This window comes from Neoarius graeffei, chromosome 6, assembly GCF_027579695.1.
Source record: "Neoarius graeffei isolate fNeoGra1 chromosome 6, fNeoGra1.pri, whole genome shotgun sequence".
NCBI classification, from domain to species: Eukaryota; Metazoa; Chordata; class Actinopteri; order Siluriformes; family Ariidae; genus Neoarius; species Neoarius graeffei.
Genome location: NC_083574.1, coordinates 50,480,830 through 50,625,008, shown reverse-complemented (window position 1 = coordinate 50,625,008; position 144,179 = coordinate 50,480,830). Strand labels below are relative to the sequence as shown.

General features: G+C 40.7%; 3 protein-coding genes across 6 annotated transcripts; 2 read left to right on the top strand and 1 right to left on the bottom strand.

The window, feature by feature from the left end:
- The first annotated feature begins 47,154 nt into the window (after positions 1-47,154).
- admb (adrenomedullin b) lies at positions 47,155-49,706 on the top strand. Its single transcript, XM_060922944.1, has 4 exons — positions 47,155-47,303; positions 47,673-47,788; positions 47,895-47,996; positions 48,725-49,706. Exons 2-4 carry the CDS (start codon positions 47,685-47,687, stop codon positions 48,948-48,950), a joined length of 432 nt encoding a protein of 143 aa, XP_060778927.1. The 5' UTR covers positions 47,155-47,303; positions 47,673-47,684; the 3' UTR covers positions 48,951-49,706.
- A 19,696-nt stretch (positions 49,707-69,402) lies between these two features.
- Positions 69,403-114,807, top strand: ampd3b (adenosine monophosphate deaminase 3b). 3 transcript variants are annotated; one of them, XM_060923771.1, is made up of 16 exons: positions 69,403-69,586; positions 70,606-70,687; positions 94,274-94,493; positions 94,592-94,769; positions 97,823-97,988; positions 98,068-98,287; positions 98,514-98,643; positions 99,903-100,097; positions 100,183-100,314; positions 100,436-100,599; positions 100,696-100,822; positions 101,530-101,693; positions 103,801-103,921; positions 107,203-107,376; positions 107,474-107,584; positions 113,860-114,807. In XM_060923771.1, exons 2-16 carry the CDS (start codon positions 70,606-70,608, stop codon positions 114,034-114,036), a joined length of 2,361 nt encoding a protein of 786 aa, XP_060779754.1. In that variant the 5' UTR covers positions 69,403-69,586; the 3' UTR covers positions 114,037-114,807. The 3 variants fall into 3 exon arrangements, with proteins under 3 accessions (XP_060779754.1, XP_060779756.1, XP_060779755.1); XM_060923773.1 differs by lacking the exons at positions 69,403-69,586; positions 70,606-70,687 and adding an exon at positions 79,306-79,443; XM_060923772.1 differs by lacking the exons at positions 69,403-69,586; positions 70,606-70,687 and adding an exon at positions 90,360-90,396.
- Positions 114,776-136,692, bottom strand: rnf141 (ring finger protein 141). 2 transcript variants are annotated; one of them, XM_060923774.1, is made up of 6 exons: positions 136,596-136,692; positions 130,452-130,649; positions 126,418-126,526; positions 121,539-121,720; positions 117,178-117,285; positions 114,776-117,098 (listed from the first exon to the last, which is right to left on the bottom strand). In XM_060923774.1, the coding sequence occupies exons 2-6, from the start codon at positions 130,586-130,588 to the stop codon at positions 116,948-116,950; spliced, it is 687 nt and encodes a 228-aa protein (XP_060779757.1). In that variant the 5' UTR covers positions 130,589-130,649; positions 136,596-136,692; the 3' UTR covers positions 114,776-116,947. The 2 variants fall into 2 exon arrangements, with proteins under 2 accessions (XP_060779757.1, XP_060779758.1); XM_060923775.1 differs by having other exon boundaries at positions 136,608-136,684.
- Between the last annotated feature and the right edge of the window lie 7,487 nt (positions 136,693-144,179).

Here is a 144,179-nt window from a genome sequence, read left to right as displayed (position 1 = left end):
CCAATATGTGAGACGGTGTCGCAAGACCTGGAGCAAGGTCAGGAAGACCCTCATACAGACCTCCAGAACCAACCAGACTCAGGCCAACCGCCATAGAAGATCTGCACACGCTTTCCGTCCTGGGCAGCGGGTTTGGCTGTCCACTAAGGACCTTCCGCTGCAGGTGGAGAACCGCAAGCTTGCTCCTCGCTACATTGGCCCCTTCAAGGTGGTGCGCAGAGTGAACCCTGTCTCCTACCGGCTCCAGTTGCCCCGGACTCTGAGGATCAACCCCACTTTCCATGTTTCCCTGTTGTGGCCCGTACTGACGTCTACGTATGCCCCTGCCCCTAGGAACCCCCCACCCCACCGCATCTTCCAGGGTCAGACTGTGTTCACTGTGCATCGCCTGCTTGACTCCCGCCGGGTCAGCGGCGGGTTGCAATATCTGGTGGACTGGGAGGGCTATGGTCCTGAGGAGCGCTGCTGGGTTCCTGCTTGGGATGTCCTAGATAAAGAACTGTGTCGGGACTTCCATTCGGCCCATCCGGATCGCCCTGGAAACGTCAGGAGACGCTCCTAGAGGGGGCGGGTCCTGTTAGGACTAGGACTGTTTTGGCCTCTAGAGGCCGCTGTTATTTCCTTTTCGTGTCATGTTTATTTTGGCCTCTAGAGGCCGCCACTGTTCCTGTGTTTTGTGTTTGTGTTAATTGCCTGTTTAGTCCTGATTATCTTCACCTGTGTTCAATTTAGTTTGTGTATTTATACCCCCTGAGTTCAGTCCTCTTGTCACGGAGTCTTTTTGCTGTTATGTTTATCTCCAGTTTCCTCTGTACCGTGTTCTTTATTTTGCATTTTGCTTTTCTTTTGGACCTAGTAGTTACTGTGTTTTTTGGATCTTCTCAGCTTTGGTATTTTTGCCTTTTCTTTTCTGTTTTTTGGCTTTTGTTTTGTACTTTTGGATTTTTTATTTTTTCCCTTATATCTTCTGAGCGTTTTTGTATTTTTACTTTTTGGATATTTTTGTACATATTGTAAATAAACCTTTTTGATACTTTTTCTACTTCTGCCTCACGCCTCTGCATTTGAGTCATCCCCCTGGTGGCCTAGTGGGGGTTTGCTGGATTATCACACCAACGAACCAGGTTCGAATCCCAGCAAAACCCTAACACATTTGGCATCACCAAAAAGATTTTGGAAGTACTTGAACCACTGCAGCTGGATCCTGAATTGTGTGTGGGTTTCAGTGTTGACGGAGCAGTAGTTATGTCCGGTGAGAAATCAGGGGTGCAGGTGCAGCTCAAAAAAACTTTTCCTCATGCAGTGTATGTACATTGCCACTCCCACCACCTGAACTTGGTGGTTTCGACAGCCTCAAAAGTGTCCCCTACTGTGGCCATTTTTTTTGATGTTGTGAATTCACTCCATCATTTCATGACCGGAGCCAACAGACATGCACGATTTTTACAAATCCAACAAAAACTTCACCCAGCCGCACCGAGTCTGGAGCTTGCGCATGCCACAGACATAAGGTGGAGTTCAAAATCAGAGTCTGTGGGCCGTGTTTTGAAGTTGTATGATGTGATATTGGAGACACTGAGTGAGTTTGCGGAGGGGTCAGGGCAGACTAAAATAGACGCCGAGTCTCTCCTGCAACAACTACAGACAAAAAGATTCATATTTCTTCTCGTTGCGTTTTCTAAGTTGTTCAGTGCAAGTGATTTTGCAACCAAAAGCCTACAGTCCCCATCTATATCAGTGACTGACTGCATCCACATGATTGAGGGTCTCAAGGAAACTTTGGCTACTTTCAAGAGTAACTCAGGCAGGGAATTTGAGAGAATACTAAAGCAAACGGATGATATCATGACCGAAAATGATATTCAGAACTGGGATGTAGCAGGGCCAGGTGCACGGAACAGAAAGCTGCCTGCCAGGTTTGCCGACTCACATGTGACCTCCACAATGGGCAGATGCGCGCCCATCAGGAATGATTCGGACCTGCATGATCGGATGATACACAGACCCACATGCACACCTGCAATAATAGTAATGATTTCATTAATTTTTTTAAATGACAAAATTGAGAATATCCGACAAAATATTCAAACTACTAATTTAAGGTCAGACAATGAAAGTGACCTTGTAGTTAACTATATAACTCTATCAGATCATCAGTTAGAATGTTTTACTCCCCTTAAAGAAACTGAATTACTTTCATTAATCTCGGCATCAAAAGTCTCAACTTGCGTACTAGATCCCTTACCTACACGTCTATTCAAACAGATAATACCTGAAGTAATTGAACCGCTTCTAAAAATAATAAATTCTTCTCTTATGATTGGCTATGTACCCAAATCCTTTAAACTAGCAGTTATCAAACCCCTGATTAAAAAACCTGACCTTGATCCCTGTCAGCTGTCCAATTATCGGCCAATATCAAACCTCCCCTTTATCTCCATGATCCTTGAAAAAGCTGTGGCACAGCAGTTATGCTTATATTTACATAGGAATAACATCCATGAAATGTATCAGTCAGGATTTAGACCTAATCACAGCACAGAAACAGCTTTGGTTAAAGTAGTAAACGACCTACTGTTGGCGTCTGATCAGGGCTGTGTCTCGCTACTTGTGTTGCTTGACCTTAGTGCAGCATTTGATACCATTGATCATTCCATTCTTCTGGATAGACTAGAAAATGTTGTGGGAGTTAAGGGAATGGCCCTCTCCTGGCTCAGCTCTTATTTAACTGATCGTTATCAGTATGTTGATATAAATGGTGATATTTCTAGACGTACTGAGGTAGAGTTTGGTGTTCCACAAGGTTCTGTCTTGGGTCCACTGCTTTTTTCTTTATATATGTTACCTCTGGGTGATATTATTCGTAAACATTGTATTAGTTTCCACTGTTATGCTGATGACACACAGTTGTATGTTTCTGCAAAACCTGATGAGAGACACCAGCTTAATAGAATTGAGGAATGTGTAAAGGACATTAGACACTGGATGCATATTAACTTCCTTCTGCTTAACTCTGACAAGACTGAAGTACTTGTACTAGGACCACATACAGCTAGAAGTAAGTTTTCTGATTACACAGTGACTCTGGATGGCCTTTCTGTTTCTTCACGTGCAGCAGTAAAAGACCTCGGAGTATTTATTGACCCCAATCTTTCATTCAAAACTCACATTGATAACATTACCCGGATAGCTTTCTTTCATCTCAGAAATATCGCTAAGATAAGAAATTTAATGTCATTACATGATGCAGAAAAACTAGTTCATGCTTTCGTTACCTCCAGGTTGGATTATTGTAATGCCTTACTGTCTGGATGTTCCAATAAGTGCATAAACAAGCTCCAGTTAGTTCAAAATGCAGCAGCAAGAGTCCTTACTAGAACTAGAAAATATGATCACATCACGCCTGTCTTATCCACACTGCATTGGCTCCCAATCAAATTTCGTATTAATTATAAAATACTACTATTGACCTTTAAAGCACTAAATGGTCTTGCACCACAGTACTTGAGTGAACTTCTGGTCCTCTATGACCCACCACGCCTACTTAGATCAAAAGGTGCAGGCTATCTGCTGGTACCTCATATAGTGAAGGCTACATGAGGGGGCAGAGCCTTTTCTTACAAAGCTCCACAGTTATGGAACAGCCTTCCAAGTAATGTTCAGGAATCAGACACAGTCTCAGTGTTTAAGTCTCGGCTGAAAACATATCTGTTTAGTCAAGCCTTTTGTTAATGGTGTTTATGAGGTAAAGAGTAGATCTGGAGGGTCCTCAGACATAGAGTGTTTTGGTAAACTGGGATGTATGGATGCTGTCAGTCCCCACTCGCTTGCTCACTCGAGTTTGTTGACGGTGTAGTGGCTGGCTGCTTTATGTCCCGGGGCTCCCTCATGCCTGTGTTACCTTCTGGCTCTCCCCTTTTAGTTATGCTGTCATAGTTAGTTGCTGGAGTCCCTGCTTGTACTCAGTGCAATATGTATACTGTTCCTACTTATTCAGGTGACATTGGGCATACTTAACAACCCGTGTTTTCTTTCCCTCTCTCTCTCCCACTCCCCCAAATCTGTCCCTCTGCGTTACATGGAGTCAACAGGAAATCTTTTGGTGGAGAGGGTGGAGACCTCGACTGGCTATCGTAGCCTGCAGGGAATCGGCCGTCAGACATTCTGTCGCATGTCCCAGACCCGGTGAAATGTAACTGAACTGTCTTGGCCAGCCCTAAGGGTCCCATCTGCATAGCCATCATTGCTGAGGAGTGTGCTCCATCACCCAGTCAAGCATCCAGCCAGAGCAGGTCATGATATTTTTTAACCATATTAACATGCCATTGTTGTGTATTATACCTGATGTCAAGACTCTCGTCTCTGCGAGCCTACCACACAGACTTAATACTTGTGTCATTTTTAGGGCATACCTAACAACCTGTGTTTTCTCTCCCTCCCCCTCCCCCCAATCTGTCCCTCTGAGTTACATGTTGGTCCTGAGATTGAGATGCTGACCTCTTCTGCCCCTCGGACCTGCTTGATCCATCCTGGTGCCCTGTGTCTGCTTGGAGTTTTATCGCATTGCTCCTGTGGAGGACGGCCCCATGGGGACAGTTGAAAGTTACACCTGGGGGATGCTCAGGACTCTTACAGTAATGCTTTTATGGCTGAGGACTACAGTTGACTTGCTAACTTTGGGACTGCGGTTGTCATGAACAGTTTTGCACTCAAGTTTCCATCAATGAAGAGTTATAACATCAACGAAACTGTCTTCATGTTAAAACTGGTGTTATAGTCATGCTGTCTGTTATTGCCCAAATGAGGATGGATTCCCTTTTGAGTCTGGTTCCTCTCGAGGTTTCTTCCTCATGTCGTCTGAGGGAGTTTTCCTTGCCACCGTCGCCACAGGCTTGCTCATTGGGGATAGATTAGGGACAAAATTAGCTCATGTTTTAAGTCGTTCAAATTCTGTAAAGCTGCTTTGCGACAATGTTTATTGTAAAAAGCACTATACAAATAAACTTGCCTTGACTTGGAAAAGTTAAAGGTACAAAAAAGGAACAGCTGGAGGACCAAATTGCAACTCATTAGGTCAATTGGCAATAGGTCATTAACATGACTGGGTATAAAAAGAGCATCTTGGAGTGGCAGCGGCTCTCAGAAGTAAAGATGGGAAGAGGATCACCAATCCCCCTAATTCTGCGCCGACAAATAGTGGAGCAATATCAGAAAGGAGTTCGACAGTGTAAAATTGCAAAGAGTTTGAACATATCATCTACAGTGCATAATATCATCAAAAGATTCAGAGAATCTGGAAGAATCTCTGTGCGTAAGGGTCAAGGCCGGAAAACCATACTGGGTGCCCGTGATCTTCGGGCCCTTAGATGGCACTGCATCACATACAGGCATGCTTCTGTATTGGAAATCACAAAATGGGCTCAGGAATATTTCCAGAGAACATTATCTGTGAACACAATTCACCGTGCCATCCGCCGTTGCCAGCTAAAACTCTATAGTTCAAAGAAGAAGTCGTATCTAAACATGTCTGCACTTCTGGATCGTCTTCTCTGGGCCAAGGCTCATTTAAAATGGACTGTGGCAAAGTGGAAAACTGTTCTGTGGTCAGACGAATCAAAATTTGAAGTTCTTTATGGAAATCAGGGACGCCGTGTCATTTGGACTAAAGAGGAGAAGGACGACCCAAGTTGTTATCAGCGCTCAGTTCAGAAGCCTGCATCTCTGATGGTATGGGGTTGCATTAGTGCGTGTGGCATGGGCAGCTTACACATCTGGAAAGACACCATCAATGCTGAAAGGTATATCCAGGTTCTAGAGCAAGATATGCTCCCATCCAGATGACGCCTCTTTCAGGGAAGACCTTGCATTTTCCAACAGGACAATGCCAAACCACATACTGCATCAATTACAGCATCATGGCTGCGTAGAAGAAGGGTCCGGGTACTGAACTGGCCAGCCTGCAGTCCAGATCTTTCACCCTTAGAAAACATTTGGCGTATCATAAAATGGAAGATATGACAAAAAAGACCTAAGACAGTTGAGCAACTAGAATCCTACATTAGACAAGAATGGGTTAACATTCCTATCCCTAAACTTGAGCAACTTGTCTCCTCAGTCCCCAGACGTTTACAGACTGTTGTAAAGAGAAAAGGGGCTGTCTCACAGTGGCAAATATGGCCTTGTCCCAACTTTTTTGAGATGTGTTGTTGTCATGAAATTTAAAATCACCTAATTTTTCTCTTTAAATGATATATTTTCTCAATTTAAACATTTGATATGTCATCTATGTTCTATTCTGAATAAAATATGGAATTTTGAAACTTCCACATCATTGCATTCCATTTTTATTTACAATACACACACACACACACACTATTTTACATATATATATATATATATATATATATATACAGTGCTCAGCGTAAACGAGTACACCCCCTTTGAAAAGTAACATTTTAAACAATATCTCAATGAACACAAACAATTTCCAAAATGTTGACAAGACAAAGTTTAATATAACATCTGTTTAACTTATAACGTGAAAGTAAGGTTAATAATATAACTTGGATTACACATTTTTTCAGTTTTACTCAAATTAGGGTGGTGCAAAAATGAGTACACCCCACAACAAAAACTACTACATCTAGTACTTTGTATGGCCTCCATGATTTTTAATGACAGCACCAAGTCTTCTAGGCATGGAATGAACAAGTTGGCAACATTTTGCAACATCAATCTTTTTCCATTCTTCAACAATGACCTCTTTTAGTGACTTGATGCTGGATGAAGAGTGATGCTCAACTTGTCTCTTCAGAATTCCCCATAGGTGTTCGACTGGGTTCAGATCAGAAGACATACTTGGCCACTGAATCACTTTCACCCTGTTCTTCTTCAGAAATCCAACACTGGCCTTAGATGTGTGTTTAGCCATGTTGGAAAAGTGCACAACGACCAAGGGCACGGAGTGATGGTAGCATCTTCTCTTTCAGTATTGAGCAATATATCTGTGAATTCATGATGCCATCAATGAAATGCAGCTCCCCAACACCAGCAGCACTCATGCAGCCCCACATAAGGATACTGCCACCACCATGTTTCACTGTAGGCACCATGCATTTTTCTTTGTATTCCTCATCTTTGTGACGCCATACAGTTTTGAAGCCATCAGTTCCAAAAACATTTATCTTGGTCTCATCACTCCAGAGTATAGAGTCCCAGTAGTCTTCATCTTTGTCAGCATGGGCCCTGGCAAACTCTAGGCGGGCTTTTTTGTGCCTGGGCTTTAAGAGAGGCTTCTTTCGTGGATGGCATCCATGCATGCCATTCCTCTGCAGTGTACACTGTATTGTGTCACGGGAAATAGTCACCCCAGTTTGGCTTTCTACTTCTTTAGATAACTACAGTGAACTTGCATGCCGATTTTCTTCAACCCTTCTCATCAGAAGACGCTCCTGTCGAGGTGTTAACCTCCGTGGACGACCTGGACGTGTCTGTGAGATGGTTGCAGTTCCATCTTTCTTAAATTTTTGTACCACTTTTACTACAGTATTCTGATTAATAAGTAAAGCTTTGCTGATCTTCTTGTAGCCTTCACCTTTGTGGTGTAGAGAAATTATTTTCTTTGGGGAATTCTGAAGAGACAAGTTGAGCATCACTCTCCATCCAGCATCCAGTCACTAAAAGAGGTCATTGTTGAAGAATGGAAAAAGATTGATGTTGCAAAATGTCGCCAACTTGTTCATTCCATGCCTAGAAGACTTGGTGCTGTCATTAAAAATCATGGAGGCCATACAAAGTACTAGACGATGTAGTTTTTGTGTGGGTGTACTCATTTTTGCACCACCCTAATTTGAATAAAACTGAAAAAATGTGTAATTTAAGTTATATTATTAAACTTACTTTCACATTATAAGTTAAACAGATGTTATATTAAACTTTGTCTTGTCAACATTTTGGAAATTGTTTGTGTTCATTGAGATATTGTTTAAAATGTTACTTTTCAAAGGGGGTGTACTCATTTACGCTGAGCACTGTATATGCTATATTTACTGTCTGGGCATAGTAGCTAAAACAATTTTATTTATAAGCAGTAGCCACATATACCCATAGGGTACTTTTTTTTTTTTTACATTGTTTCAGGTACATTGAATTACAGCCTTGTCACCATGTAGTTACAACCCCAATTCCAAAAAAGTTGGGACAAAGTACAAATTGTAAATAAAAACGGAATGCAATGATGTGGAAGTTTCAAAATTCCATATTTTATTCAGAATAGAACATAGATGACATATCAAATGTTTAAACTGAGAAAATGTATCATTTAAAGAGAAAAATTAGGTGATTTTAAATTTCATGACAACAACACATCTCAAAAAAGTTGGGACAAGGCCATGTTTACCACTGTGAGACATCCCCTTTTCTCTTTACAACAGTCTGTAAACGTCTGGGGACTGAGGAGACAAGTTGCTCAAGTTTAGGGATAGGAATGTTAACCCATTCTTGTCTAATGTAGGATTCTAGTTGCTCAACTGTCTTAGGTCTTTTTTGTCGTATCTTCCGTTTTATGATGCGCCAAATGTTTTCTATGGGTGAAAGATCTGGACTGCAGGCTGGCCAGTTCAGTACCCGGACCCTTCTTCTACGCAGCCATGATGCTGTAATTGATGCAGTATGTGGTTTGGCATTGTCATGTTGGAAAATGCAAGGTCTTCCCTGAAAGAGACGTCGTCTGGGTGGGAGCATATGTTGCTCTAGAACCTGGATATACCTTTCAGCATTGATGGTGTCTTTCCAGATGTGTAAGCTGCCCATGCCACACGCATTAATGCAACCCCATACCATCAGAGATGCAGGCTTCTGAACTGAGCGCTGATAACAACTTGGGTCGTTCTTCTCCTCTTTAGTCCAAATGACACGGCGTCCCTGATTTCCATAAAGAACTTCAAATTTTGATTTGTCTGACCACAGAACAGTTTTCCACTTTGTCACAGTCCATTTTAAATGAGCTTTGGCCCAGAGAAGACGTCTGTGCTTCTGGATCATGTTTAGATACGGCTTCTTCTTTGAACTATAGAGTTTTAGCTGGCAACGGCGGATGGCACGGTGAATTGTGTTCACAGATAATGTTCTCTGGAAATATTCTGGAGCCCAATTTGTGATTTCCAATACAGAAGCATGCCTGTATGTGATGCAGTGCCGTCTAAGGGCCCGAAGATCACGGGCACCCAGTATGGTTTTCCGGCCTTGACCCTTACGCACAGAGATCTTCCAGATTCTCTGAATCTTTTGATGATATTATGCACTGTAGATGATGATATGTTCAAACTCTTTGCAATTTTACACTGTCAAACTCCTTTCTGATATTGTTCCACTATTTGTCGGCACAGAATTAGGGGGATTGGTGATCCTCTTCCCATCTTTACTTCTGAGAGCCGCTGCCACTCCAAGATGCTCTTTTTATACCCAGTCATGTTAATGACCTATTGCCAATTGACCTAATGAGTTGCAATTTGGTCCTCCAGCTGTTCCTTTTTTGTACCTTTAACTTTTCCAGCCTCTTATTGCCCCTGTCCCAACTTTTTTGAGATGTGTTGCTGTCATGAAATTTCAAATGAGCCAATATTTGGCATGAAATTTTAAAATGTCTCACTTTCGACATTTGATATGTTGTCTATGTTCTATTGTGAATACAATATCAGTTTTTGAGATTTGTAAATTATTGCATTCCGTTTTTATTTACAATTTGTACTTTGTCCCAACTTTTTTGGAATCGGGGTTGTACTTGCAGAGTCCCTCCTGACTACCTCTAACTGTCTAATAGAAAATTAAATGCCAGATGCTTTCTATCTCTATTAGATAGTATAAGCAAATACTTATACACTGGAAATCCTCCAATCCCCCATCAGAACATGCCTGGCTTGCATACTTAATGTCATTTTTGAAACATACTCAGAGGCTCCAAACAAAGTTCTATAAATCATGACAACCTCTGATCTCATACTTTGACAAGATTCCAGTTATGTTCTTATCATTAATCAATGCACAGATTATACTTCCTTGGCACATGTATCTAAACCCTTAGCCAATACTTTCAAATGTTTGTAGTAAACTAAGACTAGTCAGGACGATTTTTTTTTGTCACAAAAAAAAAAAGTGGGATATCTATGCACATGCTTAATATTTGCATATTCTTATCTAATAACTCCAAAAGAATATAAATTAAAAAAAAAACCTGCACTGTTATGAATGATTCTTTTTAATGTTGTTTGTTGTGGTATTCAGTGTTATGGATTTCAGTTGCTGTGCAACATAATGATATAATAAGGAAGTTGATTACATGGTTACATAAAGTGCATAAATCAGTTTCTGAACATTTTAAGTACTAAATCCAATGAAATCACCAACACTGCTTTTTCTTAAACTCTTCATTGTGAAGTTCCTGACTTCTACACAGCAATGTGTGTGCTATGAATTGCTGCCAATCTTAATAAAGGGAAGCAGGAAAATCCTTTCGTTGGTCAAACTATTCTTCTAAATCAGGTGAAGGGGAGAAGGTCTTTGTCCTCTGTGTCACCTTGGAGCTGTGTGTGCTGTGCCTCCGTCCTCCCTCGCTGTCTTCAGAGAGCGGCTGTGACTGCCACAGGTGTTTCCTCTTGTTCTGTCTGAGCAGACACCACTAGGTGAAAATGGGGATTTAATTGCATTTAATCTAAACTTTAAAGGAACTTTAAAAAATAGTAGTGTATTTAAGTTACTTTTAAGACCAGCCCTTAAATTTAGTAGTAAATTTAAGTACCTTTACTGAACCTTTTAAATTCATTAAATATACTAGTAACTTTAAGACCCTTCATTGTGACTTTAAAGTGCCATTCCACCATTGGATGTATTCTTTGGCATAAAATACAATATATTTTGACAACATATATAAATGGTATCACTAGACAGAGAAATCTTTTAGCTTCAAAATGATATATCAAACATAATTTTTTGACAACGACAAGTATATTAATTTTGCGACCAAAGTCACCTACCCTTTTAATTTCCACGCGTGATGTCATCGGCAGGTTCCCCTTCTTGTGTACCACGTGACGTGTGACGTGGCACATATTATCAGCAATGGCGGATAGAATGCGATAAAAATAATACCAATAAATCTAGCTAATACCAATAAATCTAGCTAACTGAAAGATTAACTCAAAATTTTTCGCAATTTTTTGGCCCCCATATACGAGAAGAAATGACTCTCTCACTTTGGGGGTTTCCTGGTCTAAAAATAGACCGACACATGGTACACAAGAAGGGGAACCTGCTGATGACATCACGTTTCACTACCGCGCGGAAATTAAAAGGGTAGGTGACTTTGGTCGCAAAATTAATATACTTGTCGTTGTCAAAAAATTACGTTTGATATATCATTTTGAAGCTAAAAGATTTTTCTGTCTAGTCATGTTGTCATAAAATATATTGTATTTTATGCCAAAGAATACATCCAATGGTGGAATGGCACTTTAAGTACATTTAAATGTTAGATTTGGTAACTATAAGTGACATCTTAAACATTCTTTTTAACAACATTTCATTATCTTTAAGAAGTCATGGAAAGTCACTTAAAGTTATCCTATAAGAATTCTTAGAGTTATTAGTAAATACACTGAAATGTAGCATTTCGTAAACTTTTTGGATACTTAAAACTATCTTAAAGCTGTTAATTCTTCTAATGCCACACAGCACAGCACAGATTAGGGCCACACTGTCTTATACTATCTTTTATTTTCACTTCAGTGCTGCATACTGTCCTGGTGCTTTCCATTAAACATGATGGGAGAGCAGGCCTACAGTAGTTCTCTATAAACACTGATGAGAAACAGTGCGAGAGCAACAAACACTTGGGATAGAAAACACAAGAAGTCAAGTGTCAGCCTACATTAAGGAGCACAGAATGTCAGATATAATGCCAAAAACACATCAAACTTCTCATCCTGTGATACTCATAGGGAAGTAAGAGAAGACATGAGAATGAAAAAAACATGCTCTCTCTCTTTGGATGGAGGGTTTGGGTTTGGTTTTGTCATCTTCTAACAATAAATCTCTTCTTGTGTACTTAAGGTACAAGTGATATTCAAGCTCTAAACAACCAGTGACCTTGGAATTTGCAGCAGACAGCTTACAACTAATCTTTAAAAAACAAACAAAACAAAAAAAAATAGTGCATGTATGTATTTTAGATTATGTCACTGAGTAATTTAATAGAGTTACTCAGTGCTCATTACTAAAACTATTTGATATAAGGCTTGGGAAATAATGTCACGTGACATACTGCATGATTGAGCTGCTATTTTTATTGTAAACAAATGTCTGTGAGCAGGAAGTTGATGTGTTTTTCAGCTTGTTTGTGACAAATAACACTGCTTAGCAGGAACTCAAATGAGAAAGGACTTTATAGGGATGAACTTTAAGGGTTTGAATTTTCAGTGAAGTGAAATGAAATGAAATTTATTTAATATAGTGCTTTTAACAATGGACATTGTTACAAGCAGCTTTACAAAAATCCTAATATAGAGTTAATTTGTACTTAATGAACAAATTAGAAGCAACAGTGGCAAGGAAAAATTGATGACATGAGGAAGAAACCAGCAGCACGGTGGTGTAGTGGTTAGCGCTGTCACCTTACAGCAAGAAGGTCTGGGTTCGGGCCCCATGGCCGGCGAGGGCCTTTCTGTGCAGAGTTTGTATGTTCTCCCCGTGTCCGCGTGGGTTTCCTCCGGGTGCTCCGGTTTCCCCCACAGTCCAAAGACATGCAGGTTAGGTTAACTGGTAGGTGTGAGTGTGAATGGTTGTCTGTGTCTATGTGTCAGCTCTGTGATGACCTGGCGACTTGTCCAGGGTGTACATCGCCTTTCGCCCATAGTCAGCTGGGATAGGCTCCAGCTTGCCTGCGACCCTGTAGAACAGGATAAAGCGGCTAGAGATAATGAGATGAGATGAGAGGAAGAAACCAAGAGAGGAACCAGACTCAAAAGCTTACTCACAAGACTTACTGGCATCAGGGTCATTTTTGACTTCATTGATCCATCCATCCATCCATTATCTGTAGCCGCTTATCCTGTTCTACAGGGTCACAGGCAAGCTGGAGCCGATCCCAGCTGACCATGGGCGAGAGACGAGGTACACCCTGGACAAGTTGCCAGATCATCGCAGGGCTGACTTCATTGATATCAAAGTGATATCATAGCTCAAAGTCTATGATATTAAAGTGAATTTATCCACTGTTCAGTGATTGGCACTTGAATGTAAACTAGTTTTCCTAAGTGCAGTCTTAAAGCTATCCAAGTAAGGCCATCCACAGCCATCTTTAGAGTAACCATGTGGTAACAATCAACACTGCAACACTGCACTCACTGCAAACTTTAGGTTGGCCATGAGGGGCCATCCTCAGCAGCAATGAGTGATTCTCAGGTGAAGGAGGCTACAAAGAGAAGTAGGACATTAGGATGGATCAGGCAGGCCAGATGGCCAGGTGTTACATCAGGCAGCAGGGGTAACATATAGCTTAAGAGAGAGAGAGAGAGAGAAAGAGGAGAGACCCTGTGTCCGAAATCACTCCCTACTCACTATATATAGTGGACTATAGAGTGAGGTTGCCATTTTGTAGTGCTGTCCGAATGTATAGTGAGAATTATTACACCCCATATAGTGGACTCAGAGTATCCCACAGTGCATCACAAAAAGTAGCGTACAACCGATGGTCACTAACCAAGCAATATATCCCATCATGCATTGTGGTCATACTGAAAGAAATCAAATCAAAAGCCTCAAATTTGATTTAATAAAAGGCAGCGGCAAAGAAGAAAGTATTCAGCCTTGATTTAAAAGAACTGAAAGATGCAGCAGACACAAACTTTATTAATGTGGGAAATATGCTCAGTATAATATGTATTCATCACAAAAATACATACATTTATTTATTATTTTGAAAACCCACCAGTCGACTGATCTGGCACGTTTTAATTGTGCGACAGTAATGATGTAAATAACAGCGCGACAGACTAGTGTCCAAAAGCATTTTTTCATTTTATCAATGAGCTCACTATATAGTCCTCTATATAGTAATTCCCTATATAGGGAGTAGTGAACAAGTGAGTGATTTCAGACACAGGGAGAGAGAACAGTTTGTTAGGTATACATTTATTCTGTAATGTTTTAAGAAGATATACATTGAGTGCAGAGTGCAAGCAGAAACTCTGGCAAGATGAGCTATGACAGTGACATTAAAATGAAGAGCCAGAAGGTAACAGGGGCATTAGTGCACCCTGGGACATAAAGTGACCAGCCACTTCATTATCAACAAACCTGAGTGAATGCATGAGAGCCATAAAAGATCAAAAGTTTAGTTAAGTACTCCAGTTTGAGACCATTCAGTGCTTTATAGGTCATTAGTAGTATTTTATAATCACTCTTAAATGTCAATGTGAAATTTTAGTACAGTTTAGATAAGATAGGGTTGATATGATTGATACTTTCTGGTTCTAATAATGACTCTGGGTGCTACATTCTATGACCTGTTTCCTTGTTATTCCGTGTCAAATTAAGGAGGTAAAAGGCCTGGAGATAATTCCAAGTGTTGAATTTTCATTTGGTGAACTCTCAATTGATGGATTCATGGGAACTCTCAATATGGGGTCCAAAGAGGGGTCAATGCAAGTGAAGTAGGCCATTGTTAGTCTGACAAAACAAAACAGACCTATCAGAGAAAATTTCAGGAGTGGCTAAATCAACAATTTGGTACAATCTTAAAAAGAAGTAATGCACTGATGCGCTCACTAACACCAAAAGGCCTGGAAGACCATGGAAGACAACTAAAGTGGATAAACAGGGCATTACAGATTACATACTGATAAACTGAGATAGAACAGTTAAACAAAGTTAAGTTAGCTGTGTAATGACAAATGAAATAAAATCAGTGACTCTGTTATGATCCTTTCATGAAGCCAGCATGGTTTATGTCCCCTTAAACTGAAGGATGACTACAAAGAAGTTATTCTGACTGATCAGGTTTATCCTTAAAACAACAACAACAAACAAAACAAAAAAACAAAAAAAACCTGCAGTTTGTCTCTTCCACATCCACAGCATGTGAGGGTTCACTGAATAGTTTGATGTATGAAATATGAAAATGTCAATTATATGCTATGGTCTTCGCAGTCAGCAGATCTCAACCAAATGTGCACGAATGTGTTAAACAGTAACACACTTCACCACCATCATCAAAACAGCATTTGATGGAATATCTTTGGGAAAATTATGTTTGTAGCTCTAGTACAGTTCCAAAAACTTGTAAGATCTGTTAAACTATCACTCATCGATATTTGTTTTATAGTGTTCCCATGACACATTCTGCTGGACGCAGGAGAATTGAAAGTTGAATCAACTTTAAGGCAGAATTTCAAAGGCCATCAATATCTTGACACTTCTAAATCATATCCAAACTCGCATAACATTGATTTGGAAAAATATGTGAATCATCTCTCCACCCATCCAGACGCGCAGCTTGTGAACAGCCAAGGCAGGCAACTGCTTGGGGCCCCCTGGCTCAGGGGCCCCCCGAGAGTCAGGGCCCGAGGGCTTATTTATTTTGTTTTTTATTGTTTTTATTGTTCTTTACCATTGTATTTTCACATTTGGAATTTAAAAAACTTTGGTTTCATACATTTTTAGTTGGTGTCAGATTATTTATAACATATTGTTGATGAACACTGGTCAGAAGAGCCCCCTGGAAATTTTTGCTTGGGGCCACAACAGACTCTAGAATTGCCTCTGCATCCATCACCGCTTATCCTGTGCAGGGTCATGGGAAAGCTGGAGCCTATCCCAGCTGACTATGAGCAAGAGGCGGGGTACACCCTGGACAAGTCACCAGGTCATTGCAGGGCTGATACATAGAGACAAACAACCATTCACACCTATGGTCAATTTAGAGCCACCAATTAGCCTAACCTGCATGTCTTTGGACTGTGGGGGAAACCGGAGCACCTGGAAGAAACTCACGAAGACACGGGGAAAACATGTAAACTCCACACAGAAAGGCCCTCGTCAGCCACTGGGCTTGAACCCAGAACCTTCTTGCTATGAGGGGGCAGATTCTACCATAACAGAGGCCAGTTAAGTCCCATCTCCTTAAATTGCTGAATTGATTATTTTGATCATTCTATTAAGTTTTTCTAGTAGCATTTGGGGTCTTGGACATTCACAGTAAATTTTAGGACAGTAGTCCTGGTAACTAATTAATAAAAGCCTGACATGACGGACATGCTAAATGACAATAGAAACACATCGGTTTCTATCATCAAAATCTGACAGACAAACTAACGTCTACCATCATATTCTGACAGACACTGTAGATCACAATAGCAACAAAACTGTTTCTTACATTATTAATCTGACAAATTTAGTAATAATATTAAATACCTCATCACTAGAACCAAATAATAAAATAAAATATTGAAATAAAAAAGATAAAATTTATTTTCAAAATTGAAATATCAACAATAATTGTCAGAACAGTGACGATAGACACGACTGTGTCACTTTCACGGGGAAATAACACATTGAAATGGCCTGTCGGCTGAAAGGGTCGGAAGTGGCTCTGATTTATCTCAACTTACGATAGTTTTCCTCCAGAAAAATTTAAATAAGAATGCACAAATATATACTCAATGTTTCTATTGTCAAAAATTTCTATCGTCAGGATAGCTGACAGAAAATCTTACCTTGATTTATTTGATGAAATCTAGCTGTCAGAACTCCAAGTCTTGCCCGGAAGTAAATGTCTGCTGTCACAAAAATCATGCGCAGTAGAATTTCCTCTTTGCGTCAGTCAACATGTGCGTGGTGAGGGCTTGAATTTTGCTATCGTCAGGTGCATTTGACTGACAGACTGACGATAGCATTTTTTAAAAATAACTGTGGGCTTCTCTCGTGAACGAAATAGTTTTTTCGCTGTTAATCTATTTCAACTCTATCTGTTGACACCCAAAAATTATAAAGCCTGCTTCCACACGATAACTACCAAAGATCCATAATGGCTGAGTCTATCGTCAGGTCATCTGACAGAAATTCACTGACGATAGCAACAGGGATAATGAAAGTGATTTTTAAAATGGGAGTTATGTCTGTCAGATATGTCAAAGAAATAGAACTTTATTCTTTAAAAATCTTTTATTGATATACTCAGTGTATTTTTAAATGATGTGCTGTTTTAGAAGACCAAATACCATATTTTCAATCTTGAAAATATTACCTCACTGAAAAAAGGACAAGAAAAATTTCTTATTTTGTGGGCAAGTGATTAATCAATCCAGTTACGGTAGAATCTGCCAGGGGACAGTGCTAACCACTACACCACCATATGTGAACCATCCATCCATCCATTATCCGTAACCGCTTATCCTGTACAGGGTCGCAGGCAAGCTGGAGCCTATCCCAGCTGACTATGGGTGAGAGGCAGGGTACACCCTGTACAAATCGCCAGGTCATCGCAGAGCATATGTGAATCAGGAAACGTCTAAAACAATTTATGTGGATGCTATAGTGTGACCTGATAAATTAGTTGGTGTGCAGATGAAATTGAGATGAAAACAAATAGAACTCCAAAGGGGTTCTCCAAAACAAACTCCATACAAATAGATGCCAAAGGGGGTGACAAGGATGCCTCCACCACCAACGAGTCTGGTCCTTCTTGTTATTAATATGTGTGCTTTGAAAACCCTTCAGATATACATTGAGCATGTTTGGATCAATGTCAAAATGTAATCAGGTCATCTGATAACAGCAAGGATAAGTCCATACAAAATGCTTCTTATAATTTAATTATTTATTTTTGAAATATTGCATGAACAAGAATTTACTACTAATGGACTGATAGATGAACATGAACATACGACTAATGTGTAAGCAAATGTATAACAAACAGGAAGGAAGCTACTGAAGAAAAACTATTGTATTTAACATTTAACCCTGTTTGGATCAATTCCAAAAAAAGAATCAGTTAATCTTAAGATAAGATAAGATAAGATAAGATAAGATAATACTTTAATGTCTGTTTGCACAGAAATTTGTCTTGCATTACACTTCTCCACAATCCACGCACAGTAAAAGACACACAAAAAAAAACAAACAAAAAAACCCCCACACAATATGGCCTACAGAGTCCGGTCATGCATCTAGGTCCATAAGCTGTTAGGGCAGCACAGTCCAATAAATTAAAAACCTTAAATGTTCCTGGGGTGTGTAATATATATATATATATATATATATATATATATATATATATATATATATATATATATATATATATATATATATATATATATATATTTTTTTTTTATCTTTTGGTTACAAAAATAATTCTGTCTAAATCCTACAAACATTCAACCGCTCATTCTGGAAATATCATACACAGATGAACAGACAGACAAATGGATGGATAGACAGACACACAGCTGGAAGTATGGACAACCCAAAGATATAATGCCTCCACCACCAACCTTACACAGAGTTAAATTATTCCAGAGATTGCTGAGAGGAATCTCAAAGGAATGCAGTTTGTCCTACTGGCCTACTGATGATGGTATGTCCCCGATATGAAAAACCAATTTTAGAAAATGAGAAAAAAAAGTGTCTCTTTGTAAACCAAAACAACTTCCTTTGTGTTGCTATATTATGCATTCCATAGTGAACATCAACTTTTCCATTGCTGGCTCTTGTCTTGTGTTTACAGCGTGTAATCTTGTCCCATAAACAATTTTAGCAGAGAAGCTGCACTAGTTTAAAATATTTAACATTTTTGCCTGGTTCTCTGGTGTGTGTGGGGGGTCACTAACTCAGCATTAATCAAATGGTGGAAAAAGAGGCCTGTGGTCTGACAGGGAAGAAAACAAAGTGCATCACAACTACATACCCTTCTCGAAGTTAGCATAAAACACATGCTTGTGCTGGATATTGCTGTAAGGATGCAAAATACTTTGGTTAAAAAATGAATAACAGGAAATTGTTATGGGTTCAGAATTAGGAAACATTCATTCAAAGCAAAACTGTGATGTCAATATGAATAACAAAAAATTACAGGTGAATGAGTGATTTCTTTCAAATTTGCAAGTGTGATCTTGCATGAGATTGCAAAACATGATCTAATCAGGATCAAGAAAGCTGTTTTGCTGGATTTGCCCTCAGTGTTACAGTGCTTACCATAAGTATTTAACACCCCATGAACTTTTACACATTTTGTAGTATGTTACAACCTGGAATGAAAATTTACTTAATTGGGATTATATGTCATGAATCTACACAAAATAGCCATCATGTTGAAATTGGAGGAAGGTCAATATAGTTTGCAAAATGATTCATTCTTTTATTTTCAGTAGCTCTTTATCCTGACCAGGGACACAGTGGATCTGAAGTCTAACCCAGTTACACTGGACTCAAGGTGGGAGAATTCACCCCTGTGGAACGTCAGTCTATTGCAGGCACCACACCCACCCATTCACACACATTTACACCTAGGAGCAATGTAGAATTACTGGGTTTCACGTGATGTCACATCCACCTCATTTGTTATTCAAAACTTTAGCTGGTGGTCTACCAAAGCTCAATTGACAAAGCGGTTGTACGGAGAAGGTGTATTGCTCGCATGAAAAATGCCTTATGCTTGCGTTGTTTTAGGTTGTTCGAATCAATCAAACCGTGAAACTCATAAAAGTTTCTTCAGGGTTCTCCGTGAACTAATAAAAAAGGGTGAATGAACACAGGATTTCACAAAAAGACATTGAGAAAGGTGGCTTTTGAACCTCTCACTGAAATTGAAGGGAGCGGAGTCGAAGCATGCTCGAGTTTGCAGTGACTGCTTCGTGAAAGGTTTGTATCTCCCTCTCAGCTATGTCCTTAGTGTTTTTCAAGTATTTTTCTTGCTATGTGTCGTTATTTTATAGTACTTTTTTAGTCACGAAGTGCTAAAGTCTCCAGCTGTTTCTTTGTTTACTCTTCACAAAGTCCATGTGCATGAAGGTCATGACAAAATTCTTACCCAGCCATACAGTTACAATGTGCCGTGATCACTTCTTTGTCTTGTTTAACTAAGATCCAGGTCTTTAAAGGGGTTTCTGATGATCTTTGTGAATGATTTACCTGAGAGATAAGAGCCAACACAAGTCAGAATCAAGCGAACTGTTGTTTGTTTACACTTCAACTTGCAGTGCTTCGTTGTAAAGACATGAACGAAAAGCTTAAAAAAAAACATACACGGGCAAAAACAATACAGGATTCATTTGGCAGTGACTTGATAGCGAGGTCCTTTACCCAGCCACATACAAAAAAGTTGTAAGCCTCCATACTCTTCCACACTTTCATCTGTTTTGCGGTGTAGAAGGATGTCTGCAACACCAGATAATTTGAGATGTCGGGGAACTCGACTGAAGGGTAGTTTTCGATATCGTATGACAAATCCTTCTTTCCCAGACTGTAGGGGTCGATTCCATTGCACATAGCAATCTTCTGAATATATCTAAAGCAAGCAGTGGCTTCTAAATTACGAGTATACTCTGATAAATTATCACTAGTTGTTTGCACTACAGCAGCCGTTTTGGTTTGCTTGACCACCAGCAGTTTTACTGGAAGTGAAATCGCTAAGAAAAGTCATGTGACTGAAACCCAAGAATACCCAATCTGCATGTCTTTGACAGTGGGAGGAAATTGGAGAACCTGGAGCAAACCTATGCAAACACTGGGAGAATACACAAAACAGCACAGACGGTAACCAAAGCTCAGTATCGAACCCAAGACCATGGAGCTGTGAGTAATGCTACCCACTGTGCCACCATGTCTCCCTTAGGTTGCAGTGTTATTTATAAATAGAAATGTCAGAGTTATGATTGCAACTCTAGCATGTACAGTATTTACCCCAGTTACTGTGATATCCCTAAATTAGTTTTGGTGCAACCAGTTGTGATCAGAGGTCACATAATTAGTTTTATGGAGTCCAGCTGTGTGAGATTGTTAGAGAACATACCTAAACAAACAGCATCATGAAGACTAAAGCCAGGCACACACGGGTGACTTCTCACCGCAAGCGTATTGTGATTTTTGGATGCAAGTTTCCCCTCTTGGGTAGCTGTGTGTGCGTGTTATCTGCAACCAGCGGGCGATTTGGGGAGGGGGATGCAAGTCATGTGGAAATCATATAACTACTTTGCGGGCAGGGATTGGCTTAGCCTTTGGAGGTGATCGCTTCGTTATTGCAAAGACACGCACATGCAGCGATATCTCTGCAACAAGTTAGTGACTGGCGATTTTTTTGTCACAGAATATCAAGCATATTTGATACCTGCGATCTGTCACAAGCAACAAAAAAATCACCGTCACAAATATCCGCACACAAAGCAATTTTTCGCTTGCATCAGAAAGTTGCACAACCAAGCGACAGAAAATTGCCCATGTGCACCGGGCTTAAGGAGTTATCAAAATAAGTCTGGGAGAAAAATATCAATCAGGGTTTGGTTATTTCAAAAATATCAAAAATTTGACCATCCAGCGGCGCATCATTAAATCCATTATTTAAAAAATATATATATTAAAAGAATATGGCACTAATCTGTACACTAAAAATCAGTAAGTGGGTTTCCATTACAGTTGTGTGTAAAATAGCAAGTAAAAAAAAAAAGTTGACAAAACACAATTGTGAATGATCTGTGATTCCACTGAGTGATGTTATGCAATTAAAGCTGGGTTTTCTCCTCTCACGATAGTAATTTCAATTAAAAATGGCAATGGATCAAGACTGTGTAAGTGTTCGGACTATGATTTCATGTTATATAATAATAATAATAATAATAATAATAATAATAATAATAATAATAATAATAATAATTTCAATTTATATAGCACTTTTCTCACACCCAAGGTCGCTTTACAACTCGGGGGGGGGCTTATAAAAAAAAGAAAAAGTATGTAACTTAAATGCAAAAAATGCGTTTCCATTTCAATTTTGTGAAATATTGCTTTGTCAAATCATCTGAAAATTGCTTGTTTTTTAGTTTGCAATTTCAAATTATACATTAAACAGGTGAATGGAAACCCACCAAGCTTAAATCTCAATATGATGCTGCCACTATCATACGTCACTGTAGGGATGATGTTCTCAGGGTGATGAGCCATGTAGAGTTTCAAATTTCAATTTTCAAAAGACTTTTTAATAGCTCTGTGGTCTTCAGGATGCTGCTTGTTTAATATCTTCTCTAACAAATATGGAGCCTTCCAGTAACCCATTTATGAGATCATGTAACACTTTCTTTGCACACAGGTGGATTCAAATAATTATGGGACTTCTGATGGCAACTGATTGCACCAGAAGTAGTTGCAACCTAGTAATTTAGGGGTTTCACAGCAATGGGGTGAAAATGTATACAATTAAAGCCATTTTCTTTTATGTTATGTATTTGTAAATAAATGTGGAAAAATTCAAAGGGGTGGAAAACACATGCAAAATACTGTACATCCCTGATAATGATAGGATTCAGACGTTGCTGTTATATATTTGTTTTCCTTTGTAACATAAGATTGTGGGATGCAAACCTTAGGTTGCATGTTAGGGTGTTACTTATGGATACCTGATAGAGTCTGAGTCAGACTGCTTGAATAATTTATGTTGCTTAGATCATCAAAATAGTTAAGGAGAGGTAGAAGAAGAAGAAGAAGAAGAAGAGAATGAGAGAGAGAAGAGGAGTTGAACAGAAGTAAAAATACACCTGATGGTATGGTACATTTTTTAGAAATAAGTATTGAAACTAAATTGTAAACCATTATATTTTATATAGGAAATAAAGACAATCGTATTAATACTATGAACACTAAATGTTATTTTGACTGTAGAGCTCCTAAAGACTAATAGGATTAGCGTGCATCCAAAGTGAGACCTAAAATGACCCACGTTGAGTATCAGCAATAAAATGAAATATTGCATTAGCAGAACAAAAAAAGAGAAACATAATAGCACGCAGCCACAGGCTTGTTCTCAGATTCCAATTGTGTTTTTAATATTGCCTCAAAATGGATGTAAATCAACTACAATTACCTTTTTGATTGCAGCGGGTGAAGAAACGATGTCCTAAGATTTCAGGGGGCTGTTGTGAATTAATTCAGCATGTGTGGAGAATATGTGATAAACATGAAAAGAAAGGCAGCCACTCTATCTGAATATAAAGAATATAAGAAATGTTTATTCTATGAGGGTAATTCAGAAACTGCAACATTTTCTCAGGGTGCAAAAATGAATGAATGAATGAATGAATGAATGAATGAATGAATGAATGAATGAAAAGATTATGGTATTTTTAAAAATACTAAAAATGTGCCAAAAAGAACTTATTAAAAAGAAAACTACAAAATGTATTCTTTGAACTGCTGAAGACCATTAAAATAGTATCTTAAATGTCTGCATGTGGTTACTTAAAATCTGCGTTTATTTTTTGTATTTATTTCTCTGATTTAAAATTTGCTTTTGAACAAAACATCTCCTTCGAGATTTGCTCACTTAACCAAACACTTAATCCTTATAACCCCAGCATTTCCACAGGCATTTACATCTAGCAGTGTTAACGGTAAGGTTAAGACTCGCCTTTACTTCTCATCCGGTGTCCAGCTCTGTAACCATAAAGTCTAGAATGAAGGAAGACAGTGCTTTTAATCACTCATGCCCTCACACAACTCCAGCAAACGTTTTAAAGACAGATAACATTCCCTGGACTATTTCTGGTATCGTGTAATTTGTGTTTATGATACCCCATGGGCTCTGAGGAATGGAAGTCTAATTCAAACCAGAAGAGATGTTGTTGAGTGTCAGATGTACTAACGTGTCTTCCTGATTTTTGTGGACTTACCTACCCTTGAATAGTCATTATTATCAGAAATTGTTTATTGCTTGCTACATTCATTGATTTAGTGCCGTTTCAGTGATTAGATCAACATATTTGTCTGGTACAACAATATCACTGTTGTGGAAAATTTTTAAGAAACCTGCCTGCCTCATGTTGAGTTCAAGATTGTGCAAGTCTAACACTTTGTTCATGTTCTCATCTCTGTTTGTCTGTGCATATTTGATGGCGTGACCATGGAGAGTGCATAAGCCTGAATGAATCATAGCTTGACTAAGAACATCCAGGCTGGATAAGGTGTACATGAAAGTCTATAAGGATTTTCATACAAAATATATACAATAGTTCTGAGCATGATATTTAATCAAAATCAGAAGTAATATTTACGGCATTGCATTTGTTTTACAGTAGACCAGGTACTTTTGATATTGCACATGCCTCTCTAAAAATAAAAACTTTCCCTCTGTTTCTTACACTGTAATACACAGGCGTTTCACACAAGCAAGACCCAACAGGTCCATTGGTGCTGCAGCAATTTGTTTTGTGATCTAAGTAACCTTTAACAAACCAAATTAAATAGTAAGGGATGCCAGTATTATCCTACAGAAAGACATGGATTACAGAACTTGGCAACTTGGATGTGCAAATCTGAATGATTCATTTTCTATTTTTACAGCCCTCTAATGCCCCCTCCAATGTGTACAGATGCCTCAGACATGACGCAGGGCTATTGGAGTCACAGATTGCTTGGCTGCAGATGCAGAGAGCTGAGGCAGTGAAGCTGTCTCTCCTCAACCACATCTCGGGCTAAAAATGAGCACTTGGCATAAGCCTGAACTGCTTCAAGATGTAGTCACCTGTCAATTTTCTCCCAGAATACTAAACTACAACTATTCATGCATTCAAGACAACAGTAGATTCAAAGCTCTTAGTTCGCAGTGTTGCCTAAATGTAAAAACCAAAACAGTGGATTCCAAAAAAGCAACAGCAGTGTAGAGACTAAATGATGATCAACAACACCAAAAGAGTATTAACAGAACCTCAGATGCACAGAATCTCAAATTAATACAGGATATGTTCAGGCTAAGGTGTGCAAAGTATCAGCCACAGCGCTTTTGGTTTCTGCTCAAGATTTGTGCTGACAATAAACTCATGGAACACAGTGATGCAGGAAGCAGCACTATTCCCTGCAAATTGATTATGCATACTACATCATGTAACATCTGTCATTATACACACACAGAAAAATCACATAGATGGCGATTCCACAATTGTGGTGCCATTTGTGTTCTGCTGATATTACATTCATATATATATATATATATATATATATATATATATATATATATATATATATATATATATATATATATATGTGTGTGTGTGTGTGTGTGTGTGTGTGTAAAGATAAAATATATTTTAAAGATGGGTAAAGTGTCCTTCACAACAACCTGTGTATATATTTCATTTAAAGAATGTAGAACATTAATACAACTTCCAGTTTATAACACTTACAGTACAGTACTTTTGCCTGTCACAGCCCACTATAACTATACATTGAAATATATTCATGAAAATAGTAACAAAATTTTACTTATGCATTAATGTGTGAATCCATTAACATCTCATGCATTAAGTTAAGAAAAACATTCTGTACTTTTTACATTTATGGCATTATGTAGACACCATTATCCAAAGCAGCATACAGAAGTGAAAGGACATTACATTTATACAGCTGAGGGTTAAGGGCCCAGCAGGGGCAGCTTAGTAGTGATCAGACTTGAATTCATGACCTTCCGATCAGTACTCCAATGACTTAACCACTGAACTACCACTGACCTTATTAGTGATGTCCCATTCACATTAAAGTAGACACATGTCCTCATGCCAATACAGTTTCTGTATGTCTGTGAAGGTTCTCAGTCATCCAGGTCATCGTACAGTAACTGTAGGTGCTAAAGAAGTTAAATACAGTTTGTGTATTTGCTAACTGTTTTGTATTTTTGGTAATTCTATAGCACAATCCTGTTACTTTCAGCCTTGTTACTCACTGAAGAGCCAAATGCAGTGACTGTTGGCCAGTAAACCTTGCAAAAATTAGACAGTAAAAATTGTGACGTGACACTTTGGTGAAATGTATTTTTTCTTAGATTTAATATTTAAATCTAAGAAATAATTCAAAATTAATTATTTTTTTTTTTAAAGAAAATTAAAATAAATTTAATTTTAAATTACAAGGGCTAAATGACGGGCGGCACGGTGGTGTAGTGGTTAGCGCTGTCGCCTCACAGCAAGAAGGTCCTGGGTTCGAGCCCCGGGGCCGGCGAGGGCCTTTCTGTGTGGAGTTTGCATGTTCTCCCCGTGTCCGCGTGGGTTTCCTCCGGGTGCTCCGGTTTCCCCCACAGTCCAAAGACATGCAGGTTAGGTTAACTGGTGACTCTAAATTGACCGTAGGTATGAATGTGAGTGTGAATGGTTGTCTGTGTCTATGTGTCAGCCCTGTGATGACCTGGCGACTTGTCCAGGGTGTACCCCGCCTTTCGCCCGTAGTCAGCTGGGATAGGCTCCAGCTTGCCTGCGACCCTGTAGAAGGATAAAGCGGCTAGAGATAATGAGATGAGATGAGATGAGGGCTAAATGACACCAGAATTATCCAAGCACCCTAAAGTGAGCTGATTCTTTGGTATATTGGTGGTGTTTGTTCACTCAGCAACATTGTGCTATTTTGTTTTATAGCCTACACAAATGTTTCATTAAGTTTCATTAAGTTAACATTTTTAAGCTGAAGTTTCATTTTTCAAAAGGTGTATAAGGACAAATATGGCACAAATTAGTGCAATAATAATAATAATAATAATAATAATAATAATAATAATAATAATTTGCTGATGTGATTTGACTCCAGTTTTCTAGTGCAGTCATACCATCCTGACAATATAAATTTAATTTTCCCATATTTTTATTAACCATTAGTTAATGTAATTATAATAACAAATTATATAATTTGTTTTAATTATGTCTTTGGGCAGATTTACAGACAGAGGTTTAGGTGAACCTGCTCATGTCTCTCAATTTTGACAGTGAACAAGATAGCACATTATCATGCGTTATTTCTAGAAAAGCACATCTTTTCCATGTGAAGCTGTAAGCGCTTCTTGTTGTGCACATTGCTTACTGTCCTGCTTGCTATTTCACTTTTGACACTAGAATCACCATAAAACTAATGCCGTACATTCTGCACACATGATGTCATTCTCGATTGGATGCACATGTTCAGACTGTATTGCTGTCTCATTTCAGCTAAATGATATTTCGGAGATAGCAAAATGCATCTACATAACAGCTACATTATGCATTCCGAGCCAATCACTGTAAATGAGTGTAATGACAAAAAATAAGCACAAAACACATGTTTTGAATCGAACACGTCACATGTGGAAAGCAGCTCATTAATTACAACAGGACCCCCATGGCTCCATAAACACTTCAAAGCTGGTTTCATTCTCGGATGGATGAAGGCTAAACAGAAGTTTTTTAACCTTCATCTTCATTTAGCTCAAATCAGGAACAGCACAGGTCCAAAATACATGTAATATATCATGTGTACATATTTACTAAAGATCCATCTTACATGACATATCACTGCAAGATTTTCTTTTTATTGTTAATAAGCAGTTTTGTCAATTTTGTCTTTTGAACTGTATTTGTTCGTTAATTCATTCATTCATCCATCATAACTGCTTTATCCTGGCCAGGAATGTGTTGGACCAGAGCCAATGCCAGAAACATTTGACACAGGAATACAATCTAGATGGGTTGCCAGTCAACTGCAGTGAGGAAATGCAAATTAAATACATATAAATCATTAAAACTGTATAGGATATAACATGTTTTAATGTACAGACTAACAAACAGGTGATACTGCATGGTCAAATATAAGAACAAAGCCTGTCCCAATATACAAATTCAGAGATGTAGGTGGGGCGGCACGGTGGTGTAGTGGTTAGCGCTGTCGCCTCACAGCAAGAAGGTCCTGGGTTCGAGCCCCGGGGCCGGCGAGGGCCTTTCTGTGTGGAGTTTGTATGTTCTCCCCGTGTCCGCGTGGGTTTCCTCCGGGTGCTCCGGTTTCCCCCACAGTCCAAAGACATGCAGGTTAGGTTAACTGGTGACTCTAAATTGACCGTAGGTGTGAATGTGAGTGTGAATGGTTGTCTGTGTCTATGTGTCGGCCCTGTGATGACCTGGCGACTTGTCCAGGGTGTACCCTGCCTTTCGCCCGTAGTCAGCTGGGATAGGCTCCAGCTTGCCTGCGACCCTGTAGAAGGATAAAGCGGCTAGAGATAATGAGATGAGATGAGAGATGTAGGTAGGAATTCTGACCACCACTTCTGGGCAAAAACTGCCTTTAATGTCATACACTTTATGTACAATAAATACACTTAGTATAAATATGGAGGTGATTATAGGAAATCGCGTATGCTGATTGGTCGAGAGATTCAGGTTATTTCTCGATAATCACCTCGAGCAACTCGGCAAAATGGTGGCCAAGCAATTTGTCACCATAAGTGAGGAAGGATTACAAATTATGAAAGAAAATACTGTGCCTAAAAGCACTAAAGACGCTCTGAAGTTTGGTCTAAAACTATTCAAAGGTAAGGTGGAATTGTGATTTATTTTATCTGTTCCAAAACAAAGTATTTTATGTGACTCAGCGTAGATAAGTGACAAGTCTGCACCGTGCCTTTATTACATTTGCATGCAGCTTTTGAAGATTGAAATAAATAATTTTTTAATACAATTTTTAAAACATAATCGCCTGCGGGGTGGCATGGTGGTGTAGTGGTTAGCGCTGTCGTCTCACAGCAAGAGGGTCTGGGTTCGAGCCCCGTGGTCGGCGAGGGCCTTTCTGTGCAGAGTTGGCATGTTCTCCCTGTGTCAGCGTGGGTTTCCTCCGGGTGCTCCGGTTTCCCCCACAGTCCAAAGACATGCAGGTTAGGTTAACTGGTGACTCTAAATTGACCGTAGGTGTGAATGTGAGTGTGAATGGTTGTCTGTGTCTATGTGTCAGCCCTGTGATGACCTGGCGACTTGTCCAGGGTGTACCCCGCCTTTCGCCCGTAGTCAGCTGGGATAGGCTCCAGCTTGCCTGTGACCCTGTAGAACAGGATAAAGCAGCTAGAGATAATGAGATGAGATAATTGTCTGTGTATTTATACTAAAACAATTATCAGTCTCAGGCTCGGTGAATATCAGTGAACAATAACCTCAACTTTGTCTTGATTATTATTCACTGATATTCACCTCACCTTCGGCAAATAATTGTTAATTAGAAACCCTGTTGAATTTTTGTGGCCTCCTTTCCAAATGTGTGTATGTAATTCCTTGTGATGGCCTGACATCCCATCCAGAGTGAATTCTCCCACCTTGCACACTGTGTTACTCAGATTGGCTTCACTGCTACCCTGACCAGAATAAAGAGGTGACTGAAGATTAAATTTTATATTTATATATACCCATAACATTCAAAATTGCTTGATGCATCAGTTCATGAAGAAGATGGGGAAGAAAGTATGTAATGCATATGTTTTAATCCAATATTCCTTTTTTTAATTCATTCATTACATACTTTCTTCCCCATCTTCTTCATGAACTGATGCATCAAGCAATTTTGAATGTTATGGGTATATATAAATATAAAATTTGAAGCTTGATGTACAGCAAATGTGTACAGTATGTTTGAGTATGTAATAATAAGCTCACCTGTCTGCAAAATAGCTTTGTGCTATTTTTAGTTTGAGGCATTTTTTAATGCCTCCAGTGTTGAGAATCCTCTGGCTTGTGCTGCACACACATTTGTGAGCAGGAGTTTTGGGATAATCCAATTTCATCCCTGTTTTGAATAGCACCTATAGAAGTGACAACTGAAAACCTGACATGCTGAGTCAAAACTCTTCTGGAACACTGAATTCAGTCACAGACCATAAATAATGGACTGATTTGAATTAGGCCAAGATGTTCACAAGGAATGTGGTAAAAGATGAAGTGTGAGAAAGAGTGTAAGAACTGTTAACACAAAGCAGACTTGAAAACAACGGCATGTTTTGCTACAAGTCACTAATCCATATTAAACTATGCCATCTTTACTAGAGCTATGAAGGGAAAGATGCATTTCACAGTGGCCAGTGTGACATTATTGACATTATTGACATACAGCATGAATACAATGGCAATAGTGAATAACCTGATTATTTACCCCCACCCCCAAAAGTCTAAATACCCAGGAAGCACACATAAATGGTGTCATTAAATTCTGATTACTTACTATACTGTGCCAAGTCCTTCAGTGGAGGGACAACCGCTCAACAGAGGAAGAGTACACTACCACAGAATACCCAAAGACAGAATTTCTGTCCAATTTCAAGACACCTGATATGAGTAAAAAAAAAACTTTATATACATGCTTTTAATGGACCTATACATGGTCCTAGTCAATTTGTGTTATGCAGTAAATCATTTGATCATGCGTAGTGGGGTAAGTCTGAATATAATACATCAGGTGTTTATCCAAGAGACAAATTCAAATCACATGTTGGAAATAGGGAAAGTCCGAAATTTATTTCCTCTCACACTATAAAGATAAACAGCAAAATTCTTGACATTCTAAGAGGATAGACCTCAAGACATTAAAACCATCCGTGCCATTACCCCCAAGATGATAACGTTCCATGCTTAGCATGATTCACCACCTGACCTCTCCGATCATGTACAGAATGTTAAAAAAAAAAACTGTCTTCACACATCAAAATGAACTTAAAATAACCTGTTGATTTCCTGCTATAATCCTCCCTACATTCCGAACAGTGCTCAAATTCCATCAAGATATATAAACACAATGTCATTTTCTCAATTGCATGATTGAAAGGATTTGCTAAAATCCAGGAGACTTAAAAGGCTTGAAGATCTGAAAAGTTTATCTACAAAAGTGCATATTTTATCAAAAAGAAGAAAAAATAAAAAGAAAAAACACTGTAAGATTGAATTTAGATATCAGCATGTTTTTTAAACAGGTCATTGAAAACGTATTTGGATATTTCAGTTCCAACACACAATGAACACTTGCACACAATGGCATAACAGTGGTGAAAGACTACCAGAATGCTAAGCTTGTGCAAATGTGTTAAGACAAGGAAAACAATCAACTGTGATGCTGTTGGGTAATAAAACATTTTAGATTTAGAAAGATGTTCCTTTTCTGAATATATATATATATATCCTGTTTTCACAAATTTTCACTGTCAGTGAATGTCCACAAAATATTTTTAATGTAAAAATTAAGTTGTGACTTTTTTGTGTGTTTATAAGGTTTTATATACTATATACTAGTCAATTAACTGCCTTCTTGATATCAAACAGCCGTTTTGATCATTTTCAGTCAGGTTTTCGTGCCAATCATAGCACTGAAACAGCGCTGATTAAAGTTATAAATGACATACGTCTTAATACTGATGCAGGCAAAACATCGGTCCTGGTATTACTGGACCTCAGTGCAGCTTTTGATACTGTTGATCACAACATACTGCTATATCGACTTGAACACTGGGTTGGATTGACTGGTAAAGTTATCAGTTGGTTAAATTCATACTTAAAAGATAGAAGCTTCTTTGTTACCATGGGAAATTGTTCCTCAACGTCAATGTCCTTGACCTGTGGTGTCCCCCAGGGGTCGATTCTTGGACCATTACTTTTCAACCTTTATATGCTCCCACTTGGGCAAATTATCAAGAACAATTCAATTTTGTATCACTGCTATGCAGATGACACCCAAATTTATTTTGCTTTATCACCTAATGATTATGCCCCCCTTGAATGTCTCTACCAGTGTATCGATCAAATCAACAACTGGATGTCACAAAATTTTCTTCAGCTGAACTCAGATAAAACAGAAGTAATTCTATTTGGGAAAAAAGATGAAAGACTCAGGATTACCAGTATTCTTGACACAAAAGGGATTAAAACTAAAGAAATGGTTAAAAATCTTGGTGTTTTCATTGACAGCGAGCTAAACTTTGACAGTCACATGAAAGCAATCACTAAAACGGCATTCTATCACCTAAAAAACATTTCCAAACTAAGAGGACTTATGTCAAAAAATGATCTGGATAAACTGATACATGCCTTCATCTCTAGTAGGGTTGATTACTGCAATGGCCTTTTCACAGGCCTGCCAAAAAAGACCATCAAACAACTTCAGCTGGTGCAAAATGCAGCAGCTAGGGTTCTCACACGAACAAAAAGAACAGAGCACATTACTCCAATTCTAAGGTCCCTTCACTGGCTTCCAGTAAGCTACAGAATTGACTTTAAAGCATTGCTGCTGGTGTACAAATCTCTAAATGGTACAGGGCCCAATTACCTCTCTGATATGTTGCAGTGGCCTAACCCAATCAGATCTACCAGATCGCAACAGAAAAATTTACTGTTAAAACCTGTTGTTAAAACAAAGTGTGGTGAAGCAGCTTTTAGCTACTATGCAGTGCAGCTATGGAACCAACTGCCAGAGGACATTAAACATGCTCCTGCTGTTGGCAGCTTCAAATCTAGGTTAAAGACCAAGCTGTTTTCAGATGCTTTCTGTTAAATAATTAATATTGTCTTCTTTACATGTTTTATAATCTGTACTTTTACAGTTTCTGCATGTTTCAAATTTTACTTAACTTTATTCTATTTTATTCTGCTGTTTTTTTCTCCCCCATTTGAACTTCTACTTCATTTTATTATTTTATTTCTACTATTGTTTAGTTCTTATTATATTTTTCCCATTTATTTTATGTAATTTTATTCTCTATTGTTTACTGTTTTGTTTTTACTTCTGTAAAGCACATTGAACTGCCACTGTGTATGAAATGTGCTATATAAATAAACTTGCCTTGCCTAGTGCATCTCAAACAATTAGAATATCATGAAAAAGCTCAATATTTTCCATCAGTTATTTAAGAAAATTTAATATCCTCTAGGCTCATTACACGTAAACTAAAATGTTTCAAGGATTTTTCTATTTTAATTTTGATAATTATGATCTACAGCACAAAAAAAAACAACCTCAAAATATTTGAGTATTTCATTTTGTGTTTGAGTAAAACAGTATAAATACAGTGTCTCTCACTGTATAGTTCTTTACATGCAACCACAATCATGGGGAAGACTGCTGACTTGACAGTTGTCCAGAAGATGAACATCGACACCTTCCACAAAGAGGTTAAAGGGCATATCACGGGTAAATTCAGGAGCAAGATCAATGTAATTCTCCTATTTTATATTAAACTTTGGTCAAATATCTGTAACATTCTGTATTCTCTGCAATTTTTTCACCTTGCACAATACCAGAAAAATTCAGTTGAAATCAAGCCATTTGAGGTGAATTGGTCCGCCTCTGAAAAAACTTGGCATTTGGATTTCCCGGGAAACATTGATTTTCATGATGTCATCTGCGGGACGCCTCCCTCTGAATCCTACGTCAGCGTTGGTTTGTTTATGAGAAAACGACCTGGTGGTTTTCTGCAAATTTCTTCAAGGTTATCAGGTAATTATTAAAATGGTTAACAGATGTATCGTAGGAGGGTGTAGCAACATCAGTCATGATGGGATTAGTACTCATCGTTTTCCAAAAGACCGTACAATGAGAGAGAAATGGGAGCGCTTGGTCTACACAGGCTGTGCACTGAAACTGCACAAGCTCACGCAGCCTGCTCACACTTCCGTGGATAACGTCACGATTCTGGCTCCAGACTCCCTTGGGATTTTTCCAGATGCGTTTATTTATTTTTTTTCTGCTGTAGACAGATGGCCTTGTACAAAATTACCCTTTTGGATGAGTGTGTAAAAGACATTCTTTCATATAAAAAACCTGAAATTGGTCCAGAATATGCCCTTTAAGCCACAGGAGGTCACTACTGAAAAGGCTGGCTGGAAAAGGTGCACAAGCAACACGGATGACTGCAGCTTTGGGAAGATTCTCAAGAAAAGTTGATTCAAGAACTTGGGAGAGCTTCACAAGGAGTGGATTACAGTATGGCTGGTGTCAGTGCATCAAGCGCCGCCACGCACAGACGTCTTCAGGAAAGGGGCTACAACTGTCATATTCCTAATATCAAGCCACTCCTGAACCAGAGACAACGTCAGAAGCGTCTTACCTGGGCTAAGGAGAGAAAGAACTGGACTGTTGCTCAGTGGTCCAAAGTCCTCTTTTCAGATGAAAGTAAATTACACATTTTATTTGGAAAATCAGGGTCCTAGAGTCTGGAGGAAGACTGGAGAGGCACAGAATCCAAGGTGTTTGAAGTCCAGTGTTAAGTTTCCACAGTCTGTGATGATTTGGGGTGCCATGACATCTGCTGGTGTTGGTCCACTGTGTTTTATCAAGTCCAAAGTAAACGCAGCCGTCTACCAGGAGATTTGAGAGCACTTCATGCTTCCATCTGCTGACAAGCTTTATGGAGATGCTGATTTCCTTTTCCAGCAGGACTTAGCACCTGCCCACAGTGCCAAAACTACTGCCAAATGATTTGCTAACCATGATATTACTGTGCTTGACTGGCCAGCCAATTCACCTGACCTGAACCCCATAGAAGATCTATGGAATATTGCCAAGAGGAAGATAAGAAACACCCGAACGAAAAATACATATGAGCTGAAGGCCACTATCAAAGCAACCTGGGCTTCAATAACACCTTAGCAGTGACACAGGCTGATCACCTCCATGCCACACTGCACTGATGCAGTAATTCATGGTAAAGGAGCCCCAACCAAGTATTGAGTGTATAAATAAACATACTTTTCTGAAGTTGGACATTTCTATGCTGCAAATCCTTTTTTGATTGATCTTAGGAAATATTATAAAAATTTCAGATACTGGATTTCTGATTTTCATGAGCTATGAGCCATAATCATCAAAATTAAAATAAAAAAGGCTTGAAATATTGAACTTTACATGTAATGAATATATGAAAGTTTACCTTTTTTAATTAAATTAAGAAAAAAATGAACTTTTCCACAATATTCAAATTATTTGAGAAGTACTACGCACACACACAATATCAATTGTTATATTTATTCATTTGGAAGACACTTGGACATAAATTAAGATGAGGCACAATCCAATTCAAGCACAAAGCTGTTAAAGAAGCTGACAGAGAACTACTGTAAGTGCTGCAGAACTACACTTCTAACAATTATGAGGAAATTTGCATTCTGATTGCAGGTGGGCAATTAGTTACAGAATGGCTAGTAAAAATAGACAGGTTTTAGACCACATGGTGGCAGTAACACCATGTGCCATTTACTTGCAAGTTGGTACTGCTAATACATTTGCCCAGTTTGTACAAATTATGTCCTTTTGAAGAATTTCATGTAGGTGGGTGAAGTTCTGTAAATTATAGGTAAGCATCAAAAAATATTGTCAGATTGCAGGCACTCATAGATGTATGTGCAGGGGAGAGTGGGGATGCAAATAGGAAGTGTAGCCAAATCGGTGAGCAAACTCAGTCAAAGTCAGGCAAGGGTCAATCAATCAGCGAACAGAATATCAGAGAGAGGACAGAGGCAGATAATGGGAAAACATAGCAAAAGTTCAATAACAGGAAAGCAGGTAGACTAGAAAGGCTTGGTACAACTGGAAAGACATAGAATGATACTTTGCACTGAAGGAGAGTGAGGGAGAGGCTTAAGTAGCATTGCTGATTGTTAATGAGAGACAGCTGAAGTTAATAAGACAGAGACAGGGGGCACTGTGAACCTTGGGTGTTGTAGTCTTGGGAAGCCATGTTTGTAGTTTGCTTTGCATTCTGACACACAACGCCATTATTGACAGAACACCCCCCACCCCAAGGAGCTTTCTCTGGGAGCTACATTCTTCTTGGGATGCCCTCTCCCTCTAGGTGCAGGTTTGTCAGGGTGCAGAGTGTGAAATTCTTGAGTTAGCAGGGGGTCGAGGATGTCCTTAGCCATTACCCAGCTCTGTTCCTCTGGTCCATAGCCCTCCCATTCTACCAGGTACTCACTTGACCTCTTCTTCTGGAGTTGAGAATTCTGGAACAGGAGTTCTGCTGTCTGAAACACAGTGGGAATGCCTGGTAAGGGAATCAGCCTCGAAGCCTTGGAGAATCGATCTACAGTCACCATAATGGTAGTGTTACCCTGGGATGGTGGTAAGTCTGTTATGAAGTCTATGGTCAGGTGGGACCAAAGTCTCCCTGAGGTACAGGGAGGGGACATAGCTTACCAGAGGAAGGGGTTCGTGGAACCTTTGCTTGGGCGCATTCAGAGCAAGAGGCGATAAAGTGATTGATCTCAGTTCTCATGGTTTCCCACCAGTACTTACTTCTCAAAATCTGATAAGTCCTTTGACTACTATGATGTCCCATAGCAGGAGATACATGTGCCCATGTGATGAGTTTACCTCAAAGGGTTTCGGGGATGTATAGTAGTTCTGGTGGACAGTCCTCTGGGCACCTTCGGGGTTGAGAGTTTCTGATCTCTTTATCTAGGTCCCAAGTGATAGACTGCATGAAACATTCTGGTGCAAGAACAAGATGTGGTTCAGTGTTGTGAGGAGCAGAACTGGAGGTTCAGGATAGAGCATCAGCCTTTGTGTTCCTAGACCCTGGACGAAAAGAGATTGTGAAGTTAAATCTGGTGAAAAAGAGGGTCCATCGGGCCTGACATGGGTTCAACCTCTTTGCTTTCTTTAGGTATTCTAAGTTCTTGTGGTCTGTCAAAATCACAAAGGGGTGTGTAGGTCCCTTTAGCCAGTGTCTCCATTCCTCAATGGCAAGCTTAATGGCTAGTAACTCATGATTCTCAATGTCATAGTTCCTCTCCACAGATGAGAACTTCTTTGAGAAAAATGCTACTGGGTGAAGCTTTGTTTTCTTGCCGAAACGCTGAGATAGCACCCCTCCAACTCCTGTTTCTGAGGCATCCACCTCAACAGTGAACGGTTTGGTGGGATCAGCATGTTGCAGGATAGGGGCTGATGTGAACACAGTCTTAAGTCAGCTGAAGGCTTCCTCCACTGCTGGGTTCCAGAGGAGACATTTTGTACCTTTTTTAAGCAGGGCAGTTAATGGAGCAGCGATGGTACTGAAACCTCTGATAAATTGTCTGTAGAAGTTCGCAAAACCTAGAAAGCATTGGAGTTCCTTAATGGATGTGGGTACAGGCCAAGACGAGACAGCGGATACTTTGGAGGAGTCCATGCTGACTCCCTCTGCACTGATGATGTAACCCAGGAAAGAGATCTGATGTAAATGGAACTCACAGTTCTCAGCTTTGAAGTGGAGATGATTCCCGAGTAGGCGTTTTAGCATGGATTGGACATGTTCCAGGTGGCTTGATTCGTCTGGGAAGTAGATCAGAATATCATCAATGTAGGCGATAACAAACCTCCCCAGCATGTCTCGGAGCACGTCATTGATCAGGCACTGGAAGACACTTGGGGCCAAAGAAAGGCCATAAGGCATAACCTGGTACTCAAAATGGCCGGCGGTGGTGCTAAACACTGTCTTCCATTCATCGCCTTCTTGAATCCTGATCACGTTGTATGCACTGCACAGGTCAAGTTTTGAGAATATCTTTGCTGAGCATAGTTGTTCTAATGCTAAAGGGACAAGTGAAAGTGGATATGGATACTTCACAGATACCTGATTAAGTCCTCTATAATCTATGCATGGATGAAGGCCCCCTCCTTTCTTCTCCACAAAGAAGCCTGCAGAAGCAGGTGACTTGGAGGGACAAATATAACTTTGTTTGAGAGCCTCCTGAATGTACTCCTCCATTGCTGCTTGTTCTTTCTGGGAAAGTGGGTCGATGTGGCTGTGAGGAGGTGACATACCTGGGAGAAGGTCAATGGCACAATCGTAAGGGTGATGTAGAGGTAGGCCACAGGCCTTGCCCTTACTGAAGACCTCCTTCAGATCAGAGTAGCACTCCAGCACCTTGTCTAGGGAGTCAGGTTGAGGACTTTCTACTGAGGTTGAGGAGATGCATAGTTGAGGATGTGACAGACAGTTCTGGAAGCATGTGGGGGACCATTGGAGGATTTCTTTGTGTTGCCATGAAATCAGAGGATTGTGGAGCTGTAACCATGGATAACCCAGGATGATGTTATGATTGACCATAGAAGTCACAGTGAAATGAGTTCAGAATGTAGAGCTCCTATTTGGATGCAAACTAGAGTGGTCCTAGTCGTGACGAGACCATCTCCTATGGGTCCTCCATCGATGGTCCTGATGCTGAGTGGACTTTGCAGAGGGGTTGCGGACAGGTTGAACTCCTGGACAATAGAGTTATCAATGAAGTTCCCCTCCACCCCGAGTCGACAAATGCAGACAGTACATGGGTCAAAGCTGGTAGTTTCAACAAGACAGGTACTTTGAATGATTGTTAGTTAAATTTCCTTGTAGAACTCACCGCATCAGGAACAGGTTCAGGGTTATTATGATTTCTAGTGGGACGGATGGGACACTGAGAAATGTGATGGTCGGAGCTTCCACAGTAAAAGCATAGACCCTCATGTTGTCTTCTCTCTCATTCAGAGTGCCTCAGTCTGGTTTGAGAAACCTCCATGGGTGAGGACACATCCATAGACTGAGCTGACCTGGTGTCCTTCTTGAGAGATGGATGGCTGGAGAGTAGGTCATCCAGGCGAATTGCGAGATCTATGAGGGAGTCCAATGTGCAATGTTCATCTCTGCAAGCCATTTCACTCTGAATCTTGGGACATAAACCTTGACAGAACACTGCTTTCAATGCTGGCTTGTTCCATCCACTAGCAGCTGCAAGAGTTCTGAAGTTGAGCGTATATTCAGCTACTCTTCTTGTTCCTTGCATGATGGTGAGCAGGCTCTCACTGACTTCGATCCCCTCAGGTTCATGATTGAATACTCAATTGAACAATTCTAGAAAACATTCATATGAAGTGGTGTGCTCTTCTCCACTTCTCCATACCGTGCTAGCCCACTGTAGCACCTTACCAGTGAGAAAGGAGATCAATTTTGCAATTTTACATTCATCAGAAAGATTTTGCATACTAGCAAAGTACATGGAGCATCGAAGCAGAAATCTCTCACAGTTGTGGGCATCACCGGCATATTTTTTTGGGAGTTGGGAGAAGTTGCACGGGAGTAGAGGTAGTTTCAGAGCGTGTTAGGAGGGACTGTAACATTACAGCAGTTAACTGTGTCATCCTGGTGTTGAGGTCAGCGAGCATCTGCTGATATTCTCCTAAGAGGCGTCCCTGAGCATTCAGAGCTGTTTGCTTTGCCTCCTCCGCTACATCCATAATGAGGCAAAGTATCCTATCAGATTGCAAGCACTCATGGATGTATGTGCAGGGAAGAGTGGGGATGCAAATAGGAAGCATAGCCAAATTGGTGAGCAAACTCGTAGTCAAAGCCAGGCAAGGGTCAGTCAATTGGCAAACAGAATATCAGAGAGAGAACAGAGGCAGATAACGAGAAAATGTAGCAAAAGTCCAATAACAGGAAAGCAGGTAGACTAGAAAGGCTTGCTACGACTGGAAAGACAGAATGATACTTCACACTGAAGGAGAGTGAGGGAGAGGCTTAAGTAGCATTGCTGATGATTGTTAATGAGAGACAGCTGAAGTTAATAAGACGGAGACAGGGGGCACTGTGAACCTTGGGCATTGTAGTCTTGGGAAGCCATGTTTGTAGTTTGCTTTGTGTTCTGACTCACAATGCCATTACTGACAAATATAACACAATGCAAGCAGCTCCAGTGATCTAGTAAAGTAAGCTAAAAAAGACATTGAAATAATTTGATCAATCACAGTATATCATTTAAATTCTCTTATGCACAACACTGCATTATATTCTTTTTAATGTTTTTGATGATTCTTATTCGAATTTATATTCAAGTTTATCCCCTTCAGACACATGGAAAAATGCTGTGGAACTTCATGCTATGGAATTTCATGTGTGCAATTGTACACATTATGTCAGAAGGGGTTAATACCAGGTCCTCTGACGTGGCAACCAAACCACTGAAGTCACTAAACATCTTTACACTAAGCCATTTACATTCTTGAAATATTCTAAATCACAGCATGCAAGAATTGACCTTTCAACAACATTTAAAGTTGATTCTTCCTGGGTTTGGAATGACTGAAATAAATTGAAGCTGCCTACTTGAAAAACATCCTGCTAGTGCAGATCATTCATTTATCTTCAGTCACCGCTTTATCCTGGTTATGCTCTCGGTGGATCAGAAGCTTGTCCTTGGAATGGGAATACACCCTGGATGGGATGACAGTCCATTGCATCGGGAGGTGGGAGGAAGCTGGAGACCCAAGAGGAAACCCATACACAGAAAAATAACCAGAGCTCATGATTGAACCAGGAACCCTGAGGCAGTAGCATGCAGCCCAAGTTTAAATATGCCAACAAGCTAAGTCAAAACCCTGGAGAAAATGTCATTACTGATACACTATATGTCCAAAACATTTGTGGACACCTGTTACTACAAGATTGGAAGCACATAAATGTCTTTTTATATTGTAGCTTTACAATTTCCCTTCACTAGAACTAAAGGGTCCAAACCTGTTTCAGCATGACAATGCCCCTGAGCACAAAGGGAGATCCATGAAGACAGGGTTTGCCCAGGTTGGTATGGAAGAACTCAAGTGGCCTGCACAGAGCCCTGACCTCAACCACACTGAACATCTCTGGGATGAACTGGAATGCCACTGTGCTCCAGGATTTCTTGCACAGCACCAGTGCTTGACCTCACTAATGTTCTCATGGCTGAATGGGCAAATCCCCACAGCCATGGTCCAAAATCTAGTGGAAAGTCTTCCCAGAAGGGTGGAGATTTTTATAATGGCAAATAGGGGACTAAATGTGGAATGGGATGTTCAAAAAGCACAGATGAATGTGATGGTCAGGTGTCCACAAACCTTTAACCAAATAGTGTATATAAGTAAATACACACAAAAAACTGTAAGTAATACAGTATTTTTAAGTGTCCATGTTTAGTGTTCATTCAGGTGCTTATTGAAAAAAATTGGTTCTGAGTGAATCCTTAAAGATTGTTTGAAAGGGGGGGAAAGAGATATTAGTGATTGTTGGCAAGCATTAGTGTAGCATAGAGTGAACTTTTTGAGTCAAGTTGTGTCAGAGTAGTCAAGATGGTCAAAGCAAGAGAGGAGGAATGGAGCAAAGACTGAGGTGAGTGAGGTAGGGTGTACTATATGTGGTATTGATGTGGATAGGAAAGTCAGGGATGAGAGCATGAAAGGAACTGATGATCTGAGTAGTAGAGATGAGTTAATGTAATGTAAAATGATAGGCTTCAGCACATTGCCTGCTTTTTGGGTTGGGAGAGATTATTAAGGTTCAGGTCAAAAGATGACTTAAATCAGAGAAGAAAGGAAGATTGATGCTTGTCTAGTGGACAAGGACAGTGAGTCCCACTGACTACGTAAAATAATACTGAAGAGCTTTTCCATGGCTAGTGCTACCCAAGCTATCCAAAGGACTTTGTTTTGATAGATAATAATAGGGCGTTTTGTAGGTCATGACTACAGATATGGTAACAAGTGAGATGTCAAAAATACAGTAGTGTAAAACTCCTGACATGAAATAAAAGTGAAGCAAAAGAAGAAAACGTGCTGCCATCCTTGCAAGTCTAGAACAGAAAGCAAGAAAATGGAAAGACAAAATAAATCAGTTTGTGCTACATAAATGATTCAATCATATTTATCTTAAACCTATGGTGTATCTGCAACCACTGAGTTTGTACTAATAGATTTTGGGAAAACTGTTGGCTTGATGAGTTGAAGACACTCTCATTTATTTGTGCACTTTAGATTTTATATACTAATTTCTGCATGCTACACAAATAAAGTGTGACCAGTTCAGATGAGTCAAGACATTGGTTTCCAGAAACGAAAAAAGGAAAGAAAATAAGCAAGTAAACTTGCATTTAGAAGTGACACATTTTTTAAAGTACAATATAAGGAAGGTACTAGCAAAACATATCTGATGTAGAAAATAACTTGAAATAGTGTTGATAATAATGACATAATGGCATCTGAAATATCCTACAGTGTACTCCCCCCGGCGGCACGGTGGTGTAGTGGTTAGCGCTGTCGCCTCACAGCAAGAAGGTCCTGGGTTCGAGCCCCGGGGCCGGCGAGGGCCTTTCTGTGCGGAGTTTGCATGTTCTCCCCGTGTCCGCGTGGGTTTCCTCCGGGTGCTCTGGTTTCCCCCACAGTCCAAAGACATGTAGGTTAGGTTAACTGGTGACTCTAAATTGACCGTAGGTGTGAATGTGAGTGTGAATGGTTGTCTGTGTCTATGTGTCAGCCCTGTGATGACCTGGCGACTTGTCCAGGGTGTACCCCGCCTTTCGCCCATAGTCAGCTGGGATAGGCTCCAGCTTGCCTGCGACCCTGTAGAAGGATAAAGCGGCTAGAGATAATGAATGAATGAATGAATGAATGTACTCCCCCCTCCCCCCCCAAGGTGTTCATTTATAAAATAGTTGACACAGTACTTGATAGTGTGTCAAAGTGTGGTTTGAAATATATGGATACAACTATCATTAAATTCCCCCAATACTGCAATACTGTTGTTACCACTGATGTTACCAATATTGGAGGGAGGATGCAGGAGGATCAGATCCAGTTGGTGCCAGTGCTTTGAGCGCAGATGTCTCCATGTAATCTTGTGTTGAGGCCTGGTTTAGGAGAAGGAGTTGGAGATGCACAGCTGATGGTATGTGCACAGCTCAAGCAGTCCCTTTCCATTCTCATTCATTTTACCTACACCAAACTGACCTAAACAGGAGGGCCATGAGTCATAATCAGCACCCACTCTGGTGTTGAAATCACCCAGAAGAACAAGTTATTCCTTGTTCAGGCTGTTCCTGATGATGAATGCGAGGTTTTCATAGAACTTGTCCTTTGTGTCTGGAGTGGAGGACAGTCAGGGGCGCAGATACGTTTTTTGAACTGGGGGGGACAAAAAACTGGGGGGGACAAAGCTGCCAGCAAACCAACCCCAACCCCGATATGCCTGTCAAACTTCTTGTGGGTAACCATAGCAACCAAGCTCGAGCTCGCAACCTGTGCAGTCTGCGCAGCTCAACCAACCGAATATCAGTCTTTGTTTTGTTTTATGTGAGTTGTTGCAACTATGTATACACTGCTGTGCACCTCAATAAACTGAATGGTAATTAGTCTTTTGATTTTTCCGTGAGGTTTGCCTTATGCAAAGAAAGACAGCATAGACGTTTTTTCCTCCCTATAAGTGGGGGGGACCGAACGAGGTGAATTTAAATCTGGGTGGGACGAATCCCCCCCGTCCCCCCCTCTATCTGCGCCCATGAGGACAGTGTCAGGGTATACACACTAACAAGAGTAATAGGGCCTTAAGGCAGAGAGTAGCCACTGCTCTACTGTTAGTAATGTCCACATCATCTTGATGGCTTTCATATCAGCCTTGTGTAATAGAATTGGGACATAAATAGCAGAGTGGTTACTTACCCACTCACAAAAAAGGCTATTTGAATTAAAAAAAAAAAAAGGATGAGGCAAGCTGAGTCAGGGTCCACAGGGATTCGTATTTGTATTTCCTAGAAACTTGGCTTAATACATTCGATGCATAAGGCATTCCATGCATAAGATTTCAGTACAGTCACAGCCTGTTAAACAATAACAGTCTGCTTCCACAAAATATCTGTTTTAAAATAACATGACCACAAACAAATACTCAGCAAACAAACCTGCAATTTCTGCAAATAACTAAAGCATTATTGGACTAGATAAAATTTCACAGTGAATTAGTCTTGAGCGGTTTCTCTTTTCTGTTCTGAACTGTGTTTGTGAGCTTAAATGATGTGATGGCTGAATTCCAGCACAAAATTAATGGATCCATTTTACTGTTAACGCTTCACTTTTTTTTTTAAATCAGCTGATGTTCTGGAGCTTCCAAGAAAATTGTAACATTAGAGTGTTGAAAAGTGCATGTTGCTATTTTAAGCACAACATGGAGGCGCAGGTCTTTAGAGACCTTTTGATTAATGAAGTAAAGGTGTAGCAGTGAGCACTGAAGTGACTTGTAGATTGGGTGCTGAAAGAAGACTGTGTGTGTGTGTGTGTGTGTGTGTGTGTGTGTGTGTGTGTGTGTGTGTGTGTACTGGGAAATTGTCTGAAGCATATGGAGTTCGCTTCTCATCTGGAATGTAGCTCATTCTTTAAAACTTTACACAACTGTGAGCAATGTATTGTGCTTTCCATTTATTAATAAGGAACAGACGCAGGTCAGTTACTCGACAGAAACATGACATGACATCCTTCATGCTAGCCAAACACAGCGCACACGCTACATCACATGGACACATCACATCATATGGATGCTGATCATGTAAGAACATGACGTATCAAAACAACACTTTAGAGAAGACTGTAAAGATTTAGATCTGTTTGTAATTATTCTCAATGCACAAAACATTCTTCACAACATAGTACTGGGAATGTAAAAGCAATGTGAGGCACTTGCTTTTAATTACGCCCATCTGTCATTCTCAAATGGATGTTTATATAATTGTTACTTGAAAAAAATTAATATTGATCATCAAGTAAATGCAATTATAATAAATCACATGTGTAGCAAAACCTCTTGGTAATGGCCAGCACAATCTTAAAGAGGCTATCACATTAATAACATGGAAAGCCACTCATATGGTGACTTGTATGGAGAAACAACTTCATGACAGTTGAGATACTTGAGAAGAGAAACCAGGAAAGAAGCTTTTTAAATATACAGTACTGTGCAAAAGTCTTTGGCACATGTAAAGAAATGCTGTAGATCAAAAATGGCTTAAAAATAATGAAATGAAATGTTTCAACATTAAAAAAAATTACTATAAACAGCAGTAAATCACACTAAATGAAACAAAGTCAATATCTGGTGTGAGATGACTTTTTGCTTTAAAAAAAAAAGTAGTCTCAGGTACATAAGGAAATGAGCTGTAGGTTTTACGAGCATCTTACAGAACCAGCCACAGTTCTTCTGGCCACTTTGTCACACTTGCTTCTTAATTTTGCACCAAAACCCAGTAGCCTTCATCATGTTTTCTTTTTTAATCAGAAAAGTGGTCTCTTATGTAATATACTGCTTAGATACAAACATTTTTTTCTGTAACATTTAATTTTGGAAAATGAAAACGAACGTTTGGACTCTAAAATGTTTTTGTGCTGACTCAATAATGTAGAATTCATAAAATAGGAATCTATAACAAAGTTTGTATGAAAAAAAAGAGTGCCTAAGACTTTTGCACAGTACTGTACGTCAAATTCATTGCATATCATGGGGTTTCAAGTGCACAAGGGCTGAAACTGATCAGTGATGGTTCACATTCTGCAGAATAATGATGACTCCTGTATGACTGGATGTGCAAGGACTTGGCTTCTATCCCTAAATGCTGATATCATTCAGTCATGCGAGAACTTGCTGAAGTCTATCAGTCTGAGCAAAACACAAGTAAAATCCAACCTGTCACATGATCTAATGCTATAGCTCCACCTATCACTGTTACTCATACGGAATAATAGTGGTCTCTGAACGTGGGTGGGTTAACATCTAAACTGGAAGTTATTTCTGTAAAATACTCATGATCAACGTTTGGCATGCATTTTTAATCACAAGGAATTATGTTAAAAACAAACAAACAGAAAGAAATGTTTTGCTAACTAAACAACAAAGAACGACACAGCAAACTAGGCCAGGAACACTACGTCCTACTGAATCCAAATACTCATTTATCATATCACTCACAGAGATACATAGCGAGGATAGACGCTGTTTACCCATAAACCTCCAGGCCAGACAAAATTCAGCTGCTATGAAGTGTGACTGGCCAGATAGCACAGTGAGCCACGTAATTCGACCAACAGCTGTTTATTCCAACAAGGGAAACTGTAATATATGTCTTCAGAGATGCATCTGGAAAGGCTCCTTTGTAAGGATGAATTAATTTTGGTTATGTGCTGTAAAGTGAGAAATCATTTTTGGGTGTTGTTTAATGCCTCAGAGCATTAAGCAGTTCTCTCAGCACGTACAACCCATTTGATCAATTGATTGCAGTATTTTCATGGACGTGTGAGGGGCTTAACGTGAGGTTACTATAGTCACCAAATCTCACAATGACGCATATTTGCAATTCTACTCCAACATGACCAAAGGGGTCACTTAAGTCAGCGTAATGCAAAAGTGCATTTAAATACGAGACTGAGATGTGAGCATAAGCAAGCTTCAAAAGGAAACTTTGATCAAAGTGAGCATCCTAAAATATCAGTGTGGCAAAGGTCAAAGGTCAGCCAAATGGATTCTGTGACCTCAGTTTTATTTGAATAACTTCCTTCTTTAGGGTTTTAATGGAACGCTAAAAGCTGTGTCCTAAACATCTGAACCATTGCATTCTCCTTCATAAAACTGAGGAGTTTGTATAATACATGAATTTTCCAATAGTAGCAGGCCTCTAAGAAGATGACCACTTTTCAAAAATTGAACATGGGTTTACTGAAAGTGTCATACTGTCAAAGAAAGTCATTTACTTTAATATATTTAATATGTAAATGGATGATCAAGTCAAGTTGGTTAGAGATGAAATTTATGAAAGCAATTATCACTTTTTAAACATATAACTAACAACAGCATGCCAGATGATTTTTTTTTTGGTAAACTCACACTAAACTAGCAAAATATCTAGGTGGTTGAACTGCAGGTGTTAAATAATTATTCCAATTTCTAAAATATAACCAACAAGCGATGCATTATTCATAATCAAGATTCATAAATATTAAAGATGTATGAAATATTGCCATTTAGATATATACAGCATGTTTGTAATATATTGAAACACGAAATGAGATTACTCAGGACCTCAAACATACTGGCCTTCTCATTATATAGAGGAATATTGAAAACATACCATGAAATATTATTTTAAATGGATTATAACAAATGGCATGGGATCATTAATGGATAGTTATTGTTAATGATGCTGGGAAATCATTCCTTTGTCCGCACAAGATAGGGCATGTAAGGTTGGGGATGTGGCAAACTGTCACTCATCCTAACTCCCGCCTCCTCCCACCCCCTGTAAAGTATAAAAGACTCCCAGGTTTGCCTTTTAGACTCAGAGGATTGGTAGTGTCACAGCTGCATCCTTCTCTAATATACACACACACACACACACACAGAGGACATTATTTGGGAAATCCTATTTCTCTTGACCAACCAATCAGTGTTGAGAAGTCAGGAGTACAGTTCTTGATTCTTACTCAAGAACAAAGCTTCTCAGGTATGTACCCTTGCGATGCTACTCAGACAGAATTATCATCAGTTGAATGTTTTGGCATTTCCTCAGAGGTCAAGGCTAAAATAAATTTGTGTTGGAAAGACATCCGGCTGTCAGCAGTCTGGTTATCATCATGTGTGAGGCAACACTTATTGACCCCCAGCAAAGAAGCACAGCTCCATGACTGCTCCATGCCTCATTATGCCTCATCTGCCTGAATGTTATATTTGTCATACAGTGACTAATGCATATTAGGAATTGATGCTGATTAGACTTGCTGTCTTAGATATTTTAAAGAACTGTTCAATTTCTACAGAAAGGCATTATTTAGTGGTTCATAAACTAACACAATGACCTGAACTCTTTCTACAGGTTGATGTCAAAATGAAGAAGGTTTCTCAGAGTATTTTGTTCTGGTGTTTGCTGGCTGCTTTTGTGCCTTGTGTTATAAGTGCAACACTTCCTCCCAATTCTGATGGAGAAAAGAAGTATGCCTAAGCATCAGCTTTTAAAAAATCTTTTTCTCTTTTTGCAATTACACAGTGCATTTGCAGTTGTGATGCTGATATGTTTGTGCTGGTCTTTATGTGCCAGACTGAATGTGGAGCTTCAGAAAAGGGATATCTGTATGCATAATAGGAGTTTAGAAGATTCTCCGGAGAACAGGGATGCAGGGCCACATGTATCCCAGAACAGGTACAGTAGGCTTCCTTCCTTCCTTCCTTCCTTCCTTCCTTCCTTCCTTCCTTCCTTCCTTCCTTCCTTCCTTCTTTCCTTCCATTGGGTTTTTAGACATGGGGTGGCACCATTTAATAAAATGTATCCAACAAGTTTGCAGTTTGAGTTTGATTTTCTGATTTTCAAAATGGTACAAAATGAAGGGTCATATTATGACAATGGGTTTCATTGCAGATCTGTATATAGTTCATAATAATCATCGCTATTATGTTACAATGATGGTTTAAATCAACACAAGCTATGTAGACATGGTTTATAAAGACAGGCTTGAATTGCATAGGAGTAACAGACAAGCTGAGATGTGACTTGAGGTCAGGATTGGGTGGCAATTTGGAGGGCAGGGCTTGTGACACCCAAGAGGCCACACCCCTGCTTTCACTCACCCACCTTTCATACATTTTGAAATTGAAATCACAAAGCAATTTCCTATCATAAATTTCACATATTGAAAATGCAGTGCAGAGTCTGCTGATTCAGTCCATTATCAGCAACAGAACACACTGAACACTGATCACCTTTAAATATGTTTCTGTAACTCCACTTCAGGATATACATGTGTCACTATACTGAGTGACAGTGGAACAGGCTCAGAGGATAAAATACCTTTTCTGGATGTTCTAGGAAATCATAAAGAAGGATTACCTCCTTTCTTTATTCGTTGTTTCTGGCTTGTTTGTATTTTGCAGTGATCAGCCAAGTGGAAGGATGAAACGGGGCTGTAACCTGATCACCTGCTCAATACATGATCTAGCCTACCGCATCACCCAGATCAGTAATAGGACAAATATTGCCCCCCCACACAAAATCGGTCCCTGTGGCTACGGCCGGCGACGGAGGCGTTCCCTTTTCCAGCGCTTCAGTGCTCCAGCCCACAGGGAGGGCCATCTGAATCTCTCCACCCTGCAAGTCTAGAGACGTGACTCACTTCAGAAACTTACTTAAGCATCAATATGCGGTTTGTCCTGAGCCTTTTTCTTATTTTGGCTCAGTTTGCTGAAATACTACTGACAGCTCCTTTGCAGGCACAAAAGTGGGGAACTACCATGTCCAAGCAGCTGGAACTTCTTTCTCCGTCCTTTACCAGAGAGACAGGACTAAAGATAAGGATTCGAGTCATCTGGAAAGAATGAGTATTTGTATAAAGAGGGTCAGGCAGTTCTGTTTTGTAAGAAAGAGAAGCAGGAGTTTAAGTGCGATAACAAGGGTGTGGGTTTATGGCAGCGATATGAAAGATACTTGAGCAGTTGTGTATGCATTAGTTTGGGATATTTCTTGGTCTTACGGCGCTCTGGGACCTGACAAGGCTTTCTGTCTCTCCTCCACCGCTGGACATGCCACTTCTTCAAACCTCTGGAGAATCAATGGGGTTATTCAGGAAACTACCAGCACCTCTGATTTTTATGATTTTATCTAGCAAGGGAAAAGAGGACAGAAAACCTAAAATGCCAGCTAAAACTTTCACCAATAAAGCTCCATAAGGGAAATTAACTGAAAGAAGAGGTCTTTGTGAAAGCTGGATGTGAAAGGCTTGGACAATAATATCTGTTCACCTGCTTACATACTTGAAGCTGGATATGTGTATAGTGGGGGAATGTGCAATAAATGTAGCAGTATGTATTCAATCAGTAATGGTTTTTAAAAACATATAAAAATGTATTATAAAAATAATGTATGTTATGGATTCATATTTTTATATCTTCAATAATATACTTGTACTGTAATCTCAGAGATTAACTATTTTTATAAATGAACTAATATGGGAATTGTATATTGAAATTAAATATTTAACCATTACTTTTATACTGATTTAATGATAAACTTATGCCTATGTCAAGTCATTGTCAAGTGAACACCAGATGATATAAGCAACTATTAAACACTTGTGAGAAAAAAGAATGAAAGTTCTTCATTTCTAGTTTTTGTTGCAATAATAAGGCTCGGCCTTCCATATTTCATCCCTAAGTTCTTAAATACTCATTCTATATCAACATGAATGACTGATAAATGAACCAATATAACTTGCAATATGTAACAAAAGCAATACCCTATGAATTACAGCATGCAAAACATGTATAGCACAGGCAAGACAGCAGAGTAAACAGTACTGCAATACTATCCTCCAGTAACAATTTAGGATGATGCTGTCTCACAATACATGACAATAAGATGATTTTATTAAGACCAGTAATAACCATATCTGGTTTTGCCATTATTAATATATACTACTTGAAAAAACATTTCACATTCCTGGTGATTTGTGCTCTGAGCCTATGATTCCATTAGCAATGTTCAATTAAGTGATTTCTGTGATAGATTAGCAAACTGTCTAGGGTGTACAATGTCAGCTGTTACACAGGTTTCACAATGTCATAATATACCACAACCTAATACATCATAATTTAATGTTCATCCAAAACATCTGCTTTATGGATGCTTTACTTCTAGTGTTATGCTGCCATCTAATGCTAAATTTCTGCTTTTACTGTAGAAATCTGTCCTGGCTTTTATAGAAAAAAAGAAGCTACTAATCTTCCCTTTCTGAAGATTAATTTTTACTGGCTTTCCAAGGTTTGTACAAGAAGATGCATAAGAGTGACTGTTTGCTTGAATGACCAAGGTCCCCTTATTGGTCAGAAATTTTGGGGGCCCAAACTAAACTGGCCCTTAAAAAAATAAATAAATAAACAAAATCATGAGTTCATGGGCACTTAGATTGGATGAGTTATGCAGTATTATACCTCACTGACTCTGAATTTTAGTGACTACTGAAGGGAATTCTGGATCTTTTCAGTGAGTCAGATCAATCAACTCAGCTGACCAATAAGAATCCCTAACAACTCCATATCATTTTTTCCTAGACTGGATAAAAATTTGCAGTATTTTGACATGTAATTGTTCTTCTTAGGTTGAAATTGATCCATCAAATATTACCCTGCCTTCTAATTAGCAAGATCATTTTTGTCAGAGTTGGGTGGTGAAGGCGGATGCATGTCCCAGGCTTGTAGTACTCGAGTCCAACTCATGCCCTAATTTTAATGACTTGTGACTTGGACTTGTGCGCTGATGACTCCGACTTGGACTTGGACTTGTGCATTAACTGCATTCGGACTTGTAAATTGGAGATGAGGACTCTGATTTTTTCTTTGTTTTTTGGAACATGACATAATTTGGCATAAGATATTTATATCTACATTTTTTTTCTAATTTCATGCAAGAGAATGCACATTCACCTGTTCATATGTCATGTTCGGGAACAAATTAATGTTAATGGCGTTAAAATGCCTGGAGAGAATGCCCCTAGGATTGGCCACTTTGCTCATACAGACTTCTGGTGCAGTGGGAAAAAATGCACTGCTATGTGTTCCATATGTAGAAGAACTATCGAGGAGACAACAGGGACAACCTCGAACTTCAATCGTCATTTGGCAAGACTACACTCAGAGAAGGAAGTGACATGTTATGTTCATTACTCTATTGATAGTGGGACTTGCTTGCTCGCCAATGAACTAGCTAGTGTTAACCCTCTCTCATGTTATTTGCCCTGTTGATAGCAGGGCTCGCTGAGCGATGAACAAGCTTTTTATCTGTAGCCTATTAACTAAAATGGGTCAGTCAAGCAGTAATGTTAGTCCAACACAGTAGCAGAGACGGTTTCACATAAAGGAAGCAACAGCCACCATCAAATGGTACGGTTGGAGTCTTGTTCTCAGACTCAACTCAGATCAATCTTGGACTCGACTTGAAATTTTCTTTAATGACTTGCACTTGACTCAGACTTGAACACTGGGGACTTGAGACTGGACTCGAGGTTTAGTGACTCGACAACAACACTGGTATGTGCAGAAGAGTTTTATTAATAAAATATCAGTCAAGCATACAGTCCAAAACAGCAGGCAGAAATCATCAACAGTGAACATGCAATGGGTCGAGCAAGGTGCAAGCAGACTATCCAAGGCACAGACAAACACAGCATCAAACAACAAGGAACAGGAATCAGGAAACCAGGAGAACAATACAATAATATGGTTTGGTAATGAGTTACAAATAATGCAATACTTCACAAACTGAGTGAGCTCAGAGTCCTTATATAAGCATGCTGATTGTGCCTTAATCTTCAGCAGGTGTGTCATTAGCGCTGCATGCTGTTTTGAGCACACGTGAGTGTCTGTTCTTTGTGTGCATCAATGTGTGCGGGTGTGACAGAACCCCCCCCCCAAAGAACTCCCTCTGGGAGCTTAAACCCATCTTCAATGGCCCTGAGAATGAAGGCCTGACACTGGACGCCATGCCATTGGCGTGCCACCCTGGGCAGACGTGGCACCAGATTCTCAGCTCAGATGGGGGTATAGGCTCAGGCTCTTGACAGGACTTGGACTCCGGACTGGACATGGACTCTAGACAAGGCTCTGTCTGAGAACCCCACTTCTCCTTGTTGAAACCAGGTGGTGCAGTGGCAATGTCCTCAAGACACAGTGGCGGAATGACGTCTACAAAGCCAGGTGGCAGCAGGATGACGAGCTCATCTTCACTGAAGTCTGGGGTAGAGGCCACCCCGTTGGCCTCTGGTACTGGCTCATGAACTAGCAACGGGGCAGAGGCTGCCCTGTCAGCCTCTGACACTGGTTTTGGAGCGGATTCTGGTGTGGGCTTGAGCGCTGGCTCTGGCATTGGCACTGGTTTGGGCACTGGCTCTGGCTCTTGCACTGGTGCTGGTTCTTATGCTGGCTCTGGCACTGGTTCTTGCTCTGGAACTAACGCTTGCTCTGGAACTGGTGCTGGCTATGGCTCTTGCACTGGCACTGAGGCTGCCCTGTCAGCCTCTGAGACTGGTTCTGGAACTGGATCTGGAACTACTTCTGGAACTGAGGCCTCTGGAAGGGACTCTGGAGCGACAACCTCCTCCGCTGCATCAGCCTTTGGAAGGAGCTCTAGAGCGACGGCCTCCTCCACTGCAACTGCGTCAGCCATTGGAAAAAGCTCTGGAATGGCAGCCTCCTCTGCTGCCACTGTGTCTCTAATGTTGTAGCCCCCCACAAAAAAAATTAATTCATGGGGATCCTCCTTCTCCAGGGCATCAAATAGGTACCAGATTATGACATGAAATGACTGAGTTATGGAGGCAGAGATGTTCCACTCTGACAAGGTAATTGGCCCATCGGTGTGCTCATCCCATGAGCCAGTGAATCATACAGCTGACCCAGACTGGCTCTGGAGCCTTGGGCTCCTCCAGGTCAGCATTATAAAACAACAACAAAAAACCTACAAATTGCAAAGTGAACCCCTTTGGGTGATATTCCACTCCATCATAGGGTCCTGGGGTGTCTGTCCCAAGTCATTGCCGGAAAAATATGGCTAGGGGTTGAGGCATGGAAACTTGGGCATGGTGTTGAGGGGCATGCAGGTTATCTTCTGCTACATCCATGTAGGGGTGAAATATTTTGTCAACGTTGGGTGATGAAGGCAGATGCATATGCAAAAGAGATTTATTAATAAAATAAATCAGGCATACAGTCCAAAATGGCAGGCAGAAATCAACAGTGAACCTGCAATGGGTCGAGCGAGGTGCAAACAGACTATCCAAGGCACAGACAAAAGCAGAATCAAAGAACAAGGACCATGAGTCAGGAAACCAGGAGACCAATACAATAATACGGCTCAGTAAAAAAACAAATACTTCGCAAACGGAGTGAGTGTTCAAAGTCCTTATATAAGCACGCTGATTGCACCTTAATCAGCAGCAGGTGTGTGTCATTAGTGGCGCACGCTGTTCCAAGCACGTAAGAGTCAGTTCTTTGCATGCACTGTCCAGAGCGTGTGTGAGAGAGAGCCAGTTGTGCGTGCCAATGTGCGTAGGTTTGTCAACTTTACTTCACAGTCAGTAGACGTTTTCAAATCTATTTCTATCTATATTTCTGTGTTAGCAACAGTCATTTTAAAAAATAAAAGAGGAATGGTTATTTGATTATTTAAATATTATTTAAATACTATTTAGATAACTATTACAATTTCATAAAAAAATCATAACACATTTTAAAATAGGCTTCAATTAAACTATTTATTAGTAATATCATTCATATAAGGTTTAAGAGGTTTTATCCATTAAGAAATTCAGTAGCCGGTGATAAAAGCAGTTGGTCAGTTTTGCTGACCACCATCTTTGCACTAAAAAACAGCAGCTAGTACTTTACAATGAAATATTGTGTGTGTGTCACAGTTTATGCAGATGTGAGCAATTGTGTGCAGGTTGCAATTAACTAAGGTGATAATTAAATCATTGTCTGATAATATAGCAACAAGGTTAGGAATGAGGGGGGAAAAATGTAATGAAATTACTGGACTACTCCTAGTCACTACGTCAATGATCGGTAAACTCTTGACTGTTCAAGAATGATGAATAAATTTGTGTGGGTAAGCACCCAGAACTAACAAATGTAGTTACTTCTGTACTTTGATGACTGTACAGACTCCTGAGCGATACACAATACTCTGATGTCATCTGTATTTCCTGGTTGCGAAAATATAGTGGGAAACTCTGGTCATTTTTAAGAGCAAGCCAAAATTTGTTTTCTAAAATATTACGCTATGCTGCTGGGTGACAGAATCAGGAAAGTGTTTAACACTTTTCCAAGCCAAGAGAAGATGATTTACAGGTAATTTAAGAGCAATAATTGGTCCGAGGAGCTCTATCTTTGTAGGGCCCATTTAATCTTATCTTAGATGCTGATTATTATATCAGTGAAGTTGGCTCGCTAATGAAGGATTTGCTATTTAGCTAACATGCATAATTTGTATCGCTTTAATTACTTTAACAAACCCATGTGGCTAAAATTTACATCAATAAACTATCGAGCTATATAGCTAGGTCATTTCTTACTGAGGAGTAATGTTTAACTAGCTAACTTTCTTCAGCTAACAGATTAGTTTATGGCAACTGTATGGGCAACACATGGCCTTTCAGTACTATGATGACTTTAATGTTGCAACCATAAAACATTACAACTTTAATGTGCCCCAAAACAACAAAATTGTAATGATACCTTCAATTTACAACCCCGATTCCAAAAAAGTTGGGACAAAGTACAAATTGTAATAAAAACGGAACGCAATGATGTGGAAGTTTCAAAATTCCATATTTTATTCAGAATAGAACACAGATGACATATCAAATGTTTAAACTGAGAAAATGTATCCTTTAAAGAGAAAAATTAGGTGATTTTAAATTTCATGACAACAACACATCTCAAAAAAGTTGGGACAAGGCCATGTTTACCACTGTGAGACATCCCCTTTTCTCTTTACAACAGTCTGTAAATGTCTGGGGACTGAGGAGACAAGTTGCTCAAGTTTAGGGATAGGAATGTTAACCCATTCTTGTCTAACGTAGGATTCTAGTTGCTCAACTGTCTTAGGTCTTTTTTGTCGTATCTTCCGTTTTATGATGCGCCAAATGTTTTCTATGGGTGAAAGATCTGGACTGCAGGCTGGCCAGTTCAGTACCCGAACCCTTCTTCTACGCAGCCATGATGCTGTAATTGATGCAGTATGTGGTTTGGCATTGTCCTGTTGGAAAATGCAAGGTCTTCCCTGAAAGAGACATCGTCTGGATGGGAGCATATGTTGCTCTAGAACCTGGATATACCTTTCAGCATTGATGGTGTCTTTCCGGATGTGTAAGCTGCCCATGCCACACGCACAAATGCAACCCCATACCATCAAAGATGCAGGCTTCTGAACTGAGCGCTGATAACAACTTGGGTCGTCCTTCTGTTTAGTCCGAATGACACGGCATCCCTGATTTCCATAAAGAACTTCAAATTTTGATTCGTCTGACCACAGAACAGTTTTCCACTTTGCCACAGTCCATTTTAAATGAGCCTTGGTCCAGAGAAGACATCTGCGCTTCTGGATCATGTTTAGATATGGCTTCTTCTTTGAACTATAGAGTTTTAGCTGGCAACAGCGGATGGCACGGTGAATTGTGTTCACAGATAATGTTCTCTGGAAATATTCCTGAGCCCATTTTGTGATTTCCAATACAGAAGCATGCCTGTATGTGATGCAGTGCCGTCTAAGGGCCCAAAGCTCACGGGCACCCAGTATGGTTTTCTGGCCTTGACCCTTACGCACAGAGATTCTTACAGATTCTCTGAATCTTTTGATGATATTATGCACTGTAGATGATGATATGTTCAAACTCTCTGCAATTTTACACTGTCGAACTCCTTTCTGATATTGCTCCACTATTTGTCGGTGCAGAATTAGGGGGATTGGTGATCCTCTTCCCATCTTTACTTCTGAGAGCCGCTGCCACTACAAGATGCTCTTTTTATACCCAGTCATGTTAATGACCTATTGCCAATTGACCTAATGAGTTGCAATTTGGTCCTCCAGCTGTTCCTTTTTTGTACCTTTAACTTTTCCAGCCTCTTATTGCCCCTGTCTCAACTTTTTTGAGATGTGTTGCTGTCATGAAATTTCAAATGAGCCAATATTTGGCATGAAATTTCAAAATGTCTCACTTTCGACATTTGATATGTTGTCTATGTTCTATTGAGAATACAATATCAGTTTTTGAGATTTGTAAATTATTGCATTCCGTTTTTATTTACAATTTGTACTTTGTCCCAACTTTTTTGGAATCGGGGTTGTATATCTAGTTTAAATGCTTACAGTTTCTATGAAATGTCCAGCCATTGGCGGCTAGGCTACGGCTAAGGATCATCAGTCATAAGGATCTTGTAGAGCAGACCTGGGCATTTTACGGCCCGCGGGCCACATCCGGCCCTTTGGTTCATTCTGACCGGCCCGCGTAAGGTTAATTAGAAATTACAAAATAAACGTATTTTCTAATTTTACCTCATGCATGGAGTGAATGTGCATTGCTTTTATTTTGAAGTTGTGTTCAACAAACACACAATGCGCGCGACATGAAATTCCATGAAACCTAATCCCGCGATAACTACTTCCGTAATTTGTCCAGACCAACCACAAACTTGTACGTCATCCTTCAAACGATCCAGCCAATCACATAGTGTGACGTCACCAGCAGGCACCGGAGCCCGAGCCGATCTGTAGATCTGATACCTACACCGAATCGACGTTTTCAGTGATTAAGTTTAACAAATCCAGGTATAGATCCTCTCTCACCGATAATCATCTGTCAGCTGTGCTTCGCATCTCCACCTCAGATGTTCAACCTGACTTTGATGCACTCGTTAAAGACCAACAGAGACTAGATTTCTCTCACTGAACAAATAAAAAAACTGAAAAACACCAAATGAGGTGATTAGACTACAAATGTGGGCATCATTATTATAATATGATGTATCTTGCTTAATATTTGGAGTAGAAAGACAATATTGTGATGTCTTTATTGTGTTTTGGGGTGAATGTGACTGAAAAAAAATGGTACAAACGTTCATGTTTTGTTAACCATTGTTTTGGGAAATTTGATTGAATAAATGACATTTTTTGTAAGGCAACCTCTTTTTTTTCCATACTCTTACCATTTTGTAAAAACAATGTTATTTACTGCTTTAAGCCCTGTGATGACCTGGCGACTTGTCCAGGGTGTACCCCGCCTTTCGCCCGTAGTCAGCTGGGATAGGCTCCAGCTTGCCTGCGACCCTGTAGAAGGATAAAGCGACTAGAGATAATGAGATGAGATGAGATTTACTGCTTTATATAAAGAAATACAATTAATATTATGCAGAATTTAGTTCAGCCTTTTGGTCCGGCCCTCCACAAAATTTTCTGTTTCTCATGTGGCCCTATGGAAAAAATAATTGCCCACCCCTGTTGTAGAGTTACCCTATTTGAAAGTGCTGAAAGGCACTCTTTGTCTTTTAATAAACTATAACTAAACGATAAAACTATCAAGAATGCCATTTTAGTTCATGTCATCTGACTCCTAAAGAAAAAGTTTATAGAATCTTCAGTCAGATTACAACCAAGTCATGCCCGATTGCTAGGCTAATTGGATCTTTTTGCAACCAGGCTGCATGTGCATCTTTGTTTACAAAAAAAAAAAAAAAATTATCTAAATCAGTCAGTCATGTAGCAGCAGTGCAATGCATTAAGTCATGCAGATATGGGCCAGCAGCTTTGGCTAATGTTCACATCGACCATCAAAATGGGGGAAAATGTGATCTCAGTGATTTTGACCATGGCATGATTATTGGTGCCAGGTAGGCTGGTTTGAGTATTACTATCTCCTGGTATTTTCACACATACAACAGTCTTCAGAGTTTACTCAGAATGATGCAGTAAAGAAAAAATATAATTTGAGTGGTAGCTCTGTGGATGGAAATGCCTTATTTATTGATGAAGAAGGCAACGCAGAATGACCAGACTGGTTTGAACTGACAAAAAGGCTACAGTAACTCAGATAACCTCTCTGTACAATTGTAGTGTGCAGAAAAGCATCTCGGAATGCACAGCACGTTGAACCTTGAGGTGGATGGGCTACAACAGCAGAAGACCACACTGGGTTCCCCTTCTGTCAGCCAACAACAGAAAGCTGAGGCTGCAGTGGGCACAGGCTCACCAAAACTGGACAGATGAAGACTGGAAAAACGTAGCCTGGTCTGATGAACCTTTATATCTGCTGAGACACACTGATGGTAGGGTCAGAATTTGGCACCAACAACATGAATCCATGGCCCCAACCTGCCTTATGTCAACAGGCCAGGCTGGTGGAGGTGGTGTAATGGTGTGGGGAATATTTTCTTGGCACACTTTGGGCCCAGTGATACCAATCAATCACTGCTTGAATGCCACAGCCAATTTGAGTATTGTTGTTGACCAAGTGCATCCCTTTGTGGCCACAATTTACCATCTTCTAATGGCTGAATGTAGCATGATAATGCACCATGTCACAAAGCAAAAGTCATCTCAAACTGATTTCATGAATATGACAATGAGTTCAGTGTTCTTCAGTGGCCTTCCCAGTCACTGGATCTGAATGCAATAGAACACTGTGGCAGTGGGGACATGGTTGATTGTCAGCTGTGGGCGGTGAGGAATCAGGTAGAACCGACAGGTAACACATGAGTTGCATCAGTGTTGATTACTGGGAATTCATGTTTGTGTGTTTTCTATGTTCTTTGAGGGAAAAGCCGGGATCAAACATGGGTGCAACTCATCACGTTACCTGCTGGTTTTAACCTGAATCTTCACCACCCACAGCTGATGCTCGACCATGTCCCCTGCCACAAACACCTTTGGGATGTGGTAGACTGGGAGAGTTGTAGCATGAAAGTGCACCTGAAAAATCAACAGGAATTGCATGATGCATTCATGTCAACATGAACCAGAATCTCAAAGGAAAGTTTCTAACATCTTGTGGAATCCATGCCACAAAGAATGGAAGCTGTTTTGAGAGTAAAGGGAGGCCCTACCCACTATTAATATAGGGTTCCTAATAAAGTGTAATAAAGTGTGTGTATAAATTCTGGTATATTTTAGTGAGTAGTACCTGTATAGGAAGATAACAGTAATTTAAATATATGCACTGTATACTAGTATATGTGAACAGGTGTATGATATCTAAAATGCAGAGTGCAATCATGTAGTGCAGTCTATACAGTTCAGGACAAAGATCATGTGCAGTTAATGTCTGACTAGTGCAGAGTTCGGTCATCCAGCAGTCTTATGGTCTTTGCAAAGAAGCTTTCTGAGTTTCTTTGTGCATGTCCCAATACTGCAGTATCATCTACTAGAAGGTAGTAGTGTTAAAAAAAGAAAAGAAATACAAAAAAACAAAGTGGCTGTTTTGAAATCATTACAAATATGGTCCCTTTTGCATCGATGGTAATGAAACTGAAAACAAAATGTGTGGGTAGGTGGCATGGAAATATGACAAAGAAGCAGAATCTCTCCAAATGATCCTTTTTTTATTGCTTACAGCCAGGGAGAAGAGCACACAAGTAGAAAACAAACAAACAAACCATCATCTCATTTTCCAACAGTCTTCTCTCAAAATCACTTTTTGTAGTGTGTACAAACCTATGAATATTTATGCTGAGGATGGCAAGAGAAAATATGAAACTGAATAATGCTATGCCTAAAACCTTACCATAGCTGTTTTCAGGATTTTCTTTATAGTCATGAGGATATTTGGTCTCTTCCCACCCCTGAAAGAACTAAATTGTTAAACCATCATGCCAATGCAGTGAGGGTGAGCCAGTAGTCACATTTAAAATCAATGAAAAATTACTAAGTCAAACTGGTAGACCATCAGACCCAGAAAGATCAGTGATGGGTTTCCCAAAAGCCTCTTAACGCTAAGAGCATCTTAGGCTACGTTTACATTACGTCGAATCAGCGGATCATCAGATTAATGTTCTTAAAACGATTCGCGTTTACACTAAAACCGTTAGCCGTGCACATAGCAACGCCAATACGCGGATACGCTCGGCTCCGCAGGCATCCTGCGCTCCAAATCACTCCGCCCTGAACAGCGAGTGCCCTCTGGAGGGTGCGCACTCCGGCCCTGCGCAGCTCACACAGCGCACGAGTGAAGTGCACAAGCCACGATTCGGGACTGAGCCGCTGTGTGTGTGATCCCAGCGCATATCACTTACTACTTGCAAGTGGAAGGATGGCAAGCCTAAAGACAATCATAACTACACAATGGGCAGTATTTGCATCAGTATTTGCAGTATTTTCATACTTTTATACTCTTTAATGAAAGGTGATACAAGGCGGAAGTCCGCGCCGTTTTTCAGCAGTCGCGTCACATGACCAACGCCAGCGAATCAGGAAGGTGGATGTCACAGTGACGTTGTCCAATGAGACACCAGCTAGAGCTCAGCACAGCGTATCCGCGTATTTTGAATGTTTACACAGCACCGGAGCTGACACGATCTGGATTGAATACGTGGACGCTGGCGGATTACCGTTTCCAGGCATTTCCAGGAGGTTTAATGTAAACGGACAGTGCATCCGCGAAGAAAACGAGACAGATACGGTCTAGTGTAAACGTAGCCTTAACTAGGAGAGTGCTCATTGTGCTGTTGCTCGACCATTTAACGATGATCTTTGTGCTATGATGCTTTTGGGAAACTCGGCATAGTTCAGTACCAAAGTGTGACCATGGACTTGTGTTCAGCTAATTTGATGAGGGTTTTAAAAAAAAATTGAAACTTTTGATTTAGATTAACCAAATCTAAACCAACATTGCATAAACTTTGGCAAGCAGAGAGACCATGTGGACATGTAGCACTAAATGTGCACAAACGAACATGTAATATTAAATGTGCCTAAGCTACCAATGATAAAACATCTTGAAAGGAAATACAGTAGAACGGCACATATGTGAAGAACAGTTGTGCTGAAAGAACAGTGAGTGGGATTTAAAAAAAAAGGTTTAGGTATATAGAAAGAAAGCACAACTTTATTCATCACACTTGTGAAATTCCTCTCTGCATTTAACCCATCTAAAGCAGTGAACACACACATACACACACACACATGAGCAATGAGCACACACACATACCCAGAGCAGTGGGCAGCCATGCTAACAGCGCTCGGGGAGCAGTTGGGAGTTAGGTACCTCATTCAAGGGCACCTCAGCCCAAGGCCGTCCCATATTAAAGTGCATATCACGGGTAAATTCAGGAGCAAGATCAATGTAATTCTCCTATTTTATATTAAACTTTGGTCAAATATCTGTCACATTTTGCATTTTGTGCAATTTTTTTTGCCTTGCGCAATACCAGAAAAATTCAGTTGAAATCAAGCCATTTGAGGCGAATTGGTCTGCCTCTGAAAAAACTTGGCATTTGGATTTCCCGGCAAACATTGATTTTCATGACATCACATGCAAGGACGCCTCCCTCTGAATCCTACGTCAGCGCTGGTTTGTTTATGAGAAAACGACCTGGTGGTTTTCTGCAAATTTCTTCAACGTTATCACGTAATTATTAAAATGGTGAACAGATGTATTGTAGGAAGGTGTAGCAACACCAATCTTGATGGGATTAGTACTCATTGTTTTCCAAAAGACCGGACAATGAGAGAGAAATGGGAGCGCTTGGTCTACACAGGCTGTGCACTGAAACCGTGCAAAGCTCGTGCAGTCTGCTGGCACTTCCGCAGATAATGTCACGAATCTGGCTCCAGACTCCCTTGGGATTTTTCCAGATATGTTTTGTTATTTTTTTTTTCTGTTGTAGACAGATGGCCTTGTGCAAAATTACCCTTCTGGATGAGTGTGTAAAGGGACATACTTTCATATTAAAAAACCTGAAATTGGTCCAGAATATGCCCTTTAACCTAATATACTAGTATTAACCTAGTATAATTTAATATATTCTTAAAATGTAGCTTACGGGCCCTGATCACCTTAATTCAGAGGTTATCATCCCTGGTACTGGAGTGTCCCCCATCCTGCACATTTTAGTGCTTTCCTCACTCCCAAGACACATGATAATGATCACTTACTGTTTTAGTGTTTTCCCTGCCCTAACACACCCACTTTGTACAGGACAGCAAGTACTCAGGGGCAGTGTTATACGGGTTGTGCTTCAATTATTATTAGGGCTGTCAAGCGATTAAAATTTTTAATCGCGATTAATCTCATAAAATTATGTAGTAATCGCGATTAATCGCAAATAAAAATCTTTAAACATCTGTTTAAATTGTACTCAAATACATTTCTACATCAGAGCAAACATTTGAATATATGCTCTGATGCTCCATGTCAGTTATAAAGCTCATCTTCTCTATGATAGACAATATATAGGCCTAATGCACAAATATTTGGCATTCGGGTTTTGATATTAGATCTCGGCATGCAGCATATTCTTTCCAATGTAGCCTATCAGACATCTGTTGGGCATACTGTAGGCTATGTGCAAAATACGATTTGGAGAAATAACAGACTTTTTTTTTTTCTCAACTGTAATGGCTGCAAGCTACACTTCGAAGAGCAAAGAGGAAGTAGTTTGACTCCTGCAAGTTCATTCAAGTGAAGCAGTAGGCTATTTGGAAATCGCTAGGCTACCTACAATCTACAGGTGGAGAAAAGGGAATGTGCACATTCCCGATCGTAGCCCATCAGATATCAACACATTTCACCCGGTAAAGTGAAAGAAAACGGAACTCGCACCGCATATGCAGACTACAATTTAACTGACCATGTTGCGGGTTTATTTGACAAGTTGTAGAGCTACGTTTTACCACAAAGTTAATGTTATAACTAGCTTTATTTTGCATGCTAGTCACCCGTGAAAATCTGCATTGCTCCTTACCAAGATGAGCCCAATTCACTGTTGTTTAAATACCCTGCTATAACGCCGTCATTTTTTTAAATTGCGATCAAATTAAGTTGCGTTAACGCACTAATAACGCGTTAACTTCGACAGCCCTAATCCTTATTAACATTAAAGAAAACAAAAAAAGAAAAAAGAAAGAAATATAGGTCAACTTACAACAAAGAATAACTTTATTAATATTGTTTTTTTAGTCTGTAACAGAAAAGATTTAAAGTCCATCAGAGTGCTTGCAATTTGCAAAATAAAACAAAAACAAAACTTATTTAAACCATGTCGAATGCTGCAGGCAGTATCAGCTCCTCTGCTATGTTGTGGGTTTTTTTGCAGTGAGCAATTTGGTACGCCACCTTATATGATGCTAACAGTGCTCGCTGGTTTATTGAAATAGCATTCACAAAGCAGGATGATTGTTGGCAATATTTGGCACGTTTTCGCTGAAAAAACTCAAGCAGCTTATCAGCGTGATTGGGGTGTAATGTCTTTCAGTGGCGCCTTAATTTATTTGGCTTCATGCTGTCTGCTGCCAACATTTTTAGACACAGTAAACACACCGGTGTCACGGTCTGATCGTGCGCTGGTATAAATTTACCATGCGCATACGCAGACCGATTTTTTTTTTTCCCGGTCAACTTCCGGGAAGTCTAAATTTACCATTTCTTGCTACGATTTTGTACCGAGCATTTCAACACATTTGTGGACTAATAGAACGCGAATTGTGATTACAGTTGTGAGATTTGATTATCAGTAGACAAGCTGTTGAATATGGATGAGGAAACAATCATTTCCCAGTCACAAAATGAAGATCAGCAAAACACACAGTCCAAAGAGGCACGAGACCAGCGATTCGCCATTTTCAAAAGAAAGATGGCCCAACTTACCTTCTTCCTACAAACTGGAAAGCACTCCAGTGACACTGACAAGAAAGACCACCGAAACATCAGAAATCAGTGAAAATAATTTATTTGTGGATCAAGTATGAACGGAAATCCCATATCATATTGGGCTGGTAAATTCTGACTAGGTCCAATGACAGCAGTCTAATTATACCAGGTTGGTAAATTTGACAGAATAACTATATTATAATCATGATGAGTCTCACTCAAACAAATCAATATTCATCAAGATAAAGTGAAAATAATTTATTTGTGGATCAAGTATGATCATAAATCTCCGATCATATTGGGCTGGTAAATTCTGACTAGGCCCAATGACAGCAGTCTAATTATACCAAGTTGGTAAATTTGAGAGAGTAACTAAATTATTATAATCATGAGGAGTCTTACTTAAACAAATCAATATTCATCAAGGTAAAGTGTAAATAATTCAAGTATGAACATAAATCTCATATTAGGCTGGTAAATTCAGACTAGGCCCAATTATACCAAGTTGTTAAATTTATACTGTGGTAAGGTTAGACCGTAAACAAATCAATATTCATCAAGATAAAGTGTAAATAATTCAAGTATGAACATAAATTTCATATTAGGCTGGTAAATTCAGACTAGGCCCAATTATACCAGGTTGGTAAATTTATACTGTGGTAAGGTTAGACCGTGGCTGCTACAGTTTAAATTTACCTGGTAAATTCAGACTGGTGGTAAATTCAGACCGTGACACCGGTCTTTCCTTGTTTCCCACCACAGTCACAGTGAAGACAAGCGCTACATACGCTTCGTCATATTTCCTCGTCTTAGCTTTCGGGAGACTGTCGTTTGTCTCATTATCTCCACCTTTCTTTTCATCTCTGTTAAATATTTTTCCATGGTGTCTCTTGACAGTTTGTTCACTGCACTTCATATCTCCTGCTGTGTGTATGCAAAAAAACCCTACCCCATAGCGCTAATACTCCTCGCGTACACCCTGACAATGACAGCGCCACTGCCACCTACTGTAGTGAATGTGAAATTACACTTTATTCTAGTACGGCAAAAGCATGTTCCCCGGGGTCACATGCGCCCCCCCCCCCCCACATCGTACCACGCCCCCACTATTTGAGAAGGACTAAGTTAGCCTAACCTGCATGTCTTTGGACTGTGGGGGAAACCGGAGCACCTGGAGGAAACCCATGCGGACACGGGGAGAACATGCAAACTCCGCACAGAAGGGCCCTCGCTGGCCACGGGGCTTGAACCCGGACCTTCTTGCTATGAGGCAACAGCGCTAACCACTACGCCACCGTGCCGCCCCCCCATCCATTATCTGTAGCCGCTTATCCTGTTCTACAGGGTCGCAGGCAAGCTAAGAAGAAGAAGAAACCTTTATTCGTCACATGCACACTTCAAGCACAGTGAAATTCATCCTCTGCATTTAACCCATCTGAAGCAGTGAACACACGCACACACACCCAGAGCAGTGGGCAGCCCAGAGCACCCAGGGAGCAGTCAGGGTTTCGGTACCTTGCTCAAGGGCACCTCAGCCCACAGCCACCCCACGTCAACCTAACTGCATGTCTTTGGATTGTGGGGGAAACCGGAGCACCCAGAGGAAACCCATGCAGACACAGGGAGAACATGCAAACTCCACACAGAAAGGCCCTCGCCGGCCGCTGGGTTCGAATCCGGAACCTTCTTGCTGTGAGGCGACCGTGCTAACCACTACACTACCGTGCCACCCTAAGCAGGAGCCTATCCCAGCTGACTACGATGGGCGAAAGGCGGGGTACACCCTGGACAAGTCGCCAGGTCATCGCAGGGCTGACACATAGACACAGACAACCATTCACACTCACATTCACACCTACGGTCAATTTAGAGTCACCAGTTAACCTAACCTGCATGTCTTTGTACTGTGGGGGAAACTGGAGCACCCGGAGGAAACCCACGCGGACACAGGGAGAACATGCAAACTCCACACAGGAAGGCCCTCGCCGGCCACGGGACTCGAACCCGGACCTTCTTGCTGTGAGGTCCTTGGTAAGGAACAATGCAGATTTTCGCGGGTGACTAGCATGCAAAATAAAGCTAGTTATAACATTAACTTTGTGGTAAAACGTAGCTCTACAACTTGTCAGATAAACCCGCAACATGGTCAGTTAAAGTGTAGTCTGCATATGCGATGCGGTGCGAGTTCCGTTTTCTTTCACTTTACCGGGTGAAATGTGTTGATATCTGATGGGCTACGATCGGGAATGTGCACATTTCCTTTTCTCCACCTGTAGATTGTAGGTAGCCTAGCGATTTCCAAATAGCCTACTGCTTCACTTGAATGAACTTGCAGGAGTCAAACTACTTCCTCTTTGCTCTTCGAAGTGTAGCTTGCAGCCATTACAGTTGAGAAAAAAATATAGTCTGTTATTTCTCCAAATCGTATTTTGCACATAGCCTACAGTATGCCCAACAGATGTCTGATAGGCTACATTGGAAAGAATATGCTGCATGCCGAGATCTAATATCAAAACCTGAATGCCAAATATTTGTGCATTAGGCCTATATATTGTCTATCATAGAGAAGATGAGCTTTATAACTGACATGGAGCATCAGAGCATATATTCAAATGTTTGCTCTGATGTAGAAATGTATTTGAGTACAATTTAAACAGATGTTTAAAGATTTTTTGCGATTAATCGCGATTAACTACATAATTTTATGAGATTAATCGCGATTAAAAATTTTAATCGTTTGACAGCCCTAATAAGGATACAATGTTATGCAGAGTTGTACTTATATTATATGTACAACCCCGATTCCAAAAAAGTTGGGACAAAGTACAAATTGTAAATAAAAACGGAATGCAATAATTTACAAATCTCAAAAACTGATATTGTATTCACAATAGAACATAGACAACATATCAAATGTCGAAAGTGAGACATTTTGAAATTTCATGCCAAATATTGGCTCATTTGAAATTTCATGACAGCAACACATCTCAAAAAAGTTGGGACAGGGGCAATAAGAGGCTGGAAAAGTTAAAGGTACAAAAAAGGAACAGCTGGAGGACCAAATTGCAACTCATTAGGTCAATTGGCAATAGGTCATTAACATGACTGGGTATCAAAAGGGCATCTTGGTGTGGCAGCGGCTCTCAGAAGTAAAGATGGGAAGAGGATCACCAATCCCCCTAATTCTGCGCCGACAAATAGTGGAGCAATATCAGAAAGGAGTTCGACAGTTTAAAATTGCAAAGAGTTTGAACATCTCATCATCTACAGTGCATAATATCATCAAAAGATTCAGAGAATCTGGAAGAATCTCTGTGCGTAAGGGTCAAGGCCGGAAAACCATACTGGGTGCCCGTGATCTTCGGGCCCTTAGACGGCACTGCATTACATACAGGCATGCTTCTGTATTGGAAATCACAAAATGGGCTCAGGAATATTTCCAGAGAACATTATCTGTGAACACAATTCACTGTGCCATCCGCCGCTGCCAGCTAAAACTCTATAGTTCAAAGAAGAAGCCGTATCTAAACATGATCCAGAAGCGCAGACGTCTTCTCTGGGCCAAGGCTCATTTAAAATGGACTGTGGCAAAGTGGAAAACTGTTCTGTGGTCAGATGAATCAAAATTTGAAGTTCTTTATGGAAATCAGGGACGCCGTGTCATTCGGACTAAAGAGGAGAAGGATGACCCAAGTTGTTATCAGCGCTCAGTTCAGAAGCCTGCATCTCTGATGGTATGGGGTTGCATTAGTGCGTGTGGCATGGGCAGCTTACACATCTGGAAAGACACCATCAATGCTGAAAGGTATATCCAGGTTCTAGAGCAGCATATGCTCCCAGCCAGACAACATCTCTTTCAGGGAAGACCTTGCATTTTCCAACATGACAATGCCAAACCACATACTGCATCAATTACAGCATCATGGCTGCGTAGAAGAAGGGTCCGGGTACTGAACTGGCCAGCCTGCGGTCCAGATCTTTCACCCATAGAAAACATTTGGTGCATCAAAAAACAGAAGATACGACAAAAAAGACCTAAGACAGTTGAGCAACTAGAATCCTACGTTAGACAAGAATGGGTTAACATTCCTATCCCTAAACTTGAGCAACTTGTCTCCTCAGTCCCCAGACGTTTACAGACTGTTGTAAAGAGAAAAGGGGATGTCTCACAGTGATAAACATGGCCTTGTCCCAACTTTTTTGAGATGTGGTGTTGTCATGAAATTTAAAATCACCTAATTTTTCTCTTTAAATGATACATTTTCTCAGTTTAAACATTTGATATGTCATCTATGTTCTATTCTGAATAAAATATGGAATTTTGAAACTTCCACATCATTGCATTCCGTTTTTATTTACAATTTGTACTTTGTCCCAACTTTTTTGGAATTGGGGTTGTACACCTAACACCATTGTTATAAGTCTTATAACAATTTTATAGACAAATTATACTATTTATAGTCGTGGCGGAGAGTGGAGGGGTGCGAAATGTTTTCTTTTTCCTGGGGGGGCGTAACAGAAAATAATTGAGAAGCACTGGGTTAACTGGTGACTCTAAATTGACCGTAGGTGTGAATGTGAGTGTGAATGGTTGTCTGTGTCTATGTGTCAGCCCTGTGATGACCTGGCGACTTGTCCAGGGTGTACCCCGCCTTTCGCCCGTAGTCAGCTGGGATAGGCTCCAGCTTGCCTGCGACCCTGTAGAACAGGATAAAGCGGCTAGAGATAATGAGATGAGATTAGATGAGATGAGAGATCCAGAATAAGAGGTTTAACTTTTTCACGTCATAACTACATATATGCAATAGGGGGAGCTCTAAGTTCTTTTGTTTGAGAAAGGTGAGGCAAGTTTGTTTGCTTATTATCTACATTTAAAAAAGATATCTAAATTATGCTTTATTTTAGTAAAGCACAAATATCAATATTATTATCACTTTTTATGATATCAAATTTACTAAAACATCAAAAGCAGTTGCTCTATATGAAGTAGTAACTTGACATTTGCATTGCAGCGTTTATCAGTTCCTTCTGCTGATATACACATCAGTCACATGTCTACACAAAGGCCTAAAAGTAGTTCTGCCTTGCTGCCAAATGAAGTTTCAAAATCTTTTTTGTTTTAAAACTTTTCCAAGCAAACTGCAGAAGGAGGAAATAATTCAGAGGAAGAAATGTTAAGCCACTCCCACAGCGATGGCATTTTGTTATTGGCCTTTTTGTTTCACGATACTAGCGGTAAGACGGTAAAATTGGAGGGCAGATATTTGTACAAGGATAGTCAGTTTGTCTTGATTCCAAGAGAACAGGCTCAGGAAGCTTTCTCAGAGTAGGCACACTGGGAGATAAAGAAAAAGCACAGAGAACAAGAAACATTTTTACACACCAAGAGGTGAGTACACACAAGCTTAATTCATCTCCAGTTATTTTTATCACTGTGCTTTTGTCCTGCTAGTGCATACAAATGCATTATTTACCAGTTTACACAAATAGTGTTTATCCTCTGTGAATAAATCCAAAACGCCTAAACAGTTTGTAACTTGTACAATGTTTTTCCACAAGTCTCAACCTGCAGTTGCATACCACCTTTATACCAAGAACACAATACATATCCAACTGCTGATCTCAGCCTTAGCTTAGGTATCTGCCAATGAATTCATTTTGGATGAAAAACGATGGGAATATTTACATGTACAATGTCAACCAACTAATATTTGCAGACCCAACCATACAATTCAGACTCGCACAAGACTACACTGCAAAAAATGGTATCTTAGCAAGTGAAAATATCTTGAAAATAATTGAAATGATCTAGCATTTCATATTAGAAGAATACAAGACACCAATTCTGAGATGATTAAACTTGTTCTAGATTGCAACCAACTTATTCTAAGATGTCTTATCAAGTAAAAATACCTGTCCATGCAGCAAGATAATTTCACTGGTATTCTGTAATTTTCTCCTCAAATTCAGTTTTTTGCAGTGTAGATGTGCCTTTTTTAAAAACAGATACAAGAGATTACAAATGTGCATGTAAACATAGTGGTAACAAAAAAGTTAAGCATGCATTATACTAGCTTTTAAAGACATTCAGGTGCAATGGCTTACTTCACTTCAGCTTCGAGATCTTTGCATGCAACAGGAAGCTAGTTTATCTGCCGTATCAGTTATAGTATGTGTTTAAATGTTCAAGCCAGTATCATCACAAGCAGCTTCCTTTTTCCTGTTTAGAGAAACTGAAAGTTGGCCTTCCTTGGCCTGCTTCAAATAAGTAGCACAATGACTTATTAATGGTCAATCTGTATACAGTATTTACATCTGTTATTCAGACAGTATGCTCAATACTTCAGTTGGTCTACAAGTACACCAGCAACGTGTGTGACCTCTCAATTCTCTCTGATCAAAAATCAGATGGACCCAGACACACTAACCAAGATGAGGAGAAAGGTAACTCCTCTGAGCAAGCAGCAGTCTACGCCTGTTTTAGGCAAGGGTAAGTGCACAATCATCACTTACAAAACAGGTTACAGGCGGATTAGCACTCCGCACACACGCAAACCACACACTAGACCATGGCATTATGCAGACTTTCTACTAAATAATTATTAATGCAGCTAGTTAATGCTATGCGTACATCTAAAATCAAACCTTAACCTCAGTGACCAAAAAGAAAATTTTATTATTTAAAAAAAAAAAGTTTGCAGTTAAAAAAAAGGACCCATGAAGTAACTCCATGAGGTCTCATCTCTCTCTCATGCATGTGTAAACTACAAACTAGGCCAAGCCACTGTAACACTGTCCTGTTAGTCAGAATGCACTAGTTCCCCTTGCAGCACTGTTAAACTGTTGTATCATAAGTACAATAAGTTCAAAAAAGTTGCTACACCAACATAAACTCGATTTTGAATGAAAATGCATATCAGTGATACAACAGCATAAGGAAGCCCAGTGCCTTCGGATAGCAGTGTATGTTTTTTTTTAAAGTTTCCATTTAACAGGAAGAAACACTGCAACGTGATCAGATAAGAACACGTACATGAATGCAACAATGAAGTTGGACCAGTATAATATGAAAGTTGCAGGAAATGTAACATCACTTTTTTTCTTTTTATAGTCTGCGAGAGCCTTAACGTTTCGACAACCGGCACAGTGGTGTTTTACAGTTTTTGGTATGCACTAGATCCAAATTTGCATTTATAAATAACTACAATGTAAAAAGGCAAATTAGCCCTGGGGATGTAACCATGTCCAAAACAATTTCAAAGTCTCAGTGTACTGTATTAGGAGAATTACTCAGAATGCTTCCCTGCCACTGGAAGAAAAAAGTAGTTCAAAATGTAATTTCAGTGGCTTACTAACATTCCCTTGTGTCCTCCAAATCCATTTTCAACTAAGCAATGTGCAATATGGATTAACAACCATAAAATGCAGGTTTATGTTTAAGGAATATTTATATTTTAAAATGATTTAAAAATAAAAAAATTTTTCCCCCAAAATGTATATTTATTAATACTTGAAGCCCTAGACAGATTCTACATATTAAACATGGGATAGACACCAGTACAAAAACATTAGTATAAATAAGCCAGACTCTGCATGTAAGACAGTTGACACTGTTTCACATCTTGGGCTGTGAAATTGAGTCACCAGCATTTAGAAATGTTCATTAGGCCACTTGTGTACAGTAATAAACAAGTTAAGTTCCTGGTTTAAGATGGCGGTTGCATGAGTAACTTCAGCTGTAAATAGGTAAGACTGGTCTGTTGGTTACAGGTAGATATTACCCAGCCAGTGGTTTGTACAGTCAGTTGGTTTTGAACTGCAATAATAGAACATTATGAATAGGTAAAATGTTTAATTGGCAGAGTTGAGTAGTATGCTGAGGTGAGTTCTCTGTTTCAAGCACCTTATGGTGCTTCTATAGGCTAATGCTATTTTTGACTGTAAATGGACTAGAGTAGATAAAACTAAATACTGTATTGTAGCTTTCCCTAGGTGTGGGTGGAGCACAGAGGACGGCAGGACAGAGATCAGGTTCAACAAATAGTTTTATTGCTTCCACTTTTCAGGGAACACAATCTGTTTAACACAGACACACGCACACACACGCATCAGGTGTCTGGTTCGGGAGAGATCTCCTCTGCTCTCGCTCTCCCTCCCTAAATAGGGCGCGGTCCCTGGGAAGACACACAAACACAGGTTAATTGCTCTCAGGTGAAGTGATTCTGCCACTTACCTTCCCTGACTCCGCCCTCCTGTCACAGACCGGTGCTTGACCACGCCCCCGCTGCCACATACCCCCACTGCCCGACTCAGGCCGGGCAGCCGTCCGGCCCGCAGCCGACTCCCCCCCCCCCCCCCCCTTGACGGGAGAGGAAGTCCGCCACGACCATCTGCGCCCCCGGCCTGTGGACCACCTTGAAATTAAAGGGTTGGAGCGCCAGATACCAACGGGTGATCCGCGCGTTGGCATCTTTCATGCGGTGGAGCCACTGGAGGGGCGCGTGGTCCGAACAGAGGGTGAAAGAGCGCCCCAGCAGGTAGTACCGGAGGGCGAGGACCGCCCATTTGATCGCCAGGCACTCCTTTTCGATCGTGCTGTAGCGCCCCTCACGCACTGACAGCTTCCGGCTGATGTATAGGACCGGGCGATCCTCCCCCTCCACCTGCTGGGACAAAACGGCCCCCAGCCCTCTGTCCGACGCATCCGTCTGTAACATAAAAGGGAGAGAGAAGTCAGGGGAGTGTAAAAGTGGCCCCCCACACAGTGCAGCCTTTACCTCCGAGAAAGCCCGCTGGCACTGCTCCGTCCACTGGACCGGATCTGGCGCCCCCTTTTTAGTGAGGTCAGTCAGCGGGCTGGTGACGTCCGAATAATTAGGTATAAACCTACGATAGTAGCCAGCCAGCCCCAGGAACTGTCTCACCCCCTTTTTGGTCTTGGGCCTCGGGCAGGCCGCAATCGCTGCTGTCTTATTAATTTGGGGACGCACCTGCCCGTTGCCCAAGTGGAAGCCCAGATACCGTACTTCCACCCGCCCAATCGCACACTTCTTTGGGTTGGCCGTGAGTCCCGCCCGTCTCAGCGACCTAAGGACGGCCCTCAGGTGTTGCAGGTGCCGCTGCCAGTCGTTACTATAAACGATAATGTCGTCCAGGTAGGCGGCCGCATAGGTGGCGTGGGGCCGGAGGACCCGGTCCATCAGCCGCTGAAACGTAGCGGGCGCCCCAAACAGCCCAAACGGAAGTGTGACGAACTGGTGTAAGCCGAACGGTGTGGAAAAGGCCGTTTTCTCCCGGGATAATGGAGTCAAGGGGATCTGCCAATATCCCTTCGTTAAATCCAGTGTCGAGTAAAAGCGAGCCGTGCCTAGTCGATCGAGCAGCTCATCAATACGAGGCATTGGGTACGCGTCGAATTTAGACACCGCGTTGACTTTTCTATAGTCCACACAGAACCGGACCGAGCCGTCGGCCTTGGGAACCAAGACCACCGGGCTGCTCCAGTCGCTGTGGGACTCCTCGACGATGCCCATTTCGAGCATGGCCTGAAGTTCTTCCCGAACCACCTTTTTTTTGTGTTCGGGTAGTCTATAAGGGCGGCTACGCACTACCACCCCCGGGGGTGTCTCTATGTGGTGTTCTATGAGGTTAGTGCGACCGGGCAGGGGCGAGAACACATCCGAAAACTCGGCCTGCAACTGGGCGACCTCCGTGAGTTGGGTCGGGGAGAGGTGGTCTCCACAGGGGACCGGAGAGGTACGTGATGCCAAATTCCCTTTTTGAACCTCCGGCCCCAGCTCCGCCTTCTCCGGAACTACCGACACCAACGCCACGGGGACCTCCTCGTTCCAGAGTTTGAGCAGATTGAGGTGGTAAATCTGTAGCGCCCCACCCCTGTCTGTTCGCCTCACCTCATAGTCGACGTCCCCGACTCGCCGTGTGACCTCAAAGGGTCCTTGCCACTTGGCGATTAATTTGGAGCTCGACGTGGGCAAGAGTACGAGTACTTTATCTCCCGGTGTGAACTCTCTAAGGCGCGTACCCTTGTTGTACAGGCGGGCTTGCCGTTCCTGGGCCTGCCGCAAATTCTCCTGAGTTAGGTGGGTGAGCGTGTGGAGTTTTGCGCGCAGGTCCATAACGTACTGAATTTCATTCTTACTTTGTGAAGGTCCCTCCTCCCAATTTTCCCGCAGCACGTCCAGGATGCCGCGCGGCTTACGCCCATATAATAATTCGAACGGGGAGAACCCCGTGGAGGCTTGAGGGACCTCTCGCACTGAGAACAGCAAGGGTTCGAGCCACTTATCCCAATTACGTGCGTCCTCACTTACGAATTTCTTAATGATATTTTTGAGGGTGCGGTTGAACCGTTCTACTAAACCGTCCGTTTGTGGGTGATACACACTGGTGCGGATCGGCTTAATCCCCAATAACCCATACAGTTCGCGTAGTGTTCGTGACATAAACGTAGTGCCTTGATCAGTCAGAATCTCTTTCGGGATTCCAACTCGGGAGATGACGCGGAAGAGCGCCTCTGCAATACTGCGTGCTGAGATATTGCGCAGAGGCACTGCTTCCGGGTATCGCGTTGCATAGTCCACTAGAACTAATATAAAGCGGTACCCTCGTGCTGACCGATCTAATGGCCCGACGAGATCCATCCCAATTCTTTCAAACGGGGTCTCGATTAACGGTAGAGGGCGCAATGGCGCTTTTGGAATGGCCGCTGGATTTACTAACTGGCATTCGCGGCATGCCGTACACCACCTACGGACATCGCCGCGAATCCCCGGCCAATAGAATCGGGCCATTATTCGGGCTAGTGTTTTATCCTGCCCTAAGTGTCCAGCCATGGGATTAAAGTGAGCCGCCTGGAATACCAATTCCCGGCGGCTCTTTGGAATCAAAAGCTGCGTGACTCGCTCTTTAGTTTGAGTGTCCTGCGTCACTCGGTATAACCTATCCTTCATAATCGCGAAGTAGGGGAAGGACGGGGTGGCGTTCGGCGGGAGCGTTTGACCATCGATTACTCTCACTTGGTCAAACGCATGCCGCAGAGTCTCGTCTCGCGACTGCTCCAATGGGAAATCCGCGAGGGATTCCCCAATAGAGAGAGGAGGAGCCGGTGGCTCCTCACCCTGACGCGGAGATGACGTAGACGGCTCTGCGACAGCTGCTCCCGCCAAAACGACACCGGGACCTCCCCCTGTCAACTGGCAGGACCCACTCTCTACTAGGCGCGTCATTAAACCCCGAAATCCCGGCCAATCAGTCCCCAAAATTAACGAGTGGGTAAGGCGAGGATTAACCGCTGCCTTCACTATAAATTTTTCCCCTCTGAAAATAATATGGACCGACACCAAAGGGTAGCTGTGAACATCCCCGTGCACACACAAAACCTTCACCCCTTGTGCTCCCCCCAATGCCTCGTTTTGAACCAGGCTTTGGCGAATTGAGGTCTGATTACAACCAGAATCCACCAATGCCTGATATGTAGCCCCTTGGATACTCACCGGTATGCGATACGCTCCGGCCCGATCGAGGGCGGCCTCTGGCGCGTCGGGGATCCGAACCACCGCGCCCACGTCCATTGCTGTGCACTGCTGTTGAAGGTGGTCCGGTTCCCCGCAGCGCCAGCAAACCGGCCCGGGCTTCCCCTCTGCACCGGTGCTCTGGGGCTCACTCACCTGAGGTGGGGGAGAGACAGACACAGAAGGGAGAAACGGGAGGGCACCGCGGGTGCGGCGGGCTGGCAGGGGTGGTGCCGGCCCCCGCCTCCGCGGTGGGGGAATGGGGCGAGGACGGGACACAGAAGGAGGGGAGAGAGAGAGAGAGAAAGAGAAGAGGAGAGAAGAGATGTCGACATCTGCTGTCCTGCCGCCGAGACAGCCGCCAGATGATCCTCCGCCAGCTCGACTGCCTGATCCAGCGACGCCGGGCGGTGGCACTGGACCCACTCCGCGGCTCCTGCTGGTAAGCGGGCGATGAACTGTTCCAGTACCACCTGATCGACGATTCCCTCGGCGTCGCGATCTTCGGCCCTCAGCCACCGCCAGCAGGCGTCCCGGAGCTGCTGGCCGAACGCGAACGGGCTGCCGACTTCCTCCATCCGCAGCGCGCGGAAGCGCTGGCGCTGCTGCTCCGGCGTGCGCCCCACGCGCTGAAGGACAGCCCGGCGAAGGTCGGCATAGGCCAGCCGGCGATCGGCGGGGAGCTGTAGTGCAGCCAGCTGCGCCTCTCCCGTCAGGAGGGGGAGGAGGCGCGCCGCGCGCTGCTCCATCGGCCACCCCGAGGCTTCAGCGACCTGCTCGAATAACGTGAAGAAAGCCTCGGGGTCATCCTGCGGGCCCATCTTAGTTAAGGTGAGGGGAGACGGGCCCGCGGCCGGAGCGCTGGTGGGCCCCGCCGACGCGAGGAGACGCCGGAACGCCTTGCGATCTTCTTGCTGGGCCAGCACCAGGGCATCGAAGCGCCGCTCTTGTTCCTTTCGGAGTGTGACGAGCGCCTGGTGCTGGCTTTGCTGAGCCGTGGCGAGGGCGTGGACCAGGTCGGTGAACGGGGAGGATTCCATGGGGCTGCTGGGTTGGTGCTCCATTTCCCGGGTTTCGGCACCACTGTAGCTTTCCCTAGGTGTGGGTGGAGCACAGAGGACGGCAGGACAGAGATCAGGTTCAACAAATAGTTTTATTGCTTCCACTTTTCAGGGAACACAATCTGTTTAACACAGACACACGCACACACACGCATCAGGTGTCTGGTTCGGGAGAGATCTCCTCTGCTCTCGCTCTCCCTCCCTAAATAGGGCGCGGTCCCTGGGAAGACACACAAACACAGGTTAATTGCTCTCAGGTGAAGTGATTCTGCCACTTACCTTCCCTGACTCCGCCCTCCTGTCACAGACCGGTGCTTGACCACGCCCCCGCTGCCACATGTATATAAGCCAAAACAGTGTATAATGAAATTCATGCAATTATCTAATCAGCCAATCATGTATTACAATGTAGTACAATGCAAAATATTTTGCAGATACAAAAGCTTCATGCAATATTGAAGATTGGAAACACATCACCTGGTCTGTTTCCAACCTTCAACTGTCCATTTTCAGCCTACTGTTGCCTCATATTCCTGTTTTTGGCTGACAGGAGTGGAACTTGATGATCTTCTACTGTTGTAGCTCATCCACTTCAAGGTTCAGTGTTCTGAGATGCTTTTCTGATCACCACATGGTTATTTGAGTTACAGTACTGTATACTTCCTGTCAACTTGTATCTGGCCATTCTTCTCTGACTTCTCTTAGCAGAAAGGAGTTTCTGCTTGTAAAACTGATGCTTACTGGATTTTTTTTTTATTTCTTGTTCTTCTCTGCACTATGTTGTGCAAACTCTAGAGACTTGTGTGAAAATCCAAGAAGAGCAGAAGTTTCTGAAATACTCAAACTAGCCTGTCTGGCATCAACATCCATGTCACAGTCATATTCATTGATTCGCAATTTCCTCCATTCTGCTGTTTGATGTGAACATTAACTGAAGCTCTTGACCTGTACATGCATGTTTTATGTATTGTGCTGCTGCCACACAATTGGCTGACAGGATATTTGCATGAATAAACAGAGGTACAGTGCTATTACAGTGTCTGGTGAACGTACAGTATGATGCCAACCAAATGTTTGTGAACATGTGGAGTTTTATTATTATTTTCCCTAAAACTCAGACTGATCTTTTGTTGTCAGAATTAACATACAGGAGCAGGTCATAGCAAATGTATTATTATTAGTTTGCCCACTGTTGGCCATTTAAATAAGAACAAAAATTAAGTCTTCCATCAAATACATGATTTAGGGGTTTCACAGCAATGTGGAGCAAATACATATGCAGTCAAAACTTTTGCATTTTTATTTGTCAGTAATTCTGCAAAATCTAGTCTTCCTGCAATATTACAGGCTTTATGTTAATTTATTACATAATTCAAATTTAGTCCATTTAAAGTTCCAGTTTACAACACTACAAAATATGGAAAAAGTTAAAGGGGTGGATATTTATGCCTTGCAAATCTTTATTAGGGTTTATTAATTTTCCACTCCTAGTTTCTAATTAACCCTTGTTTGTTGAAGCATGTACAGACTAACATCTATATTTGCCTTACAGTTAATATTAGCCAGTGTTAGTATCTACTGCAAGAAAAACATGTGCTACAAGATCTTAAATGGAGTCATACGGATCTGCTGTATCCAGTTAGATCTAGATTTTTTTTTTCTTCAATAAAATAAACAAGATTCGTAATTCAGGTATAAATACTTCTTATTTTGGTTTTCTAATTCTTGTTTCTTGAATTAACCAAAAACTAAACACAGGGTGTTAAAAATGTTTGACTGGCAGTGAATATAATGATAAAAATTGATGTGTTAAATATTATTTATAAATGAATGACTCTGTAAGTCAGTTGTCTTAGTTTTCTCTTTTAAAGTGAGTCTGTAATCCTTAGTGTTTATTGAAAAGGAGTTGCCATAGTAAAGCATGCCTGGCTAAAGCTGTGAAGCTTTAAATGGGTAAAACTAGTTTGCCTAGATCTATTAAAATTTTGTACACACCCAAGTGTTTGTGTGGTTGTTTATCTTGGCAATGGTTAAAACATAATGTATAAATTTATTTCTTGGCCAGGTCAGTCTTGAAAAAGAAATTTTAATCTCAGTGAGGTTTTTTTTTTTTGGCGTGTGTGTGTTTTACAAAAAAAAAAACTTGGTTAAATAAAGTAAATTTAATCCTGGCACACCTATGAATTGTGTTATCTATCAAGGTGGCTCGTATGAAAGGTTCTAGCACAATATGGAGATGTTGCTGGGCTAAAAATTGTCTACATTTAGCATATTTGAAATACCTTTTTTTTTTTAAACAGATTTGAACCAACATACAGTTTATTAATCCTTTCAGTAAAATGCCTCTGAGAACAACAAAAGCTCTGTTCTCAATTATTGTTGAAGAAAAAAAATTGCGAATGAGAAGTGTGTGAAAGGATTTGGACAGAGGAACAAAAGGGAGTGAGAGGTTGGCATAGACTTGGTGGGATGGGCAGGTACACAACCAGAACTGTGCTTAGGCGGAGTCTGATTTCTCCTGATTTTGTCCTTGGAAGTGTTGGAAAGATCAGCAATAGCCATAAAGAAACACATAAAAAGACTTAACCTCTGTCTTCCTCTTACAAAACACTACATTTGAAGACCGGACTCAACCTGATCTACAATACACACAGGTAAACACCTTTCTGTGATGAGCAAAACTTTACCTGGAGTCGATCTAGTCTTTTGCACAGTAGTGCACAAGGAAATGCTTTATATAAGCTGTGTCAATCTTAGACACTGAATTCTGGGGCTTTGAATATGCATGCAAAGCTGTTGTCACCTAGCAGGGCTGTTAGTGGCTTAGTGCAACGCTTCACTAAATAAAAACAAACAAAAGTGTTGGAACGCTGTGTCAAGGTTACTTATTTTAAGCTCACGCCATTGCATTCTTTCCACAGGAGCTAAGTTAGCTTGTATGCAGCAATAAGTTCTGTGTCATTGTATGCAACAGAGTGTTCTTGGATATACAGTGGATATAAAAAGTGTACACACCCCATTAAAATGAGGTTTTTCTGATGTAAAAAAATTGGACCACAATAAATAACTTAAACTTTTTCCCATCTTTAATGTGACCTATAACCTGTACAATTCAATTGACAAACAATTCTGCTGGGGGGAGTACAATAAGCTGGTTGCACAAGTGTGCACACCCTTAAACTAATACTTTGTTGAAGCACCTTTTGATTTAATTACAGCATTCAGTCTTTTTGGGTCGGAGTCTATCAGCCTGCCACATCTAGACTTGACAATATTTGCCCACTCTTCCTTGCAAAAGCGCTCCAAATCTGTCAGATTGTGAGAGCATCTCTTGTGCACAGCCCTCTTCAGGTCACCCCACAGATTTTCAATTGGATTTAGGTCTGGGCTCTGGCTGGGCCATTCCAAAACTTTTTTGGGGTCATTGCCATGCTGAAAGATGAAATTCCTCTTCATATTCAGCTTTGTAGCAGACACCTGAAGGTTTTGGGCCAAAATTAACTGGTATTTAGAATTGTTCATAATTCCCTCCACCTTGACTAAAGCCCCTGTTCCAGCTGAAGAAAAACAACCCCAAAACATGATGCTGCCACCACCATGCTTCACCGTGGGTATGGTGTTCTTTTGGTGATGTGCAGTGGTGTTTTTGCACCAAACATACCTTTTGGACTTGTGGCTAAAAAGTTCAACCTTGGTTTCATCAGACCATCACACATTTTCCCACATGCTTTTGGGAGAGTTGATTTTGTATTTTTATTTATTTATTTATTTATTTTTCAAAACTTAGCCAGGCCTGGATGTTTTTCTTTGACCCTACCTTATACTCCAGACATATGGAGAATACAGGAGATTGTTGTCACATGTAATACACAACCAGTACTTGCCAGAAATTCCTGCTCCTTCAGTGTTGCTGTTGGCCTCTTGGCAGCCTCCCTGACCAGTTTTTGTCTTGTTTTTTTCATCAATTTTGGAGGGATGGCCAGTTCTCAGTAATGTCACTGTTGTCCCATATTTTCTCCACTTCTTGATGACTGACTGTATTTATTGTGCTCCATGGTATACTGTATCTAATGCCATGGAAAAATTTTTCTGTACCCTTTTCCTGGCTGATACCTTTCAACAATGAGATCCCTTTGACGCTTTGTAAGCTCTCTGTGAACCCTAGCTTTTGCTGGAGGATGCAACTGAGTAAATATCTGAACTTTATTTGGGGTTAATCAGAGTCATTTTAATTGATGGCAGGCATGAACCCAGAAAGACTGAATGCTGTAATTAAATCAAAAGACGCTTCAACAAAGTATTAGTTTAAGGGTGTGCACACTTATGCAACCAGTTTATTGTACGTTTTTTATGTTTTTTTCCCCCTGACAGATTTGTTTGTTTTTCAATTGAATTGTACAGGTTATAGGTCACATTAAAGGTGGGAAAAGTTTTGAAATTATTTTTTGTGGTCTCATTGTTTTACAAAAGGAAAACCTATCATTTTAACGGGGTGTGTACACTTTTTATATCCACTGTATTCATTTCAGTTGTTTGGAGAGTAAATATTCTAGACTGGGCTAAAAGAAGTCATGTAGGGAGTGAGTGCCCAAATAAATGGAGGGAAAACACACACACACACACACACACACACACACAAAAAAAAAACACAACAACCCAAAAAAGCCTCAATTGAAATGTGGATTTAATCCACAGAAATGCTTCTGCATGGAAAACTGTAAATAGGCCAGGGGCTTTGTGTTTGTGGTACCAGTTGCTATTGCTTGGGTGTGGCCAACACGTGATAACAGTGCAGTGGAGATAGGTCCTATGGTTTGCTTAGTAAAATGTTAGTTAGTTAGTTGGTTTCATACAAACTCAGATTTTCTTATACAGGGTCCATCTACAGTGGTGCTTGAAAGTTTGTGAACCCTTTAGAATTTTCTATATTTCTGCATAAATATGACCTAAAACATCAGATTTTCACACAAGTCCTAAAAGTAGATGAAGAGAACCCAGTTAAACAAATAAGAGACACATTATACTTGGTCATTTATATATTATGGAAAATGATCCAATATTACATATATCTGTGAGTGGCAAAAGTATGTGAACCTTTGCTTTCCTGTGCTCACTCTAGGACCCAAATTGTTTTAGCGAAAAGTGCTAAAGACTCAAATTTTTCTTTAGCAATTTGCAATTTCGCTTAGCAAGAAATGCTAAAAGAACAATTTTCTTTTTTGCAAAGTAATTTTTTTAGCAAGATATGTTATACTTCTAAATGTTTCTTGCACTGACATAATATTGAAAAATGAATTGTTATTGTAGTTTGTTGGTGTTTCAATAGTGTTTGCAAGCTTGTTTCCTGCCTTTATCTTTCCATGTTCTTGATTTATGTTCATAGCATGCTTATTTATTCTTGAACCCTCTTATTTTGATCATTTCATCAACTGTATATATGTAATGAAATTGTGTGTTTAATTTAACCCGCTTAATCTGGTTTACGGAGTCCATATTTTTCATTATAACATCTGGTGTGATGTGCTTTGCATTCTTTGCTATCTATGCACCTTTTAGCCCTTAGGCTACATCCACACGACAACAGCAACGAGATGTTATTTAAAAATATATCGCGTCCAAATGGGCAACGATCAGTAAAATATCAGGTCCATATGGCAACGCAACGCTTGCTGAAAACGATGCAATACACATGCCACACCTCTAGGGGCGCTGTAAGACGGTCCCTTCGGAGACACCAGAACAATAGAAAAAGTAAGGACGCATGCGCATAAACTATTATGCGCGAGACTTCATATTAGCCACAAAGTCAGGAAAATCTGTTCGTAAAATTACATTATAATGACCAAATACAATGAAAAGTATTTTTCCAGTCTCACCTGTGAAAGGTAATCCCATGTGATCTCGTTTGGACGGCAAACCTGTTGGTACAGTTAAAGGCAGCTAATCTTTATTCTCCGCTTTGACCTATCCAATATGGCGGCGAGGATGACGTATGATTCTACGCGGAAGGCGGCGTCTTTAATGGTCCGGAATAAATTGAATGCTACACGTTGATGGATTAATTTGTTCTTCTATGCCCTTTTTGAGGAATGTATTGTAGGACTTAAACCAACATCTGAAGAGGTGAGATCGCTCCTTTTTTTCCCTATTTTTGCTGGCGGGATTGACTCTGCCCTAAGGGCAGAGTCTCTCTCTCTCTCTCACTTTGCACCATTACACAATAAATATTCACAGTGAAAATATTTTGTAAGCGCGTTTCATGAACCAAGTTATAGGATTTGTTGACAACTCGCATCGAGTTCGTTACACTTCTACCCGGCATGAAGCACTGACAGTCATGTGGTTGTGACATCATCGTAAACAAATCCGTTCTACTCATCCAGACGACTTCACAACGGCAACGTTGCCAGATCTTTCCACTCTGGAACCCGTTCTCAAAAAGATTGCGTTTTGGGCACCCAAAACGCCGGTGCTGTGTGGACGCCAGGCCTAAACAATAAGCAATTGTATCGGAGTCACCTGAATCCGTTGCCGTGTGGACAGGGCCTTAGTCACCCTCTGTAGTATGCTGACTGGCCTGTGTGTGTGTGTGTGTGTGTGTGTGTGTGTATAATTGGGATCCGTGTGTGTGTGTGTGTGTGTGTTTAGGGGGAGGGGGGTGTCTTTATGGGTAGGATGAAGAGAGCTCAGGGAGTTAAAATCAATGGTTGTTTCTTATAAATTAATCTCATAACCCAAATATAATGATATTCACCATTAATTTCTCAAATGAAACACTTGCAGTCAAAACTTTGAACCATGTGCGTCAAACCGCTCTGAAAACAAGGTACACTTGGTCGATATATCCTGGTTCATCTGTGAGTTCTTCCAAAGTTCTGTCAGGGTTGATATTATGTAGAAAATACGTCTTTAGAATGGTTATATCGTGTTTTTATCCCTAACTGAGAAAGCTAACAGAATATTCTAATGTTATCTCACCTTTTAGATAAGTTTTTGTCATACGTAAAGTCGGATAATTTATTTTAAACAAACCTCGCTATAATCTTGTTCACTAATGAGTGAGAATTGCCAACATTATCAGCGCAACTCGGAAATTGATCATTTTATATGTAAGGTCCGATGCTATTGGAAGACGTAATTTGCGGTCAACCAGTAAGAAGCTTCGAAACTCGGGGGCGTTGGTTATAAATCAAAATATCGAAGATGGACACGAAAGGCAGGGCCTGAATTTCATTTTTCAGAATGGGGGGGGGGAATTCCCCCCCTCAGTGACTCAAATGGGGGGGATTTATACAGTTTGTGGGGAACGCTACTTGTGGGCTTAAATAGCTTAGGTCTTACCTTCTGCCACTACTCAGATTGAAGATCTCTACAGTATGTAACCTTTTGTCACCATTTAAGGTATCCTTTTTAGTAGACTTTTCATTTTGATATATCCAAATTTGGATAGCATTGTCAGACAAAGGCCGGGTGGATAAATGCAAGTATTATTCCCACCAGCCGTCTAAGATATGGACTGTTCAGTTTCGGGTGGAGGGTAGAAAACCACCACAAAATGAAAGAGATCCTTTACAGCATGACATTGCTGACTGACTGTATTATGCCATCAAACACCAATAGCCTTTTTCTAGCAGTGCGAGTAAGGCTCTAGGAAGAGTTTGGAAGGTTGTGTGCCTTTTAGTTAAGCTAATTTTACAACCTCCTTAGTGTTGCTTTACACAGCTGCTTCTTCCTCATCTTCATGCACTATTCTTTAAGTGTCACTGCTTTGTTTAATTATAAAAAAAGAAAAAAATCAGTCTGTTCTTAATAGCACTCAATGAATTTATCGACACAACAAGTCTAACTTAAAATCTAACTTAAACCAGTCTGCTGACTTTTCAGGATTCTCTTAACTATATTTGTGTTATTTGCCTCTTCTTTTAGTGACCATCTCTTTAATCAGTGACCTTTGCTTTTTCCTTTTATAACACTTTTATATCATCTTTTTTTATCAACTTTTATATCATTTTTCTATTCTCATGTTTGATCTGATCATCCTTGTCCTCTGTTTAATGTCTACAATTAAAATAAGAAAACACTATCAAACTGTTTTTAACACTGAATGAATTTACAAACTTTGTTTCAGTCCACATATAGAACGTTAACATGACAACAGTCTTTGTTGACTTTTCATGATTTTCTTATACCATATAGCCCTGTCTCCTGTGTCATATGCCATCTTTAATTTAAAAAAAATCAAATTGTTCTCAACACTGAACAATTCATCTTTGCTGAGTGCAGGATTCTTGTACATATGTAGTCTTTCCTACTCTTTCTCCTAGTGGTCATCCCTTTTGTCAGCATCAGTGTCCTTTGCTTTTCCTTGTAAATACTTTTTTCTTATAGCCATGCTCTGATCTAATCCCCTTCGCAACGTCGACGTTAACATTAGCTGTCTCGTCCTGTGTATTCTCAACGGTATCACTCACACTGCTATTACCACCATCGGATTCAGGAGTTTTCCTCTTAGCAGGGGAAACTTCTGCCACTGCACTTGTACATTTTAGCCAGCGGTCCAGGTTTGTTTTACAGCTAAAGTCCGAGAGAGGAAGAGTGTGCGCGCTGTATCTGTGTGTGTGTGAGAACTGTCTGTGTCTGCTGTTTTTTTTTTTTTCTGAGTAGGCTACGGGGGGAGAGGGGGGTCAGTCAGTAAAAGGAGGGTTCAATTCAAGTAACCTTGAGAACAGAAGGTGGTCGCGCATTCACACTGATCCATTATTAGATTGACATTGTCAGGCAATGCAGTAATGTGTGCGGGAATCTCTCGCATTAGAATCGTTAAAGGTGTGGGAATTTTAAAAAAAATATGCGCAATACACGCAATCCCGTGCCCAAATTCAGGCCCTGAAAGGTACTGTTTATCTTGAGAAATCGCAATTGTTTGATGGATTTTGCTTAAACTTTAAATGACTTTCGCATAAAATGCGAATACAGATGATTTTCTTTTCGCAAATTGGAATAAAACTTCGCAATTTGCGGACATGCGAGTGGCTAGCGTGAGCCCAGCTTTCAGTATCTGGTGTGACCCCCTTGTGCAGCAATAACTGCAACTAAACGTTTCCGGTAACTGTTGATCAGTCCTGCACACCGGCTTGGAGGAATTTTAGCCCATTCCTCCATACAGAACAGCTTCAACTCTGGGATGTTGGTGGGTTTCCTCACATGAACTGCTCGCTTCAGGTCCTTCCACAACATTTCGATTGGATTAAGGTCAGGACTTTGACTTGGCCATTCCAAAACATTAACTTTATTCTTCTTTAACCATTCTTTGGTAGAACGACTTGTGTGCTTAGGGTCGTTGTCTTGCTGCATGACCCACCTTCTCTTGAGATTCAGTTCATGGACAGATGTCCTGACATTTTCCTTTAGATTTCGCTGGTATAATTCAGAATTCATTGTTCCATCAATGATGGCAAGCCGTCCTGGCCCAGATGCAGCAAAACGGGCCCAAACCATGATACTACCACCACGTTTCACAGATGGGATAAGGTTCTTATGCTGGAATGCAGTGTTTTCCTTTCTCCAAACATAATAATTCTCATTTAAACCAAAAAGTTCTATTTTGGTCTTATTCATCCACAAAACATTTTTCCAATAGCCTTCTGGCTTGTCCACGTGATCTTTAGCAAACTGCAGACGAGCAGCAATGTTCTTTTTGGAGAGCAGTGGCTTTCTCCTTGCAACCCTGCCATGCACACCATTGTTCAGTGTTCTCCTGATGGTGGACTCATGAACTTTAGCCAATGTGAGAGAGGCCTTCAGTTGCTTAGAAGTTACCCTGAGGTCCTTTGTGACCTCGCTGACTATTACACTCCTTGCTCTTGGAGTGATCTTTGTTAGTCGACCACTCCTGGGGAGGATAACAATGGTCTTGAATTTCCTCCATTTGCACATAATCTGTCTGGCTGTGGATTGGTGGAGTCCAAACTCTTTAGAGATGGTTTTGTAACTTTTTACAGCCTGATGAGCATCAACAATGCTTTTTCTGAGGTCCTCAGAAATCTCCTTTGTTCGTGCCATGATACACTTCCACAAACATATGTTGTGAAGATCAGACTTTGATAGATCCCTGTTCTTTAAATAAAACAGGGTGCCCACTCGCACCTGATTGTCATCCCATTGATTGAAAACACCTGACTTTAATTTCACTTTCAAATTAACTGCTAATCCTAGAGGTTCACATACTTTTGCCACTCACAGATATGCAATATTGGATCATTTTCTTCAATAAATAAATGACCAAGTATAATATTTTTGTCTCATTTGTTTAACTGGGTTCTCTTTATCTACTTTTAGGACTTGTGTGAAAATCTGATTATGTTTTAGGTCATATTTATGCAGAAATATAGAAAATTCTAAAGGGTTCACAAACTTTCAAGCACCACTGTATTTAAATATTAGGATAATTTTTACAATATGTAAACTAATATGGAACTAATATGGAGCCTTTTATTCCTGACCCTACCACCCACAGAATGCTTTTTTTTTTTTTTGTCCTGTCAATAGGTCAAAGATGATATTATTGAGAGGCTGACTTGTTTTTGAGTGGTTGAGATTTATCTTACTTTTGATAATGGTGGATTGTGATATCCACGAATGGAACATAATTAAAAAATTATGGCTCCCCTGGTTATACTCTTCTATTATACAGTACATGTGGAGTATTTTTATTAAAAGTGAAACACACATGAACAAAGACTAGGAATACATAACATAAACACAAGCAAACTAGCATGAAATATAAATGAACATGGCAGATGGATATGACAACAGATAACAATGCTGGTCACAACAGCCACTAGACAAAGAGAGCTGTAGAAACATGATTGATATACTGGTACTCTTTGTGCATAAACATACTTCAGGTGCTTGTGATCATGTTATTCAGTGCATGATGTACATATGGAGTGCAGTGGCTGATGGGTGCTGTAGTCCTGCTCTACATCTGGCACTAATCTGATGGGAAGCCATGGCCTAATGGTTAGAGAAGCAACTTTGGGACCAAAAGGTTGCTGGTTTGATTCCCTGGACCAGCAGGAATGACTGAAATGCCCTTGAGCAAGGCATCTTACCCCCAACTGTTCTCCAAGCTGCTCTGGGTGTGTTGTATGTTGCTGTGGATAAGAGTGTCTGCCAAATGCCTGTAATATAATGATATGCAGTACCTAATGCTGATCCTTTCTTTTGTGCTAGAGTTTTGTACACTGAGTGCAGAATTATTAGGCAAGTTGTATTTTTGAGGATTAGTTTTATTATTGAACAACAACTATGTTCTCAGTCAACCAAAAAGACTCATAAATATCAAAGCTGAATATGTATGGAAGTTAGAGTGGGGCGTTTTTAGTTTTGGCCATTTTAGGAGAATATGTACCGTATGTGTTCAGGTAACTTTCACTGTGCAGAATTATTAGGCAACTTAATAAAAACCAAATATGTAGCCATTTCACTTATTTTCACCAGGTACACTGATATGACAACTCCAGATTTGCAAATAAACATATCTGACATTCAAACACAAAACAAAAACAAATCAGTGACCAATATAGCCACCCTTCTTCATGAGGACACTCAAAAGCCTTCCATCCATAGATTCTGTCAATTTCTTTATCTGTTCACGACCAACATTGTGTGCAGCAGCAACCACGGCCTCCCAGACGCTGTTCAGAGAGGTGTACTGTTTTCCCTCTTTGTAGACCTCACATTTTATAATGGACCACAGGTTCTCTATGGGGTTTAGGTCAGGTGAACAAGGGGGCCATGTCATTATTTTTTCACCTTTCAGACCTTTACTGGCTAGCCATGCAGTGGAGTATTTGGACGCATGAGATGGAGCTTCTTGAAAGATGCTGACTTTTTCCTATACCACTGCTTGAAGAAGGTTTCTTCCAGGAACTGGTAGTAGGTCTGGGAGTTGAGTTTGAGTCCATCCTCAACTCGAAAAGGTCCAACAAGCTCGTCTTTGATGATACCAGCCCATAGCAGTACTCCACCTCCACCTTGCTGGCGTCTGAGTCGGAGTGGAGCTCTGTGCCCATTACTGATCCAGCCACAGGCCCATCCATCTGGCCCATCAAGAGTCACTCTCATCTCATCAGACCACAGCACCTTAGAAAAATCAGTCTTAAGATATTTCTTGGCCCAGTCTTGACGTTTTATCTTGTGTGCCTTACTCAGCAGTGGTTGTTTTTCAGCCTTCCTTACCTTGGCCATGTCCCTCAGTATTGCACACCTTGTACTCTTTGACACTCCAGGAATGTTGCAACTCTGGAATATGGCAGAACTGGATGCTAATGGCTGCTTGTTAGCTTCACGCTTGATTTTCCGCAGATCATGTGCAGTTATTTTGCGCCTTTTTTTTCCACACGCTTCTTTCGACCCTGTTGACTATTTGCAATGAAACGCTTGATTGTTCGGTGATCACGTTTCAACATCTTCGCAATTTCAAGAGTGCTGCATCCGTCTGCAAGACATCTCACAATTTTAGACTTTTCAAAGTCTGTCAGATCTCTCTTCTGACCCATTTTGCCAGAGGAAAAGAGGTTGCCTAATAATTATGCACACCTGATATAGGGTGTTGATGTCATTAGACCACACCCGCTCTCATTACACAGATGCACAGCACCTGATATACTTAATTGGTAGTAGGCTTTCAAGCCTAAACAGCTTGGAGTGGGACAACATGCATTAAAAGGATGTTGTGGTCAAAATACTCACTTGCCTAATAATTCTGCACTCAGTGTATATTACAAATAAATCGTAGCTTAACAGTGACCTTTTATGTTATTGGTAAGAAAGCAAATTATAGATACTTATTTGTGCCTCGATTCTGATATTAACTGCTACTAATAATAATAGGTGGCATGGTGGTGTAGTGGTTAGCGCTGTTGCCTCACAACAAGAAGGTTCTGGGTTCGAGCCCAGTGGCTGACGGGGGGCATTTTTGTGTGGAGTTTGCATGTTCTCCCCGTGTCTACACGGGTTTCATCCGGGTGCTCCGGTTTCCTCCACAGTCCAAAGACATGCGGTTAGGTTAATTGGTGGCTCTAAATTGCCCGTGCGTGTGTGTGAGAGAGAGAGAGAGAGAGAGAATGGTTGTTTGTCTGAGGAAGCCAGTGGGAGATGAAATGTGTTCACAATAGATGCAGATGGCCTGTTAGTTACGAGGCTAACTGACAGGCTAGTTGGCCTACAGGACATTGATGATAGATTAAATAGACTAGTGATGAGTCAAGTACAAATCAAGTACATCAGTTCTCCCTTGCACACAATTCCAAACACAGGAGGTTATGTAATTAGCTCTACAGCTTTGTAAGATATTATTTACAAGCGCTTCTGTTTCCTGGTTTCACCACTATCCCCATCTCCCTCCTATGAGCTGCCTGCCAGTTGTGACATGTGGGAAAAAGTGTCCTGAATCAATGTGACGCTGTCAGTGTTAGCCTCTTTAAATAGAGAAGGACACTTAAGACACTGAAATGCTAACACTGATTTGATGTGCATTAGATCATAAACACTGAGGAGAAGAACTTCTCAAAACAAAATTATGGCTTGGATTGCTTCAGAAGGTAAGAGACGGTGTGTTTTCCTGCTTTGTCGATAGTCAGAAAGCTTAAAGAAAACTACAGGATTGACTGGTAGTCAAAAGACTGGATATTGTGTAGTTCAGAGATGTTCAGAGTGTTAGGTAAGAGGGACTTTTGTTGACTGGGAGAATGACATTTTAAGGCTTCAGCATTCCTCACTAATAAAACTACCGTGATAACATCACATTGCACAATATCATATAAATCAAATGTATTTCCAATCAAATTTAAGTACAGATGTTTTTGTATATTGGCTGTAATTTTGAGCTTTGGTAAACTTGGAAATGAGTTCCCATCTATTCTAGACTCATTGGGAACATGCAGAAAGCCTTCCTGGAACACAGGGTTCGTTGATGGGAATACTCTGGAAACCTCACTCTCTCACAGTGCTGTCATGCCTCCTATTGGAGGTTGCCAAGATTGTTGACATTGAGTCCAGTTATATGTCAACAAGTCAATAGAAAGGAATTTTAGCATGAGTGCTTTGGGCTGTTTATAGAGCCAAGCCCTACAAGGGACCCCCACAAACTGTGTCATGTGTTTTTAAAGCAAAAATAATTAAGGTCCTAAATTAGGAACCATGTTTAAAAAGAGAGTGGCTGTGTTGCACCACAAATTGCATCACAAATGTGAAAGTCATGAGAAAGGCTTGCTAGACTTTAATGGACACGGAAAATCAAACACTGACCCTGCCTGATGCACACTGATCATGGGACTGAAACATAATGACAAGAACTAGACAGGTTGCTAGATAAACATATATAGTGGAACAGTGCCATCACTGTGCCTTAACAACGAGCAATACATTATCCCATTATTATTTCTGCAATGTAAAATAGCATCATCGGTGCTAAAGCACATTACAAGAGTTACTCGCACTACTGTACCATATACTATTAATCTACAAAAAAGATAATTGAGTATTTTGGTCTTTTCTAATGAGCAACTTATAAACTTCATTGCTGGTCATTCAAGTACTTGCTCTAGTTTCAGATATTTGACTTTTTTTTCTTTTTTGCTCACATAACTGTTTATGTAATGCACATTCGACACTTCTCAGAGTGGTTGCTGGTTGCTCAAGTCATGGTGCAGAGAGCCAACTGCTCTATTCAAGCTGACACTTGAGAATCCATTGACCATTAGAGGAGATGCTGCCTCTGACATGTGCTCAGTAATGTTTACAGTAACCTGACTAATATCCTGGCAGAACACAAATTGAAATTTAAGCTTTGTCTACAGATGCACTTATGATGTACACATCCTTCATGAGCTTGCATCATAAGCTTGTAAGTCCACGTCAGTCTTTAGCAGACATTTGCTAGCTTTAATAATCTTTGACATCTTACTGGAGGTTTTGGTTGTGTTTAGAATCATAAAGACTGCCCTAATCCCAGGAATCCTATTCACATAATGTTGATACTGTTTACACTTCTACAGCTCTATACTGTAATTATTTACAACCCCAATTCCAAAAAAAGTTGAGATGCAATGTAGAACGTAAATAAAAACAAAGTGATGATTTGCAAATCATGGAAACCCTATATTGCATCGAAAATGGTACAAAGACAACATATCAAATTTTGAATCTGAGAAATTGTTTTCTGAAATATATGCTCAATTTGAGTTTGATGCCAGCAACCTGTTTCAAAACTGTTTACCATTGTGTTGCATTACCTCTACTTTTAACAACACACTGTAAACTTTTGGGAACTGAGGAGACTAATTGAGAAATGTTGTCTTGCCCGATATACAGTTTCAGTTGCTCAACAGTTCAGGGTCTCCTTTGTCGTTTTTGCACTTCATAATGCACCAAGTGTTTTAGATAGGAGACAGGTCTGGACTGCAGGCAGGCCACTTTAGCACCCGGACTCTTTTACAATGGAGCCATGCAGTTTTAATATGCGCAGAAATTGGTTTGGCATTATCTTGCTGAAAGAAGGAAGGTTTTCCCTGGAAAAGATTTTGTCTGGATGGCAGTATATTGCTCTGAAACATGTATATAACATTCAGCGTTAATAGTGCCTTTTCGGATGTACAAGCTACGCATGTCGTGCACTAATGCACCCTCACGCCATCACAGATGCTGGCTTTTGAACTGTGCACTGACAAGCCAGAGGGTCCCTCTCCTCTTTAGCCTGGAGGACGTGGTGTCCATGATTTTCAAAAAGAATTTTAAATTTTGATTAGTCAGACCACAGAACAATTTTCCACTTCACCCCAGTCCATCGTAAAAGAGCTCAGGCCCAGAGAAGGTGGTGGTGTTTCTGGATATTGTTTATATATGGTTTTAACTTGCATTTGTGGATGCAGTAATTAACTGTTTTCACATATGATGGTTTTAGAAGTTTTCCTGAGTCCGTACAGTGATTTCCACTATGAACTTGTGTCTCTTTTGCCATGCCATGTTGCCTGAGGGCCTGAAGGTCACAGGTATCCACTGTTGAGCTTTCAGCCTTGTCTCTTGTATACAGAGATTTCTCCAGGTTCTCTGAATCTTTTCATGATATTATGTACCATAGATGATGTGATCCCCAAATTCTTTGCAATTTTACATTGAGGAACGTTATTCTCAAATTGTTGCACTGTTTGCCCATGCAGTCTTTCACAAAGCGGTGAACCCCTCCCCATCTTTACTTCTGAGAGACTCCGCCTCTCCTGGATGCTCTTTTTATACCCAATCATATTACTGACTCGTTGCCAGTTAACCAAATTAGTTTTTTTTTTTTTTAACATTTCCAGTCCTTTGTTGCCCCTGTCCCAACTTTTTTGAAATGTGTTGCTGGCATCAAATTCAAAATGAACATTTTTTTTTTTCAGAGACAATACGATTTCTCAGTTTCAACATTTGATATGTTGTCTTTGTACTATTTTCAAAGGAATATAGGGTTTCTATGATTTTGCAAATCTTCACTTTCTGTTTTTATTTACGGTTTACACAGTATCCCAACTTTTTGGGGGATTGCATACTGTAATCCCACTATCTGGTGTCAACTGGAAGAGAATGGGTTTCCTTCTGAGACTGGTTCTTCTCAAGTTTTGTTCCTCGGGTCAAGTATCTGTTGCAGAAATTGTGACAAAATAATACTCTTGTTGGTATTTTATAGAATAAAAAATACGTAATGAAAAAATGTATATTGTTTCAAAACACTATTTTGCCAATGTATTGAGGGTCATGCCTTTTCAGTGACATGTACAGGTATGCCTTTTTCAAGTGCAGAAGAAGGAATACAAGATGTGACCTTTAAACACAGGATTTTCTCAGCCCTTTTGCCTATCATTTTGTAAATGCTGTATGTACAAGAGATTTCTAATGCGTTTCATATTGGAGTTGTCACATAATCGACAAAGCGTAACGTTTCTGATTTTGTTTTTACATGTTTTGGGCCAAAAATGTCATGAGTGTGTGATTTGCACATGGTTTTAGTGGCATACAGCTTATGCAAACAGTAAAAATAGACTTAAAATGCATATGTTAATATCATTTTTAAGAAAATAAAACAAAACAATAAAGACCAACACAGTTTAATCTCAAACCCTCCATGTTTAATGTCTGGTTATGCTTTAGCATTAGCTTGTGCTGTAATAATACAACTGTCTTAACTGTTTGCATCACTTCTCATACTTCATGTAATAGTTAAGGCACCAGAAGTGATGTAAACAAGAACTTTGCCAGGAACTGTAGAGTTCTTTTTCTAGAAATTGGATGTAAATATGCTTCAATTCTCCAGTAATTTTTAAGAAAGCTCTTAGAATTCTCTGTAACATTTCTTAACTATTATACATTAACTATTCTAACTAAACTAAGAAACACTTTGATTTTAGGGCCATTCCTTACTCTGCATCTGGATTTATCTTGCAGACATGCCACGGCAGTTCCAGAAGTGCTCCATCAATGAGGTGGATGAGACTATGAAGCAACTAGCTGAAAAGGTGTATGCATCAGCATTAATAGAGAACACCAAAGATGTCATGTCTGTGTTTACCGTTCCTGAGGACTGCCCCATCGGCCTCCATCAGGCTAAGCAGCGAGAGCTGCTCAAAGAGCTGGCTGAGGAACATTCTGAAGAGAGTGTCAAAAGGTCACCTGATGCAGAAACACGTAAAGAAAGACCAGTTCAGTAAGTGAGTTTGTGTATTTATCAGGCAGTCAATTTTGCTCTTTTTTGTCAAACTCCAGGAAGAAGAGTTTTAAGCTATTCCGCTCCCAGTCTACATCTCTTCAGATCCCCGGTACAGCTGAGTGGGCCATGTCTGTGATTGGTCCTCTTCTCACCCCAGATATGCCTGAAAGTCCTGTCCCAAGCAATGTCCCAGAGTTCCAGAGAGTCACTATCAGTGGAGACTACTGTGCAGGGGTAGGAGCAGTTATTTAAACGGTTATTGCAGAACATAGAATGACTATTTTGCAGATAAGAGGAAAAGAACCCATGTCTCAACTCTCCATTACAATGAGGATTGAACGATGGCAAAGAATATCTTCAAGCCTTTCGATCCGTAGAATATTCAGTAAAGTAGTATGCCACATAATATCATTTGACTTAACACGTAACAAATTGCAGTAGCAAGGACGCTAATTTTACCATGATCTTTTAACAAATGTTACCTTTGCCTTATTGATTTAATTGACACAGATATCCACACAGTTTTTATCGCTCTCTAGAATGCTTCATGCTATGACTCTGCATAGTTTGATTAATTGTGGGTAATATAAAAGTAATATAAAATATATAGCAGGCAATATAACATCAACGAAACTGACTTCATGTTGAAACTGTTAATGCTCTCGTGTTGTCTCTTATCACCCAAATAAGGATGGGTTCCCTTTTGAGTCTGGTTCCTCTCGAGGTTTCTTCCTCATGTCGTCTGAGGGAGTTTTTTCTTGCCACCGTCGCCACAGGCTTGCTCATTGGGGATAGATTAGGGATAAAATTAGCTCATGTTTAGTCATTCAAATTCTGTAAAGATGCTTTGCAGCAATGTTTATTGTTAAAAGCGCTATAAAAAATAAACTTGACTTGACAGTGGAATACGCTTGAGGAGGTACCTAAAACTTGTCCAGTTGCTTCCAGGTTACGGTCTTTTTCTTAGACACTCCTAAGTATTTAAGTGATAGTCCCCAGACAAAACATGACTCACATGTGCCACATTTCTTCCCTTATATGACTACACCTACCTAACCTTTGTGCCAATCCTGTTGGGCAATATTCCAGCTGTGATTTGAGTCAATATTAGTTCACACCTTCATTAACTGGCTGCTAATAGTGAACTTGTTTCAGTGTTCCACCTTCTGCTCCAAATAATAAGCAATTATTGGACGAGGCTGATCAAAATATCGTGATTTTGTTAGTGGTGAGCAAGCAGCAATTATTTACCGATGCTGAAGGCAGACACTAACACATCATGATATTTTGTGAAAACCAAGTTCAATAATTGTTTGATCTTTCAATTTAAAAAAAAATAATACTGATTATAAAAGTTTGTGTGATGAGTGAGTCAAACGATAACAAAGAAATTGGATGCAATCACTGTTTTATTTACATCTCCTAGAACTCAGAATACAAAAGTGCGAGGTAACTGCACATGAGCAGACAATTGTTTGTAGGCAGTTATTTGTAGTGGAGCTCCTGCGCGAGCAGAGCCCCATAGGCATAGAGTGTGGATATATAAAGAAATCCATAGAGTTGTTTTCTGATGGTTTCGGTCCTGTGCGTGCGTGCGTGCCACCATAAGAAACCTAACAACTAGTGAAGTGAGTAGTGAAGTAGAGTAGTAGTCAGGACAGTATAGTAGTGAGTAACTTGTTGCTGTTGTCGCCCGATGTTTTGTACAAGGAAACAGTATAGTAACTATAATGGTAAAGAAATAGAGGCTGGCTATGATGTAAGAAAATTCTACAACCCAGAAACAGAAAGGAGCTCCGCTTTTAGGCAGTGCCTAAATCTATATATTAGTTTGCTCAGCCAATCAAAACGGTGTAAAAAATAATTTGAATGATAATTCAGTTTAATTCCATTGTTGTTGGTTAACCAAACCTTGAGAAACAATGTCAAATTCAGATTCTTTGTGTCCTTGGTCATACAAAATGCAGTAACAGTCTTTTGCCACTGACAACCTTATTTTTGACCCATTTTCCACAACGCTGAGACTGATATTGATGCTGCTCTTTTCTTTTTCTACACACACCTCTGAATCTGACCAACAAACAAGGTGCGCAACTTATAGATGCTGTATAACGAGGCACTGATTTTGTCTATTCAACCATTTTTTTGTACTTGAAGCTTATTATAACTTGTTAAACTGACATTTTTATAATCTGCATAATGCATGTCATATTTGGACAGATGAAACAAAAGAGACACTTGAAGCGAGACAGCCTTTCGATTTGATAAAATCTGTGAAATTTAGTTCCCTCTGAAATTTGGTCATTGTGATGTGATTTATTTCTGTAATATCTCACAAAATATCAGGCCATTCTGTGGCTGGGAAGTTAGTTAATTTGAGGGGATTCCCGAGCAAATAATGTGCATGAAATTGCTCACTTTGTGCAGTCAAGTAGACAGAGGAAGTCTGGTGTGCGTATGCACAGGTTTACCAACTTCTTCTTCTTTTCCTTTTTCTTTTGGGTTTTACAGCAGCTGGCATCCACAGGTTTACCTTGACCGTGCACTGACATTTACATCATTATGTTGCTAAACGAACATCTGATAACACCAAGGTGCTTGCTGATTGCCGATATTAATTAGTTTGGTCCTGCGTTTCCTTTCCTTCGCAACATAACGTCTTTTCTTCTCACTTTCCATTACTGTAATCAGTCTTTCACGTTTCATTCGCACACTCGCGTCCTCCATTTTTCTCTTCTGCTTCAAATTTGTATCCCACAATGCCTTGCGCAAACGGGGAAAGCTCACCACGTGATACATGACGTAGTATCTTGAATTGGGTCATTGTGAAGCAGGAAAAAATGGAGAATTTGGGGCCACGTGGCCCTAAGCTCATTAATTATTCTATTTTTAAAAAAAAAAAAAACTAATAAAATTGGATGTCTAATTCGAATTCAGTAGTTTTCTGTCTACTAAACCAAAATAATTGGTTGTCAGGGAAAATTCTTTTTATGACCTACACTTAATCTGAAAGGCAGTCTACCTTTAACTCTTTTGATTCAATAATAATTCTATACCTGTCTTTTTGATTTATATTATAATGCCATGTCTAAATGTTAATTTAAAAGCTAGAACATCAGCATTAAAATCTAATCTATAATGTTTTTCATCTAAGGAGATTTCAGACTGTTTGTGAATAAAAAAACAAGGATAAACTCAACCCAAGAGTTAATACACGGAGTACTAAATGCATGGAGTAATTGAGAATATAATTAGAGTAATGCATTGTTGTTTGTTTATCGTCCCAGGTCACAGTTGAAGACTATGAGCAGGCATCAAAAAGTCTGTTGAAAGCATTATTCATCAGGGAGAAATATGCCCGTCTAGCATACCATCACTTTCCCAGAACCACTGCCAAGTTTCTGAGGAGTGCTGAGAATGACACATGGAGTGAAGAAGATGACATTCTGCCAGGTAGGTGTGCTGGCAGACACTTTAAGAAGAATGCTATGTAGGCTATTAAACATGTGTTTCTAAATTATGACAATTACAGACAGCACTCCCTGCCCAAGTGAGGGTGAGGACCCATACAGTATGGAGGACATGCCTCAGAACCTGAACTACATCCTGAAGATGAAAGATGGCATCATATATGTATATGATGATGCAGACGCTTTGAGTAAAGACGAGCCACACAGTTTACCATACCCAGACATGGAGACCTTCACTATCGACATGACTCATGTCCTCGCCATGATTGCTGACGGTCCAACGTAAGAACAGAACGTAATGGAATGTATTTCAAGAGCATATTGCAAAATGTTTTGACAGCATAAGAACCATTCTTAATTATCTAACACACAACCAGCCAAGAATTGTAGCTTTTAGGTGCATCTTTAAAATTCACTAGTTTAAACTACGCTGTATATCTGCTTTGTATACATTGTGCACATCAGCCTGATGTCAAACTATTCCATATATTTTTCCACCTGTTTTTAGGAAGACTTATTGTCACAGAAGGCTTAACTTCCTTATGTCCAAGTTCTACTTGCATGAAATGCTGAATGAGCTGGCAGAGATGAAAGAACTAAAGTGTGTTCCACATAGGGACTTCTACAATGTCAGGAAGGTATGAAATAACAATTTGTCAGGAACGGTTCATTCTGTTTCAAGTGTCTGTTTTCAAAGCTGTTTGGTCTGTCTAATTTTAGTAAACAATTCACCCAGTGTGCTTTCATTACATGTACGACTGCATTTCGCATGCTCTTTCTCTATCATTGCTGATAAGATGGGAATAAGGAAAAAGATCAGCACAAATGGAGCTCAAATCTAGAGCATTTAACTATTTTCATAATCCGATATGACAACTATTGACAGCCTACATCAATCTACATTTTGGGAACAGAAGAAATCCTCTTTGCTTCTTCATACCATTCCATGGATTTTTAGCTCCTCTGGCCGCAGGCCAGGCCGGATGAGCTTATGCGATCACGCATCATCGTCTGTCCACAATTTACAAAAAAAATCACTACTGCTCCTACAGGATTGATCAGATTTCGATCATGTTCCCCAGGTGGGTGTGCATAAAAGATGTCAAGATGGTGGCACCGCCTGTCATATTTATGATTTTATGGGCATCTGAAATTTAAAGCTCACACAACAGTAGCTGGTATGAGCTACAGCCTCATTTTTATTATAACCATTGGTGATGCTGATGAGCTTGGTTCTACACAAGTCCAAAATTATCTGGCTTAGGGCTTTTGTGGACTGATCTGCACACCAAAAATGAAACCCTAAACTGATTTATCTTCTTTGGATTTTTGTTTTCTTCTCATTTTCAGCCCAAATCTCACCCACTAGCTAACTCTCCCATGATCGTTATCATACCGTAGTTCCTTACTGGGAAGGGTGGGGCAAGCATGCGCTTCAAGATATATGAAGTCGACCTTTCAAACTCCTGCTCATTCAGCATCACAGAGCAGCAGAACAATTGGAGGAAAGTGCCATCTACAATCTTCCACATGCATGAGCTTTCCAGATGCCTATAATGGCTAGTGTTGCTGTGATTGCCAGGGGCGTGAAAGTATGCCATTCCTCCTGCTCACAGAACACAGCCAATTTTGTCCTGATTTGAAGTTGTGATCTCTCAATGATGGAGCAAATTTCTTTGTTTTCTACACTTTTTGGGAGTCCAAATTGATGTCTTTATCTTTGAAAGACAAGGGGGCTTAACCCTGTTAGCCATTTTATACCTGCAATCTCTGGTATGAAACCTGACTAGACAAGAGATAACCCTATCAGAAAAGCTCTTTTCATAAGATCTGTATTTTCCTCAGAAACACCGTGCACCTCTTGATCCAGATCTGATGTGATTTTCATTATGTTCAGGTAGACACCCACATCCATGCAGCAGCCTGCATGAACCAAAAGCACCTGCTCCAATTCATACAGGACACATGTAAAACAGAAGCAGATCGGGTGGTGATGGAAAAGGGTGAGAAAAAGATCACCCTAAAGCAGGTGTTTGAAAAGCTCCAGATGGACCCTTACGATCTCACGGTGGACTCGCTGGATGTACATGCTGTATGTACTCCTTATACAATACTGGCATTTTACTTTACATGAGCATCTAGAAGTGATCTTGACCTAACAAATGTTTTAATCTCAGGGCAGGCAAACGTTCCATCGTTTTGATAAGTTTAACTCCAAATACAACCCAGTAGGTGCAAGTGAGCTTCGTGAAATTTACCTAAAAACCGACAACTACATTAATGGAGAATATTTTGCACGTCTTATAAAGGTAAGATAAATGCACTGCCTTCCCTCGTATAAATACTCTTTCTGCAGTCATAGCCAATGCTTTGTGAGGTGTCATAAAGCATGTATTTATGGTTGTGTATCTACATTGTTGCTGTTTATAGGAGGTGGCACATGGTCTGGAGGAAAGTAAGTACCAGTATGCAGAGCCCCGCCTCTCCATCTATGGCCGCTCTCCCAATGAGTGGGAAAGCCTAGCGAAATGGTTCATCCAGCAAAAGTTGTACTCACCCAACCTAAGATGGATGATCCAGGTGCCAAGGATATAGTAAGTGATACAGGCCTATGGCTGTGAATGAGAACATTATTTTGTGCCTGAATACTGTAAAATATTATGACACAAAATGTGCATTTTGTCACGCAGTGACATTTTCAGATCCAAGAGGATAATTCCGAACTTTGGCAAGATGCTTGAGAACATCTTCCTTCCTCTATTTGAGGCGACTGTTAACCCTCAGAAGCACAAGGAAATTCATGTTTTCTTGAAATATGTGAGTCCTGAATTGATACAATTCCAATAAGTCCTCATCTCATTATCTCTAGCCGCTTTATCCTGTTCTACAGGGTCGCAGGCAAGCTGGAGCCTATCCCAGCTGACTATGGGCGAAAGGCGGGGTACACCCTGGACAAGTCGCCAGGTCATCACAGGGCTGACACATAGACACAGACAACCATTCACACTCACATTCACACCTACGGTCAATTTAGAGTCACCAGTTAACCTAACCTGCATGTCTTTGGACTGTGGGGGAAACCGGAGCACCCGGAGGAAACCCACGCGGACACGGGGAGAACATGCAAACTCCACACAGAAAGGCCCTCGCCGGCCACGGGGCTCGAACCCGGACCTTCTTGCTGTGAGGCGACAGCGCTAACCACTACACCACCATGCCACCCCCAATAAGTCCTATTGAATTATATTATTAGTACAGGTTAGTCATGTTTGATTTAATGACCAGGTGTAAAAATATCAATTCAACAGATGTGTAAACTAAACAAAAACCACTTTACCTATTGAAAGGTCATCTCAAGTGGATTAAAACAATTAGTATTGGCTCACGCTTTAATTCAAAGATGCAGAGAGACATTTTTTATGGACTAGTGTTTCTATATCTTTTCAGAATGGACCTGTTTGCTGTTCCCTATCTGTATTGTATACGATAATTTCCTTGAAAAAGTGCTTGGTGTTCATCTGCAGGTGACAGGCTTTGACAGTGTGGATGATGAGTCCAAACATAGTGATCACATTTTCTCCTATAAGAGCCCTAAACCAGAGGAATGGACAATGGAAGAAAACCCTCCGTACAGTTACTACCTCTTCCACATGTATTCCAACATCATGGTTCTGAACAACCTGCGAAGGTAAATATTTAATTTTATTCAAATTCAGACAAGTAGTCAAGATTCATTCACAAGAGTTACTCTTGTTGTTATTATATGATTGCCATAATAATAATGCTTAAACAAGTAAGGAAAAAATAAACATAACAGGAGGTGATGTTGGAGGAAAATCAGGGAGTAGAAGATATGATGCAGGGTAATGCTTTAAATCAGGCTTTTACCGTACGACCCTGAAGTTGATTATTTGCCAATAATTTTCGACACAACCTTTGATTTATTCCTGTTCTATCACAGCAATTAGTCACATTTTTAACAAGCGTTGCCAGACAAAACAAACCTCACCCGGTAGCACTTATGATGAATATGAAGGAAGATGTCATGAAAAAAACGATTTTGACCTTTTTGGTGACCTTGGCCTTGTGTGTGAACATACTTGGCCAATAAACATGGTTCTGATTCTCATTTGCACACCGTACTGCTCTCAGCCAATCAGAACACACCATACTGTTCTCAGCCAGTCAGAACACGTCTGAAAGAATATGAAGGAAGATATCGCGAAAAAACGATTTTGACCTTTTTGGTGACCTTGACCGGATGACCCTCAAAATGTTGGAGGTTCTATTTGAGACCAATGCCCATCTATCCTGAAAGTTTCATGAAGATTGGTCCAGCGGTTTTCCCGTAATATTAACAAAGAAAGAAAGAAAAACAAAGAAACCCCACTGAAAAAAATACCTCGCCCCCTGGTGGACTCTGTCCCAGGCGAGGTAAAAATTTATTCAAGAATGACACAGCATACTTTTTTATCCCCTGCTGGCCAAAAGGCCCAAAGGGGGATTATGTCGTGGTGAAGTCCATCTGTTCTCACCTTCAACTCCTCTCACAATTTTTGGAGGAATTTCACAAAACATGGCAAAAGGCTTTGTTACAGGACTCTGATATGCATCTTGCAATTTCATTTGCAGTATATTGTAGCAGGGGATATTGTGCTCTCAGGGCACTCTTGTTATTTGTTTATTATAGTTACATTTAATATTGTGGAATGTCCACAAAACAAGTCAGTTTCCATTATCACTTACATTATAACAGCTATAAAGAGTTGTTTCCTCACTAGCCTCAATTTTTTAGTTCATCCGGCCATAGGCCAGGCGTCATCTGTCTGGACACGTTGTCTGGATCACGCATCATCTGTCTGTCATCCGTTGTCGTCGTCCGTCCACAATTTACAAAAATCGCTACTCCTCCTACAGGATTGATCGGATTTCGATCAAACTCGCATACAATGTTCCCCAGGTGGGGTGTGCATAAAAGTTGTCAAGGTGGTGGCGCCATCAATTATATTTACAATTTTATGGGCATTTGAAAATTTTGGGTGACTTGTCACATTAAACGCTATTCTTCGTAAACTGCTAGGATGTTTTCACTGAAACTCACCCAGAAAACTCTAAAGACATATTCCAACAAGAGTTGTTCACCAAGTGGCGCCGCCTACCATGAATGCGGCTACACACGGGTCATGCACAATTTCACAAAAATCGCTACTCCTCCCACAGGATTGATCAGATTTTAAACTCCCACACAACAGCAGTGGCTGGTATGAGCTACAGCCTCACTGAGGCTATTTTTTTTCTCTCCCTTAATGTTTAATAAAACAAAAAAAGCAGGTAACTTGTCAAGTTGAGAAATCGCAAAGCCCTCCATCCTGTCAACACTGTTGCAAAACTTGGTTACAGCTTAACCTATGACTGTTCCAGAGTGCTGACACTTGACACCTCTTCACAGAAAACTTCACCACATCAATAATTAAACACACTAAATTCTGTTTGTGATGAATGCGCCATACACGTCCCATGTAAACAGTTATTATGGAGATGATGCATTAGAATGAGTGCATTTAATATAAACCTGTGACTTGCCTTGCAGTTGGTGCTACTATAAGAGCTGCTGTGGTAGAAAATTAATCAACAACTTCTTTGAGATAAAACAGTGCATTAGTATTTGATTTTAATCATCACTTTTTTGACACATGAATAAATGATTCATTCTGCTCAAAGATATGCACAGTATGTGGGTTTTTTTTATGCCTATCAACTCCCTCTATATGCTAACAGCTTATGTTATTTTGTAGGGAACGTGGCCTCTGTACCTTTCAGTTCCGTCCTCACTGTGGAGAAGCGGGCTCCATCACTCACCTGGTGTCTGCCTTCCTCACTGCAGATAATATCTCTCATGGCCTCAATCTGAAGAAGGTTAGTGCTTCAGTCAAGCGCAAAGGATTTTACACCTATTCCTAGACATATTTCAAGCTTAAAATGGTCCTATTCTACTGGTAGCTAATTTTGCTTCTTTCTAGAAATAAACACTTGAAATAAGCAAAATTATCATTCAAATCATTTCCTTACGCTGAGCGAACTGCAAATAACTGCCTACAAATTACAGTGGAAAGCCATTTTGCTGCAAATAATGGTCTGCTCATGCACAGTTACTTCGCACTTTTGTATTTTGAGTTCTAGGAGATGTAAATAAAACAGTGATTGCATCTGATTTCTTTATCATTTGACTTGTTGCACAAACTTTATAATCAGTATTTAAAAAAAAATTGAATGATGAGTTATTGAACTCGGTTTTCATAAAATATTGTGATTTGTTAGTGACTCGCAAGTAATTATTTGCCTCCGCATTCAGTATCGGCAAATAATTGCTGCTTGCTCACCACTAACATAACATTACAGGCGTTTCGCAGATGCTCTAATCCAGAGTGACGTACCCAGAGCAGCCTGGGGAACAGTTGGGGATTAGGTGCCTTGCTCAAGGGCACTTCACCCATTCCTGCTGGCCCAGGGACTCGAACCGGTGATGTTTTGGTCCCAAAGCTGCTTCTCTAACCTTTAGGCCATGGCTTCTCCCATGGGGAAACAAATCACCATATTTTGTTCAACCTTGTCCAATAATTGCTTATCTGCCAGTCAAATATGAAAATTTCAATATTGCTATGAGAAATATTTAGAAATTAGCTTAATCATCTAATCTAAAAAGATATTCTTCCTTGACAAAAATTTAAGTGAAATGTCATGAATTCAGGTTTCTGTACTTTATCCCACTTGTTTTTATGCAGGTGATGAATTTGCACCCAAAAATCATAATTTAAATTAACACTTTTTTTTGTTTTTTAAAGTTTCTTTTTTTTTAAAGGTCCCATGGCATGAAATTTTCACTTTCTGAGGTTTTTTAACGTTAAAATGAGTTCCTCTGACCTTCTTAAGTCACCCCAGTGGCTAGAAATTTCATAATGTGTAAACCAAACTATGCCCAACATTTGAGAATGGCGCCTCAAAACGGCGCGTTGATAAGCTCTTCCCTTTACTACGTCAGCAAGGGAGATGATCCCCACGCCCCCCCTCTGGATTCCCACCCACTGTATGGATTACCCCGCCCAGTTGTAGTGAGGAGACCATAGAGGACACAACATGGCATCGCCTAAGCGAGCGAAACTTGGAAATTGCGCTGTACATGGATGTGACAACACAGAAAGGAGTCTGTTTTTACTGCCGACGGGAGAGCCCCTGAAGACGCAGTGCCTTAATTTTATTTACTTCAATAATACGCCGTCGAGTCTACCTAAGACGGTGTATGTTTGTCGGAAGCATTTTCCTGAGGAATGTTTCCACAACTTGGGACAGTACATGGCAGGTTTTGCACATCAACTGTCACTGAAGCCTGGGTCTGTACCAAGCATCCCTGCCGCATCAGCCACAAACACCGAACAAGTAAGTGTATAACTGGTCGTTTGCCGTGTTTTAAAATCGGTGCGTTAGCCTAGCAATGGCTACATTAGCTGTGCAGCTAACCGCTTCCTGCAGTTAGCCAGGTAATCTGCGCTACAAAACTAAAGAGCATGCAGCATGCTCTGTTAAACTGAGTTTAGTCTGGAAATCGACTGTAACTTATGAGCTTATGTTTGACTATTGCTCCGCAATGCATGTCTTCTGTTGGATAAGCGATATGTTGCTGTAGTTGCTGCTTCTATCCTCTTTGGTTATGGAGTGCGTGTTCAAGCCTAGGGTATTATACGTTCGTAAACTACCACTCCGAACACTCTCACTCTCTGTTCTCTGTGTCACGTTGAGTTTACGAAAGGAGTCCGAGGGAGAACGGGGTTTTGTCTTAGCAGCGTGGCTACAGGCGCTGATAGCAGCGAGTATGTGTGTGCACGCACAGCTTGGTCAAGCCCCTCCCCCTATGGCCCACCCCCACCCTCTACCCTTCCCCGCCTCCTGCTTCTCATTAGCAAAACGACGCACTGGGAAAAGCGCTGAAATGGGGCTTTCTCCCAGGAGGCTATATTTACGTGCCGAGGGTTCATTTCGAGAAAGGCTGCGGATATAACATCCGGAAGCCTCCACGAGCCCGTTTAAAGCATCAACAAACCACCATGCCATGGGACCTTTAAACAGAAATATCAGACGTTCGTACTAAGCTGACTGTTGCATATTAATAAAGGGAAGACCCCACATTCACTGCTGAGGGATGACAAGAGATGAAGCAATTGGTTTTTCAAACGATGACCACACACTTGCAGTATGTGTGCCAATTTCTTCATGACTTGTTTGTTTGGCACGTTTTGGACTGTCATTTGTCTGCTTTTGTTCAGAGTACGGTATTAACCCAGCGATGGTAACACACCTTTATTTTGATGACCTCTCAAATATTAGCAGAATGTTTGAACACCAATAACGACTACAAATCCTTCACTTTATGAAATGTCTTAAAGCGAGACAGCCTTTCGATTTCATAAAATTGGTGAAATTTAGTTCCCTCTGAAATTTGGTCATTGTGATATGTTTATTTCTGTAATACCTCACAAAATATCAGACCATTCTGTGGCTGGGAAGTTATTTAATTTGAGAGGATTCCCGAGCAAATAATGTGCATGAAATCGCTCACTTCGCAGTCAAGCAGACAGAGGAAGTCCGTGTGCGCATGTGCAAGTTTACCTTGATCATACACTGACCATTACATCACTCTGTCGCTAAACGAACAGCTGATCACACCGAGGTGTTCACTGACTGCCGACATTTATTAGATTGGTCTTGCATTTCCTTTCCTTCACAACATAACGTCTTTTCTTCTTGCTTTCCATTACTGTAGTCGGTCTTTCACGTTTCATTCGCACACTCACCTCCTCCGTTTTTCTCTCCTGTTTCAAATTTGTATCCCACAATGCCTTGCGTGAACGGGGAAAGCCCACCACGTGATGCATGACGTAGTATCTTGAATTGGATCATGGTGAAGCAGGAAAAAAATTGCGGAGAATTTAAGGCCACATGGCCCTAAACTTATTAATTGCTCTATTTAAAAAAATAATAATAATAAAATTGGAAGTCTGTGATTCAAATTCAGTAGCTTTCGGTCCACTAAACAAAAATAATTGGGTGTTGGGAAAATTTATTTTTATGACCCACACTTGAAAAATCTGAAAGGCAGTCTACCTTTAAATATGTTTAAACTCTGACCTCTTTCACCTGTGCAGAGTCCTGTACTGCAGTACCTTTACTACCTGGCCCAGATACCCATTGCCATGTCTCCTTTGAGCAACAACAGTTTGTTCCTGGAATACTCTAAGAACCCACTAAGAGAGTTCCTCTATAAGGGCCTGTGTGTCTCACTGTCCACTGACGACCCCATGCAGTTCCATTACACCAAAGTGCGTATTTCACACACTCCAGGATACCTGCAATATGATTCATGACGTACTTGATGCTTAATTTTCTTTCTTTTTCTTTGTATGTTATGCCTTGCAGGAAGCGCTGATGGAGGAGTATGCTATTGCAGCACAGCTGTGGAAGCTTAGTACATGTGACGTCTGTGAGATTGCTAGAAACAGTGTCATACAAAGTGGTATCTCGCATCAGGTACACAGCATTGTCTACTATTTTACACACTTTTGACATTAATGTCTGAAGGGCATCATGTTTACGGTCTTCTTTGGATATTTAATGATTCTAGCTCTCTCTCCTGAGAACCTTGAATAGGGGAGAGAGAGAGAGAAATCCTCTTTTATAGGTTTATGGCTCCTTGTCGATTTAATCTTGGGGTGGGTCTTTTTTTTTCTTCAATTGAGGTAGAGTATTTAATACTAGAGGCAAAGTGGCTAAGTGGTTAGAGCGCTTGACCACTAAGCAAACGGTCCCCGGTTCGAGCCTTGCCTCGGACGGTGATCTGGGGCTTGCCTCCTGTCCACCCAGCAGTGAATGGGGACCTGGTGGAAACACTGGGGAAGTTAAAGGCAGTGAGGAAAGAAACTGGCCACCCTACCTCACCATGCCGACGGCCTAGACAGAGTGTGCTCTCTAACAGGCACTCCCCAACATGCGTATGAAAACGTACAGTATATGGGACTCTTTGACTTTTAATACTAAGTCAGTTCTGGATTACAAATAAAACAAATGACTAACAATTGATCCGAGTGTAACAAATATTGTGTATGCAGAACTGCTCTAGGTTTGATCAGATGGCAGAATATTCATATTTAGAAATTTTATTTCTCAGTATTTTATACCACAGCAACTTGCCAATGCTAACAATATTTATTAATAAAAAAACATCATGCCTTTTAACCATTTAGAGTTAAAGTGGATAGATAACATAGATAATGTTGTGGAGAGTTTGTGAAACACGGTAGTTCCTGTTATTTCTGTTACAGCCAGTCATACACTTCTCTTTTTTTTTCTTCCCCCTTCCGTTTTGAAATAATATAACAAAACAAAAAAAAGTGCAGTTTAGCCATGTTGTGGAGAAACTGCAAAGTTGCCAACTAGAATACTTCTTTATATTGTAAAACGTCTTTACAGCTTTTTTTTCCTGATTTTTACACAACGCTGGAGACTGTTCTGGGGAAGGGGTGGGGGAGGGACCTCTTCACTTTTATTATCTCATCTCATTATCTCTAGCCGCTTTATCCTTCTACAGGGTCACAGGCAAGCTGGAGCCTATCCCAGCTGACTACGGGCGAAAGGCGGGGTACACCCTGGACAAGTCGCCAGGTCATCACAGGGCTGACACATAGACACAGACAACCATTCACACTCACATTCACACCTACGGTCAATTTAGAGTCACCAGTTAACCTAACCTGCATGTCTTTGGACTGTGGGGGAAACCGGAGCACCCGGAGGAAACCCACGCGGACACGGGGAGAACATGCAAACTCCACACAGAAAGGCCCTTGCCGGCCCCAGGGCTCGAACCCAGGACCTTCTTGCTGTGAGGCGACAGCGCTAACCACTACACCACCGTGCCGCCCTCACTTTTATTAATGATTATAAAAACTTTAAAACCTGCTTATGTGGAGTGTCCACCATACAAGTCCCCCATGTAGTTGTTACCATAGAAATCATAATGTATTAGATCAAGTGTCTTAACATAAACCTTGCAGCCAGAATGAAATTGTATGAAATTAATCAACACCTTCTGACCAATCAGAATTGAGCACTCAGCAGCATTGTGGTGTAATGTTTATCAGAGAAACTGAGGAAAAAACAAATTATTTTCCACAATCACTTACTTTTTCCACTTTCAATAAAAATGTTAATTCGAGTGTTATGAGCTGAACAGAACGAGTTAAGTGAAGTGTACCCACACCAAGGTTGTTACATTCATACTTCATGCCAAAACATCCCTCGCTTTACTGTCTTGGCAGCATGGTGGTGTATTGGTGAGCACCGTCGCTTCATAGCAAGAAGATTCTGGATTCAAGCCCAGCGGCTGACGAGGGCCTTTCTGTATGGAGTTTGCATGTTCTCTCCGTGTCTATGTGGGTTTCCTCTGGGTGCTCTGGTTTTCCCCCCACAGTTCAAAGACCTGCAGTTGAGCAAGGGCACCTAACCTACAACTGCTCCCTGGGCGCTGTAGCATAGGTGCCCATTGCTCTGCGTATGTGTGTGTGCTCATTGCTCACTTGTTTCACTGCTTCAGATGGGTTAAATGCAGAGGTTAAAGCAAGACGCCCTTTCAGTTTCATAAAATCAGTGAAATTTAGTTCCCTCTGAAATTTGGTCATTGTGATTTGTTTATTTCGGTAATATCTCAAAAAAACAGGCCATTATGTGGCTGGGAAGTTATTTAGTTTGAGGGGATTCCCTAGCAAATAATGTACATGAAATTGCTCGCTTCGTGCAGTCAAGCAGACCGAGGAAGTCCGGTGTGCCCATGCACAAGTTTTCATTGACTGGGCACTGACCCAGTTACGTCATTTTGCCACAAGACGAGGAGCTAATCATAACATTCGCATTGCAAGTTCAATAATCAAGTTGTGACAGAAAATATGACTGAGCCAATGGATCCTACACATCAAATGCTGTTTAGTATGTGTCTCCCGGTTGTAATTAGTGAAGAACATGCTGCAATTAGCAAACATGATGTTCCATGGTGACTCTTGCCTTAATGTGAGGCAAGAGTCACCATGGAACATGATGTTTGCGGATGATATTGTGATATATGTGGTGAAAGAAAGGAGGTTGAGTTGGGTTTGGAGAGATGGAGGTATGCATTGGATGAAGGTGAGCAGTAGCAAAACAGAATACATGTGCATCAATGAGAATGGGGATGAGAGTGTAGTGAAGATGCAAGGAGTAGACGTGAAGAAAGTTGGTGAATTCAAGTACCTGGGGTCAACTGTGCAGGAAAATGGGAGCTGCGATAGTGAGGTGAGAAAGCGAGTGCAGGCAGGGTGGAGCAGTTGGAGAAGGATTTCGGGAGTCATTTGTGATCGTAAAGTCCCAGCAAAAGTGAAAGGGAAGATGTATAAGACGGTAGTGAGACCAGCTGTGATGTATGGATTGGAGACCGTACCCTTAACGAAGAGACAGGAGGCAAAGTTGGAGGTGGCAGAGTTGAGGATGTTAAGGTTTGCGATGGGTGTGACGAGGTTGGACAGGATAAGGAACGAGCACATCAGAGGGACAGCACATGTGGAGAGCTTGGGAATTAAGCTAAGAGAGATGAGATTGAGATGGTATGGGCACATCCTGAGAAGAGATGCAGAGCATGTTGGAAGGAGAATGTTGAGGATGGAGCTGCCAGGCACATGAAAACGAGGAAGGCCAAAGAGGAGATACATGAAGGTGGCAGGTGTGGTAGAGAAGGATGCGGAAGACAAGGAGCAATGGAGAAGAAAGATCTGCTGTGGCGACCCCTAATTAGTAGGAGCAGCCAAAAGAACAAGATGATGATGCTGCAATTAGCCCAAATATGTATCTTTTTGAGGCGAACTTGAGCCTGGTCACTCATTTTGTTGAAGTCCATTTTTCACTGAGTGTATTCTAGCCAATGTTTGTTAGTCATAACAAAAATTTATGTATTGATTTCACAATGTAAATATTATTCCTGTGCATTAGATAGTTTACATAGAAGGTCCTTTTTTATCCTTGTGATGGTGAAGACTGCTGAGCGAAAGTGTGTGTAATTGGACTATACACCTACAGTATATTGCACAACTTCTGGTGAACAACCTCTTGATTCGCTGTCATACTGCGCAGTTTATTTCACTGAGCAAGACCGTATGTGGTTCTTTTTCACTGTGGCAGCAGGGGCGTGGTCAAGTGCTGGTTTGTGAATGGAGAGCAAGCCCAGTGCTGTGTGTGTGTAGTGAGAGGATCTCTTCCCCTGGCTGAAATCACGTTGGTACAGTGGCACACAGTTTATTTTAAACTGCTGAAAATCGTGTTTTGTGTTAAGTGACAGTTAAAAAATAAACACAAAAGTGACCTTGATCCCGCCTGCCTGTACATTAAGTTTTTGCCAAACATAGTGATCAGAAATAATAGTTTTGGGAATACGAACCTTCCTCTATCTTTGTAATGCCACTAATAGACTTTCCTAAACTCGACTTTAGTATAACCTTGTGAATTTCCTGTATAACCCACCCATTTCAGACATGAGCCACACACGTGTGTGTGTGTGTGTGTCCAATCGCTGATATTTATTAGTTTGGTCCTTTCCAATACAGGGTCTTTTCTTAATTTCTGTTACTGTAGCCAGTCTTCCGTGTTTCATGCACATACTCATGTGCTCCATTGTTCTCTGTGCTGCCTCTCCGGTTGTAAATTTGTATCCCACAATGCATTGCAAATGGGGAAACCCCATCACGTCATGCATGACCTAGTATCTTGGCTTGGGTCACGGTGAGGCAAGAAAAAAAATGGTGGAGAATTTAGGGCCACTGGGCTCTAAATTCATTAATTCTTCTTTTAGGAAAAAAGTAATAAAATTTGAAGTCTATGATTTTAAATTCAGTAGTTTTCGGTCCACTTAAAAAAAAAAAAATAAAAAAAAAATAATAATAATAATAATAATTGGGTGTCAGGGAAAATTATTTTTATGGCCCAAATTCAAAAAATCTGAAAAGGAGTCTACCTTTAAATTTCACTGTGTGCTTAAGTCTGTGCTGGAGTGTACAGTGGCATGCAAAAGTTTGGGCACCCTTACTGAAAATGTCTGTTACTGTGAATAGTTAAGTGAGCAGAAGATGAACTGTTCACCAAAAGGCATAAAGGTAAAGATGATACATTTCAGCGTTTTCTACGAGATTTGTGTATTATTTTTGTTTTGTACAATTGGAGAGTGAAAAAAGAAAAGGAACACCATGCGAAAGTTTGGGCACCCCAATACATCGGAGTTCTCAGGTAACTTTTACCAAGGTTCCAGACCTTAATTAGCTTATTGAGCTGTGGCTTGTTCAAATTCTTCATTAGGAAAGGTCAGATAATGCAGATTTCAAAGCTGTGTAAATTCTCTGACTCCTCAAACTTGTCCCTGAAATCAACAGCCATGGGCTCCTCTAAGCAACTCCCTCGCATTCTGAATAATAAAATAATTGATGCTCACAAAGCAGGAGAAGGCTACAAGAACATAGCAAAGTGTTTTCAGGTAGCTGTTTCCTCAGATTGTAATGTTATTAAGAAATGGCAGTTAACAGAAACAGTGGAGATCAAGGTGAGGTCTGGAAGATGAAGAAAACTTTCTGAAAGAACTGCTCGTTGGATTATTAGAAAGGCAAATAAAACCCTGTTTGACTGCAAAAGACCTTCAGAAAGATTTAGCAGACCCTGGAGTGGTGGTGCTATGCAGTGACACCTGAACAAATATGACCTTCATTGGAGAGTCACCAGAAGAAAACCTTTCCTGCATCCTAGCCACAAAATTCAGTGTCTGAAGTTTGCAAATGAGCATCTAAATAAGCCTGATGCATTTTGGAAACAAGTCCTGTGGACTGATGAAATCAAAATAGAACTTTTTGGCCACAATGTGCAAAGGTATGTTTGGAGAAAAAAGGGTGCCAAATTCCAGGAAAAGAACACCTCTCCAACTCTGAAGCATGGGTGTGGATCGATCATGCTTTGGGGTTGTGTTGCAGCCAGTGGCACAGGGCACATTTCATTGGTCGAGGGAAGCATGGATTCAAATAAATACCAGCAAATTCTGGAAGCAAACATCACACCATCTGTAAACAAGTTGAAGTTAAAAAGAGGATGGGTCCTACAGTAAGACAATGATCCAAAACACACCTCAAAATCTACAATGGAATACCTCAAGAGGCCCAAGCTGAAGGTTTTGCCCTGGCCCTCACAGTCCTCTGACCTAAACATCATTGAAAATCTGTGGATAGATCTCAAAAGAGCAGTGCATGCAAGACAGCCCAAGAAACTTGTAGAACTGGAAGCCTTTTGCAAGGACGAATGTGTGAAAATCCCCCAGGTAAGAACTGAAAGATTATTAGCTGGCTATAAAAAGTGTTTACAAGCTGTGATACTTGCCAAAGTGGGTGTTACTAGGTACTAACCATGCAGGGTGCCCAAACTTTTGCTTCGGGTCCTTTTCCTTTTTTGCCATTTTGAAAATGTAAAAGATGAAAATAAAAAATAGATTTTGCTTAAAATATAAAGGGAATGAGTCATCTTTAACTTTATGCCTTTTGGAGATCATTTCATCTTCAACTTGCTTAACTGTTCACAGTAACAGCAATTTTGACCAGGGGTGCCCAAACTTTTGCATACCACTGTATGTGTGAAAAATAAAGGCTGCTGCTTCTTGTTACTCCCTCATGTGTTCTGGTTAGCAGAGATTCTAAAATGTACCTGCCTTTTTTTTTTTTTAATATCAGTCTCTGAATTCCTCTTGTCTCTAACAGGAAAAGAAACATTTCTTAGGTGAGAACTACCTGCAGGACGGCCCGCAAGGGAATGACATCCGCCGTACCAACGTGGCCCAGATCCGCATGGCCTACAGACACGAGACCTTGTGCAATGAGCTCAGCTTCCTAGTGGATGCAGTTAAGTCTGCAGGCGTGACTGGACAGATGGAGTGAATATACTGTCTGTACTGTAAATTCCGGAAGCATTTGTTAAGATTAAAAAAAAATGCAGCAGTAAAATAGGAGTCCTGCATAGAGTGATTTGTATGCTGCTTGTGACTGCACTGAGCCACACACTCAAGGCCCAAGTGCCTTACGGAAGACTGAATTCTCAGTGTAATCCATTTCGGAATGGAATATTTACAGAAAAGAAAGGTACTGCATTACATGGTTGGTTTTCAAAAACAGGAATACTAGGGCGTTGGTTTCATTTTAATGATAGTCTTGTGTTTCTTAAGGAATAATACAGGTTGGGTTTTGTTTTTTTTAACTTTTAATGAAAAGCACTTCTGTATAGTTTGCATCAAATAGCAACATGATTCACTAAATGCCTTTTAAAAACTTGTAAGCCTGCTTTGTCAAAAGTGGTATAATGCTTTTGTCTCTTGTTCTGAGCAGTGCTGTTTTTTCCCACCTCATGAGAAACACAGCGTTTGCACAATGTTGTGAATGTAGTGGAGTTACAGGATCAGCGTACATAGCAGCTGCTGCTGTTATTATGCTTGTATGTATGTGTACTTTTTGGGGGGGTTTGGTTCACGGGTACCTACTGGGACCTGAAAACTGCCAAGCAGAGAACTTTTTTTCAAGAATTGTTTCATAATTGTTTAGAAGTGTGTTCTAGTCTTTATAAGCCAATTTTCATAGTACAGTATGTTTTTCATATTTTAACTATTTTACAAATGCATTTGGATTTTTTTATTGTATAAAAGATACTTTTATTGATTTTAGGCTGACTTTTTTTGTGTGGAAGAAACAGGTTAACAACATAACACTCGAACTCTGCGTTAAATGCACAGATTATGAAGATAATCATGATTATGACAGGATATCAAGAAAAATATATACATCTAGTGTGCTGCTCTTATATCAAGTCATACATAAACCAGAAAATGCTGTTTTTAAATAATTAACTAAAATTGAGGTGAAGAAAAGATACTAGTGCAAGTCTTAATATGTACTACAATGTCAACACTTAAATCCTCAGTAGCTAGAACTTCTGAAATCTTTTCACATTTTATAGAAGAAATCAAGCAAATGTTTGTTAGCTGAAACCTTTTCCTAATCACCACTAAATTACTTTGACCTATATGAAGCACTTTCCCGTAATACCTTAAAGTGCCATTCCACCATTGGATGTATTCTTTGGCATAAAATACAATATATTTTGACAACATATATAAATGGTATCACTAGATAGAGAAATCTTTTAGCTTCAAAATGATATATCAAACATAATTTGACAACGACAAGTATATTAATTTTGCGACCAAAGTCACCTACCCTTTTAATTTCCGCGCGTGATGTCATCGGCAGGTTCCCCTTCTTGTGTACCGTGTGACGTGGCACATATTATCAGCAATGGTGGATAGAACGCGATAAAAATAATACCAATAAATCTAGCTAATACCAATAAATCTAGCTAACTGAAAGATTAACTCAATTTTTTGCAATTTTTTTGGCCCCCATATACGAGGAGAAATGACTCTCTCACTTTGGGGGTTTCCTGGTCTAAAAATAGACCGACACGTGGTACACAAGAAGGGGAACCTGCCGATGACATCACGTTTCACTACCGCGCGGAAATTAAAAGGGTAGGTGACTTTGGTCGCAAAATTAATATACTTGTCGTTGTCAAAAAATTATGTTTGATATCATTTTGAAGCTAAAAGATTTCTCTGTCTAGTCATGTTGTCATAAAATATTTTATGCCAAAGAATACATCCAATGGTGAAATGGCACTTTAAAGAACTCAATGCACTTCTATTCAACCGACAAACCTTCACTTCTGAGAAATAAAAGAAAATATACACTTGTACATTCTTCAAACACAGTTCATTCACTATCACTAAGGAAGGAAGCTAGAACTTCCATTTCTTTTCATTCCTATACACAGCTAATGAAGTGCTAAAAATTAAAGCAGTAAGTAGTCAATTAAATTCACACAATAAAAATGTAACTCTAAAGAGTGAGGTTGGACAAATCACATGAAACCAAATAGCAGTGGGCCTCATTTATCAGTCTTGGAGAAGAGTGGTGTGAAAACTTGTGCATATGTTGTCCGAGTCGTGCATATATTAAGAAATGCAAAATCACCTGTAAAGTGCAAAGTGCATTCATGGCACAGCTGATTTGCATTTAGTGATGCCCACAAAACTCCATAAAAGGCAAAGCTCACAGTGAGCTGAATATAATGAAAGAATATCTCTTTAATGCTGCCTTCACTACATCTTACAGTAATGCAGCACAGCCACTGTGGTGTGTCCGATTCAGGAGGTACACACGCACGCTGTCTCCTTTTAGAAATGGCAGCATTTCTTTTGATCTCATTGAATAACTAGCCGTGTTTGTCTTAAAGGGAAGCTGTGGCCTAATGGTTAGAGAAGCAGCTTTAGGACCAAAAGGTTGCTGGTTCGATTCCTTGACCCAGCAGGAATGGCCAAAGTGCCCCTGAGCAAGGCATCTAACTCCCAACTGTTCCCCAGGCTGCTCTGGGTATGTTGTAGGTCACTCTGGATAACAGCGTCTGCTAAATGCCATTAATGTAATTTATGGGTTTGTTTGGATTGCTTTCTTTCACAACATTTATATTACATGTAAATTTACACAAACTCATCCTGTATGATACAAATCTTCAAGCTGACTTCCATGAATAGCACATTTTTGCATACGTGCTCCTGATTCGCAAATAACTTGGCTTGTATCCAGCTTGATAAATGAGGCCCAGTGAGTGGTTATTGCTGCCTGCAAATTAGACACCAAAGATCACATTAATAACCAAAATCATTCAAAATAGCTTCTTACAGTCAAGAAACCAGTATAATCATGAAAGAGAGAGAGCGTGAAAATAATGTAGTGCTTCAGATTAAGGTCTGTGAGGGTGGCCAGCTTCATCAGCTAGATTAAGAATGTAGCTGGCCATGTCCTCCTCTGTAGGCGCATCAGATATTACCCAAGATTCGTTGGCAGCCGTCAGCTGGATCCGACAGATGGGACAGTTTCGACTCTGACCACTCCTACAAAAGAAGCACGAGGTCACACTCTGAATCGGATTCTCACAGAAAAATAAAAACTCTGATGACAGCTGGTACGTACCACTTATCAATACATTTCTGACAGAAGCTGTGAGCACAGGGCAGAATAAGATCTGCTTTACCGTCCATACAGATACAGCACTCTTCCTCATCCGTCAGCTGCTTCACCCTGTAAAATGATCATGTGGTATGTAGGAATAAAACACTTCAGGTGTGCCGGGACAGGAAATCAACAAGCAGCTGATATGATGCATGGGATCACCACCCCAAGTTGATTATTTTCCCATAACATGTCCTGAAGTGTTTTATTCCTCTTATACCACAGCAAATTGCCAAAGATTAAAATTTTTAATGAATGAAATGTTACACTTGATCTACTTATAATTAAAGGTAGACTGCCTTTCAGATTTTAAGTTTAGGTCATAAAAAGAATTTTCTCTGACACCCAGTTTTTCTTTAGTGGACTGAAACTACTGAATTCGAAAATCACAGACTTCCAATTTTATTTGATTTTTTTCTTAAATAGAACAATTTATGAATTTCGGGCCACATGGCCCAAAATTCTCCGCTATTATTTCTTGCTTCACCGTGACACAATCCAAGATACACTTGTGTTCAAAATAATAGCAGTCCAACATGACTAACCAGATCAATCACTGTTTTTGGTGGAAATTATATTACTACATGGCAAATAATTTACCAGTAGGTGTAGTAGAGTCATAGAAAACCAACAGACCCAACATTCATGATATGCATGCTCCTGAATCTGTGTAATCGAATAATTAAGTGAAAGGGACGTGTTCAAAATAATAGCAGTGTGGAGTTTAATTAGTGAGGTCATTCATTCTGTGAAAAAACAGAGGTCAGTCAGGTGGCCCTAATTTAAGGATGAAGCCAGCACATGTTGTACATGCATTTCTCTCTGAAAACCTGAGAAACATGGGTCGTTCCAGACATTGTTGAGAAGAACAGCGTGCTTTGATTAAAACGTTGATTGGAGAGGTAAAACGTATACTGTAAAGAAGTGCAGAAAATGATGGGCTGCTCGGCTAAAATGATCTCCAGTGCTTTAAAATAGACAGCAAAGCCAGAGAGACGTGGAAGAAAACAGAAGACTACCATTTGAATGGATCGAAGAATAGCCAGAATGGCAAAGACTCAGCCAATGATCAGCTCCAGGGTGATCAAAGACGGTCTGAAGTTACCTGTGAGTACTGTGACAATTAGAAGATGCCTGTGTGAAGCTAATCTATCGGCAAGAAGCTCCCGCAAAGTTCCACTGTTAAAAAAAAGCCGTGCTGAAGAGGATACAATTTGCCAAAGAACACATCGACTGGCCTAAAGAGAAATGGAAAAACATTTTGTGGACTGATGAAAGTAAAATTGTTCTTTTTGGGTCCAAGAGCCGCAGACAGTTTTTCAGACGACCCCCAAACACTGAATTCAAGCCACAGTACACTCTGAAGACAGTGAAGCATGGTGGTGCAAGCATCATGATATGGGAATGTTTCCCTTACTGTGGTGTTGGGCCCATTTATCGCATACCAGGGATCATGGATCAGTTTGCATATATCAAAATACTTGAGGAGGTCATGCTGCCTTATGCTGAAGAGGAAATGCCCTTGAAATGGGTGTTTCAACAAGATAACGACCCCAAACACACCAGTAAGCGAGCAGCATCAGGGTTCAAGACCAACAAAATGAAAGTTATGGAGTGGCCAGCCCAATCCCCGGACCTTAATCCGATAGAAAACTTGTGGGGTGACATCAAAAATGCTGTTTCTGAGGCAAAACCAAGAAATGCAGAGGAATTGTGGAATGTTGTCAAATCATCCTGGGCTGGAATACCTGTTCACAGGTGCCAGAAGTTCTCAGAAACCGTGGTTATACAACTAAATATTAGTTTAGTGATTCACAGGAATACTAAATCCTTAAGATTTTTTCAGTTTATACAGTAAATATTTGGAGTTTGTAATGAAAAATGCAGACACTGCTATTTTTTTGAACAGCCCAATGTTCATTTTTCTTCATTTTCTGTAAAGTAATTAAAATATTCATACATTTTTCCTCATGTTTTGATGTAGAATATAATGTGCAGTGTTCCCAATGCATGGAAATAAAAACTATTATAAGGATTTTGAGCTTTACTCACATTTTTAAACACACTGCTATTATTTTGAACACAAATGTACTACGTCATGCATCATATGGTGGGCTTTCCCCGTTCGTGTAAGGCATTGTAGGATACAAATTTGAAACGGGAAAGGAAAATGGAAGAGGTGAATGAAACGTGAAAGACCGACTACAGTAACGGAAAGTGAGAAGAAAAGACGTTATACTGCGAAGGAAAGGAAACGCAGGACCAAACTAATAAATATTGGTGGTCAGTGAGGACCTCAGTGTGATCAGCTGTTCGTTTAGCGACAGAATGATGGAATTGTCAGTGCAGTCAAGGTAAACCTGTAGATGGCAGCAATGCAACACTGGATGCCAGCTGCTGTAAAACCCAAAAGAAGAAGGTGGTAAACCTGGGTGTGCACACATGGACTTCCTCTGTCTGCTTGACTGTGCGAAGCGAGCGATTTCATGCACATTATTTGCTAGGCAATCCCTTCAAATTAACTAACTTCCCAGCCACAGAATGGCCTGTTTTTTTTTTTAAACATATCACAAATGACCAAATTTCAGAGGGACCTAAATCTCACCGGTTTTATGAAATCGAAAGGCCGTCTACTTTTAATGTTGTTACCTCACCAGCCACACTTTCCTCTCTCTTGAAGTTAATACTTAAAACACAAAAAGACAGCTTGTCATGTTTCCAAGAAACTGGAAAGAACAAACTACTTTGACCTGAAGCTTTTCCCCATTTTAGAAAACCTACTGGCTGTTACAAACCACTGACACTGGACACACCACCTATAAATGTGAGCTTAACTGTGTCAAGGATTTTACCATTTCATTTCCTTTTTTAAAACCCTTTATATATCCATCCATTATCCGTAACCACTTATCCTGTGCAGGGTCGCAGGCAAGCTGAATCCTATCCCAGCTGACTATGGGTGAGAGGCGGGGTACACCCTGGACAAGTCACCAGATCATCACAGGGCTGACACATAGAGATAAACAACCACTCACATTCACACCTACGGTCAATTTAGAGTCACTAATTAGCCTAACCTGCATGTCTTTGGACTGTGGGGGAAACCGGAGCACCCGGAGGAAACCCATGCAGACACGGGGAGAACATGCAAACTCCACACAGAAAGGCCCTCGCCAGCCACGGGGCTCGAACCCAGAACCTTGCTGCTGTGAGGCGACAATGCTAACCACTACACCACCGTGCCATCCACCTTTATATATTAAATATATACAGTACCAGTGAAAAGCTGACACACTCATTACTATGAATGTGTCTAAATTTTTGACTAATACGGTATGTTTTATATATAAAATATTAAATCAACACCATCTGACCAAAGTGATTCGAGAATTCAACAGTGCTGTGGTATAAAAGCAAGTTTAATCACACTTCATCCAGCTCAAATATACGGAACGATTCAAATGTAAATGGTGTCAAATTAAAATATGAATGAGTGTCATCAACACTGTTTATATGAGTATGGGGAAGCCATGGCCTAACGGTTAAGGCCAATTTATGCTGACAACCCAGTCCTCGCAGATGGTGTCTGCGAAGCCCCCCCTTCGCAGACGCTCTGCGCGCACCTCCCAAAAATTGTGACCACCGCAGACAGCCTCGCAGACAGCGTCGCAAACAAGAGGGCTCTGATTGGTCCACTCTACATCCGCTGTACACGCACTTCCGCTTCACTACTTTCCCGGTTTGTTTTGTTTTCACGACCGCCATTTTTAAAAACACGAGCGAAGATGGAGCAGCACGAAGAGCGGTTGATCGAGGAAGTGAGGAAGTATGTACATCTATACGACTCCAGTTCTAGTCATTATAAGTAACCGGAGGATAAACACTCCACTAACCACACCCACCAACTACTCCTAGCGACTTCGCGCCCCCTTGCATTGTGGTGGTGAATAACATCGCGCACGCCTATTACTCCCCGCTCAACGATAAATTACAACTGTCTGCGAAAAGCTATCTGCGAAAGCCTTGTCGCAAGAGCATGCAGAGGCCCTTCGAGAAGCAGCTTTGGGACCAAAAGGTCAGTGGTTTGATTCCCTGGACCAGCAGGAATGGCTGAAGTGCTCTTAAGCAAGGCACCTAACCCCCAACTGCTTCCCAGGCTGCTCTGGGTACGCTGTATGTCGCTCTGGATAAGAGCATCTGCTAAATGCCTGTAATTTAATGTAATATAAACATGAATAAAACTATAAATGCACGTCCAATATTTGCTTGTCCGTAAGAAAGTCTTATTGGGGCATGGTAGTTTGGGATGATTTTTACTGTACCTGCCCATCCACATGCTGGCCTGGCAGGAAGCTGCAGAGGAAAGTTGTCCAGAGGAACACTCCATACTGCCCTCTGCTGCCAGCACCTCAGCTGCTTGGCTGGTGATGTCTTTGTAGAGCTGAATAAACTGATACAGGTTCATAATGCGCGAGGCTTCCACCATCCCATCCTCCTTATTAATCTGTAATTAGGGAGGAAGTGTAAATATTTCCCTTGAGCACAACTCACAATCAATCATGGGGAAAATCAGAACAATTCAACTTCGGAACTGAACAATTACAGAATGAGTGTGATTAAAGGGAGTGAAGTTACTTAAATGAAAATATGCAAAAAGAGAAACAGACCAATTCTACTACATGTATGATTATTAAGGAATTTCTGTTTCTCAGGATTCCTTTTCCTGTGTTGAACAGGTATAGAGGATATTACACAGTTGTGCAAAGAAATGAAGTTTATATGAAGATAAACTTCATACCTTCATACCACTGCGTAATGTTCTTTATATTATATGGACACATCCACAAAAAAAAAAAAATATGCAAGTTAACCAAAATAATTTTAATTTTGAAACGGTCTGCCATTTTGACAACATGTATCAGGTCAATGGGAAAACACTGGGAGTGACGTCATCAGAGTGAAATATCAGAAATTATTATACACACAGGAAACGTTTTCAATGGAATATAAACGTGTTCTGTTCCCTTCTAGTGGGTTTCATTCATTTGGTTTGACAGCATGCAATATTGTTAACATATCACTTATCCTATGTGTATTATGTCATTCTACCCAATGGAGAATGAGTGTTGAATATGGTTTACGATATTGCATGGTTGTCAAGACAACAGGTCATCACACATCAGAGACGTGAATCTTCCACTCTAGAGAGTGATTGTGACAATTTGTAAACAAACATGACCGCCAGGTTTGCTTCGTTAAATATGGAAGATTTTGAGAGAATTTTGAAAGAGAAAGAAGCGCTGAACACCCAAAAGGAATGTGTATGTAGTATAATAATAATAATAATAATAATAATAATATTGTAGTCAAGTCACTAAACCTCGAGTCTCAGGCCAGTCTCAAGTCCCCAGTGTTCAAGTCCGAGTCATTAAAAAAATATTTCGAGTCAATTCCACTACTGATCCAAGTCGGGTCCAAAAACAAGACTCCAGCTGCACCATTTGACGGTGGCCGTTTTAGCGCCATTAACGTTGGTTTGTTCCTGAACATGATGTACTGTATGAACAGGTGAATGTGCGTTCTCTTTGTCAGGGAGCGTGAAGTATTGTGTCAGAGATGGTTGGGAGACGGATGTAAGTGCAGAAGGTGTGTTTATTAATACGAGTGAAGACAGGTAAACAATCCAGAACGGCAGGCAAAATTGTAAAACGGTGAAACAGGCAACAGGTCGAGCGAGGTACAAACAGGCTATCGTAGACTCGGCAGAATCAAAAACAAGAAACAGGAAGTCAGGGATCGGGAAACCAAACAAGGAAATAAGGCTCGGTAATGTGTCAGCAACGCAACTCAATACTTCGCAAAGTAAGTGTGTTTTCACAGTTTTTATATAGGCATGCTGATTGCGCCTTAATCCTGTGCAGGTGTGAGTCATTTACAGTGTACGCCCGAGAGTCTATCTGATGCACGCGCCAAGGCGTGCAGGTGTGACACTCTTGCAGGAAATTAGTATAAAAATTAACGTAGATATAAATCTCTTTTGCCAAATTATTATGGCATGTTACAAAAAATAAAGAAAAAAAATTGAGTCCTCATCTCCATTTTACAAGTCCTAATGCAGTTAAAGCACGAGTCCAAGTCCAAGTCATCAGTGCTCAAGTCCAAGTCAAGTCATGAGTCCTTAAAATTAGGGCATGAGTCGGAATCGAATACTACAAGCCTGATAATAACAATAACTTTTTTCATGGTAGATCAGATATATTCCATTCAGCTAGCATGATACTGAACTCGTCTTCCACTCATTTAATATCATGCTAGCTGAATGGAATATTTCTGATGTACCACTCAATGCCAGTCAATATTATTTAAATACGTCACTCAGATCTGTGATGTATTTCATATGAAAAACGCAAGTTTTTCAACACAAGAAGATAAACTTCATATCTTCAAGTCAACGTGTGATTTTCTTTTTATTATGTAGACACATTCACAAACAAAAGGTACCCAAATTTATCAAAATAGTTCATGGATTTCCTCACGAGTGACAGAGATTTGTGTCACGGTTTTGGTTCTCTATATACCGGATGTAGCTCGTATGAAAAATACAAGTGGTGTATTTCTCAGTAAAACACTCGTGTCCATATAATATATAATGCCATCAGTGAATCCAAAGCTTTAATATTGTTTCTTTCTTTTTTTTTTTTTTTTAAACACCAGAACTGAAAGCATTTGACTGTGCAGTGATCATATATCAATAGCTTTCATGCGTTTTCAGTGTGAGCTAGATCTCTTTTTGGTCTCACTTTCCATGTAACAAAAAAGCTAACCTAACAATTACTAACCTAACCATATCGCCTGAAAATGATTCTACCTCGTGATTATTTTGGTTCATATGGTTTGGAGTTAACATGATCAGACTACTGACTTGCCTAATAATTGTGCATGCGTTGCAGTTTAGACAAAAAGAGTATTGTTAGATGTGGTCAGAGCGCTCAACTCAAAAGGCAGAACTATTATAATCCTCTGTGCTTTAAATCTTTGCACAACAATCGGCAGATCTCTTTATTGAGCAAATGAATATGATTAAGAGCAATGTATGATTTATTCACAGCTGCTCACATCTATACAAATATACACTACTGTTCAAAAGTTTGGGGTCACTTTGAAATGTCCTTATTTTTGAAAGAAAAGCACTGTTCTTTTCAATGAAGATCACTTTAAACTAATCAGAAATCCACTCTATACATTGCTAATGTGGTAAATGACTATTCTAGCTGCAAATGTCTGGTTTTTGGTGCAATATCTCCATAGGTGTATAGAGGCCCATTTCCAGCAACTCTCACTCCAGTGTTCTAATCAGGGCTTTGAACCAGAATTTTTTTCCTATTGGTTCGTTCCGAACAGAAACGGAATTTTAACGTTTCCGGTTTTGGGTTCCACCATTAAATAGACGTTCCCGAACCGGTTAGAACAAAAAAATTTCGTTCCCGGAACGGTTAATTACGTTCCCTCTCAGCTGTTTAACAAATGGCTATAAAATTATGTCTCTGTCTCATCCAGCTTAAGCCAAATGTAGGCTAATTCTATTACAACCTTCATTAAATAAGACAAGAAATAATTCAAAACAATTATTATTTCAAATGTTGGCGATTTGGATTCTCAGTACGTCTTCCCATCTACACAAACAGAAAAAGTGCCAAAAATGAAAAGATAATTCGTTTAGTGTGTTACCAAAGGCTAGTCAGGCCCTATAGAGGGCTACCGCATGACGTCACCGCGCCGCGAGATTTTGTTAGGCGCCATATTGGAAGACCAAGTACACATCTATGCAAGTACATACATACATAAAACAAACTACACCTGAAATGTAGCCAGGGCCGGTTCTGCCCTAACCTGGACCCGGGTGCAACATCGCGCAAACCCCCCCCCAAAAAAAAACAGTCTAAATCAGGACAACCATCACATAACTATAACTATAAACATTTTATATCAAGTATTTTAACTAAATGGGCTATAATAAATAAGCCTGCAGGCAGCTACGACGGGCTGCCTCAGAAAAGTAACCATTTGTCCTACCTTAAAACTCGTTTTGCATTTTCTGCCTCCTTTTTTGTATTTTCGACCCTCCGTTTATTTTCTTTCCTTTTCCGAAAACCCGATTTGTGTCCAGACATTTTGTTCTGCTACCAACGAACTAACTCGTCAGGTCTCGTCTCTCGAGCCCGCGATGATTCCCGTGGGAAGGGCAACAATTGATACATTTTTACAAACAGCCAATAGGGAGGTTGCAACGTTCAGGCTCTTCTTTGCTCAGACACTCAGTAATTCACTTACTCACTTATCACGTGGAGACATGATAGTAGTCCACCTTCCCGCTCTCTCCATTCAGTCAGCGAACGTCACACAGGAAGTGAACCCCAGCGGGTCATAGAAACTTGCGCAGGAGAAGAATGACTATTTGTAGGCTACAGAAACTTTGAGGAATGAAATAAAAACCGGTATTAACCGGTTACCATTATTTTTAATAAGCGTTTCTGTTCCGGAACATAAAAAATAATAAAGTTTCTGGTTTCGTTTCTGTTCCATGTGAAATAGAAAAAGTTCCTGGTTTTCGTTCCTTGAACCGGTTCAAAGCCCTGGTTCTAATGGTACAATGTGTTTGCTCATTGCCTCAGAAGGCTAATGGATGATTAGAAAACCCTTGTACAATCATGTTAGCACAGCTGAAAACAGTTGAGCTCTTTAGAGAAGCTATAAAACTGACCTTCCTTTGAGCAGATTGAGTTTCTGGAGCATCACATTTGTGGGGTCGATTAAATGCTCAAAATGGCCAGAAAAATGTCTTGACTATATTTTCTATTCATTTTACAACTTATGGTGGTAAATAAAAAAGTGTGACTTTTCATGGAAAACACAAAATTGTCTGGGTGACCCCAAACTTTTGAACGGTAGTGTAAATCAGCAATTTTATTAGTTCCAGGCTCTGCATGTTTTTTTTTTTTATTTTAACACTTGAAACAGTAAGTAATTAGGCAAGTCTAACCACTCGTGTTATTCAGTGCCTCAAGTGTAAGCTGATCCTGACATGATGTGCACCCAAGACCACGGTGTTCATCTTCGAGTTTGTTAAAATTGCATGAATAAAAATGCCCCGTGTTATGAATAAAATGAGAAGAAAATGTTTGACAAGTTTAATATCATCACCTTGGTGCACACTATCCTCACAGCCACTTTCCACAGAGCAGACGCATCAGATCCTGGCTGAACTTCAAAGAGGAGATGCTTTGGTTGGCCAACTGCCAGCTTAGCAGTTCTAACATCGAAAGGAGAATAAGACTTAATTAATAACTCCGAAGAGATTAAAAAAAAAAAAAATACACTAATGAAGCACAAAAGGCAACTGCAGAGTCTAGTCATGTTACATTCATCCAGGTGTGCAGTAAGGCACTGCTACTGGAGGACACCACTATTTTTTCTGTCCACGGAGCTCACGAAACAGCAGATAAATGCACTTTTGAAATTAAGTAATAGCATATATTTAACAATTATTCCATGAAATCAAGTCGTACATGAGCTAATAGCTATAAGCTATATACGACAAGATTGAGTGGAATAACTTATTATTGTACATCCACATTCACTGGACTTTGAGAAACAGCATTTTTATTTTTCCCCCAAATTTGATAAATAAGAAAACTTTACACAAAACGTCCGACAAAATCATTTCTGCTGACATGGACTTCTTAAAAACCTATCAATAGCTGCACAAACTGACTTTAGTGTTGTTGTTTTTTTGTAGAAAGCGTTGTCTTGCTGTCGGGCCGAGGTATAGAATGGCTTTCGACATTTATTTCATTCTTCTGTAGGTATCATGCCGCCATTTTGTCTCTAAGAACTACAACTCCCAGTCCTCTTCCGTGTGACCTATGTCACGCGTGGGCGGGATCATCTACGTCAGTCCGCCATGCGCGCATAAGTCCAGGCGGAAGCTCCGCTCTTGGTCTCTCGTGTCCGGATTCCAAGGAATCTAGATGCACAAAAGAGATGCTCTCAAACCCGAAAACACTTCCTTCTTGCAAGATTCACCATCCAGCGCGTTCTGTGCTTAACCACTGGCCAAGGTAAAAGTCCAGAATAGCGCGATCTTTAAACTCAACCCGAGTTACAACCGGTTTATTCGTATTAGAAGTGACGTCACGACTGCAGCTCAAACGCAGTTTTAATTTGTAATTAGGAGCGACCAGAATTCCTCCTGATTGAAGTTCTGTGCACATTAATCAGAGACTTTCCTTTCATCACAAACGACGCGTCGGATCAAGAGAAGTTTTCTGTCCACGGAATTGACTCACGGAATCGACTCACGTGCTTCATGAACAGCGAAGCTCTGCAACGGCGAACATCTCAGAACTTTGCTAGAGGCAAGATATTGAGTAAAATATATTTGGGCATAATAATTAAGCTAGTTTTAGGAAGTTGCTTTATTGAAAGTGTGAATTTAAACCTAGGTTTATTCATTACACTATTAGACACGCAGCGTGTCGAATTGAATTGTTCTGTTTGTTTAATCTCATTTGTTTTAATAGGCTGTGCATGTCTCTCTCTCTTTCTCTTATTCTTCTTACTAACATAATTCTCTTAACACACATTTTGAGCTTATTAAGAGTTCAGTGAGTTTGGTAATGTTATGAGTGTGGAATCCTTTTGCTACTTATGCCGCTTTTCCACTACAAACGCGGCTGAGCCGTGCCGTGCCGAGTCGAGCTGAGCGGGGCTGTTGGAGTTGCATTTCGACTACAACCGCGCTGAACCGTGCTGGCTGGAAGTGGGTGGACACATTGGGTGGAGTTAGCGAAAGTGGGTGGACGTCACGTGATGTCGTTAAGCAGCGCAAACAGTGACATCAGTGACAGTGGCGGAACAAGTCAGAGCCGGGCCGGGGGCGGGGCAAATGACCGGGCCCTTTATTAAAGCTTATCATAACATCATTTTAGGCTACAAAATGTCCGCAACTGCGGTGTTTACCAATTTCAACACTACCGGGTGCAACTATGTTATTTAGTACATCAAGTCCTTCAAACGAGCATGTAACTCAGAAACAAAAAACATTAGGATACTGTACATGGCTCATAATAAAACATCAATAGCCTATACTGCGCACATTATTTGAAGGGCATACGAATGAGCGCTCAGAGGTTGCAACGGTGACAGGAAGAGTCAGAAATAAAAGGAGGGCGGTGCAAACCTCACTGAATGCACTGTGTTTACCAATTTCAACACTACGGGGTGCAACTATGTTATTTTGTACATTAAGTCCTTCAAACGAACATGTAACTCAGAAACAAAAAACATTAGGTGACATACTGTACATGGCTCATAATAAAACATCAATAGCCTACTGCGCGCATTATTTGAAGGGCATACGGCGAGCCTTGCGCTCCGCGAACTCGTCCACGATGCTCTGTATGTCACTGATTCAGTGATCTTTTAAGCGGTAGTCTCACGACCCGGATAGTAAACAATAAACATGGAGGACATGAAGTCGTTAGTGTTGCTGGTCTTGGTGCTGTGGCTTGTTGTCACCGACAACGCGGACAGATACTGGCAAGAGCGTATAGATGAGGCGAGGCGCATAAGGCTTCAGAAATTCTCGTAATTCGTAATTATTATTCTTCCGGGTTTGCGGTGTTTACAGATCCCAGCGCGCTCGCGGGGCGTGTGTGGGCATGTGAGGACACGCCTCCTCACCAATCAGTGCACAGGGGAGTGTCTGCTCACGCCCCCAACCTCACTCGGCACGGTTTGGCTCGCTTCAGCCCCACTCCAAAACGGTGCGAGTTTTAGGGGCTAAGCAGGGCTGAAACGAGCTGAGTCGTGCTGGTTTTTGGTAGTCGAAACGCGAGCCGTGTCGGGCTGAAGTGAGCTGAAGCGAGCTGAAGTGAGCTGAAAAAGGGTAGTGGAAAAGGGCCATTAGAAACACGTGCTCAACAGGCCTGACCAGGCCTGATACACTTTAGATAGCTTCCCTTTTGTCTTAGCTTAGCAACACGAAGCTAATCTGGGCCTACCTTGTGCTCAAACACATTTTGGTTAGCTATACAGAACTAGCCTTTTGTCTAAACACATGGTCAAGCCCCTCCTCCACACTCAACATACCAAAACATCAGATAAAAACATTCCAAATTTTATAGCTCCCTCATACACACACACACCTTGGCTCAGGCCAAGGGGCCTAACACACACACACACACACACACACACACCTCACTGTTTGTATATATTGATTATTATTTTTATTATTGATTATTATATTATTATTATTATTATTATTATTGATTATTATTTTTATTATTATTATTTTTATTATTGATTATTATATTATTATTATTATTATTATTATTATTGATTATTATTTTTATCTTTGTATAATAAATTCATTTATTATCAAAGCTGTGTATTCATCTTGTTGGTGTGAACAATATCTGAAGTCCCCAATCGCAAAGAATTCAAAAAGGTGCAGATTTATGTAATATAGTAAGTGATCAATAATAATTAGGAAATATACCCTAATCTAGCTGTTTGGTAATTTATCCAGGATTAATGGTATGATTCACTAAATGATTCACTGAATGATTCACTTCAAATGAGACTGATTCTATGGTATGATTCAATTCAAATGAGTCAAGTTAAATGATTCAATGGGATTGATTCATTTTAATTATTAACCTTCAAATTTAATGAGACTGATTTAATGAGATTGATCACTTAATTTCAATAATTAACTGATTGCACCTACACTTCCTTAGACATTTCAGTGATCTAATTTTCAAACTTCTTTGAGCTTTTGAACCAGTCTAAAAAAAAAAATTTAACAAATTTGCATGCTTAACGATGAATATAAACAAACCGGCAAAATGACAATAGCAATTTGTTAAAAATGCTATACTAATTCTTGAAAAATAATTAAAAAAAAAGATATGTTTTTACCATCAAATACTTTCATTCCATATTTTGTTGCGTTTCTCTTTTTTTTGATTGTATTTTTTGGGGTTTTGTTTGAGTAGTTTTTATTTTGTCCTTGGTTGGTTCAACAACACATGCCACCAATTTTGTTTTTCTCTACTCATGGTATATGAGCAGATATCCTAGTAGTAGAGTAGCCAATCAGAGCGTGCGATTGCTCATATCCAGTGAATGTAGATAGAATAATGATACAATACAATTGCAGAACTGAAGCTTACACATCATTCAGCTCTGCTATATGGGCCAGAAACTCCTCATAGGTTAGGTAGCTACTATCCCGCACTAATCCAGCATGTTTGAGTAGCTTCTCAGGAAGCTTGCCCATTACAGCCTGGCCAGAGATTTGCTGGCCCATCTCAACTCTACAAGAAGGACCATGCAGAGAAAGCAGGAGAACTCATTCAGTGCTCAAGGCCCTGCAGAAAAACAAATACACCACAAAAAAAAAACAGGCTATAACTGCAAAACAAGGTAAAGGTGAGGTGTGGAACAGCCTGATAAAAGATCAGAAAGAAAAAAAAAATCATGGTACTGATTAGTAGAACAGCCCAGTATCATTGTTTTTGGAGTTTTTAGGGAGATCTACATTTTCACTGATCCAAAGATCAGTGACTTTCCAAAGAAAGTCTCACCACTGTCACTGCTATTCAGTGTTGCTGCCTCACAGCTCCAGAGAACCCAGTTCAATCTTCAGATCAGGTTGCTCACTTGTTCTCTTGGTATCAGTGTAGGTTTTCTCCGGGTTCTCTGGTTTCCTCCCACCTCCAAAAAACATGCCAGGAGATGGGTTGGCTAATCTAAATTACCCACAGGTGTAAATGGGTGTAGGCGTAATGCCCTGTGATGAACTGGTGTCTCATGAACATTTCTATTAGGGTCACAGTTAGCCTTCATTTGGGTATTTTTAGTTGGAACCCTTTAACAACAAGCAATGCATTACAGTGGTGCTTGAAAGTTTGTGAACCCTTTAGAATTTTCTATATTTCTGCATAAATATGACCTAAAACATCAGATTTTCACACGAGTCCTAAAAGTAGATAAAGAGAACCCAGTTAAACAAATGAGACAAAAATATTATACTTGGTCATTTATTTACTAAGGAAAACAATCCACTATTATATAGCAGTGAGTGGCAAAAGTATGTGACCATTTGCTTTCAGTATCTGGTGTGACCCCCTTGTGCAGCAATAACTGCAACTAAACATTTCCGGTAACTGTTGATCAGTCCTGCACACCGGCTTGGAGGAATTTTAGCCCGTTCGTCCGTACAGAACAGCTTCAACTCTGGGATGTTGGTGGGTTTCCTCACATGAACTGCTCGCTTCAGGTCCTTCCACAGCATTTCGATTGGATTAAGGTCAGGACTTTGACTTGGCCATTCCAAAACATTAACTTTATTCTTCTTTAACCATTCTTTGGTAGAACGACTTGTGTGCTTAGGGTCGTTGTCTTGCTGCATGACCCACCTTCTCTTGAGATTCAGTTCATGGACAGATGTCCTGACATTTTCCTTTCCGAACTGATTTTGTGATATGCAAAGATCAGGTTACAGCTTTGTTGAAGAAAACCAACATAAGGAAGCCTGTTGGCCCTGATGCTGTCTGTGGGCGCACACTGAGGTACTGTGCTAACCAGCTCAGTGGAGTTTTTTCTACACTCTTTCAGATGTGTGCCAAACACTGTCAGCTTCCTTCCATTTGGAAAAGTTCAACAATAATTCCAATCCCCAAAACAAAAAATCCTGGGCAACTAAAGCCCCTTTTCCACCAAAGCAGTTCCAGGGCTGGTTCGGGGCCAGTGCTTAGTTTGGAACCGGGTTTTCTGTTTCCACTGACAAAGAACTGGCTCTGGGGCCAGAAAAACCGGTTCCAGGCTAGCACCAACTCTCTGCTGGACCAGAGGAAAGAACCGCTTACGTCAGCGGGGGGGCGGAGTTGTTAAGACCGACAACAATAACAAGACCGCGAAAGATCGCCATTTTTAAGCGACGAGAAGCAGCAGCTGTACAAACACGAAGTCATCCATTATTATTATTATTATTATTGTTGCTGTTGCTTCTTCCGTGTTGTTTTTGCTTCGATATTCGCGCCAAGGTTTATGCAAACGTAGCGACGTAACTGATGTATACAGCAACGTAATGACGTATACAACGACGTAATGACGTATACAACGACGTAACTGACGTATACAGCGACGTAATGACGTGTCTTCTATTAGCACCGCGAGCGATGGAAAAGCAAGCTGGTTCTCAGCTGGCTCGCAAGTTGAACGAGTTGTGAACCAGCACTGGCTCCAAACCAGCCCTGGAACTGATTTGGTGGAAAAGGGGTATAACTGAGTTTAGGCCTGTTGCTCTCATCACTTATTATGAAAATCTTTGAGAAAATCATGAAAGATGAGATTGTCTCTTTAGTGTGTGACAAATTAGACCCCTTACAGTTTGCATATCAAGCTGGAAAGGGGGTAGAGGATGCTAAACTCCTCATTCTTGACAAACTCTACAAGCACTTGGAGAAGCCAAAATCACATGCGAGACTTTTATTTGCTGATTTTTCTTCAGCTTTTAACAAGATGCAACCGCATATTTTAATTCAGCGACTCTCCTCTTATTTTAATTTACCTGATCAGGTCTTATTGTTGCTTTTAAACTTTTTAACTGATAGGAAGCAGCAGGTTTTAGTTAACGGAGCTTTGTCAGATGTCATGGTTTCAAACACAGGCTCCCCTCAGGGTTGCGTTTTATCTCCCCTTCTTTTTATCCTGTATACAGACAGTTGCAGGTCTCGTAAAGAGGGCAGCTACTTGGTAAAATTTTCAGACGATACAGCACTTCTGACTCTCCTTCAAGGGTCAGAGTTGGACCATGGTAGCGCCCTGCCTGATTTTGTTAAATGGTGTGATGAAAATTTCCTTGACCTTAATGTGAAAAAAACAAAAGAGCTTGTCATTGATTTTAGAAAAAACGGTGTAAAACCTAGGGCAAGTTCAATTCATGGGAACCAGGTCAAAATTGTTGAAACTTACAAGTACCTAGGTACTGTGTTTGATTCCCAGTTGAAGTTTGATAAAAATACTGAATGTATTGTCAAACGAGGCCAGCAAAGAATGCATTTATTAAGAAAGCTGAACTCCTTTAAGGTCTGTAACAGAATTTTGTGTATGTTTTATCAGTCTTTTATCGAGAGCATTTTAACTTTCTCCTTCATCTGCTGGTTTGGTGGTCTGTCTTTAAAAGACAAAAACAGCCTTTGCAGCATTGTAAAGGTCTGTTCTAAAATAATTGGTGTCCAGCAGAGGGATTTGAGTCTTTTGTGGGAGAGGCAGGTGGTCCATAAAGCTAAAGGAATAACTTCCCAACATAGCCATATCCTGTTCTCTGAGTTCACGGTGATGCCTTCAGGCCGCCATTTTATAGCACCTATTAGGAAGACAAATAGATATGCTAAATATTTAATTCCATCTGCCATTAGGCTCTTAAACCTGGATAGCAGTAGTCATATTGTGTAACTTTGTATTCATGTATGTGCAATGCATCTCTGTATGCCCACTTATCTTTATTTATTTGTTTATTTTTTCTTCCCCTGTTACTTAACTGTGCCACTCCATACAATTATGTACTGGCCTGTTGTTTCTGACATATTGTACTCCTGTCTGCTGCTTGTTGTCATGGTTGTTGTTGGTGGTGTTTTTTTTTTTTTTTAATGTTTAGGAACTGCTTGAACTGAATTGCCCCCTTGGGGACTAATAAAGTTGTCTGAACTGAACTTTAGAATTCACTGGTATAATTCAGAATTCATTGTTCCATCAATGATGGCAAGCCGTCCTGGCCCAGATGCAGCAAAACAGGCCCAAACCATGATACTACCACCACCATGTTTCACAGATGGGATAAGGTTCTTATGCTGGAATGTAGCATTTTTCCTTTCTCCAAACATAACGCTTCTCATTTAAACCAAAAAGTTCTATTTTGGTCTCATCCGTCCACAAAACATTTTTCCAATAGCCTTCTGGCTTGTCCACATGATCTTTAGCAAACTGCAGATTAGCAGCAATGTTCTTTTTGGAGAGCAGTGGCTTTCTCCTTGCAACCCTGCCATGCACACCATTGTTGTTCAGTGTTCTCCTGATGGTGGACTCATGAACATTAGCCAATGTGAGAGAGGCCTTCAGTTGCTTAGAAGTTACCCTGGGATCCTTTGTGACCTCGCCGACTATTACACACCTTGCTCTTGGAGTGATCTTTGTTGGTCGACCACTCCTGGGGAGGGTAACAATGGTCTTGAATTTCCTCCATTTGTATACAGTCTGTCTGACTGTGGATTGGTGGAGTCCAAACTCTTTAGAGATGGTTTTGTAACCTTTTCCAGCCTGATGAGCATCAACATTTTTTCTCTCCGTGCTTCCACGGAAGGCGGTCGCATTTTTCTGCTCTCCCTCTCCCTCCTTTTTTCCCTGCTTGTGCTTCTGTGTCTTGTCTCGTCTGCTGTACTTTTTGAAGAGACTCTTCCTGCATTACTTTCTAAACTAAAAAAAAAGCATGGAATTGATAAACTGGTCTCCTAACGAAATTGACACAGTTTTCTCAATGAGGAATTGGGGTTCGGGGGAACCCGTCTGTCCTGCCGGAACGTTTGTGGCTGGTTACACGATGGACGCGTGGGAGAGGTGGCGGGTCATGTGCCTGGCGATTCTTTCTGTGGAGGACATTGAAGATATGTACCTATTCGGAACCATGATTACAGGACTTTTGCTGATTGGATTAGGCATTGCCCTGGTATATCGAGGAAATCAGACAATGGTGACAGCTGTTCAAAGCCCCACAAAGCTGCCCGATATGATTGGAGTGGTGGGCAAAGCTGTTGGCACTCAGACTGTGGACATTCAGAACTTTAACCACAAAATGGTTGTTATCTCAGAGCAGCTTTCAGCTTTACAAGGAATACATTTTTCGGAGATCAATTTGTGGACGTGCAAAGACTGCGTCTGGAAAGACCAAACAATTCATATCTTATCAACATTCGGTGCCCCGAGACAGCACTGGCCTTGGTTTAGGCCGTTGCTGGGAAAACATTTCCCCCTGAAGGTCACTGCCGGGAGACACTCTTGCCCTCACATTCCTTCTCTAACTCTCCACGGTCGCCATTTTTACCCCCAGTGTGACAAGCGGGTGCGTGACCAGCGCAGTCATGGCTGCAGGACCGGACGGCTGCTTGCTTGTGCTGGATTACCTCCTCCCCCCACCCCTGATTCCCCACTTCAAGTCCCGTGTTTAAAGTGTACTTGTGCTGTTGTGTGCTTATGTGTTTTTAAATGTTCCCACACTGTACTCCTGACAGGAGCATAGTGAGGGGGTGTTCTTTTTTTCCTTATCTCTCCTCATGTTGTGTTTCCTTTTTATCTTTATCCCTGTCTTCCTGTCCTGTCTACCCTATGTCAACTGTATGTTGTATATGTACGGACAGGTTGACGGCTAATTTCGCTGGTACATGTGACTAGTGACAATAAAGGGCATCATCATCATCAACAACGCTTTTTCTGAGGTCCTCAGGAATCTCCTTTGTTCGTGCCATGATACACTTCCACAAACATGTGTTGTGAAGATCAGACTTTGATAGATCCCTGTTCTTTAAATAAAACAGGGTGCCCACTTACACCTGATTGTCATCCCATTGATTGAAAACACCTGACTCTAATTTCACCTTCAAATTAATTGCTAATCCTAGAGGTTCACATACTTTTGCCACTCACAGATATGTAATATTGGATCATTTTCCTCAATAAATAAATGACCAAGTATAATATTTTTGTCTCATTTGTTTAACTGGGTTCTCTTTATCTACTTTTAGGACTTGTGTGAAAATCTGATGATGTTTTAGGTCATATTTATGCAGAAATATAGAAAATTCTAAAGGGTTCACAAACTTTCAAGCACCACTGTACACTCATTATTAGGCTATAATTATTATGGGGGGAGGAATCACCTGAAATATCAATATGATGACATTTCGCATAATAACAAACTCGTGCTAATAATCTTCATTGACATGCAGTGCTCCTCCTGACTGAATTTAAACTAGACTATTATAACACCTGAATAACACTAGAAATGACCAAACATTATTCACATCACTGAAACGACGTCGCAATGCAAACTGTATCTAAACAAAGCGGATGTAAAATACACCTAAAAAGCATGATTGACGAGAACATATTTAACCTTTAACTCGATTTCAAAACGCCACGAACGTAATCATACGAGCTAGCTAGATAACAACATGAAAAGCAGGAGCAATAACATTACTAAACGTAATTCCTGACGGGAATCATATCCGACATGCTGATGTAAATAAAGTACTACTAACCTGCTGACATACGTTTTATCCAAATCTTTATCCAAGAGGAAAAGCTTTTTAAACGCGTTACTAGCCACTTTTTTTTTTTAATGATAAACACTGACGCTTAAAGATGACGTAGGCAGTCAACCTGACGCTGGCTGAGTGCTGAGGAATAAATGGCTCCCCCTAGAATTCATAGAGGACATTATTTCATTCCCTGTATGAAATATTATACACAGTACTTGTCAAAAGTTTGGACACATTTTCTAATTCAGTGTTTTTCTTTATTTTTTAATTAATTAAAAGACACGTCATGTCTGAAAGTAATGATGGATGTTGTTTCTCTTTACTCAGCTGAGTGGCTCTTGACATGATATGGATTACTACAGTTGTGGAATAGGGCTATTTACTCATCTCATCTCATTATCTGTAGCCGCTTTATCCTGTTCTACAGGGTCGCAGGCAAGCTGGAGCCTATCCCAGCTGACTACGGGCGAAAGGCGGGGTACACCCTGGACAAGTCGCCAGGTCATCACAGGGCTGACACATAGACACAGACAACCATTCACACTCACACCTACGGTCAATTTAGAGTCACCAGTTAACCTAACCTGCATGTCTTTGGACTGTGGGGGAAACCGGAGCACCCGGAGGAAACCCACGCGGACACGGGGAGAACATGCAAACTCCATACAGAAAGGCCCTCGCCGGCCACGGGGCTCGAACCCGGACCTTCTTGCTGTGAGGCGACAGCGCTAACCACTACACCACCGTGCCACCCAGGCTATTTACTGTATTTTTATTATTTACTATTTGATCTCAAATGCATTAAAGAGGCAAGAAATCCCACTAATTAACTTTTGTCAAGACAATCCTGTTAATTGAAAAGCATTCCAGATGACTATCTCATGAAGCTGGTTAAGATAATGCTAATAATGTGCAAAGTGTCATCAAGGTAAACAGTGGCTACTTTGAAGAATCTAAAATATGAAACATATTTTAAACCCCTTTTGTTTACCCTATTATAGTTTTGATGTCTTCAGTATTGTTCTACAATGTAGAAAATAGTCAAAATGCAGAAAAACCTATGAATGAGTAGGTGTCCAAACTTTTAATTGGTACTGTACTTATAAGAAGTTTCTATTAGTATTAGCCGGGAAATGAGGAACAATCAATCCATATCATCTGATAGCAGCTTATAGTAGGTAAAATGTACAGATTAGGATAAAAATAGTTTATTTCTTTAAATTTCTTTATGATGACTGAGCTGTTACAGTAGGTGTTGTTACACAGTGAATGATGGAGGACAAAAACATGAAGAGATGGGGGGGAAAAACATTTAGAACCGCATAGATTGTACCAGGGATCGTACGGTGGTGTAGTGGTTAGCGCTGTCGCCTCACAGCAAGAAGGTCCGGGTTTGAGCCCCGTGGCCAGCGAAGGCCTTTCTGTGTGGAGTTTGCATGTTGTCTGCGTGGGTTTTCTCCGGGTGCTCCGGTTTCCCCCACAGTCCAAAGACATGCAGGCTAGGTTAACTGGTGACTCTAAATTGACTGTAGGTGTGAATATGAGTGTGAATGGTTGTCTGTGTCTATGTGTCAGCCCTGTGATGACCTGGCGACTTGTCCAGGGTGTACCCCGCCTTTCACCCGTAGTCAGCTGGGATAGGCTCCAGCTTGCCTGCGACCCTGTAGAACAGGATAAAGCGGCTAGAGATAATGAAATGAGATGAGATAGATTGTACCAAATAAAAGATCATTTGTTTTAAAAAACTTGTATTTAAGACACAGGACTAGAAGACCAAAAGCAACATTCACCTTGCTACTTTGGGACTGTACCCAACAGAGAATGAGCATGCAATATTTTTACAATATTGCACGTTGTCAATGAAACACATCATACGTCGGTGACATAAAACTTCCATGTTAGTGAGCGCCTGTGAAAATTTCTAAACAAACATGGCTGCCAGGTTTGCTTCATTAAAAACAGAAGATTTTGAGAGAATTTTGGCTGCCAGGTCACTCTGTTGTGTGTAGTTGTCAATGTTGATTTTAAAAGTAATTAAGTAAATTCCACAGGGAAGATAATAATAATAATAATAATAATAATAATAATCAGCTTGACTCTGCTAGCACTGGCCTTCACTAACACTACACCAGCTGGAAAGTAACTGGACTGCCGCGCTAACAGCATCGAGGCGCGGGTAAACTTACGTTGGCCTTTGCTAATGCTACACCAGTTGGAAGGTAACTGGACTGCTGTGCTAACAGCACCGAGTCGTGGGTAAGCTAGCATTGGCCTTCGAGAATACTGATATGAAGAGAGTGTGTATGTATAATAATAATTATACATATAATAATAATGGCATATAATTATACATATAATAATGGCTTTTTTCGTGGTCTATCAGATATATTCCATTCAGCTAGCATGGTACTGAATTCATCTTCAACATCTCATCTCATTATCTCTAGCCGCTTTATCCTGTTCTACAGGGTCACAGGCAAGCTGGAGCCTATTCCAGCTGACTACAGGATACACCCTGGACAAGTCGCCAGGTCATCACAGGGCTGACACATAGACACAGACAACCATTCACACTCACATTCACACCTACGGTCAATTTAGAGTCACCAGTTAACCTAACCATGTCTTTGGACTGTGGGGGAAACTGGAGCACACCCACGCAGACAACATGCAAACTCTGCACAGAAAGGCCCTCGCCAGCCACAGGACTCAAACCCGGACCTTCTTGCTGTGAGGCGACAGTGCTAACCACTACACCACCGTGCCACCCTTGTTCAATATCATGCTAGCTGAATGGAATATATCTGATAGACCACAAAAAAAGCCAGCCAATATTATTTAATTATATCATTTTGTATCAGGCTTTGTGAAAAATGACCACTAGATATGAGAAAGTGGCGAGTTCAACAACTATTTTAATTTACTTTTTTTTATGGAGGTAATTTTCCCCTTTTAAAAGGTAGTTATTTCCAATATTGTGGTTATTTTGTTGTTTTGCCTTGTACAACTATTACTTTATGAGCAACCTATATAATTACTCAACTAAAATTTTCATTAGTTTGATAAGGCAGAATGTCTATCAAATGTCATCAGGAATTGTCTATACTGAAGACTAATAAACAGTTATGTGACATAATTTGGGTATCTGGTAAAATGGTAGTATCAGGCCCTGAAGTGTTTGGATTTGAAACTGAGCATGCATTTGTATTTCTTTTTAATGACCTTGAAATTAAGTATATGCATGAATAAAGGTGTGTGCAGGGGTGGGGTTTTTTTTAAATTACAAAATAAAAGTCTCACATCCATGACAATTAAATGCAGTCTATATATCCTGCAGCAACTTACTTACCATTCATCCAGTAGGATGATGGTTTAGGCCCTACAAGAAATATAACCTGTAGGAAGTTTAAGGTTTAGTGGACTGTAAATTATCAGAAAGAAATGCCAAAACCCTTGCTGCTTTTGGACCTGTATGTGTTCATAGTGTAGGATGTCGAGGACTCCTGTAGGAATTTTAAGATGAGTAGGTACTCCAACTTCCCAGTTCCGAGTTCCCACTTCCAAGTTCCCACTTCCGAGTTCCCAGTTCCGAGTTCCCACTTCTGAGTTCCCACTTCCGACTTCCCAGATCCGAGTTCCCACTTCCGACTTCCCAGTTCTGACTTCCCACTTCCGACTTCCCCACTTCCGACTTCCCATATCCGACTTCCGAGTTCCCAGTTCCTAGTTCCCACCTACCACTTCTGAGTTCTCAGTTCCAAACTCCCACTTCCGAGTTCCAGCTTCCCAGTTCCCAGTTCCCATCCCCAATTTCTCATTTGCATCCAATTGCCAATCCATCCCCCAATTTTTCAATTGAGAGACAAGTTGAGCATCACTCTCCATCCAGCATCCAGTCACTAAAAGAGGCCATTGTTGAAGAATGGAAAAAGATTGATGTTGCAAAATGTCGCCAACTTGTTCATTCCATGCCTAGAAGACTTGGTGCTGTCATTAAAAATCATGGAGGCCATACAAAGTACTAGTTTTTGTTGTGGGGTGTACTCATTTTTGCACCACCCTAATTTGAGTAAAACTGAAAAAATGTGTAATCTAAGTTATATTATTAACCTTACTTTCACATTATAAGTTAAACAGATGTTATATTAAACTTTGTCTTGTCAACATTTTGGAAATTGTTTGTGTTCATTGAGATATTGTTTAAAATGTTCCTTTTCAAAGGGGGTGCACTCATTTACGCTGAGCACTGTAGGACACTTTTTCCATGGAATAAAAACGTATTCTATACCCTTCTAGTAGGTTTACTGATAGCAATATTGTGATCATATCTCTTATCCTCCGTGTATTATGCCATTGTACCAGGGCAGGAATTTCACGAGGGCCATGAGGACCATGACCCTCGTGCCCTCTCAATTTGGCCTTGTGCCCTTGAAAAAAAATATCTGCTGTAAGGCCACAGTGGCCTTGATGCCCTGCGGCTTTGCAGTCTGCCTCGTGACTGCCAATAGGCTTTAACATCACCTGCATCTATTGAGAAAAAATACGTCTTTTGATGACATTCTGGATTCTTATTGGGCAACTCATCAGTGGTGAATCGGACTCGAGCCTGGCATGAACCGCTCCGACGTGCTATAATTTTTTTTTTCTTTTCTTAGCTTTATTGGGAACATTAACCGTATGAAATACATAATAAATTACACAAAATATTTACAATAATTTACAAAAAGGAAAAAAAAAGGTAATGTCACCCAAAGGGGTCAGCACAAACGGGAAAACCCATGCGAGGTACCGCCCACTTTTAACAATAAAAAAGTGAAATCATGAAACTATTGTTCACAACACATACATTTATGATAAATATGATTTATAATAAAGTCAGTGCATTAAGTTTGATGGCACGCGCAAGATCGGACAGCGGACCAGGTGCACGGTCTCTCTACCGGTATATCGTAGCAGGTTTTGAGTAGTTTACACAGAAATCCTACAACATAGTTTCTAAAAGAGTTCGGGCTGCTGAAAATAGCGCTGGGTGCAGCATAGCAAACAGAGTTCCATAGTTTCACGATTCTATTGAAGTATGAGGCTTGGAATGTTGAAGTTTTGCAGAAAGGGGTTTTCAGATTTAAAGCATTACTTTGCCTTGTGCGGCCGTGTGTTACAAAAGAGACAAAGTTGTGTACATTTAGGTCAGTATGACCATACAGGCATTTGTAGAAAAAAATTAAGTCCTTTAATTCTCTATCATACACCAGAGGTAGGAGGTTAAGCCTCTCTAGCCTCTCTCCATATGAGAGTTCACCGACGCGGGTTCTCAGTATCCATTGCATGGCCCTTCTTTGCACTCGCTTGATCCTTGCTTTCAAGTACTGTTGGCTTGGTGACCAGACTTGAGTAGCAAAGCATAGCTGGGACTTGACGAGGGAGAGATATAATGTTCGTCTCACCGAACCGTCCGTGAGTAACGAACACGTACACTTCAGGAGTCCTAGGAGTTTATTTGCTTTTGCGACGATTGCATTGACGTGCGTTTCCCAGGAGAGTGTCTCGTTAACAATGATGCCCAAGTCCTTTTCTTCAGTCACGCGCCCAAGCTTGGTGTGATTCAGGCTATAATCATAATTTAAAGGCTGTTTCTTGCGTGTAACTATGAGCACTTTGCACTTTGAGGTGTTAAATTGAATGTTGTTGTTTTGTGCCCAGTCACCCATTCTTGATAAACTATCCTGTACATCCACGCAATCAGGAATAGCTTTGACAGCAGAGAATATCTTTGTGTCGTCAGCATAAAGTGCTGCTTTTAAACCAGGGCTTATCACATCAGGTAAATCATTAATGAACAAAACAAATAGAAGCGGACCCAGGAGACTCCCTTGGGGTACGGCAGAAGTGACGGGAGCCCATTGTGATGAGGCACCTTCAAGAACCACTCGTTGGACTCGGCCAGATAAATAATCATCAAGCCACGATAACAGGGGACCCGTAACCCCGTATGCTCTTAATTTAACTAGTAAAATGTTATGGTCCACACTGTCAAAAGCTTTTGCAAAGACCAAGTATATAATGTCCGTCTGAATGTTCTTGTCCAGGTTCTTGCCAATATCGTGTAGAGCTGAGAGCAGTTGTGTTACGCTTGATCTGTTTTTAAGAAAACCGTGCTGGAGATCTGTTATTAGGCGCTTTAGATGGTCATATAGGCAAGTAAAAACACAGCGCTCAAGAACTTTGCTGATAATTGACAGGAGGGATATCGGGCGATAGTGTTCGGCCGGTTCTCTAGAATCCTTTTTATGGATTGGTACAATATCAGCAGATTTCCATTCAGTTGGTAGCCTGGAGCTGCTAAGAGATTGATTAAAAATTGCGCACAGACTTGGAGCAATTTGTTCGCAGCATTCTTTTAGAAGAATGGCAGGGATTCCATCGGGGCCGGATGCTTTAGAGGTGTCAAGGCCTTTCAGATGGTCCTGCACTTCATCAACAGTCACCTTGATATCAGAGATTTCTGTATTTGAAATGCACATTTGAGCAGTATTTACATCAGAGGCTGGTCGAAAAACTGAACAAAAATACTCATTTAGGAGTTCAGCTTTGTGTGCTGGTTTTTCTGCACTGATACCCTTGTATGATATAGCCGATTTTGCACCGATCTTGCTGCCGAGAAAAGCCTTGTGATAGCTCCAAAACAGTTTAGGCTTGTCTTTGAAACTGCCCTCTATTTTTGCCAAATATTGTTGATGTTTGTGGTGAATTAGTTGTTTAATTTGCTGACTAATCTGACGGAGTTTAAGCTTGCGTTCAGCAGTTTTGTTATTCCTATACTGCTTTAGTGCAACATATTTTTTCCTAATAAGACAGCGAACTTCCGCATCGATCCAAGGTGGAGAATTTTTATCCCGCACCTTTTTAACTGGAATGTGTACTTTAACAGTGGACAAAAACAAATCCTTCCAGTTCGACCAATATAATGACACCAATCTATCACCAGCCAACCAGAAGACTTAATCAAATGCATCCCCTGCCCACTTGTGTCTGCGTCTGAGACATTGAATTTTCACAGAAGGAGGGAAGAAGTTGACTGAGGTAAGACTCATCTCATCTCATTATCTCTAGCCGCTTTATCCTGTTCTATAGGGTCGCAGGCAAGCTGGAGCCTATCCCAGCTGACTACGGGCGAAAGGCGGGGTACACCCTGGACAAGTCGCCAGGTCATCACAGGGCTGACACATAGACACAGACAACCATTCACACTCACATTCACACCTACGGTCAATTTAGAGTCACCAGTTAGCCTAACCTGTATGTCTTTGGACTGTGGGGGAAACCGGAGCACCCGGAGGAAACCCACGCGGACACGGGGAGAACATGCAAACTCCACACAGAAAGGCCCTCGCTGGCCACGGGGATCGAACCCGGACCTTCTTGCTGTGAGGCGACAGCGCTAACCACTACACCACCGTGCCGCCTGAGGTAAGACTGTGTGATAAATTAACGAATGAATAAGATAGGAATTTCAACATACAGGGCTTAAGTTTGTTACCATTAAATAAGCATTGCTTATACAGTAACGTTATGTTATTGCAACGT

Bases quoted from the DNA above. Each gene is read 5' to 3' on its own strand.
- admb (XM_060922944.1), top strand. From the start codon at position 47,685: ATGAAGAAGGTTTCTCAGAGTATTTTGTTCTGGTGTTTGCTGGCTGCT. The intron at 47,789-47,894 runs GTATGCCTAAGC...TTTATGTGCCAG, and splicing joins AATTCTGATGGAGAAAAGAA to ACTGAATGTGGAGCTTCAGA. The intron at 47,997-48,724 runs GTACAGTAGGCT...TGTATTTTGCAG, and splicing joins CCACATGTATCCCAGAACAG to TGATCAGCCAAGTGGAAGGA.
- ampd3b (XM_060923771.1), top strand. From the start codon at position 70,606: ATGGACCCAGACACACTAACCAAGATGAGGAGAAAGGTAACTCCTCTG. The intron at 98,644-99,902 runs GTATGAAATAAC...CATTATGTTCAG, and splicing joins ACTTCTACAATGTCAGGAAG to GTAGACACCCACATCCATGC. The intron at 100,600-100,695 runs GTAAGTGATACA...TTTGTCACGCAG, and splicing joins ATCCAGGTGCCAAGGATATA to TGACATTTTCAGATCCAAGA.
- rnf141 (XM_060923774.1), bottom strand. From the start codon at position 130,588: ATGGGCCAGCAAATCTCTGGCCAGGCTGTAATGGGCAAGCTTCCTGAG. The intron at 121,721-126,417 runs GTGATGATATTA...CCCTAATTACAG, and splicing joins TGAGGATAGTGTGCACCAAG to ATTAATAAGGAGGATGGGAT. The intron at 117,099-117,177 runs GTACGTACCAGC...CTTCTTTTGTAG, and splicing joins CAGAAATGTATTGATAAGTG to GAGTGGTCAGAGTCGAAACT.